A 133,881-nucleotide genomic window follows, 5' to 3' on the forward strand; every position below is an offset into this window, starting at 1 on the left:
GAAAGTTTAACTAGCACTGTGTAGATAGCCATAAGAACAGAAACTGTGATTTTACTCTTATATGGAGCTCCCAGGGGTGGAAATTCCCTCTTCTAATGTTGATAAGCACTTTCTCTCTAATTTATCATTTTAGAGAATTGTCTAGAGAACTGACATTATTATTCACTCCAATAAACCAAGCCACTTTCCACTTTATCTGGTTTTTTTGGTTGAAATTTTCAAGCTAACCTTTTTTGATTAGCAGTCTTCGATAGAATGTCTGCATCATCACCCTTAGACAGTAAAGTTAGAAATTCAAAATATTCCTAATAAATGCAGACCTTTGTGGCATCTTCCAAAGATATAACTGGTAACTTCCACTTCTCTATTTTACATAGAACTATGTTTTTTCCTTATACACTGTTTTTGGTACCCTTAAGTTGTTTTTTTTTTTTCTTTTTGGCCCATTTGGCATTGGAGATGCTATTGTTTTACCTTGCTCTAATTTTACTGCAAAATCATGAATTGATTTGACAGTTTAGGATTGTTAATTGAACTCTCCTAAGACTATACTCATCAAAAATATAATGGTAGACTAACATGAGTACAGTTTTGTTCTATTTAACTGAATCAGCTTAGGATTCTTTTCCTCTTTTTTCACCTTAAGCCAAGGTGCTTTAGTTATAGCTGATATAACAAATAATTAATTTTATCTTCATACATGACTGCAAAACAGTATCTCATCTATTCTGGCAATAGTCTTTGAAAGTACATTATTATGAATTGCTTTCCAGTATACCAATGGAGTGCTAGAAAAGAGGGAGTGTTTTGTTTCCATGTTTGTAGGACTGGGGCATGATAAAAACTGAATCTTTTTTTTTTTTTTAGAGTCAAGTACGTTTTTTGTGTTCTAATAAAAAAGCCTTTTCCAAAATAAATGAATAAATAAAAATATACATACACAGAAGGAAAGGGAGGGAGTAGGGAAGGAAAAAGAGAGTGCAGAGGCAGAGAAGGAAGGAATGAAGAAATAAAGGAAGGAAAATAATATCATTTTATAAAAAACTGTACAGTACCTTGGAGGCACCTAAAAGGGGGAATACCTGAGAAGTAAGTCTGCAAGAATTTCAACACTGTGATGACACAACGTTATGTGCAATATAACCCTATCAAATTCATTAGGCCTAGACCCTATCCAGATATGTGAGAAGCCAAGTTATCAGAGGTTCTCAAGGCTTTTCCTGTCCTTAAAAAAGGAGTTAGATATGTCTAATGGAGTGGAAGGAAATCTCATAGTGTTCATTCAGCTTAGTAAACTGACATTCCCAAGACATAGACATTATTATGGGGCCATAGGAATTTAAAGCTAGGTGGGGTCTTAGAATCATCCAATACATTCTTTGAGTTTATAGGTGAGGAAAGTGAGCCCCAAAGTGATGAAGGAACTAGTTCAAGGTCACAGAAATAGCACCAGAATCAGGACTTGAGAAAAACTCTAGATGAATTAGAGACTCAGATGTTGAAGGACAAATGATAAATAGTACTACATGGTATTTTTTTATCCATAACATTGGCTTCTTAAGTGTTTCAGCAAAGTTCATATACAGTATACAAGATTGTTCTGACATTAAAGCATTATTGTGTACTGAAACTTGTCAGTTTGGGAAAGACAGATCACAGGGAATTAGGTAACATAAGAAAAGTGTAACTATTTAGCGATCTAGCACACCCTAGTGGGAACAATTTTAACTACAACTCTCTAAAAGAACATTCAAAATTAAAATTTTGTTATTGAAACAGCAGTAGAATTCTATTTAATTGGAAGGTTCTTATTCAAACTCTTTGGTTTTTTAACCTTATATGCTAGATCTATCAAACACCAAACTAACACTCCCAGTGATAGCCAGAAGCCAATTAAAATGTATTTGGTAAATATTTAACAAAAAATAAAAATGTAGTAGAACATAATCATATCTGTAGATGTTCTCTAAGCTAATATGTGGCCAAGAGTGATCCTTATGTACTGGCCATTTCTATTTGAATTTGACATCACTGTTTAAGCTACTTCCCTTTATTTCCTGCAACAGGAAGCTGATTTTGATAGTTTTTTTTTTTAATGTTAAAGTGATTTCTTTTCATTCTTTCACAAGAAGCACGGTTAAACTGGTTCTTTAGAATATCACAGAATCTTTCACTTTAAGGCCAATTGCTTTCATCTGTCACAGGGATCAAATATCAAGTGCTATGATGTCTTTCCCTCTGCCTGATCAACTGTGAAGATGATGTGGAGCTGTCACATAAATATGTTAAACACTTAGGTCTTAAAAAGTTTCTTCTTCATATTCCCTTTTGCAGTCTTTATGGTTGACTACCCTACTACTAACTCACTTTTCTTATTCATTTTCATACCTTTCTAAGGCAATCAAGGGATATGTTCTGATATTTCCACATGAATTACTAAAATTGCAACATCTCTCTGATTAATTAGTTACCTCTATCCTCATTTATTCAATATCATTATCTACTGAATGAACTAGAAAAACCACTATTCCCATAAGCATTTGCTCATCTCTTTACATATCTGAAAATTCCTAATCTCTAAGGCTTAAATAAATATAAATGTTATAGGCTATACTGTTTATTAACAATGTAATAAATAATAAAAACAATTACATAAGGTTATTTATGATATTATCAGTAATGAGAAGGATCACAGTCAAAGTCACTTTTAGGCATTTCTCCAATTACCAATGCACCCTCAATTTTGGAAATACCATCTCAACATTCAGGTCTCGGTATACCAATTAGTCTCTTTTAAAAGATCCTCTTCATGATTCCGTATAAGAAAAAATTGGATTAAGTTCTCTTAATCCTTTTAGTTCATCCTCCCTTCAACATTTATGGTTAACCATTTCTCCAGAATGACAGTTAAAAGGCATTCTCCTCAGAGACTCCTCACAAAATGAGTCAAACTATCGTACCAAGATTGTATTGCCGCTCAAAAATGTCTCATCTTTCTGTTGAAGAGCTAGTGTTATACTCAAATGTCTCAACTCATTTTCATGTGATGACAAAGGTAAGAAAACACAAATTATTTATTCCCAAGACATGAAGAGGAAAAACTCTTTTTCAAGTATACATCAAAATAAAAATCAGACAAATTAAAACTTACCCATTATACTTATAAATAAAGTAAACCCTTAATTATAAATAGATCAGTTATCTAGTATTATCTGGAACTTCACACAAACTAGAAACAGGTGTCATTCAAGCACCAGACAGCCCAGACACTGCTCTCCTAGGATGAAGTTTGAATATTACTTCAGGTGCTGCTGAGTCAGCATGCTTTTGATAAATTAATTTCTATGAATAGGATTCCCCTCCAAGGAAATGAAGTCCCAGAAGTGCTCAGAATGAAACTCCTTCAGGGAGAAAGGAGTTATTCTGTCTTCTACGCTTCCCTCCCGCACCCCTATCAGTTGTAGCATCTAAAAGTGACTTAGCTTTATCAATTTATCCCATCTTGCAGTTCTAGAGTTTGTCATGACATTGGAGATAAATTCAAAGCACAATCGAAGGAGCAGCGACATGCTCTTCAAAAAGACATGGAAAGAATTAATTTTAAGGAAAAAGCACCTTTGGCAGTAGAAAAGAAAAATCAATCCACTAGTATACTGGAGCCAGCTTATACCATCCCTCTAGAGAGCTGATTGTTAAATTTTCAAAGTATTTATACCTCAGAAATTGGCAAACATTACAAATCAAGACTTGATTTTTGGTCGCTCTTGTTGATTGTTTAAACTTAAGAAAGTAAAAAAATTAATGATACAGATTGACTTTTAAAAGAGATCATGTAGATGGATATATTTATGTGTGTATTTTTTTTTCTTTTTTTGGAAAGCCAATTGTTAAACAGTTTACCAGCACACTCCTGCATCTGAAGAGGAATAGATTTTTAGGAACCCAGCTGAGCAACTCTTGTCAGTCAACAAGCATTTATTAAGTGCTTACTATCTGTCAGACTCTAAACTAAGACCTAAGAATACAAAGAAAGGAAAAACCCGCCCTGCCCTCAAAGATCTCACATTTTAATAGGAGGAGGCAACGCATAAATAACCAGTTACATACAATAATTATGCAGAGCAAATGGAAAATAATATGACAAGGAAAGTTCAGAGAATCAGGGAAAATCTTTCACAGGAGATAAGAATCGTGCTGTCAAGAAAAATGCCAGAGAAGCTAAGAGGCAGGGATATCAGGGTAGAGCACTCCAGGCATTGAGGAAAAGCACTGTAAAAGCAAGGAGATAAGACTCTCAGTACTCCAGGGAATCATAAGTACTCTACAAAGATAGAAAGGACTTCTAGGCCCTGAGGTACCATGAATTATATTGAATGACTGAATGTAGACCTCAGCAATAGATTGGATATGGAGGGGTTAGACAGAATGAGGAATCAGCACCTAGGTTACAAGCCCGAAGGCCTGGAAGGGTTTTGTTGCCCTCAAAAGTGCTAGGGAAGTTGGGGTTGAAGAGATTTAGGGGGAAAAGACAATGAGTTCAGCCTTGGACATGTTGAGTTTAAGATGTCTACTGGATTTCTAGCTTAAGATATCTGAAAAAGTATTGGCAAGGTCAATAACCTCATACCACTCACCCTGTGCCTGGCCTACCTGATCTATGACATTGAGGTCAAGAATAGATGATGACTTTGATCAGCTCCCTGGAGAACTCTGTAAGCTTCCTACCTCCTTAAAAACAACACAGGCTTGCTGGAAGGAGAATTAATATAACACTCCAGCTTCCTTCATCTCTATAGATGGAGAAAAAATAACTTCTAAAACCCTGGGGACCTAACACCACATAGGGTGTTAACTACATGGTGTGAGAAATGATTCATGTGGACCTCTAGTCCATTCCAATCAACATTAATCAATTCAGTGTGATCCCACAAGGAATAATGATTATTAGCAATTATTAGTGATATACTCATCTAGTAATATGTTTTTAATCAGCATCTTACAATAGTACAAGAATAAACATGTACTAATACCTATTTTAAATAAATCATATAGAGATAATTAGATAAGATAAATTCTTATAGTAGGTCTCAAACTTTAATCCAATATGCACCACTGATTTACCAGTTAATGAAGGTCACTTGAGCAACTAGAAGAATGCTGACAAAGATATCTCCATCCCATCTTGCTCAAATTCCATGTCTCAGTTTAGCATAGGTAAGAAACTTTGGCATGATATAGAAAGTTCCCCAACTTATTTTTGTACCTCCAGACCATCCTGCCTTGTTCCATATGAGCAAGTGACCATCTTATGACCACTTAGTCACCAGAGATGACTCTTGTCTTCCCCTTCTTATGGCCTCTAGTCAGCAGAGATAGCTCATCCTTTGTCCAACCCATGATGCCCCTGCTGATAGACTATTTTTTGACTTATGTCATTTTTTTGCCCTCAAAAACAAGGTCTATCAACCAATGGGATTTTGTATATTACTTTGCCTCTCCTGAATGTCTGGGTATCAAACTCTATAAAAACAAAGTCCTGAGGACCAGAGGACATCTTACATTATGAGGAAGATCTGAGGTCCATTTCATTAAAGAGAGTCATGGATCCTTTAATAAATTGCTACTGGCTTGTAGTTCTGCCTCAGTGGTTTATCTTGCAGATTGGACAATTTTCAACCCCATGGGATATTTTGATAACTCTAAAGGTTTCCATTTGGTCCAGCCCATAGTAGCATACAGAGACATCCCAAAAAGGGCCCAGAGGAACAATTAGTCTATAATTGTTGTGTTTATCCTTCGTTGCCAAAGAAGACCATGCCATCAGAGAAATGATGACATGACTTGCACTTGACTTTGCTTTGAGTGAGGGAGGGCTGTGCAAGGTCACCAGCCTCACTTCTGCTCCAGAGCCATCTGAAGCCAGTGACCAGAGAGATATTCCTCAGGATGACTGGAGATGACCTAGGATGCACTGGGAGACCTTGGCTCTCACCCTAAGAGAATCTATAATACCTCTTTTCTCTATGTTCTGCCCTCTATGGCATCTCCTGAATGATCCAATTAGGGAAAACGTTTTAGAGGGCTGCCCCAGACTTTCATGGGTATGAAGGTAGAGTAGTGTCCTAGTGCTATACAGTTTTACAAGTTGCCGCCTTGCTTTTCTTCCACCCCCAAGTTTCAGGAACCTTCCCCAAATTGTTAGCAGGATACACTGTCATTGCCCTCTGCCCACATGCAGGGCACCCTTTCCTACCCATATCTGTGATGGCCACTTCCATCTCAAACTCTTGCTCAATATATAGTCTATATATTTATAATTATGAGCCCCTTCTCATGGGGCTCTTCGCTGAAGCTAAAATCTATTTGTGACTGAAATTGGTTGAGCTTGAGATACAGAAGACCATAGAGGGTGAGAGTATATAAATCCAAATTATCAAATACATTTCCTTTAGGAACTTTACCCCCTCCCTTTTAGATCTCCATCAGGGAGCTTTCTGCAACAGGAATTTATCTTCAAGGTGACAGTTGGAAATAATTCCCCATCTCAGTCACCTAAAAACATAAAAAGAGTATTCTGCATTTGGAGACATGAAAAAATTTAGTTGACTTTGTAAAAGTATAACCTCAGAGATTTCCTCCAGCTTATAAAAGTCAGCTGGGAGAGGATCTCAACATTAGTTCCATTAATCTACACCTCTAGTATTTGATTCATCAATTTTCTGATGGACCTTCACCCAAATCATCCCAGACCTTCTCAATTTCCATTTTTATATTATTATTATGCTTGAGAAGCAATTAATAATTTCATCAGAAATAATGACAACAATGACAAAACACCAAAATTTTTAGGTTGCAGACAAAAAAGGACTTTAAAAGTTAAATCTTTAGACATTTTCTGGGCGTATTGCTTTGGGGCAGGAATTCACCTAATTTAGATGACATAGCTGGGTAGAGTCCTGCCCAAAGTCTAGGAGCATATTCTTCTAGGATTAGGGCAATCTCATATGTCAGCCATGTCCTTAAGAAAGTCAATGACTGACCTACAGGGACTAGTCCCTGAAGGAGAAAATAAAAAGCCTGAATTTAATTAATAATGGGTTATTGATATAATAGAAAATAATCATGCCTATTACTCACCTTAGTTTCTGGCAGTCTCTCAGCCTGTACTATACTCTAATTGACTGTTGAGTTCCTACTCCTCATTGAATTACCAGTCAGGATCTTCATTCAACCCTGTCCATCTACAAATAAATTCTCCTAAGTGGAAAGGAAACATCACTGTCTATTTGAGACTAAATCTCCCAGAAACTCATGCAGATAGACAATGAAGACTTTCTCTTCCCACAGGAATTTGCCAAATGTCTGCTACAACTGGTTTTCTAATTTTCACCTTATTGACATCAGAATTTAAATCCCTAAGACGCAAGTAGAGGATCTGATGAACAAGATGGAAGATTAGAAATTTTCTCCAGTTTTCACAACCTTTCAAAACTCTCCCAGATAGGAGTTATGTGGAAGAGATAAAGCAATTTAAACATTTTTTACACAATCTAGGACACCTAGAACCCATTTGAGTTTGACACCACTGGACTAGATCTATGAGCTGTTAATGCAATGACTGGTTTGCTTTTCCAGCCTTATTACTCATTATTTCCCCTCCACATAATTGATGGTTTAGCTAAACTGTCTTTCTAGTTGTTTCCATATGTGACATGATCCCCTATAATCATGGAATAGAAGTTATCTCTACCTGAGTTTCCCCTCTCTCACAACATGATTTAGGCCAATTTTTACTCTAAAATGAAACAAAAATTCCTGAGCCTTAGGCTAAGCCACTCTTTAACTGTACCGTCTTTAATGCTGCTTCCTAATTGCCTTCTTCCATATTGACCCTGCTTCCTGATCACCTAGGCACGTAAAAAGACCTATTTACATGGAAGGAGTTTCCTTCAGACTTGCCAGATGTTCCAAGACCATACCATCCAACTTTGTTGACCAGACACATTTCCAAATGGAAGCATCCATTGAAAGCTAAGTGTTACAGTATTCTTATTTAAATATCTTTCCTTTGCAATGGCTATATAAACCACTTAGTGTTAACTATTTAACAGCTATTGTTATCTCATTTCGTTCCAACAGTGAACCTAAAGGAATAAGGTAATGGCTGATTTTGGCCTGTCCATTAAATACCTTGGCCTTCTTTGCTGGCTCTTCTCTAGGGCCTGAAATGTGCTCTCTCCTTGACTGTACCTATGGGAATTCCCCATTTCCTTTAAGATACAGTTCAAATGCCCACTTCTGGATGATGCCTTTCCTGGTTTCCCCACACACACACACCCACCACCCAAGGTTACCTTAAATCTCATGTAGGTAATACCTTCTTGATTAGTGCCCTGAAAGAAAGTCCGGTTGCTCCATGCTGGAAAGCTGGAGGGAGACATGACTCCTGATTAATTGAAAGGATATTGATTCTGACACTGCAAACCTGCCAGAAAGGACTTACATGAGTCAGTTGCAGACAAAATTTGAGAGAGAACCTCCAGTAAAGCATTCAAGAAATAGAGACACTATTGAATCTCATGAACTTTCTAGTAGTGGAATGAAGGTTTCAAAACTACATTCCCTGCATGCATCCATTGAAATAGAGGACTTTCAAGCATTCTTGATGAAAAGAACATAGATGAAAAGAAAATTTGACTTTCAAATACAAGACTCAAGAGAAGCATGAAAAGGTAAATAGGAAAGAGAAATCATAAGGGCCTTATTAAAGTTGACCTGTTTACATTCCTGTGTAGAATGTTGATATTTGTAACACATGAGACCTTTCTCAGTATTAGGATAGCGGAAGGAAAAAAGTATATAGACAGATGAATTACACAGTTGAATACGAAGGGATGATATCTAAAAAAAATAAAATTAATGAGAGAGAGAGGAATGCACTGGAAAGAGAAAGGGAGAAATAGAATGAGGTAAATTATCTCACATAAAAGAGGGAAGAAAAAGCTTTTACAATTCAGGGAAAGAGGAAGGAGATGAGAGGGAATGAGAGGGAATTTGTCTTAAAGAGGAAATAACATACACACTCAACTGGGTATGAAAATCTATCTTATCCTACAGGAAAGTAGGGGGGAAGAGGTAAAAAGAAGGGTATGATAGAAGAGAAGGCAGATTATGGGAGGGGATAATCAGAAGTGAACGCTTTTGAGGAAGGACAGGGTCAAAGGAGAGAATAAAATAATCGGGGGAACAGATAGGATGGAGGGAAATATAGTCTTTCACAACATGACTATTATGGAAGTGTTTTGAATGACTACTCATTTATAACCTATATCAGATTGCTTGCCTTCTCAATGGGTGTATTATTAATGTAATTTTTTTTTTTTTTTGCATAATGGCAAGATCTTTCCCATCCATTAATAGGCCCATGAGATCTAACTGAGTCACATGGAAGCTTGAGTCACATGAGTCTGTGGTGGGAGGAGTTTGGTAAATGGGTGGAGCAGGAATGGGAAGGAGCAGAAGAAGAGTTGAGAGGAAGTTGGTCATAACCGTTAGAGCTGAGAGAGAGAGAGAGAAAGAGAGAGAGAGAGAGAAAGCAGGCAGGGAGGTACGAGTGTTTATTTGTGGGGAGGGCCTAGCACAGGGAACGCTTGGAGATGGTGGTGCTCGCTACATTGATATTATGTATAGATTTCTTTGTTGCTACGTGGATTTGTGTAAGGGCAAGCAAAGTAAGATCTTTTGCTGTTTTTGTTTTAGTACAATGAAGTGCCTCTGATTCAATCTTGTCTTTATCAACCACGAGTCTTTACTAGGAGTACAGAAACAAGAGTTTCTTTAACTAGAAACAGTATACATATTTGTATTGTTAATGTGATTAGAGATCTTCCCCACCCATTAATGGTGGATTAGGGAAGATTCATAGGAAGGCCCATACCTTTTGTTAATGAGGCACTGGTTCTCAAGGGTTGGGATGCCCTCTGGCTCTAAAAAAAGTATAAATACTCTGATGGTGAGATTTTTCTTTAGAGCTTGGTTTTTGGAAGAAACTTTGTGTGCCAGATGAGACTCTGAGGAGTCACTAAGGAGCTCCTCAGCTTTGAAAACTCAGATGTTGGTGCTTCTCTCTGACAACTATGGTCAGACAGCTGAACCTGTCTGTTGATTTGTGATATATGTTGATTTCCTGAACTAAGTGAATGATATATGTGCTTGATTGAAGGAGATTGTTAACCCCTCAAAAGTTGCCTTTCCTTTTAGAAAAGCAGATCAAAGAACCTGTGATAGCAGCCCTACCCCGTATATGTTGGAGTGCTCACTGTTACAATTTGACTTTCTGGTGTTGGGATTTGGCTTTCTGGTGTTTGAATAAATGTTTTGGTTCTGTCTTCCATGTGAAGAGTCTGTTTTTTGCAATTCAGAGCATATTCATAACTATTAGGTGCTGTGCATATGACATTGGTGCTGCAATGGGAGTGGGTGGGGAGGGAGGAAGGGAGAAAATTTGGAACTCAAAGTTTTAAAAACAAATGTTAAAAATTGTTTTTACATGCAGCTAGGAAATAAGATATACATGCAGTGGGGTATAGAAATCTATCTTGCCCTACAGAAAAATAGAAGGGAAGGAGATAAGAAAAGGGGAGAGGGATGGTAGAAGAGACGACAGATTGGAGTAGTGGGTAATCAGAATGCACACTGTCTTGGAGTGGGGAAGGGGAAGAGATAGGGAGAAAATTTGGAACTCAAAATCTTGTTGAAGTAAATGTTGAAAACTAAAAATAAATTAACTTTAAAAGAAATAATGAGCAATCAGATTTCAGGAAAACTTGGAAAGGCTTACATGAACTGGTGCTGAGTGAAGTAATTCTTACTTCAAGACCAGGAACCAGGAGAACAATGTACACAGTAATAGCAACACTGTGGGATAATCAACTTTGACAGATTTAGCTCTTCTCAGTAGTACAATAATCTAAGAGAATTCCAAAAGACTCATGATGAAAAATGCTATCCACATCCAGAGAAAGAAGGGTAGAGTCTGAATGCAGATTGAAACATAGTATTTTCTCTTTGTTGTTGTTTCTTCTTTCTTGTGGTTTTTCCCTTTTATTCTGATTTTTCTTTCACAACATGACGAATGTGGAAACATGTTTAATATGATTATACATGTATAACCTATATCAGATTGCTTGCTGTCTTGGGGAGGGAGGGAGAAAAAATATTGGAACTCAAAATCTTATAAAAGCGAATACTGAAAATTAACTATTACATTTAATTGGAAAAAATAAAATACTATTAAATGGAAGAAACAATAAATAGCCTTGCCGAACACATATGCTATAAATGTGTATCTCTAAGTTCCCTCTCCCATTGGAGTGTAACTCCTTGAGGGAAAGAACTGTATCAATTTTGTATTTGTACCCTCAGCATCTAATACAATACTTGTCATATAGTACATAAAATAAATATTTATTGATTGATCAATTGATCAATTAGACAATACAATTTTAATTGATTTTCCTTCAGCTTTTAGGCTGAACTCTGAATCTCTTCAGTGTTCCAGAGACTGATGTAATTAGTGTTGAGGGCCAGGATGGAGTGCGGTTGACAAGATCAGGATAGACCTTTGGGGAAACTGTTGAGACTGTGCTCAGTATCATCCAGAATGGCTCTCCATGCCCCCCTGGAGGTTGCTGTCTCCGTGAGACAAACAAGAGAGTTACAGAAAACAAGAGATGTGTAAAATAGATGCCCTCTAGGCGCACAGTCTTTAGGATAAAACTGATTAAATCACTAGGGCAGAAGACAGGCAGAATGTCACATAGGCTTACAGTTTCTGTCTATAAATACCCTGACCCTCAGATCAATAAACGGAGTTGGTCTTTCTTCTCCCACCTCCTGTGTCTTTCTTCTTCACCACATCACCGAACCGTGTAGGGATGCAGGCTGTCAGATCCTCACTATCTAAAGGGCATCTCCCTTCCATTTGTACTCTTTGTAATATGTGCTCTAAGACAATGGCAAAAACTTTTGGTCCTATTTTATATAAAGAATCAGAGGATCTTTACATAAAATTATCTCTTTTCTCATACCTATCAAGGTATCTTGTATAGTTAACTTATGCATGGAAGACACTATTTTGGAGAAGAATTTATGAGATTTCATTTTGCTCTGATTAATCAAATGCTCTTCTAGAATAATAAAAATTAGACATGGAGGGATATTATATTTTTTTGTTGTTGTGCAATTGTTTCAGTTGTGCCCAACTCTTTGAAACTTGATGTGGTATTTTCATGGCAAAGACGCTGGAATGGTTTGCCATTTCCTTCTGTAGCTCATTTTAGAGATGAAGAAACTGAGATAAACAGGGTTAAGTGACTTGACCAGGGTCACACAGCTAGTAAGTGTCTGAGACCAGATTTGAACTCAAAAAATGAGTCTTCTTGACCCCAGCCCTGGCATTCTATCCATTGTGCCACCTGTCAGTCAATTTTGTGACTGTGAAGACATAGTTTTTTTGTACAATATTCTTTACAAAAATCTTTCCATTTCCTTCTAGTATTTATAACATATCATCAATAACTGTATATAGAGGTAATTTTCATAAAGATTCTATAGGGATGACAAAATAGGTAAATGTATCAGTAGTATTGATATCCTCTTGATTGGTTTTAAATAGCATATGATACTCATGATCTTTAAGATATATCAGTTTCCTGGACGTGCATGATCTTTAAGATATAACAATTTCCCGGTGCTTCAAAATTGTTTCAGCTTGAGCATAAATTTCATACATATGTGTATGTACACTTGCACATATGTTTGTACATAGATACACATTAATGTGCATAGTGTATATGTATATGTATAGCATATATTTCATATAGTGATTTTATTAGTAAAAGAAATCCAGACTTGTAAACTCTCTCTACCAATGTGGGTCAACACCATCTTTAAAATTCAGTCTTAAAGAACTACTAAGAACTTAGAGATGTTAAGTAACTTTGCCCAGGACTGTGCAGCCAGCATGTATCAGATGTGTAACCTGAAGCAGGTCTCCTTGGCTCTGAGGTCATCTCCCTATCAAGGTGTAAAAGCAAGCACTCTGACATATACAGGAGGGCCTGCTATCACGGGTTCTTAGATCTGCTTTTCTAAAAGGAAAGGCAAGTTTTTTTAAAAATTTAATTAATTTGTTTTTGGTTTTCAACGATCACTTCCATAAGTCTTAAATTTTCTCCCACTCCCTCCCCAAGATGGCATGCAATCTTAAATTATTGTACATTTTCAACTGAATGGCTTGTAGACATATTAAACATGTCAAAATTTGAACTCAGCATCTTCACATATAACACACAACTATCTCTCCCATCCTTATAACTTCCCTCTTACTGTCAAGGGTACCAGCATACTCCTAGTTACTGAGTCTTCCAACTTAGATGTCGTCCTGAACTCCTCACTTTCGTTGATGACATATCCAATCTGTTGTCAAAGCCTGTCAATGTTACCTTCAAACCATCTCTTATGTATATCCCCTTCCGTCTTCTGACACTACCACCATCCTGATACAGGTCTTTATTACCTCCTACCTGGAGTATTGCAATATTCTGTTGGGTGGTCTCCCTGACTCAAGTCTCTCCCTCACTCCAATACATCTTCCAAATACCTATCAAATAGATTTTTCTAAAGTGCAGGTTTTAACATGCCAGCCCTATTCAACAAACTTCAATATCTTCTATTGCCTCCAAATCAAATATAAAATCTTCTATCTCCCATTCCAAGCCCTTCTTAGCTTGACTCCTTTCTATTTTTCTAGTAGTAAGAAGTTACACCTTACTATTCTCCAGGTTCTCTGAAACCCAATCAACCAATAAACATTAAGTGCCTTCCATGTGCCAGGCAATGTGCTAAGTGATGGGGATACACAAAGAGGAAAAAGACAGTCCTTGACCTCATGGAGCTTATGACCTAGGAGGATCATAACAGGATAAATAGGAAATAATTGACAAAAAGGAAAGCCCTAGAATTAAGAAAGATCAGGGAAGGCTTCTGGTAGAAGGTGGGATTTTAGGTGGGTTTTAAAGGAAGCCAGGAGGTCATTAGTTAGAGCAGAAGCAGGCACAAAGGTCAGCCAGAGATAATGCTCAGGGTCAAGAAACGGAATGTTTTTGGAGCTAAGAGGCCATCGAAGAGTACATCTCCCTGAGTAAGATCTAAGAAGACTGGAAACATAAGAGAAATCTAGGTTATGGAGGGCTTTGAATGTCAAGCAGAGCATTTTGGATTAGCTGGTAGAAGCGATAAAGATCTACTTGAGTTTATAGAGTAGGGGGTGCCATGATCAGATCAGCATTTTAGGAAAATCATTTTAGTGGCTAAATGGAGGATGGATTATAATGAAGAGATACAGGAAATTGACAGACTCACCAACAGGCCATTGCAGTAATCCAGGTGAAAGATGATAAAGGCCTGTACCAGAGTGGTGGTGGTGTCAGATGAGAGAAGGGGGTGTATTCAAGAAATGCTTCACAGGTGAAATCAGCAGGATGAGGAGGAGGATAGAAATAGTGAGGAATCCAAGGTGAATCTTAGGACAGGAATGGGAAACTGCAGCCTTGAAGCCACTTGTGGCCCTCCAAGTCCTCAAGTACAGCCCTTTGACTGAATCCACACTTCACAGAACAAATCCCCTTAATGAAAGGATTTGTTCTATAAAATGTGGACTCAGTCAAAAGACCATACCTACAGACCTAGCAGGCCACATGTGCCTCAAAGCCACAGTTCATCCACCTCTGATCCTAAATTGTAAGATGAGGGACTATGAGGATGGTGTTGTCCTCTATAGTAATTGGGAAGATAAAAGAAAAGAGGGGGCTAGGGGAAAAGAATTTTTTCTGTAAAATATGACACAAACTTCTCAACTGAGAAAGTAGGTTGCCATGGTAGGTTCAAGGAAAGGTGAAAAGGTTTGGAAAACCTGCTGTGGAGAGTGGAGAGTGATTTAATTAGGTAGAATAAGATTGCCTAGCAGCAGTAAGGGCACAGTTGAGGTCATATAACAAATTTTTAGTGGAATCAGAAAAGTTATATGATTTTGTCCACTTTCATTCAGTAGCATATGTGTAGGTAAGAAGGCAGCAAGTCTTTGGAGTGATTCAAGGCTGAGATTTGATTGAGAGAAATCAGTAATACGATAAAGAGGTGTGGTATGGGGGTGGGAGGGGGTAGAGATTCAAGAGACAACAGTATAGAGTTGAGTTCATTCACCAAGGAGTAAAGATGGGTAGAAAGGGAGAGAGTGGTTAGTGCAAGGGTGATGGCCTAGTTTACTTGTATGCCTTTATAATTATATAGTAAACACTGAATCACTAATATGTATTGGTCAGCCAAAATAAAGAGGCAGGAATTCCAAGATCAGTAAGTGACATTGATAGGTGAGTAAGTCAGGACCAGGGTATGCAGGGAGAGTGAATTTGAAAACATCAGTATCTTGATATGATTAAAGCTACTACTTAAGTATAATCTGTCCTTAACTATTTCTAACAGGAGACATGTTGTATGTAATCATGTTTAGTGAGGCTAATCAGTGAAAGACAGAGGTGCCTCACTAAACTAGAAGTGAGAAGTCTCACTAAAACTAGTGTCAGTATTTTGATATCATCGTTAGTGTTTACACATGGTTCATCCTATGTAAACTAATACAATAGCAATTTGCATTGCCTCAGTTTCATGGCTGCTGTTAAATGGTTTTTTTTGTTTTGTTTGTCTTGAGAGTTCTTTAATTTTAAGAATTAGATTCTCATTTTCTGTAAATGCATATGATCATTCATTTATTGAGTCTCTGTTGGATGCAGGACACTTCTATGCCCTATGACCTATGTAAATATAAATTAGATGTTATCCCTTCAGTACAGAGTCTATTGAGAAACAATTTTCAGCATCAGTAAACTTTAATACTTCATTATTCATTAATATCTATATTATTATATAATTAACACTACCCTCCTTTTCTCTTTGATTTATTCTCCTTTCCCTTCTACTAGGATTCTGTGTGATCCTAATGTGAAACCCACAGAGTAGTACTCTATTTAAAAAGCAAGGTAAAATGTAGATTAAGCTAATACAGAATGTTCCAAAAAACTTAATGCGATTCTAAAACTTTGGATCATCTTATATAATGTTGACTTTCAGACAGTTTGGATTGTGAGAAAAGTTGACAAACCCAAGCAGTCTTTGAAACAGTCTAAACTTAGTATTTAACACAGTTGAGAATAATAATCCTGTAACTTTGAGCAGTTAAACTGAAATACTGCAAGGATCTATGACTGTAACATATCTGTCTGAAGACCATGCCATCAGAGAAATGATGACATGACTTGCACTTGACTTTGCTTTGAGTGAGGGAGGGCTGTGCAGGTCACCAGCCTCACTTCTCCCCCAGAGCCATGTGTATCCAGTGACCTGATATTCATCAGGATGACTGGAGATGATCCAGGATGCAATGGGAGACCTTGGCCTATTCAGGTATTCAGAGTGAGGTAAGGCTAGTCATAACACATCAAAAGTAATAGGATGTTCCATAAGTCTTACTGACGTTTTAAGCTTTAATAGTTCATAATAATAAGACTGCAGACACTTATTTAGAGAGAAGAGTGGCAAATTTAGTCTTTTTATAGATAATATTAGAAAGGCCACAAATTCTAATAGTGGGAGATACTTTTCTTAATATTTATAAGATCTTACCTTCTCTATAAGAAAACCTTTTCCTAGTCGTACTTGAGATTTATAATATTCTTTGTCCTTTTTCTCCTCTGTTGAAACATTTCTTAACCCTCTGACATTTTGAAATTCAGATAGCTTTAATTTCCATATCTGAATAAGACTAACTTCAATATGCTTAATTTTTACATATTTGAACAGAAATATCCTCACTTTTATCATATTAAAATTAAATTATAGATACTACACATTCAGACAGTATTTAATATGTGTGTGTGTGTGTGTGTGTGTGTGTGTATAAAATGTCATAATTGAGATTAAGGTAAATTGAGAAGCAAAGGTCTGAGAATGATCAATTTATTAGCTAGGCTAGCAGTAACCAATGAATCAGGTCAATGGCCTCTCTCAATGACCAAAGACCTTGCTTGAGGACTGACAGGGTCTCTTATAACAATTAGCAAGTGACAAAGCAAAATTTCAAGTAACATAGGTGTCTTCTTCTGATTGACTATCGATGACACAGTTAAAATTGAGATTACATCATTTGGACCTATCCTTTAACCACATCCAAGAAATGTGATTTGAGTCACAAAACAAAGGTTCCTGGCCAATGGAAGTTGCTATAATAGTTCAAATTGATGAGATATGATATTTTAAATTAATCAAGTTTCTCTAGAAAGTGGGTGATGGCTGAGGTAACAAAGATGGAGGTAATTACCAGCTGAAAGCTTGACCTTCAGGCAAGTTTCTCCAGGATGTAGGTGGTGGGTGATGTTTACAAAGGGAAGGAACCATGAAAGGTAATATTAAATCTAGCTTGATTAAGTCTTAAAATAAAATTAAAATCAATTTTCAGTTTTTCCATAATATATATGCCAATAATGTCTAAGAAAAATGAAAATGCTGTTACTTTGTTGATTCTCCATATTATTTTATAAAACTTAAGATGCTATATAAATATGAGTTAACATTATCATAGTTACTTCATAATCATTCAATATTAGGTATTGGGTCTATCATAATGTATGTTAATATGGATGGCATCATGGATAGAGAGACTAGCCTTGGAGTAAGAAGTCCTAGGTTCAAGTCAGAAATTTGAAACAGGAAGGAGCCAAGATGGAGTAAAAGCAGGGACTTGCTTGAGCTATCCCCCAAACCCAGCCAAATACCCATAAAAAATGACAATAAACAAATTCTGAAGCTGCAGAACCCACAAAATAATGATGTGAAGCCAATCTCCAGCCCAAGACAGCCTGATAGGTCAATGGTAAGTGTCTAAGTCCTACCTTGCTGGGAGCAGAGCTCAGTCCAGCATTGGCCATGCTGGAAAAACTGGGCCTGAGCAGGCTAGGGGTGGGGGTGGAGGGCAGTGAGGGCTGAATCACTGGCAGCTGTGATGATTTCCAGGCTTCTCCACCCCACAACACCAAGGACAACTTGGAAGGTCAGCGGAAAAAACCAGTCTGATCTGTACGAGAGAGTAGTGTAGTAAGTCTGGCCCCAGCCCCAGTACAATGGAGGGGTGGAGGAGTCCATGGCGGAGATAGCAGCAGTAGTAGAAACAGCAGTGGATATTTTGAAGCTCTAGGCCCACAGATCGTGGTGGGATCTAGCTGCTGACAGTACACCCTCCCACCCCCACTGAAAGCAGAAAACTACCTTTACAAAGAGCTCAGAAGTCAACTAATTGGTTGGGGAAATGAAGAAAAACCGGAAAAAATCAAACTGTAGAATCTTACTTCGTTGACAAGGAAACAGACTTGCTATATGAACAGGCAGTCACTTAACCTTTTACAATTGTACTTTCCAGCAATAAGGGCAGGTCAGACACTTGCACTGCTGTTAGTTTAGGTTAGTTTGGGTTGAAATGAAGCACTCAAGTTATAATAAAAAGGGATTTACTTAGCTTTCTCATAGAAAGGATATAAGTAATGAAATACAGTGGGCAGCTAGAAAGTGCTGGGCCTAGAGTCAGGAAGATTCATGTTTCTGGGTTCAAATCTGGCCTCAGATTTACTTAACATGTGACTGGACAAATCACGTAAGCCTGTTTGCCTCACCTCCTCAACTATAAAACGAGCTGGAGAATGGAAAACTACTCCATCATCTCTGCTGAGAAAATTCCAAATTGGGTCACAGAAGATTAAGACACAGCTGAAAAATGACAACACTAATGATGCAATCACACTTAGTTTTAGCTTTGGTAAACAGGACCTTCCCCACCACCTTATCAAAATGTATCTAGTCAACAGGGAGGGTACAATGAATTGAATTATCCTGAGACATGTACCAAGAGGCCTGGATTCCAATTGGGTGGGACTTTTTATATACTCTTAAGTAAGTAAGAAGTTGCAACAAGGGAGAGAGGAGTCAATCAGGTCCAGAAAGAGCTTTATCACCTTTTGGAGAAGTGAATCTTTGTTTTGGGAGTGGGAAGAGGGGGAGGAGAATAGTGAAAAGAAAATAAGTCTAACCCATATTGGAAGAGGATAGGGGGAGGCATGGAGAAACCCAATAAATAGTGGTTGTATAACATACCAGCCACAGTGGCAAGATCCTAAGGATCTTCATGTGTAACAGTTCCTAATTTCTGTTGTTCTACAAACCTCTTTCAACAACAAAATGTGTTGTGAACTCCCAAGATAATTTAATAAGTTACTCATAATATTCTTTTAAATTTATCATTAAGTACTTACGATAACATTTGCCAAAAGGATTCAGATAAAAATTTATATTAAATGATTATAATTATAAAATAGAAATGTTAAATAATTATGTGAATTTTGGGGGGATATTCTGTAAGAATTAAAAGTAGTCCAGCAAGAGCACATATGCTTATTATTAAAGACATTATTAAATTTGTTTATTTTACAAATTTTTAAAATATAAATAATACCACAAAAAGTTGTAATTTGGAAGATATTTAATATAAATTGGTGTTAGACTTTTTCTTTGAAATATGTATTTGTAATATATATTATAATACATATATATATTTGTAATATTTGGATCAATACCAGATAAATCTTGTTCTGCATTGAATTTATTTCTGTATTTTGATTTTTTAAAACAAAATTCTTATTTTACAAAAACAGTAAAAATACTCCCTCTCAAATATATAGAGAAATAGTGAATTATGATCTCTCTTGCTGAAATGGAAATTCATTTTTTTTTATTTTAGCCACCTAACCAATTAATGAAAATTTATTTTTCAACTGGCTAATGATAAGTGCTGTATGAAAAAAATATACTTAAAATTCAATTGCAAAAGAAAGAAAGTGGGGATGTGGTAGAAAGAGTATTTTGGTCAGGATTTGACCTTAAAAGACTTATCTCCAACGGAGTTGCAAACTGACTCAAATAGAGAACCTTCCACCCACTTTTACCTGAACAAAGATGCCTCGCTTGAATGGAATGCCCAGTCACAGAAGTAGGGGTTATTCTTTGCCTCTGTTTTGTGGTAACTGAGTGAATCACACAGACTCTATCTTGTATCTCACTTCTAGATTTAGCTCAGTTCCCTTTCTATTCAATCACAGGTCTAGTCCAGACCTGCACAGCTTGTAAACTGCTTGGGACAGCAGATATGTATGTATATAGCAGACCAGAGACAGACAGATGATGGCTTGGTCACTGTGGGTCACATGACAAACAACAGGTGAGTGTGCTGTGGGAACCTTACATTTTTCCTGAGCTAACTGAAATTCTTTGGCAGGCTGCAAGGGACCCACAGTAGGTTGTGCAGGCCTAATCTAATCCAACTTCTCTCTTGGGAGAAAACTTTATTCAAATATGGGAATTTGTGAGAAAACTTTATTGCACTGTTTAAACCTCACAGAACAAATCCCCTTAATAAAAGGAGTTGTTCTATAAAACTTGGACTCAATCAAAAGACTGCACTCAAGGACCTAGAAGAAGGCCATGTGTGGCTTTGAAACCTCAGGTTCCCCACGCCTAGCCTTGTGGATAACATAATATTTGACCAGAGGTAAAGGGAGTACAAATATAGAAGTTCAGGTGATCAGATGGTAGAACACTGGTAGAATACCAGGTAGAAAGAGTATTTCTGATTATGTATGAGGAATCATCTCTTTGGGACAAGGATCAGTTCTCTCTCATGTGGAACAATTAGCCCAGGGGATACTGAAGGAGGCTAGGGTAAAGAAAGGGCCAGGTCCACCTTGATATTTCCTGGTCATTTTCTACTACCCTGGAGAAACTGGACTGCCAAACAGAATGATACTGAAAGTGTACTAGCTCAGCCCATTTAGCAATTACAGATAGATTTGGACTTTTAGGGATCATGCAAGGAGGAGCTAATGGCAACAAAAAGAAAGGATTTCTCCTGATGGAGTTGAAAACTGAGAGGCCACAGTCAGGAACTCACCATATGGTTTCAAGTCCATAGATTCCAGTTCTACGGGTTCTGGTGTCATTGAAATCAGACCCATAAGAGAAGAGAATGGGGGGGAGGGGGCAGAGGCAAATGAGGAAAGGATTAGGGAATTCTTTCTAGTGGTTTAAAAAAACATTGGACTTAATATTATCACTGCTTCTGGGAGGAGGGTGATTTCATCCCCTAAGGAATAAGGGAGTGGGAGGTCCTTCATTACCAGGGAACTGGGCAGGGTGCCAGAGAACTTATAATAGAAACCTGATGAATCACTAGAGCTATGTCTCCTGAGGGTGTGGTCCAATGAAGTCAAGGTTAATATTATTTCTGCATTATAGTTTGATAGACTTGGGAAACAATCTGAGACGTCATTGTTACAGAGTCAACTAAATCAGAGGCTCCAGACCAGAAACCCTGCCCTTTGTCCCTTCTTAGGTGACTGAGAAAGGAAGTTGTTCTCACCTGACTTCTTAAAGGTGGATTCTTGTAGTAGCTAGTTTCTTGATAGGAATGGGGTGACATTCCCAAAAGACATGGATTTGATAGATTAGATTTATATATGCCCACATAGCCAGCCATGCCTTATGAAAAGCCTGATTAAGGGGAAATAAATCTAGCCCACTAGGTTTATTCCCCACCCCTCCCCATGTAAGGTATGATTGAATTTTTGATTCCACAGAAATTATAATTCATACTAGTGGCTAATGTCAGAGATAAAACTGCTTGTAGTGGGCAGTGGAGGGTGTTGCCCACCTGAAAATCAGCATATCTGGTATTTTTTCTTTGTTCTGAGAAGAACTTTTCCTATAAATCAAAAGAACTGCCAGGCCAGATCTACTTCACCAAGAATGAGGATGAAGTTTATTAACCTCGGGTAATGGGACTTTTATCATTGATATCCTGGGTTTGATTCTTCAAACTCACAATTTGTCAATTCTCTTAGCAATTGAGGAAAAACCTTTCTCATGCTATCTGATGCAGACAAATGAGGAGGAGACTAGAAACATTTTTGGACTTTCCTTTATTTAAGTATTAAAAATAATGAAGATGAGGAGGTAAGAATTGAAATGTGGAAATGAGAAGATGTAATCAAGGGGTGGGGCTTAGTGAACCCTGGAATGCTGACCAATAGAGAGCAAGGCGGAAAATTTGATCTGGATGAATTATTAAGACAATGTAGTTGTCAAGGTGTGCTTCTGCCTGGTTCTTCTTCAGAAGGTCTTAGAGTCTAAGTCCCCCCTCAGATAATGACGTGAAATAAAAATCTTTTTTTCCATTCACTCATGGCCAGGTGGAATTCTTAGTAAAATGGTTATTTCTAACACCCAGAATGGTTTCATATTTTAGCTCTGTGTCTCCTCTACCACACAACGATATAGATAGGAGCAGATCAACTGCCAAGATTAGAGCAGAAGATCTAAACAGGTGTAAACAGAGCAAATACTGAGTCCACCTAAGACTAATAACTTCTTTTCCAGTGCCCTGAAGAGGTTAAAATACTGATCAGAGAAAGGGAATCTCTTTGATTACTTCAGGTCACTAGAGATCAGCTTGGAGGAAGAAGGAAGTGTCAGGGGAAAGAGACTACTTTAGGCAGGAATGTGCTGGTAAATGTTTAAGAACTGGCTCGCAAAAAAAAAATTCACAGGGTATACTTTTTAAGTTTAAACTAGATTATTAATATTTTCTCCATCATTTTCATAGGTTTACACAATTAGCAAAAAATCAAGTCCCAATTTGTAACCTGATTTCTGGAGGTATATATCTCTCAGTAAAAATTTAACAATTGGCTCTCGAGTCAATTTGAGATGGTTCCAGCACATTCCTTCTTTTAACATAGCAATCATGCATTCATTCATTCATTCAATAAACATTTATCAAATGTCTGTTGTATGCCAAGCTCTGTGCTAAGCTCTGGTCATAGAGGGGCTATTATTTTAAGAATATGATTCTACAAGAGCATGGCCAAAAGATTGATTTACTATCGTTTTCCTTGAACAAAAATTTAACTTCAACTTTACCCTGGACTATATTTTATCGTATTGTGAAATTTTTCTCTAAACATTCCTTCAAAATATCTTTTATGGAAGAGAAATGTCCAAGTACATAAGGGTAATCTATCAATTTGGAAATTTCTCTTTTGAGCAGAAAAATGTTTGGATTTAAAATAATAATACAAACTATTTTGGACAGCCTTTGCCTACATTGTATGATATAGTATTAATGCTTTTCTTTTGTCACTGTCTTTAGTACTGACCTACCTTCTTGTTCTTTCAATGGATTTATGTGTGTGTGTGTGTGTATTACAGATATAAATGTGGTGTAAATTGGAATTACAATTAAATTTTAACCTGAAGTGTTAATTAATTAAAAGATCAACTGAGAGGAATAGAAGAAGAAATCCAAGGGTTTAAGGGAAATTGCCATTACTTAAAAATACAAAGCATGCCTCTATAAACTGGTCTACACAGAGATTTCCTGTCAAGATAAGTTTATTTCCTTATAAGTGATTTCAGTCACCTAATTGGCCTTTTCCTAATGCTAAACCACCATAGTGATTAACTGACTTTTTATAAGAAATATGAGGTAGCAAACAATCTTATCTCCAAAAAATGTACGTAAACTTTGCTTCAGCAAGTTTACAAAATAATAAAAATATGGAAAATGACTATTTCAACTAAGAATAATTTTTTTTGCAAGTTGGCTATTTGACTTTTTTTTTTTTGCTTAACTAAGAAAATTTGTTGCAAATATTTGTTTTTCTTTTCCTACAGGTCAAGCGTAGGAGAAAGAGAAAATAGATTTCTGTTATCTTTCTTTTTTAATAGAGAAGTGAGGATATTACAGATGTGAAATGCTGAATGCACTTTTACGATGACATAATTGTACTTTCTCTTTCAGTAGTTTCCAACTCCTCATGATCGCATTTGGGGTTTTTTTAGCAAAGATACTAGAGTGGTTTGCCATTTCCTCCTGGATTAAGTGACTTGCCCAGGGTCACACAACTAGTAATTGTCTGAGGCCAGATTTGAACTTAGGAAGGTGAGTCTTTTTGACTACAGGTGCACTCCACTACCTAGCTGCCAAATGTTCTGTTAGTTTTACTTAAATATTTTACTTTGTTAAAAGAGTCTTTTTACAAAGTAGGAGTACCCTACAAATGTTTCTAATCTGAAAACAAAGCATATCACAAAACTGAAATTTTCAAAAATACTCAGTTTTCTAAAATAGGCATTTTCTTTTCTTTTTAATTTTAAGTCTGTCCTCGCCGAACTGGAGAATTAGTGACTAGAGGGTAAAAATATCAACTGGCATTTATATAGCACTATTAAGTTTTATATTAAGTTTTACAATGTATTTACATAAATTGTCTCAGAGCCTCACAGCATGCTTTCGTAAAAATTTACTTTAATATATATTTTTGTTACATTTTAAAGTTCCAAACTATCTCCCTCCCTTCCTTTCCGTCCACACTAGAGAAGGCCACCATTTCAATCTCTTTCTCTGTCTCTGTCTGTCTGTCTGTCTGTCTCTCTCTCTCTCTCTCTCTCACATACACACACACACACAATTTTCTTTATTCAATATTCGTCTACATGTTCCTTCAAAAATATCTTTCATGGAAAAGAAATGTCCTTGGGGACATAAGAATAATCTTATTTCTCTTTTAAGCAGAAAAATGCTTGGATTTGTGTGTGTGTGTGTGTATACATATATATGTGTGTGTGTATATACATATATATATGTGTGTATATATATATATATGTGTATATATATATATATATATATATATATATATATATATATATATATATATATAAAACCATACTATGCATACTTCTATTTCTCTAAAGAAGGATAACATCTTCCTTCATAGGGCCTTTGTAGCTGATTTGAGTATTGAGTATTTGAGTATTTCTGAGTACTCAGAACAACTTGGTCATTCACAGTTATTCTTCAAACAATATTGCTGTTACCATGTACAATATTCTCTCACTTCTTTTCTTTTCACTCTTCATTTTTTCATGCAAGTCTTTCCATGTTTTTCTAAAACCAATCTGCTCATCATTTCTTACTTCACGGCAGTATTCCATCAAAGTGATAAACCCAATTTGTTTAGCCATTTCCCAACTAATAGGTATCTTCTCAATTTCTAGTTCTTTGCCACCAAAAAAAGAACTGTTATAAATATTTTAGAACATGTAGATTCTTTTCTTTTCCCCCTGATAACCCCAAGAAACAGACCTAATAGTGGTATTGCTAGGTCAAAGGGTATACATAGTTTTATAAAACATTTTGGGTGTAATTCTAGATTGATTTCCAAAATAGATTGGTTCACAGTTCCACTATGTTTATTAGTCTCCCAATTTTTCCATATCCTCTCCAATATTTGTAATTTTCATTTCTATCGTCTAGCCAATCTGATTGGTATGAGATAATATCTGAAAGTTGTTTTAATTTGCATTTCACTAATCAATAATGATTTAGAGCATTTTTCATATGACTATATATATGTATATATAATCTTTGATTTCTTCATGAAAAAAATTGCCTTTTATAGCCTTTAACCATTTATCCATTGGAGAATAACTCATATTCTTATAAATTTGATAAAGTTCTTGGTATATTTGCGATATGAGACCTTCATCTGAGAAACTGTCTATAAAAATTTTTCCCCAATTTTTTTCTTTCCTTCTATAAGCACAAGCAAGGTGGAATTTTTGTTGTTTTCTTTTTGGAGTTCAATTTCCCAGGCTCAGGCTAAATTGTGACCATTTAAAGGATTGATCTCCTTTGAACCCTCATAATTCACAGCTGTTCTGAGTCATGTAGGTTTCCAAGTCTACTGGCTCTGAGCCAATCATGGACTGAGTCTTTGTTATATATTCTGAGAGGCTGGCATTTTGCTTTGGAGGGGGCTTGCTCCTGAAAAGGACCTTTTGATTCTCTGGGCTGGATTCTGAGTAGCTGTTTGTTAAAAAAAACCCACCTACTCAGATGTTGGCACCGTACCAGTCTGGTGATATATGTAGGTTGTTGTATTACTTTGTTCAGACAGTTGGGACCCTGTCTGTTGAATCTCTGTGCTAATTTCTGTGCTTATACAAAAATAATTTGGTGGGACTTTACATGCGGTTGAGTCATCTCTGCCACACTGGGCTTGGTCACCATGACAAGGAAAAACAAGGGTGGAGGATCTTCAGCCAGCTTCCCATGATTAAACAAGTGATCTAACCATCTATAGCTCACAGCTCTGGGGCCAAACATACAGAATTTGTAAACACTACCCCTATCATATCAAATTGAGTAATATTGATTGGAATAGAGTAGGCATCTTCAATGAATCCTTCCTCACTTCATAGTCTAGCAATTCCCAAGGAAAAGAATGCAGCTTTAGCCATCACCTTGGTCCTCCCCTTCAGGAGGGGTTTTGTCTTTTCTCGCACCTTTACTGCACCTTTCCCCCTCGTATGCCATGCCCCTTTAAGTAGAGATTGATGTTATCTCCTCCTCCCTTTGTCCTGCTGTCATAAATATACAAACTTCTACAAGGACTGTAAATTCTTTGGGTTCCACATGCATGATTTTTTCTCTTGTAATAAACCTAAAAGTCTCATGAAACTGTGATTCCCTATTCATATTATATACTGATAAATTGACAATAATTTCAGAGTGAAGAAACTAAGATGAAGAAAGAGGAGGAACGTCTTCTTTCAGAAAGTAGAAACTTTAATTGAGACTTTTAGGTAGACAAGAAAGAGAATTTGAGAATTGAAAGGGATCTCAATGCATAGCTGATTCAATCCATACACCAGAGGATGTCCTCACTAAAATATAGTCAATGAAGTCATGCAGTTTCTGAAGACTTTCATGGAAGTAGAAGATAAGAAAGCATTGTCCTAAAGAAGAAAAAAAAATGAACTTTTAATCTAATGAGTACTTTAAAGTATTCCTGAAAAAAGATCAGAACTGATTAAAAACTTTGAAATGCAGGTGCTATAGCCATAGACCTAGATACTTTTAAGGCACTGGGAAGGACTGAGTAAAAATGAAGCACTTCTATTCTAGCACAGGAAAAGGAACAAATGTCCTTCATATTCCTAATGAAGGGATGTATAGGAATTAAGTGACAGTAGTTTTGATGATTTTAAGAGAGGAAGGAAAAGGGAATATAATGGAAGAAACGAGGAGAAATATATGCAGGGTAGAGAATTTCCTATTTCTCCTACTTAGGTGAAGGAATATTTCATATTCATTGAATAAAGTAAGTTCACTCTGTCCTTCTGGTGACCTCTCAAGGAACATAACATGCGCGAGTTGGCCATGCCTTAATGTTTTGGGAACTAGCCACTCTCGGAACACATAGATAATACTTGGAGGATCAGGCCAGTCCTCCCAGTATATGATTAATTAACTTATATCTTGTGGCCCCCGTATGATATGTCCTTGACGAACAAATACCTGCATTCCCATGGCCATGTGCCTGACCAGCTTGGAACAGTGTGTGGAGCCGTTGGCAAAAAGCCTTCTTTGTCTAGGTCCCTATAAACTCCCCTCACTTAGTGCAAGTCCTCGGAATCTCACCCATGGAGAGGACGCTCTGCCTGGGACCTCTTTGCTCCCAATTTGGACCCTGAACGTTGTAACCCGGGACTCCCCAGCTGATGTAATTCAGGTGTTGGTGCTCCTCGAATTGGTGATGTTTTTCTATTTCCTCTTATATCTATATTAATATTGCTATAATTATATTAGTATTAGGCTATATTAATTATTTCTGCTGTAGCTCTAAACTGTTCATGCATTTGCCTTTTCTGTAAATCAATAAAATATCCAGCTTCTTCTTCTCAAATGTGTCTTATTGTAGGTGCGAATCTGAACCATAAATTTCCTTAATCATACATAATTGGACGAATCCAAACCCCTTTTGAAATCACAATACATTAGGGTTCATGAGAAAAAGAATATATTGAAATAGAGCAAAGGGTGGAGCAGACATTACATGAACCTCATTTTCATCTGAACCAGACCATGGACAGTCAAACATGCATACACACACATAAACATATCATACATATACATTTGCACATATATACAAAGAGTTTGACATGCTGATACATTACACTCAACAAGGAAACACTGGGACAAATTAAGAGGAGAACACGTTTTAAGAAGGGTAAAACAACAGGTAATGGTCACAATTTTTTTTAATTTTACTATTAAAGGGTAAAGTGTAAATGGAGGATTATAAGAAAGAAAATATGAGAACTTGATAGACAAAGAGCACCGAAGTAGAACCAGATGACTAATTACCAAGCACTAATGTTGATTTCAACTCTTCTCTTTCTCTACCTTTTTTCTTCTCTGGAAAGGGGAAAGAGGAAGGGAAGAGGAAAAAAGTAAGTGTATGTGATGGAGAGAAATGCAATTAGTAATCATAACCATGAATGCAAAAAGGATGAACTCCATTAGATTATAAACTCCATGAGAGCAAGGATTTTTTGCTTCTTTGTACAATGTCTGGCACATAGAAGGCATTTAATTTATGTTGATTGATTGAACTTTTCTAAAACAGAATAGCTGAATTGATAAATTGATTACAAAAAACAAAGATTTATGGAGAAATTAAAACTGAGGGCTAGAGAAGAAATTATCATGCTTCAGGTGAGCTCAAATAAGGAAGGGGTGGCAATCATTAATTTTAGTTTCAGTTTGTTAGGTCTAAATAAAATTGCTAAAACCCCTCCCTAATAAAGGTAAAGAAATAGCTCTTTAGTCTAAGACACCACACTCAACCAATACAATTCAGACACTGTTTTCCCTTCCTAATTCTTATATCTGGGCAAAATAAAGCCTCTCTTACAGGTAACTAACTTGGGATTTCAATTATCTTATTCCCTGACTTAACTGCAAATAAATATGAGGCAGAACAAATGGGAGGCTAAGGAGATGAGGTCTATGTTTGTTATTTACCTCACCTGATTTGTGTCTCTATTATGGTTGTCTGTTAGAAGCAAGCCCATCTCCCTCAACTGCTCTTTTGAAGAAATTTATACTTGATTGACTGACATTTATTTGACAGGCTCCCAATCTCATTTCTTTTTTAAATCACAGATTTAACTTTCATTAAATCAATTTTAAAGAAAGAATTGAATAGATCAATGTTGATATTCAATTGTTCCTGTTGTGTCTGACTCTTTGTGACCCTATTTGGGGTTTTCTTGGCAAAGATATTGGAGTGGTTTGGCCTTTCCTTCTCCAGCTCATTTTACAAACCCTGAGGCAAACAAGGTTAAGTGATTTGCCCAGGGTCACTGAGCTGGTAAGTGTCTAAAAGCAGATTTGACCTCAGGAAGCTGAATCTTGCTGACTCTAGATCTAGCACTCTATCTAATGCACCACTTAGCTCCCCTGTGAATATATCAATAAGGAGCACAAAAATAAATCTTCATTTCCTAAACGCAAAACAGCTTTTATCACTCAAATATTCAAACAGATTCATGATCTTATCGATATGTTCCATATGATGGTACAGCTTACAATTCATCCATGCCTGTCCATCCTGTTTTGTCCATCCAATCTTTGTCCATGTTCTTCCATAAGTTCACCACTAGGAATTCACCTAATGGGCTGACTACCTTCTTTGCTTTTTTCCTGTCATCACAAAGAGATCAGACCAGTGGAAATGGATACAAGTTCTTGCCTTTACAATAAGACCAGTCTATCTTTTTTTTCTTAATTATATATTTCTTTGATATAGTTCTTTCTTCCCATTCTTTTTTGGAAGAAAGAAATGCCCTATTTGTGGGTCCCCTCATTTGTGTGTATATATTATATATGTATGAATATAGTATGTATATGCACACAGATTATATGTGTGTACATGCGTGTATGTATGTGTGTGCACACACATATATACATTATATATAGATGCATGTATACATGTGTATATTATATGTGTGTGTGTATATATATTTATGTACGAAATGATAATAGAAACACATGATCTCTAGATGTGTGTTCTCCAGTTCTGCCCACTTCTGAAAGTGTGTGCCCCATGTTTGTGAGGAGATGTTTTATTTTATTTTATTATATATTAATATTATTTATTTATAATTTATAATATTTATTACATACATATAATATACTTACATTACTTATTTTTGTTCATTTAAATATATAAATAAATATATTTAATTATATGTTTGTTATATAGAATATATACATTATATATTTTATTATAGTTGTTTCCTACTGTGCAACTTTATTCAGTTATTTTGCATTATATCATGTCTCTTTTCTGAGTAGCGAAAATAAAGGTATCAGTACAGTGCCTTGAACCCAGGGGCAAATGCTTTTCTAGAGGGAGATATATGTAAGATGAAGGAAGCCCCCAGGTGCTAAATTAATAATGACTTCAGTTGTTTTGTATGCCATGCACAAGTCCAGTGTCCCCTTCCCTTCCCATAATGAACACCTATGCTGGTTGAACATACCAGCACCCAGGACTTTCAGGGAAAACCTCCCAACAAAGGTATGGCCCAAGTCTAGGGCTTTCCTAAGTTAGATCAATAGTGTTCCTTCTAAAAACAGTATTCACTCTACAAAGTAGTTACTTGAAATTAAAGCCTTTTCTCCACCAGAAACACAAATTTGAGAAACTTGTTGCTTAACAAATACTTAAAAAAAATAACATGAAACAATAATCCATCATCTATTCAACTGTGCCTTAAGGTAAAAACACTTTGTTGAACTGCTGAACAGATATTTTACTTTCATCTCCGACCTACATTGTCTACATAACTCACAAGCTCAGATCTCCTGGCAAGCTAGGGCATGGCTGAAGATGAATTAGTCCTGTCAGCAATAGCACCTTCCTGGCAGTCTCTCCCAGTAGCAGTGTACTTTCTTCTTAGGAAAGCAGTGTAATTATAAGAAGCACTTCCTACCCAACAGCCTACACTGACTAAGAAACTCCTGACCTCTTGCATTCGGGAAGTTATTATCAGGAGTATAAACATTTGTTTCATTTTACCTGTCAGATCTATGAAGAAAGGAAGAAATAATTGCCAAGAGATAGAGCATATTACTAGAAGTAAAACAGATAATTTTGACTACATGAAATTTAAAAGGTTTTGCATAAACAAAACCAATGCAATGAAGATTAGAAGAAAAGCAGGAAATTGGGGGCAAATTTTACAGCAAGTTTCCCTGATGAAGGCCTCATTTTCTATTGTATAGAGAATTGAGTCAAATTTATTAGAACAGAAGTCATTCTCCAATTTTAAAATGTCAAAGAATATAAGGATATATTCAGACTCCATAGTTCCTTCTCTGGGTGTGGATAGCATTTTCCATCATGACTTTTTTGGAGTTCTCTTAGATTTTTGCATTGCTAAAAGCTAAGTCTATTCAAGTTAGTCATCACACAACTGTTACTGTGTAACAATGTTATTCTGGTTCTGCTCACTTCACTCAGCATCAGTTCACGTAAGTCTTTCCAAGATTTTCTGAAGTCTACCTACTCATTATTTCTTATGGCAAAATAGTATTCCATCACATTCATATACCACAGCTTGTTCAATCATTCCCCAATTGATGGGCATCCCCTCAGCTTCCAATTCTTGGCCACTACAAAAAGGGCTGCTACAAATATTTTTGTACATGTGGGTCCTTTTCACATTTTCATGATCTTTTTGGGATACAGACCTAGTATTGCTGGGTTAAAGGTATGCACAGTTTTATAGTCCTTTGGGCATAGTTCCAAATCATGGTACCTCAGAGATGTTTTGATTTGCATTTCTCTAAGCAATGGTGATTTAGAGTATTTTTTCATTTGACTATAGAGAGCTTTAATTTCTTCATCTGAAAACTGTCTGTTTGTATCCTTTGACCATTTATCAATTGTGGAATTCTTCTATTCTTATAAATTTGACTCATTTCTCTAGATATTTTAGAAATAAGATTTCTATCAGAGACACTGGCTATAAAAACTGTTTCCAAACTTTCTGCTCCTTAGTTGCATTGGCTTTGTGCAAAAACTTTTCAGTTTCAATTCAATTTAATCCATTTTGCATTTCATAATGTTCTCCACCTCTTGTTTGGTCAAACAGTCTTCCCTTCTCCATGGATGTGACAGGTAAACTGTTCCTTGCTCTCCTAGTTTGCTTATAGTATCAGCCTTTATATCTAAATCATGTACTCATTTTGACTTTATCTTGGTGTAGGGCATAAGATGTTGGTCTATACCTAGTTTCTGTCATATTATTTTCCAGCTTTCCCAGAAATTTTTGTTAAATAGTGAGTTCTTAGCCCAGAAGCTGGAGTCTTTGGGTTTATCAAATGGTACATTACTATCGTCACTGACTACTGTATCATATATACCTAATTTATTCCACTGATCTACCACTCTGTTTCTTAGCCAATACCAAGTAGTTTTGGTATTTATTGTTTTATAATATAGTTCAAGATCTGGTACAGCTAGGCCACCTTCCCTTGTGCTTCTTTTCATTAATTTCCTTGATATTCTGGACCTTTTGTTCTTATAGAAGAATTTTGTTATTATTTTTTTCTAGTTCTATATTAACTTTATTTTCTTGGTGGTTTTTTTGGTCTATTTTCTTATGCAACATGACTAATACGGAAATATGCTTTGTACGACTGCACATATATAATCAATAGCAAATTGCATGCCTCCTCAAAGAGGGGGGAAGGAGAAGGAGAAAATTTGGAACTCAAACATTTTAAAAATCAATGTCAAAAAATGTTTTTATGTGTAATGGAGAAAAATTAAATTAGAAAAAAATCATTCATTTCTCAGGATCACCATTTGTGAATTGAAAGGAAATATGAAGCAGAAAAAGCAGCCAGAGATTTGAGGTCCAGTCTCAGGCTAGCCTAGACAAATACATATTCTGATGGTTATTAGACAGTACTACCACTCCAAAGTTGTTGGTAGGGAGGACAGAGGAGAGAAATCCACTTCCCCACCTGCTTATTGTTAATGGAAAGCTATATTCCCTCCCTCTCCCCACCTCCACCCACCCCAGAGAGAAACATGCACCTTTTTCATAGCTCTTATAGTATACTAGGAGCAATATTTCCTAGGAACTCGCCAAGTAGTCATGGTTAGATTTTCCTAAGGCCCTTTCATTCAGTTCAGGGTAGTTCATTTGAATCTCAGATTGAGACTATCCTCCAAACTTGATTTGCAAATGGGGCCCACTCGAGTTGTTAATATAGCTTCCTGGTAGGCTGAATCCAAAAAGCCAGTAGCTCCAGTTCCAGTATTTCATTTGAGGTTTCTCACCTTAAAATGACAACATGAATGATACTAGTAAACTGTGAAGAGCTAAATAACTGTGATTTACTAAGAGAATATCTTTGCTAAATATCCTTCCTCTTCTATGGCTATATAAATCTCCTTTTGTTGACTGTTGAATAACCTACAAGTGTCTCATGGTATTAAGAAATTGGAATTAATCTATAAGAGCAGTAACCTAGCCTCCTTAACTACTAAAGGGGCAGCTCTTCTTTACTCAGGTGCCAATCTTTTTTGACATAATTCCTGTCATAGGAACACTCATTAGCCAATTAGAACTACTTGGTCATGTAAGTTATTTATTAAGGGTCCAGAGAATGTATCCTTCCAGAAGAGGCCAGAGCACATGTTCAGCTCTATGAGAAGTGTCACAGTGTAGTAGAGAGAGGAGTAGGGGATCATATGATTTTAAATACACATCATTTGATTTCTAAAATTATAAAAATAACACAGTTCACATAGTACTTATCTGTAAATTTCCTCTGTGTCCAAGTATGTTGTCTTTTTATGTTCACATCAAGGAAGAAATCTAGATATTAAAGTAATTTCTCCTAATTTAAAAAAACTAAACAGCTTTGTTTTATGATTAGTCTTGACTCGTATCTTAAAGAAAACATTGCCAAGATGGTGGCATCTGTCAAGACAGATAATATAGACATAATTACAGATATCAGCAGTTCTATAAGTGTTTCACAATAAAAGACAACTTTATACAGTATTATTTAGTACCTTTTCTTTCTTGGTATTAAATTAATTTTTGAAACTGAGTTTTTCTTCCCAATTCATCCTGGCTCTACTACTGGCTAACTCTGTAATATTAGATAATTTGCCTAGACTTTTTTACCTGTAATGTGATCTCTGAGGTCTTTTACCTCTCAAATATTTTATGATTTTATGAATTCATGATTTTTAGCCTGTTCATCTATTTTTAAATCAACTTGCATACAATTCCTTAAATCAACAAGGAAAAGTTTCATAAAATGATAATATATGCTAAATGTATAGAATTCCTTCAGAACCAAAAATGCAAAGACAATACCAAATCATTTTAGAAGGAAAATTGTGAGTTTGGAGTAATGAGTTTTAGACTGTGGAGAAAATTGACAGGTTAGGCTACAACAGGATGTTTGCAACCTTTATGTTTTACTTAAATTCAAACATGATCTAGATTAATATTTTGATTTGGCATAAGCAACTTGTCCATGATAATTGCCACAGATTCAGGATAGTGCTGCTCCTGATCTGTGAGCCCTTACATAGTGATTATAGAAATGACAGAAATTTCCATTGTCAAGGGTTCAAAAGATAATAATTGATTTCAATTATAAATTGATTTCAAGTAAAATTTCACTGATTTTTTACATTTTTTATAGTCAACCTAGTCATGAACATTATCTCTGGTAGTTTTCATGGTTTCATTGCTGTGTTTTTCACTGACACATACTGCAACATCTCCAGTGCAAGACTATTACTGGCAGTTTCATTCTAGTCATTTCCTATCCATGTTTTCCCAAGGTTCTCCACAGGAAATCTACTCAAAGCCCTGGAAGTCTTCCTGTTGTTCTCTTAGTGTCTCTAGGGAAGTAATAATGCATCACTTGAGCTGTTCATAATAGCTAATATTTATATAGCACTTAAAGATTTCCTAAATGCTTTACAAATCTCTCATTTGATTCTCACAGCCTTGCAAGACAGAGACTATTAGGAGCCCCATTTTACAAATTAAGGCTAAGAGAGGTTAAGTGGTTTGGATAGAGAGCCATGACACTCTGAGGCAGGATTTCAACTAAGGTCTTCCTTATTTCAAATCCAGTGCACTCTGAAATCTGCTATACTACCTGGCTGCCTAACTCTTTATTATTATTATTAATTTATTAGTTTTTAGTTTTCAACATTCATTTCCATAAGATTTTGAGTTCTAAATTTTCTCCCTCTACCTCTCCTCCCTACTCCCCAAGATAGCATGCAATCTTATATAGGCTCTACATATACATTCATATTAAACATATTTTCATGTTGGGCAGCTAGGTGGTACAGTGGATAGAGCACCAGTGCAGGAGTCAGGAGGACCTGAGTTCAAATCTCACCTCAGACACTTTACACTCACTAGCTGTGTTACCTTGTGCAAGTCACTTAACCCCAGTTGCCTCATCTTGGGTCATCTCCAGTCATCCTGAGGAGTGTCAGGTCCCTGGATTCAGATGGCTCTGGAGGAGAAGTGAAGCTGGTGACCTGCACAGCCCTCCCTCACTCACAACAGTCCAGTGCAGGTCATGTCATTATTTTTCTGATAGCATGGTCTTCTTTGGCAACGAAGGACAAATCCAAGAACAATTTTCATATTAATCATGTTGTAAAGAAGAATTAGTACCAATGAGAGGAGCCATGAGAAATAAGAAACAAAAACAACAACAACAAAAAGAGAGCAAATAGCATGCTTCAATCTGCAAATTTTTTCTCTGGATGTGGATAGAATTTTCCATCATGAACCCTTTGGAGTTATCTTAGATCCTTGCATTGCTGAAAAGATCCAAGTCTATCAAAATTAGTCATCGTACAAAGTACAATGTGGCTGTTACCATGTACAATGTTCTCCTGGTTTTGCTCACTTCACTCAGCATCAGTTCATATAAGTCTTTCCAGGTTTTTCTGAAGTCCGCCTGCTCATCATTTCTTATACCACAACTTGTTAAGCCATTCCCCAATTGATGAGCATCCCCTCAATTTCCAATTCTTGACCACTAAAAAAAAGAGCTGCTATAAATGTTTTTGTACATGGGGGTCCTTTACCCATTTGGAGATATAGACGTAGAAGTGGTATTGCTGGGTCAAAGGGTATGCCCTTTGGACATAGTTCCAAATTGCTCTCCAGAATGGTTGGTTCAGTTCACAGCTCCACCAACAATGCATTAGTGTTCCAATAACATTTATAATTTTCCTATTTTTTCATGTTTGCCAATCTGATAATTGTGATGTGGTACCTCAGAGTTGTTTTGATTTGCATTTCTCTAATCAATAGTGATTTAGAGTATTTTTTTCATATGACTACAGAGAAGTTTAATTTCTTCATCTGAAAACTGTCAGTTTATATTGCTTGACCATTTATCAATTGGGAAACGACTTCTATTCTTTTAAATTTGACTCAGTTTTCAGAAATGTTCTCAGTGGTTTCTCATTAGAAATGAGGCCTTTGTAGAGACATTGGCTATAAAAATTGTTTCCCAGCTTTCTGCTTCTCTTCTAACCTTGGTTGTATTGCCTTTGTTTGTACAAAAAACTTTAAAATGTAATGAAATCAAAATTTTTTTTTTTTTTTTGCATTTCATAATGTTCTCTATCTCTTGTTTGGTCAAACAGTCTTCCCTTCTCCATAGATCTGACAGGTAAACTGCCAGGCCTAGAGGCCTGAGGGCTACCCGAGTCTTCCCTTACCTCTATCGGAGGTCTTCGGTTGGCCAAACCGGATGTTCGTACGAGAGAAAGGACGTTCCAGAGTCGAACAAGGGTTGAGCTTTATTTCAGGGTCTAGTTACAAGTGCAGGGGAATTCTTCCTTAGGAGGGAGCGAAGAATCTCCCAAGGAGGCAAAGATCTTACAATAAGAGATTGGAAATAGAAGTGTAAGTGGGGAGAGAGGGGGAGGGGAGAGAGGAGAGAGGAAAAGCGGAGCCTTGTGTCCTGCCCGCTCCGCGCCCCTCCGCCCAAGAGAACTTTCAGGCTTTCCTGATCCTACTTAAACTCTCCAGCAGCATAGTTTGCATCTGAATACCGTGCTGTTAGATAACAATAGTGTGCCCAGATCCGGGACAATCTCGAGGGCGGGGAGAGCTCTCTCCCATCATGTCTCTCACGGGAAGAGGCGGAAATACACGAGATAGCTCGGTTCACCTCGATTCCCAGTCGTTTCCTGGGGGGGGCCTCCTGAGAACTCTAAGATTTAGAAGTTCCCACCTTTACCCGCCCGAGACTGTCCACCTGGAATTGAGCTTCCATCCCCAGCAGTAAACTATTCCTTGCTCTCCTAGTTTGCTTATAGTATCAGCCTTTATATCTAAATCATGTACTCATTTTGACTTTATCTTGGTGTAGGGCATAAGATGTTGGTTTATGCCTAGTTTCTGCCATACTATTTTCCATTTTTCCCAGCAGTTTTTGTTAAATAGTAAGTTCTTAGCCCAGAAGCTGGAGTCTTTGCATTTATCAAACAATAGATTACTACAGTCATTGTGTCTGTCCTTCATTGCTGAAGAAGACCATGCCATCAGAGAAATGATGACATGACTTGCACTTGACTTTGTTTTGAGTGAGGAAGGGCTGTACAGGTCACCAGCCTCACTTCTCCAGAGCCATCTGAATCTAGTGACCAGATATTCATCAGGATGATTGGAAATGAGCCAGGATGCACTGGGAGACCTTGGGCCATTTAGGCCAAGGTCTTTGCAGGTACTCACTTGGGGTGAAGTAATGCCCATTCACTGAATAAGACTGTTTAAGAAGTAGCCAGGGCATGGCCCCTTTAATGAGGTGAAGACAAAGAAAGACATCAGGCTGGGAGGGCCTGGCATGCTATGATTCAGGGGATCACAAAGAGTCATATGTCACTGAATGACTAAACAATGAAGTGTAGGACAGAGAGGTGCCTTTTCTAGCTCAGTTCCAAATTGTTTTACAGAATAGTTTAACCAATCCATAACTGTGACAATAGTTTATTAGTGACATTATAGACTTCAAAGGAGCTAACTCCCTTCAGTGGTGTAGAACATAAACCAGACATACCTCCACACTTTATATAATTCTTGTTCATGCCCTCCCAGAAATTCTCCAGAGAAGATCTCTCCAATATGATGACGGCCTTCTCCTGGGTCTTTTAATATTCTGAAGATATTACTACAGCTCTCTATCTATTTATTGCATTATGCCATTTCCTTTATATGACTCATGTAACTTCTTTTTATGACAAAAATTATTTGCTGAATTCTATTTTTTGGCTGTTCCTTGAGGTCAAGTCAACACTGGCAACAAGCTGCAATCAACTTAAACGATCTCCAGTATAATTCTATAGAAAATTTTCATTCTTTGGAGAATATAGTGACTTGTGTCTTGTATACCTAACCTATTCCAGTGATCCACCACTCTCTTTCTTAGCCAGTACCAAGTAGTTTTGATTATTACTGCTTTAGAATACAATTTAAGGTCTGATACAGCTTGCCTAACTCACTCTTATGACATAACTTGTAAGTCATAATTTCTGGATCATATTTCCTCAATAATTCTTCTTATATTTCCTCAATAATGTATTTAATGCCATTTCTCGTGTTTCAGACTTACCAGTACTATTTATGCCTACCACATATTAATTTGTCTTTCCATTGTCCTTTATGTTATTTATAATCTTGGTTTTCCTTAGATCATAGCTGTTCTGTACTCTGAAATCTATATTATACATTTAATACTGAATGGAAGCTGGAAACATAGGTACAAGTTGTCTCATGAATATACAGATTTTGCTGCAGCAACTCTGGTTGTGAGGAAGAAAAAAAAGAAAAAAGAAGGAGGCATTTATTAAACACCCACTATATGCTTTACTTTTTTATTTATTTTATATTTATTGTATGCACTAATTGCTTTACAAATATTCTTTCATTTGATCCTCACAACAACCCCCAACCCCTAGGAGGTAGGTGCTATAATTATCCCCATTTTACAGTTGACAGAACTGTAGCACACAAAGGTGACTTGCCCAGGGACACAGCTAATAAGCGTCTGAGGTCCATTCAAACTCAGTTCTTGATTCCAAGCCCAACACTCTATACATTGCGTCAACTAGCTACCTTTGGAGCTGTAATTATAGTATGCAAAGAAATGATGCAAAGAAACACCTCTTAGGCTAAAGCCCCTAGGATTGAACTGGGTCCGTATAAGCCTAGCTCTAGAGCCTTCATGGACCCTGGGCCACAGCTTACATTAATAATCCTCTATTTCATTTGATTCAATTACGTATGCAAATACTAAATTGAAACAGCCTGAGTCTGAGACAGCCTGAAACAAAGGGCTGCCTGACTACTCATATCATTTGGATAAGAAGGGAGTCACTGATTCTAATAAGAGTTTCATCAAGATAAGTCACTGTTCACAGCAAAGTCTTTTTCAACAACGCAAAAAATGACTGTAGACATAGATATCACCAAAGGGTCAATATCAAAATTTGCTTGATTATATACTTTGCATCCTAAGGTGAAGAAGCTCTATACAGTCAGTTAAAAGAAGACCTGGAACTGACTATGGCTCAGATCATGATCACCACTTCTTACTGCAAAATTTAGACTTAAAGAAAGTGGGGAAAACATCAGACCATATAGGGATGACCTAAATAAAATGCCTTATGTATATGAAGTGAAAGTAGTGAATAATTTAGAGGATTAGATCTGGTAGAGAGCCTGAAGAACTATGGACAAAGGTTAACAATATTGTACAGGAGTCAGCAACAGAGAAATAGAAGAACAAGAAAGGAAAATGTTTCTCTGATGAGGGTTTACCAGTAGCTGAGGAAAGAAGGAAAATGAAAGGGTAAAGGAGAAGGGAAAATCTACCCTCCCGAATGCAGAATTCCAAAGAATAACGAGGAGAAATAAGAAGGTTCTCTTAAATAATCAACACAAAGAAACAATAAAATAAGAAAGAAGCAATCTCATCAATAAAATTAGAGACATCAAAGGGAAAATTTCATGCGAAAATGGTCATGATAAAAAAACAAAAAAAAGTAGAAAAGATTAAGAAGAGGTGGCAAGAATGTACAGAAGAGCAGAGGATTCTGGGAAGATGGCTGAATGGGTCAGAAAATTCCAAATTTCCTCCACAAACAAGACAGAACATCATCTCAAAGTGAACAGAGAATGGCAAAACATCAAGGTAAAGCAGTTGTCCTCCTAAGACTACTTGAGAAGACCTCCAAAAAAGACGTGATATTCACAGGATTAGGTTTGGCCTAACTCAAGTGCAAATAGCTCCAGGCTGACTCCACTGAAACAATAAACACTGGGTCAGAAGGCAGCCTCGGTCTTGGAAATGTTCACCTCATGGACAGTGTTGGGGTTGGACTGCTGAGGAGAGAAAGATTGAAGGATCTACCATCATCTTGAGATGCTGGGTACAGCTATGCTGAGCAAACAAGGTCCCAGGCTGCTGCTGAGGGTAAGGAGGAGCAAGCATATACTTGGTGAGTGTGGTAGTAGAAGGATGAGAACCCTCCTGGCTGTGGGCACTTGCAGGAGAGCAGAGTCCCTGGTTTTGATTCCAGGATAGAGGGGAGAGCTGAAGTTTGCAATCGCAAGAGACCACAGAGAGCAAGAGCATTTGCAAGACAGTGTGGCTGGGGGCCTTAGCCATGGTTAAGGGTAGAGAGGAGTACCCAAGGTTGGGTCTCAGGACAAAGCTCAGAAAACTACAGTAAGAAAGACCTGAGACCTGGGGCATGATTCCCCATACCCTGGGACTAAAACCTGATTACAATAATGAGCTGCTAAAAAATAAAATAAAACTAAAGTGAAAATAAAAATGAGTAAGCAAAGGAGAAAGAATCTGTGGAGACAGAGATCTAGATTCATATTCAGAGGAAGATAGTAGAGCTTAAAAAGCTACTCCTACCTCAAAGAGAAATGTCAAATGATCACAAGCACAAAAAGAGTTCTTAAAAGAACTTTAAAAAGACTTCAAAAAGCAAATTTAAAAAACTGAGGAAAAATTAGGGAAAAATAAGAGCAATCTAAGAAAAATCAAGGAAATTATGAAAAGAGAGGCAATCACTTGAAAAAAGAGATCCAAGAACTTAGGAAAGAAAACAAATCCATGACAACTAGAATTAGGCAAGGGGAAGTGAATGACATCATAAGACACCATGAAATAATAAAATAAAATCGAAAGAATGGAAAAATAGAAGACAATGTGAAGCATCTCATTAGAAAAAAACAACTGGTCCAGAGAATAGATCGAGGAGAGACTATATGAGAACTGTTGGACTACCTGAAAGTTATGACCAAAAAAAGGACCAATGAGATAATATGATAAGAAATTATTAAAGAAAATTGCCCTGAAGTTCTAGAATAAGAGGGCAAAATAGAAATTTTAAAAAATCCACCAATCATCATATGAAAGAGATCCCAGGAGGAAAACATACAGTAATATCACAGTCAAGTTTCAAAGCTCCCAGGTTAGGGAGAAAATTTAAGCAACAAGAGAAAAAACAATTAAATACTGTGGAGCTACAATCAAGAGTACACAAGACCTAGCAGCTTCTACAATAAAAGACCATCAGTCTTGGAACATTATATTTCAAAGAGCAAAAGAGCTGGGGTTCAGATAAAACAAAAACAAAAAAATTTCCCAGCAAGTTGAGTATAATCCTAAACAAACAAAAAATGGATATTTAACAAACTGAAAAAATTTCAGATACCTGTGACAAAAATACCAGAACCCAGTGGAAAATTTGGCACATAAGATCCAGGAGAAATATAAGATAAAACATTAAAGACTAATTATAAGGAACTCAATAATGTCAAACTGTTTACTTCTTATATGTAAAAATGTTATCAGTATTTTTAAGACTGTCATTATTACTTGAATAATTTGGAAGAAAGTTTGGAGCTGCTTTGAGTATAATAGGGTGATTCCAAAAACCAAAATTGGATAGGAAATGGTAAAAAAGAGTAATTATCTCATACAAATGAGGCATGAAAGGAAAGACTGATACAGAGGAAGCAGGTGGGGGTGGAGGACTGTTAATGTTGGAATCTTACCCTCATCTGATCTAGGAGTAAAGAATGAAAAATATATACATCTAAGAGGGTATAAAAGTCTTTTAAATTTATAAAGAAATAAGAGGCGGAGGGGACAGGAAAAGGGAGAGCCTTTTAGAAGGATGTGTAGATTAAGATTTAATAGGGTAGTGGAAAAAGCATAAGAGAGACTGGAGGTAAATTGAATAAGGAATAGAAGGGTAAGGAGAGAGGATAAGGAAAGGATTCTTTAAAAGGGGAGAATTAGGGAAGTTCTGGTTAGAAGCAAACTAGATATCTGAGGAAGGATAGGATAAAAACAGAGAGTGAATAGGACAATAGTGAGAAAAAAATAGGATAGAGGGAAATACACAAGTAGTAATTATAATTTTGAATGTGAATAGTATTATACAAATGGTAATTATTCTATACAAATTACACAAATAGCAATTATAATTTTGGATAAACTCACCCATAAGACAGAAATGGATTAAAAATCAGAATCTAAGAGAATTCTGGGAAGATGGTGGGGTAGATGAGAAAACTTTAGGCTTCCCAAATTTCTTTCACAAACAAAAAAGACAGAACATTGCCTCAGAGTGAATGCAGAACAGCAGAAGTAAACAGGAGTCAAGGTAAAACAGTTGTCCTCTTAAGACAACTTGAGAGGACCTCAGGAAGGACTTCACCTCCAGGCGCAGAGGTTTGGCCTGGGTGAAGTGCAAACACTTCCAGGCCAACTCTGCAGAATTAACAAACAATAAGCCCAGGGGGCAGCTGTGTTGTGAGGCAACCTCTGCCTCAGGAACTTTCACTTCATTGACAGGGTAGGGATTGGACTCCAGAGTAGAGGAAGATTGATAATTCTTTCACTGTTGAAAGATGTCAAGCACTGTTGTTCTAACCAGACATGTTCCTGGGTTATGACTGCAGGGGAGAAGAAGCTAGAGCACACCTGGTAAGTGCAGTAGCAGAGCAGTACTCTGTGGCTGTGGGCACTTGTAGGAGAGCAGAGTTCCTGGTTTCAGTTCCTGGGCAAAGAAGACAGCTGTATTTTGCAACCCCAGGAGGGCCACAGGGCCTTATTGTGCCTGGGGTCCTTAGCATGCTTAGAGGTGGAGAGGAGTGAGCCTGAGGACCAAGCTCAGAAAAATAACAGTAAGAGGACTTGAGGCTTGGGGCATTATTCTCCATATTTTTGCCTAGAACTTGATTATGATAATAGCTGATATAAAAAAACAACAACAAAAAAGAAATGAGTAAGCAAATGAGAAAGAACCCAACCACAAATAAATACTATGGGGATGGAGAAGATCTGATACCTATTTAGATGAAGAGAGTGGGGCTAAAAAAGGCACTCTTTTTTCAATTAGAAAAGTCAAAAGTTCACAAGCCCAAAAAGAGTTCTTGACAGAACTTAAAAATCAAATAAGAGAGAGTGAGGAAAAATTCAGAAAAAAAATAAGAACAATCCAAGAAAATAATGAAAAAAAGTCAACCAACTAGAAATAGAGAATCAAAGACTTAAGGAAGAAAATAATTCCTTGAAAACTAGAATTGGGCTGGGGGAAATCCAATGACATAAGACATCAAGACAACACAAAATAAAATCAAATAAATGAAAAAAATAGAAGAGAATGTGAAATATCTCATCAGAAAAACAACTGATATGGAGGAGAAACAATATGAGAATAGTCAGATGACCTGAAAGGTATGATCCAAAAAAGAATCTTAACACAATATTATAAGAAATTATTAAGGAAAATTGCCCTGAAGTTGTAGAACAAGAAGGCAAAGCAGAAAAAGAAAACATCCACCAATCACTACCAGAAAAAGATCCCAAAAGAAAAATTCCTAGGAATATTGTAGCCAAATTCCAGAGTTCCCAGGTCAAGGAGAAAATATTGCAAGCAGCCAGAAACAAACATTTCAAGTATCGTGGAAATACAATCAGGATAACACAAGATCTAGCACCTTTAACATTAAGGGATCGAAGGGCTTAGAATATGATATTCCAGAGGTCAGAGGAGCTAGAATTAAAACCAAGAATCATCTACCCAGCAAAACTGAGTATAATACTTCAGAGGAAAAATGGTCATTCAATGAAATAGAGGACTTTCAAGCATTCTTGTTGAAAAGACCAGAGCTGAATAGAAAATTTGACTTTCAAACGCAAGAATCAAGAGAAGCACAAAAAAGTAAACAGGAATCATAAGGGACTTACTAAAGTTGAACTGTTTGCATTCCTACATGGAAAGATAACATTTGTAACTCTTGAGAGTTTTCTCATTATTTAGGTAGTTGGAGGGATTATATACATATAGACAAAGGGCACAGGGTGAGTTGAATAGGAAAGGATGATATCTAAAAAAATAAAATTAAGGGATGAGAAAGGAATATATTGGGAGGAGAAAAGGAGAAATAGAATGGGGCAAATTATTTCACATAACAGAGGCAAGAAAAGCTTTTTAAATGGAGAAGAGGGGAGAGGGAAAGAGTGAACCTTACTCTCATCACAATAGTCTTAAGGAGGGAATAACATGCATACTCAGTCTGGTATGAAAATCTATCTTACACTTCAGGAAAGTAAAATGGAAGGGGATAAGCAGAGGGTAGGGGGATAATAGAAGGGAGGGCAAATGGGAGGAAGGGGTAATTAGAAGTAAACACTTTTGAGGAGGGATAGGGTCAAAAGAAAGAATAGATAGGATGGAGACAGACATAATTAGTCTTTCACAACATGACTGTTACGGAAGTGTTTTGCATAACTACACATATATAACCTATATTGAATCGCTTGCTTTCTCAATGTTAAAAATTGTTTTTACATGCAACTGGAAAATAAGATATACAAGCAATGGGGTATAGAAACCTATTTTGTCCTTCAAGAAAATAGAGGGAATGGGAAGAAGGGAGGGGTGTGACAGAAAGGAGGGCAGATTTGGGGAAGTGGTAATCAGAATGCATGCTGTCTTACAGTGAGTGGAGGGGAGAGATGGGGAAAAAATTTGGAACTTGAAATCTTGTGGTAGTTTCTGTTGAAAACTAAAAATAAATAATTTTTTAAAAAGGAACAACTTTGAGCAAACAAGTCATTTTAACTATTATAAATACCCAAATTAACTACAAAGAATCTATGAAGAAAAATGGCATCTGCATCTAGAGAAAGAACTGATAAGTAGAACTATGTATAGCATGGTTTTACGTGTGTGATTATATACAGAAAGACAACTAAAAAATTAATTCCAACAATTAATAACTTCAGCAAAGTTTCAGGATATGACCACAATCATAATCAGATTAATAATATCCAGCCATAAGAGATAGAAAAAAGATTCCATTTAAAATGTTGTAAAGTATATAAAATATTTCTGAGTCTGCCTTCCAAAATACATACAAGAACTATATAAATATAACTACAAACAACTATTTATAGAAATACAGACCTAAATAATTGGGAAAATACTAATTACTCCTGGACAGGACAAACATAATAAAAATGACAATAATACTTAATTTCATTTACTTATTCAATGCCATAAAAACTGAACTGATTACTATTTAAAACAAGAATAAAATATTAACAAAATTTATATGAATGAAAAATAAAGCCAAGAATTTTAAGAGAAGTAATGGAAAGAAATGGGAATGAAGGGGGCCTAGAAGTGCCAGATCTCAAACTACACTGCAAAGTATAATTATTAAAATAATTTGATAATGGTGAAAAAATAGCTTGATGAGTGGAATAGATAGGTATACAACATGTAGAAGCAAATATTCTGGTTTGTTCCATAAATGCAAAGATTCTAGCTCCCAGGATAAGGACTCATTACTTAACAAAAACTGGGCAGCAGTATAGGAGAATTTACATTTATACCAACATTTCATGCCTTATATAAAGACAGGTTCTAAGTGGGTCATAAACGAATTAAAGAAACAGAAAAAAATTATCTATCAGATCTATGAATAGGATAAAAATTTATGATCAAACAAGGGATAGAGAAGATTACAGAAGATGAAATGGATAATTTTGATTATATGCAATTAAAATTTTTTTTGCATGAATAAATACAATAAAGCTAAGATTAAAAGGGAAAATTTAGTAAAAAAAAATCTTTGTAGTAAGTTTCTCAGATAAAACATCTTATTTTCAAGATAAATAAGGAACTGGTTGGAATTTAAAAGAATAAAAGCCACTCCCTAGTTGATAAATGCCACAAGGATATGAAAAGAGAGCTCTTAGGGAAAGAAGCCTGGGCTATATTCATACATATATGTCATATGGAAAAAATACTCTGCATCACTATTAATTAGAGAAATGAACATTAAAACAATTATGATATTCACACAACAACCACTGAAGAGGCAATGATGACAAAAAAGGAAAATAATAAATGTTTCAAGGGTTCAAGGGTCACACTGATGCACATTTGGTCCTGCAAACAGGTAGAACCATTCTAGGAAATAATTTTGAATTATACACAAAAAAGTTACTGACCCAGCAACATCACAGCTATACTTATACCCAAAAGAGATCAGAGAAAGGAAAGGGTCCTTTAAGTAAAAAATATTACAGCAGCTCTTTTTGTAACAGCAAAAAAAAACAAAACCTAAATGGATTTACCTCAACTGAGGAATGGTTGAATGAATTGTGGTATATGAAACTATTTTTCTATAAGAAATGAAGATATAGATGATTTCAAAAAGACATGGCAAAACTTGTATGAACTGATGGAGAGTGAAGTAAGCAAATCCAGAAGAACAATCTATATTATAACATCTACATTATAAAGATGAACGATTTTGAGGACTTTCATAAACTCAAGAAGAATGAAATAAACCGAATAAGGAGAAAAACTTACACAGTAAAAATAATACTTTAATGACAATCTTTAAAGCTGTAAAAACTATGATCAATACAATCAATCATGATTCATGATTACAGAAGACTAATGAGGGTCCTAAAATGAAACATACATATTTTATATACAGTCCATGAGGGAACTTGTTTTGCCTCACTATATACCATTTATTATAGGATGTTTTTCTTTTTTTTTTCCCCAGTAGGGTAGGGAGTGGGAATAAAAGAAAACAGATTTCTGTTCATTTTCTTTTACATGAGAGAGTGCTACATACATGAAATGCTACATGTAAGATGAGATCACTGTGTTAAAAGGAAAATTCTTCACCCTGATTAGTGAGGCAAAACTCAGAGCAAAAAGAAGTAAAGGGAGTTTATTACAAGTACCTCAGGATAGCAATGTGTAGACCAAGCCAATCACTAGAGATCAGCAATAACTTTAAGGTAGGGCCAGCTTTTACAGGTAATTTTAAAACAATTCAGTAGGCCAAGAGGTTGAGCCCTTTATCTCAGTTCCTTCCCAAGATAGCTAGAACATGACATTTTCCAAGTTGGGGGTGACTTGGCTACATTACAAATATCAGGGTGAGGCCTTCTTCAATACTCCACGGACAAGCAGGGCTGGCGAAAGTGGGTCACTGAGTCAACATAACTTTCAGTAACTGTATTATTAGTTTTCTTAATTGCTTTACTTTGTAATGAGACCTCTCAGAAACTGGGAGTAATCTGTAAATATATCTAGTGTAAAAAAGTAAGCATCAATGAAACTTTTATAAAAAGGAAAAGTCACAATTTCTCTGGGTCTTAGTTTCCTTATCTATAAAATAAAGGAGCTGGATTAGACAATGTCTAAGGTTCTTTTTTCACCCCAAATTCATTGAAGCTTTGAGGAAATATGTTAATGAGAAAATTCTAACATTTGAAACTGACCCAAATCATTTTAAGTTGCCTTTTTAAATTTATAAGATGGAATGATCAGTTAAACTAGTCCAAATTTTTTATTTTACAACTAAGGAAACAGGCAAAGAGAGAGGAAAGTCACTTGGCAGAAGGTCACGTGGTAAATGACACAATGACTGTAATCCAAGTCTGCTAGCTCTAAATTCAATGTTCTTCCCCTACTCCACCACAGCCTTAGTGCTACAAAGTGTATTGCTACAAAGTATATGTGTAGAGAGATTCCCCAGGACTGTGAGGTATTGCTGTGAGAGGTGGGGAAAATTCAATCTATAAATTGAGTATTGATCTATACTGTTGCTGTAGACACAGACGTCCCCACCCAATGAGTCCCTGATCTCAGGGAGCTTCCCTTCTACTGGGGAGAAATAGCATGTGCCTATAAATTGTATACAAATTATATATACACTGTAGATCTGAATTAAAGAGAACATCTCCAACATAGCAAAAATTATGATCTTTAGTCAAGGCAAGGAAATTGTAGCTCCGGATGCCAGGCAGCAGCAAGCGTTGGGGTATGTGAGGAGAGGGTTGGACATGGGGGTTCTTACAGTACCAAGGCAGAGCGAGAGGGGTTCGTGAAGGTTGGGGCATTCCTAGGTCTTACAAGGGAAATTGTTTTTACATAACGACCAAAAGTCCTTAGAGAAAGCCGGCTAATCTTCCTTCGCGGAGGGAAGAGTTGAGTATTTATAAAATAGAGGTTGGGGAGGAAGGGGTGGGGGCATTTCTTGGGTCTGGGAATGCGGACTAGGTCGGCTTCAGTCACTCGTTGTTGGTTATGCTCTAGAGCAGCTAGCTCAGGGGTGAGGAACCGGTGGCCTCGAGGACTAGTCTGATGGTGTAGACAATTTGAAAGCAGCTGTATACAGAGAAGCTATACACAGGATTGTATAGGAAATAACGAACCTAGGGAATGTGCTAAAATTAAGAGATTGGGAAAGGCTTCCTAGAGAAGGTGAGATTTAAACTGGGACTTGAAGAAGGAAGACAGGAAAGCCAGGAGGCAGAGAGGAGGAGGGAGAGCATTCCACAAGCATAGGGCATATCCAACAAAAATGCTTGGAGTTTGGATTATATGAGGAACAGCAAAGAATCCAGTGTGACCTAATCAGAGTATGTGTGGAAGCTACTGGGGGAGGGGAGAAAGCTGACAATTCTACCTAAACTAATTCATATATCCAATAACATCCTAATTAAATTACAAAAAAAAAAAATTATTTTACTAAATTAGAAAAAATAATAACAAAATTCATCTGGAAGAATAAAAAGTCAAGACTATCAAAGGAACTAATGAAAAAAATGTAAAGGAAGGAGATTTAGCAGTACCAGATGTTAAACTCTAAGGCAGTAATTATCAAAATTATCTGGTACTAGCTAAGAAATAGAAAGGTTGATCAGTGGAACAGAGTAGATATACAATTTACAGCAACAAATGAACATGGTAACCTTGTATTTGACAAGAGTAAATACTTAAGTTTTAAGATAAGAATTCATTTTTTGGTAAAAATTGTTGGGAAAATTAGAAAGCAGTATGGCAGAAATTGGGCAGAGACCAATATCTTACACCATTTACCAAGATAAGGTCAAAATGGATACATGACCTAGAAATAAGGAGAGAAATTACAAGAAATTTTGAAAAACATGGAATATGTTACTTAGCAGACTTATGAAAAGGAGAATAATTTATGAATAAACGAGCTAGAGAGCAGAGTAAGATGTAAAATGGATGATTTCAATTACATTAAATTAAAAGGGATTGTACAAATAAAACCAATGTAGTCAAGATCAGAAGCAGAAAATTGGGGGAGAATTTTTATAGACAGTTTCTCAGATATCTCATGTCTCAAATATGTAAAGAACTTTATTAAATCTATAAGAATATGAGTCATCCCCAATTGATAAATGGCCAAAGGATATGAACAAGCACTTTTCCAATGAAGAAACTGAAACAATTGAAAGTCATATAAAAAAATACTCTAGATCATTGTTGATAAGAGAAATGCAAATTAAAACCTTGAGATATCATTTCATCTCTCTCAGATTGGCTAAAATGATAGAAGGGGTAAAGTGACAAATGTTGGAGGGGATGTGGAAAAATTGGGACAGTAATTCACTGCTGGTGGAATTGTGAACTGATCAAACCATTTTGTAGAATAATCTGGAATTATGCCCAAAGAATTATTCAACTGTATATACCATTTGATCCAGCAAGTACCACTACTAAGTCTGTTTCCAAAGAGGATCAGGGAAAAAGGAAAAGAACATATATATTCTAAAGGAAAAGAACCTATATGTTCTAAAATAACGTGTAGCATTTGTGTGTGTGTGTGGTGGCAAAGAACTATAAATTATGGGCATGCCCTTCAGTTGTAGAATGGCTGAACAAGTTGTGGTATATGATTTTGATGTACTGTGCTAGAAATGATGAGCTCAGTGATTTTAGAAAAACATGCAATGACTTGCACGAAATAACAAAGAGATCCAAGAGAATAAGAATATCGTATACAGCAACAGCAATATTATTTTAAAGACAACTTTGAGCAACCAAGTCATTTTGACTATTATAAATACTGAAATTAAATACAAGGAACTTATGAAGAAAGATGCTATCTATATCAAAGCATGTATAAAATGATTATACATATATATATGCATGAATGTGTACATATATGTGTGTGTATGTGTATATATACATACATACATATATGTGTATATATACATATATATACATACATACATATATATATGTATATATACATATATATGTATATACATATATATATATATACAAATATATTCATTTAACCTAAATTTTAATGAAAGCAATCAATACAACAAAATTGAGATTTCTGGGAAGAGTGAGTATAGCTTTAGAGGCCACATAGCAATTGCTGAGGTATCCAAGGAGAAGACTGGGAACAGGGTTTATAGGGTACTAAGTCTGATAGAATGAGGAGGCTGCAGATGGGAGGGGTTGAGCATCTCACAGTTTCTTAAGGTAAGTTGTTTTTACATAACAAGCAAAAATCCATAAAGAAAGCTTGGGAGTCTCTGGAAGGGAGAGTTTGGGAGGTCTACAAAATAATCAGAGACTGGAATTGACAAAGTCTAGTCAACTTCAGGCAATTCATTGGCCTGGGAATGGAGACCAGGCCAGCTTCAGGCAGTTCTTAGTCAATTGACTTTGTGTGTGTGTGTGTGTGTGTGTGTGTGTGTGTGTGTGTGTGTGTGTGTGTGTGTGTGTACACATATACATACACACATATTTGTGTCTAATGGGGGGACCAGGGAGAAGAAACAAAGGAAAAAATGCATTTCTTCTATATATCCACTTCTTTTTATTTACACATGTGCTACAGACCCTAATCTCATCATGCCTAGACTATTGCAATAGCCTCCTGGTTTGTCTCCCTGTCTCAAATCTATCACCACTAGGGTCTATCCTCCACTCATTTGCTAAAGTTATTTTCCTAAAGCACAGGTCTGACCACATCATGTCCCTCTTTCTTACTCCCAATGATGGGGTGATGGGACTTGAACTCACAAAAAGGAAAATACTATATCTTTGAAAGCAGCCCAGTTCCTTAATTTCCCCCTTCATTTCACAACATAGACAACTTGCCTGAGGCATCTGGTCCATCCCAGACCACCTAGATACTTAACAGTTCTTTCATGGTGGCTCTAGGCTCACACTAGACCATTTAATACTCCTTTCACAGTTCCCTTGACCCACCCCAGACCACTTTACTCCTTTCACTGTTGCACCTGGGCCACCCTAGGCTATTTATCACTCCTTAATCCCATCTAGATCTTCTCACTGTCTTTTTTTGTATTATAAGTATCACTCTCATCTCCATCAAAGCACAGATTCATTAGGAATCTAGCCCGCTCTACTGGGGTTAAAATAAACCTCCTACTTTGACTGAAAGAAGGCTTGAGTGCTTGAATTCTTTCCAGGCAGACTCACCCTGTATTCTTACAGCCAGCACCCCAAACTGCATCACCTCTATTCAGTAAACTACAATGCCTCCCTATTACCTCCAGGATCAAATATTAAATCCTCTATAGGACTTTGAAACCCTTTCATAAACTAGTGTGTTCCTACCTTTCCAGTCTCATTATACCTTTTCTCCCCTCTATGTACTTGATAAACCTGGTATGCTGGCCTACTTGCTGTTTCTCACACATACCCCCCATTTCCTTTCTGTGCCTTTTCACTGGCTGCCTCTCTTTCCTTGGAAGGTTCGCCATCCTCACAACTACTTGGCTTCCTTCACAACTCAACTTCCATCTCATCTTCAAGAACTGATAAACAGATGTATAAATAATTGCATATATATAGTATATATGTATATATATGCATATATATATTATGTATCTATATATATACACACACATATACCTATTTGTGCCTAATGGCAGCCATCTCTAGGGAAGAAAAAAAGGAAAAAAGAAAAAAATTTACATAACAACGACACACACACACACACAGACACCCTATTTCTGTCTAAAAGTAGCCATCTGGGGAGGAGAAAAAAAGAAAATAAGAAATTAGCATGATTATTATATATTTAAAATGAATAACAAGTTGTACATAATAGATTTATAGTTTTATGTGCAATCAGCTTTTTTATTATACCATGTTAGGAAAATCCTTGTTTTATTCCATAAATTAAAAATAAAATAATTTTAAAAAATACCATTTTCTATAGTGTGTCTTTCTTGGTCTCTTCCTTACCCACTCACCCTTCCCCTCCCAATTCCAAATTACTTCCTTCTGAGATTATTTTCCATATATATTTATATTTACATATACTTCCTTATATGTTCTCATCCGCATTAGAATGTGTGCTCCTTGAGGACAGGAAAGGTGTTTTTGTTTTTCTTTGTATACACGGTACTTAGCCAAGTGCCTTGCTTAATAAAAGTTAATAAATACTTATTGTGTCACTGACTAGCTGAGTTTTCTCATAGGAAAGGATACCACAGCACTTCTACCTGATGTAGTACAGAGTTTCAGGTGGTCTGAAGTTTTTATCTCAGAACTACAGTGGAAGCAGAAGGAAACAGAAAAAGTAGGTTGTAGAGGAAGCTGTTGAAGAGATGCTCATTAATCAAGCACAGCACTCTCTCTCAGTGAATGGAGCAGCTGGCTTTTTAGATGGTGAGAAAGCTGTAACCAGTTTCCACAGTGGAACTTGCTTCAAATGACCCTGAAAACAGAGCTGATGACCAGCTGGCATGTAAAAAAAAAATGTTTTTCAGAGAACAAAGCCTTCTGGGGAGCTGGTCTGGACAATGGCGGGGTGATGTCTTTTGTAGAAGACCTTGGCAGCTTTGCAGGGTCAAGGGGTGTGAGTTGCCCCTCCAATACATTATCATCCCATCTCTATGTCTACATCCTGGGGGGAGGGGAGGGAGAAGAGAAGAAAAAAAGAGAGAAGGAAAAAATGAAATTTACTTAACTTGATACACACACACACACACCTATTTGTGTCTAATGGTAGCTATGGGGGAAGGAAGGGAAGGGGAAAAATGTGTTCTCTCTGTACACATCTGGTAAAAAGAGATGCCTTGGATACATTTTTGCAAGTGTGGATCTAATTCCTATGGATGTCCACTCTTCTTACTGAGTGTGTATGGAAGCTCAACTTTTATGGGAGGAATGTCATATGACTAGTTTAACTAAAATGCCTCTTACAAACTGTGTATTGTTATGGCTGACTGGACAAAGTAAAATGTTGTTGGGGGGCAATAACAGTTTGTAAAATTTCCCCAACCCCAAATATTTATAACTTGGAATAACTAATTGGAGGCTTAGAGTGAGAAAGATGCTCTGGTCTGCATAAGGATCATAAATTTAGAGCTGGAAGGGACCTTAATATATATATATATATAATCTCAACATTCTACAGAGGAGGAAATAATCTCAGAGAAATTGGGACTTGGTTAGGTTACGGAGGCAAATGAATTGCTGAGCCAACTTTTGAACCCAGGTCTTCTGGACTCCAAATCCAGCATCCTTTCCACTGCACCTATGGTCCCTGCCATGAAGAATTTTACTGCACACTATTTTAGCTTCATTATAATTAAAAACAGGTACTTTCTGGTGAGGTAGATTAACTAGGGGCAGAGTCAGCAGTTTGGGAAATTAAATATGAGCACTCTTTTTAAACCACTCTTTTTAAAATTAATATATTTTCAGTTTTCTTCAATCACTTCTATAAGTCTTAGATTTCTTCCCCCTCTCTCCGAGACAGCATACAGTCTTATATATGGGTTCTACACATACATTCTTATTAACCACATTTTTCACATTAGTCATATTGCATAGAAGAATTAAAACAAATGGGAGAAACCATAAAACAAACCATAACACTAGAGAAAATACTCTGCTTCATTCTGCAATCCAATTCCATACTTCTTTCTCTGGATGTGGAAGGCATTTTGCCTCGAGTCCTTTGGGAATGTTTTAGGTCCTTGCATTACTGTGAAGGGCTAAGTCTACCAGGAAAATTCCTGGCACACTGTGGTTCTTACTGTGTACAGAGTTTTCCTGGTTCTGCTCCTTCCACTCAGCATCACTTCAGTCTTTCCAGGCTCTCCGAAGTCTTCCTGTCCATCATTTCTCTAGCACAGTAGCATTCCATTACATTCATACACCACAACTTGTTCAGTCATTCGCCAATGGATGGGCATCCCTTCAATTTCCAGTTCTTGGCCACCACAAAGAGAGCTGCTATTAATATTTCCCATGTCTATGATCTCTTTGGGATACAGCCCTAAAAATGACATTGCTGGTTAAATGTGGTACTTACTACATATACAGTATATTCACTATATATATAGAATTTTGCCTTTATTTTGTTAAGAGGAACCTGCCCACCCTCCCCTCCAACTGCGTCCTTTTAACATACACAGACAAATAATGTATACAACTCGTTTTGTTTAATATGCGTAGTTGTCAACTGCGTTTAGAGTTAAGACAACTCTTTCTCTTCCCATTCCCTCCTTTGGCTGAAATTTAAGGCTGTCTCTTTCTTTTCCCCAGGGGATACAAGGAGAGCCTGGCTTTCCTTCCAGACACTTGCCCATTCTTTCTTCCAGGCCAGGGGTCAGGTAAAATGAAGCGTAAACCTGCGCCCAACCGCGGGCAGAAAAGTGTGTCCCGTCCCCAGGGAGAGCTCCCAGACTCTGCCCGCGGGACGCAGCTCTCTCACCCAGAGGCGGGGGTCTGGGGCTGCTACACCTTCTTCTTTTAATGTGATCGCGGGCCGGCCTACTTCAAAGACAAGGCTAGGGAGTGTGGGCGGTGGCCAGCGCGGAGGAGAGCCGGGCTACGGGTGCCTGGGCTCCCTGGCTCCCAGCGGGCACGCGTAGCCTCCCGGGGTCACCCTGCCCCAGAGGCTGGTTTCGGGGCGTCGGCGTGGGGCCGGCGGCGGAAGCTTAGCGGGCCCAGGTCGGACCTTGACCCCTCGGGCATAGGCGCGGGGTGGAAGCCCAGGCTCGGCCGCCGGAGCGGAAGTGACGCCAGCTTCACCTGCTCGCCCTGGTGCGGGCTGGGAGAGGGAGAGGACGGGGCTCCGAGGTGTGCCGAGCCGGGCTGGGAGCGCGCGGACCGGAGTGAGGGCAGGCAGGCTGTGAGCGCGGAGCCGGGCGTCCGCTCGCCATGAAGCTCCTCTTGTGCGCTGCGCTCCTGTGCTGGACCGCGGGTGAGTGACGAGGAATGCCCGCGGGTCCGCCTGGACTGGCCCCGGGTACCCTGGGCGGAGAGACAAAGAACCGTGCGGGGCAGCGGCTGGAAAGGGCTCTGGGGGGGGGGGGAGGGGGGGCAGGGGCTTAGCCTGGAGGTCGGGGAGAGCCTGCTGGACCTCGAGGGGTGACCTTGGGATCTCCTGGTCGGACAGATCCTCGGGATCTCCCTGCTGGACCTCGAGGGGTGATTGTGGGGATCCTCGGGAATCTCCCTGCTGGACCTCGAGGGGTGATTGTGGGGATCCTCGGGATCTCCCTGCTGGCCCTCGAGGGGTGATTGTGGGGATCCTCGGGATCTCCTGGCTGGACCTCGAGGGATGATTGTGGGGATCCTCGGGATCTCCCTGCTGGCCCTCGAGGGGTGATTGTGGGGATCCTCGGGATCTCCCTGCTGGACCTCGAGGGGTGACTGGGGAGATGTCGGGATCCTGCAGGACCTCGAGGCTCGTTTGATGGTCTGCGGGAATCCAACCCTGTGGGAGAGACGAGCCCCCGAGGGAGCGGTGAAACAAAGACGTTTGCGAAATCCTCTTGGCACTCCTGCCCTGGAGCTGAAGCCGTGTTGTTGGCAGGGATCAGCCGCCCTTCCAGGGCTGGCCCCCAAATGGGGGTCACTGGTGTGTTTGTCTGGACTGGGGAGACTGAGGGGAGGGGAGCGGAGAACGTCCTAGCCTGGGGACCTTGCAGCCCGGCCAGCTCCGCTTGCCCTTCCTCATGGGCTCCTGTCTTTTTTCTATGGTATCGATGCGTTTCCCACTGGTTTTCGGTTTCTCTGGCCCACTTTTGTTTGTCATTTTATCGTTTCCGGCCTGGGTCACCTGTATTTGAAGTCTTCAGAAGGTAAAATTGCAGATCATGAACAGTCTGCCATTTTTAAAAGGTCTCCGTGCCCTGGTGGCACCTGTGATTCACCAGTTCTGTTGGAGAAAGGTGCTGAGTAAAGATTAGCAGGAGTTAATATAGATTATGAATGTCTAAGCAGGAACCATTTCTTATTAAAAAAATAGAGATGTCTTGAGTAATGGGACAGTTTTGAAGAACTCCTATGGAGATTCCTGCAAAAGGATTGGTTTCTGTAGAGGAAAAAAAAAGGTATCCATGCATTAGAGAGGATTGAGTTGTTCTATTTCTTAATTTCTGAGTTCTTTTGGATAAAATGACATGTGGGGTTTTAGAATTCTTAAAGAACTTTATGCAGGATTTTCTCTGTGGAGGGAAGTATAATATCTACATGTTATATACATACACACATATATATAGACACACGTGTGTGTGTGTGTTTTTGGAGTAGAAGTAGACCTAGCTTTTGTTTTTTTTCCTGTGGAAGCAGTGTTTTTTGGTGCCAACTCTTTTGAAAGTAAAATGGTTCCGTTTATTTTGTCAGACTTTCCTATTTCAGAACTTTATGATTTGTGTTTTGCACAGCACCTGGAAGGTTAAATGTTAAGTGGATTTTGCTACAGAATTGGGATGGCATTTTCCGTTTCCTGTTGAAATGTAAAATTCATTGTTGCTGTCATGACTTATTACTCATGACATGAAAATTCTATTTGGAAAGCAATCACTGACTGGAAACTTTAGCACTATCTGTTTTTTATTACCTAAAGCTGACTTAAATTGCTTGGTAAAACTAGGTCTTACCTATATTCTTTTTTCAGTATCTCTTGGGAGAGCCTTTCTTTAGCTGAAAGCAATCACATTTTGAAGTATTGAAATGGAGAAATGAACAAGTCAGCTAGATGATCAGTCCAATGAAATGTTTTAATTGGATTTAGCCAGGTGTTTTATTGTAGATAAATTTTTTCTAGAATTCAGCATTTTGCTAGTCCTATTTTGGGTTATACATTCAAATTCACATTCTCTTCCCTGGAATTTGAGCTCTCTCATACAGTAGTATGATTGCTTTAAGGAAGGGATCTTAAGAGATCACTTCACCTAACCCCTTTTATAGATGAGAAAACCTGTTGTAATTTATCCAAGGTTACAAAGGCAGTAAGTGGAAGAGGAGTAATTCAAACCCAGGAGTTCTAACTTTAAAATCTGAAGTCCTTTTCATTGTACCAACCCTGCCCTTTTTTCAGATTTCCTAGTGCCAATTTTAGAAATCTTCTGGTAAGATTGGAGAGCTTTGAGGGTGCTGGGACCCCAAGAATGCCAAGGCAAATTTGCCTGGAATGAATTCACATACTCAAGCCTTCTCTTAGTCAAGTGGCAAAAAATTTATTGTAACACTTTAGCAAAAGTGGGAAAGAATCCTTATGGAACTTTGAAGAGACTGAGGATTGTGCTGGGGTTTATATGAAAAAGGAACATGAGAAAGGAAGTCCAGGGATACTAATTAGGTCATGTAAGGGTCCATGTGTCTTTGGGAGCTATGGAGGGGAAAGTGTAGGGAGCATACCAGACATTGAGGGAGATGTCAGAGGTATGGAACTTGGGGATCTGGCAGGAAGAAGAGTCCTTGGGCGAGGCACGCCTCTGTTCTGATAAGGGAATGTGTTCTGCAACAAGAGAAAATTTTCTCAGAGGACAAGGCCCTACAGAGAAATTGGGAGACTTTCAGAGACGTGATCTTAGGGTCAGGGTCTGAGCACCCCATCAAGATGATCCATATTCAGTATACATACTATTTGTTTGCCTAGGTAGAACTTTAACCACTAGAAAGTAGTTGATGGATTAAACTGTGAATCAGAGGGCTTGTTGCCACATCTCCTTTGTGCAGCATTTCTAAGCACTTTTTTTCTTCCCTTGGATTCTGTGACACTATGTCTTTGTTCTCTCTTCTACCTTTCTAAGCATAGAAAAGGCTTCTTGGTGGAGTGGAAAGAGAACTGGCTTTGTTGGCTACTAGGTGCCACAGTGGATACGATACTGAACCTGAAGTCAGAAAGACGTTCAAATTTAACATTAGACTCTTATAGCTAGTTGACCCATATGACCCTGCAGAAGTCACTTAGCCTCTGTTTGCCTCATTTTCTTCCACAGTAAAGTAGGAGGATAATAATAGCACCTATGTTGTAGTAATGAGGATAAAATGAGAGCCCGGCACATAGTAGGTGCGCTATAAATGCTTATTCCCTTCACCACCACTTTCTGAAGACCTGGATTCATATCCTGCCTGTCACTTATCTCTGCGATTTCCAATTTTCTCATGAAAAAAACCTTGGAGTTGGACTCGATTAAATTTCTCTGACTGAGGTCTTTTCCTGCTCTAAATTTTATTTCTAAGTTCTTTCTTTGTAGGTGTACTGAGATCATCTTAATTACACATATTCCCTTCTTTTTGAATCCACCTTTAATGATCCTCTCTGGATGATTCCCTTATCTATATTCAACTGTTATCTCTCCCTGAGATTTAGTCCTACATTTCTCCGTGCCTGCTGGATATCTCAACTAAACTGCACAAACATTTATTAAAGATCTGATGTGTTTATACTTAGTCTCTGGGAGAGAGGAAAAGATTACATAAGTCTCTCCTTCATGAATTTCAGTGTCTGTTGATAGGATCTGACATAAACACAAATAATTAATACAAGATAGTAGTTAGAAGGAATGGATGAATGCTTTTGCCAAGCACAGTGCTAAGTACTGGGGATGCAAATAAAAAAGCAATGGCCATTTTTATACACGAGGAGCTTACATTTTAATGGAGGAGATAACTCACTTTGGAGAAGTGATGACCAGGGAAAGGTTAGAAGTTACCTAGATCAGCATCAGCTAAGTTTTTCTGTAAAAGACTAGATAATAAATATTTTAGGCTTTGTGGGCCAAAAGACAAACTCAAGGATATTTTGTAAGTACTTATATAACAAAAGAAAACAGATTTCCACAAAATTTTTATTGATGAAATTAAAAATATAATAATAATTGAGTACAATTTTTTAATAATATGGGTCTAATGAGAAGAATGGAATTCTTTTGGGAAGGATAAAACTTAATTGGAGTTCAGAGTTTCTGTTACCTGTCATCAGCATCAATTAAAAATAATCAAACATTTGTTAAGCACTTACTGAGTAAGACTCTGTGCTAAATGCTGCAAGTACAAAAGGGGCAAAAGAGCCCCTGGCCTCAGAGAGTTTATAATTTAATGGGGCAGACAACATGCAAACACCTATATAAAGCAAGCTGTATTCAGGATAAATAGTAACAGTTTTATATGTAAGCAAGGAATTAAGAGGGGTTGGAAAAGGCTTTCTGTAAAAAATGGGATTTTAGTTGAGACTTAAAGGAAGTCAGAAAAGCCAGTAGAAGGTGGAGATGAAATAAAGGATTCCAGGGTTGGGGGGACAGCCAGAGAAAATGCCAGGAGCCAAGAGTTAGAGTGTCTTGTTCATGGACCAGCAAGGATGCCAGTGTCATTGGGGTGAAGAGGATGTGGTGTGGGAGAATGATGTAAGAAGACTGGAAAGGTAGGAGGAGGCTAGGTTATAAAGACTTTCAATGCCCAATAGCATTTTGTATTTGATTCTGGAGGCAATAGGGAGACACTGAAGTTTGAGTAGGAGGAAGGTGGCTGTATTTTAGGAAAATCACTTTGAAGTCTGATTGGAGGATGGATTGGGGTGGGGAAAGACTTAAGCAGATCCAATTGCAAGCTCCAGGTGATGAGGCCTTCACCTAGAGATGTGGTGGTGTCAGGAGAGAAGGGGGCATATTGAAGAGATCTTGACAACATTGAACGTGGCAGTGAGATGACACACTGAGGGCCTGGGAGGATGGTATTACCCTCTACAGTCCTAAGAAAGTGGGTAGGAGCAGGGGAAAAGATGATGAATTTGTTTTGGGGTATACCGAGTTAAAGATTTCTACTGGCCATTTGATTCTAAATGCCTGAAAGGCTGTTGGAAATTAGAGGTTGAAGGCCAGCAGATAGGTAGACTTGAGAATGTACAGATCAGTGGGAGCTGATGAGATCAAGTGAATTGGTATAGAGGGAGAACAGAGGAGGGTCCATGTACAACCTTTACAATGATTGTAACTGTAACGGAAACCCTTCAAAGTACTGTAGAAATGTGAGGAGTTGTAGTTATTATATTGAATTATGGAGGATCACAGGAAATTTTCATAGAATAATATTTGAATAGTACTTTAAAATCAGGGACATTCCAGGTATAGGAAATGGCATATTAAAAGTACGTTTGCTTGGAGCTTTAGACTAAAAGCAGTGATAAGGTAGCATTAATTGTAGAGTGATAGTAAATCAGCTAGGGCAGAGACATCTCCCTACTTCAAACTAACAAGTTAAAATTTAAGTGGGAAATATTTAACAATAAGTAAAAATAAAATAGAACATAGATTATGCGAATATCTGGTTTTCTAAGTCAATATACAGCTTGTAGGAATCCTTTGTAAAATTTAATGGCCTCCAATTTCTGTTTACTGGTCTAGGACTTTAAATGCTAGGATAAGAAGTTTGAATTATAATTCAGTAGGGTTTAGTTTAATTCAGCCAATATTCAGAACCTGCTATGTTTAAGGCACTGTGCTAAGTGCTGGATATATAAAGGTGGCATAGCCTATTTCCCCTAGTAGTTTGCATTCTGTTAGGGAATATAGCATGTACACAAATAAGTAAATAGAAGAGAATAGATCATTTGTGCAGGGATAGGTGGTGGTAGTGGGGAGAGACAGAGAACACTAATAAGGAAGGAATTAATGGAAATGGAGCTTCTTATCCCAGCCTTGAAGTCATAAGATAAGGATTCCGAGACTTAGTGTTGAAAGATTACACGCCTTGGAAAGCTTCAATCAGTACAAGACTAGATGTGTTTATTAATTTAGTAGAAGTGATAAGGTAGAAAGGACATAGAAATGACAAGATTCAACAAGCCCAGGAAGGTTAATGCTGGTGAGTAGGTCACTAAAGTCATGGATAAAGGTAGGCCAGGGGGTTGTGGGAAGATGTTAGCTTGTTAAGATCCCACATCCTCTTAGTAATGTACCACTCTATTAACTGATAGAAAGAATCACCTGTAGTCAGAGCATCCAATCCAAGAAAATCCGTAGAAGAACCCCTAAAGTCCTGAAGGGAGATTTGAGAATCATCTCTGTCCTGGGACAGAGAAGGTTTTGGACAAAGTGCAGTGGGTTAGAGTTCAGTCAGCACTGCCTAGAGAGCTTGCTACTGTTGCAGCATTTCTGACCTCAGCTCAGCAGTGCCCAAGACCAGGCAAGCCCAGCCCTCAGGGAATGCTGCTTGGACTTTTGAGGTTTTCACTACTGTCTTTCATGACACTCCCTGTCCAACCTGAGCCTTTCCCAACCTCACAGCTGACTGCTTAAGAACTTTCCCAGATGGTCTAGCCCTGGAAAACAAGGCCTGAGATCACCCCAGTCCCAACCCAGTCCTAGTCTAGCAGAGAGTAGTCTCAAGGCATTCCAGGAAAGGTCCAGTACAATAGCAGTGATCCCAGCCCAGCTTTGGAGAAGGGTCCTAGAGAAAGACTAGCCAGAACAGTCCCTGAAGCCTGTGGCAGAAGTCCAACAACTGAGGGATAGGACTCCAAGTCAAGACTCCAATAGGAACAGGTCCCAGAACCCTGTGACAAGAGGAAGCCCTAGACATAGCCCAGCACTGGAACAATTCTTACATTACAGTTAATACCTTCCAGTTCTTAGTGTATGTTCTCATTCTCTCCCTCCTCTCCACAAATTATCTAATTATTATCTTCTATTTACTTAATTTGTATTCATGCCGTATCCAGTACCTAGCACAGTACCTTAACCATAGTAGGTTCTTATGATTTGCTGAATTAAAGTAAACTCAACTGAACTATAATTCAAACTTCCTATCCTCATATTTAAAACCCTAGGAAATCTAGTATCACTCTGCCTTTAATGCTGCCTCATTACTCCTCCTCTGCTCCATCCTCCAACCATACTAACATGCCTTTTTGATCTTGTTCATGCTATTTCAGAACTATGCCTGAAATGTACCCCACCCTTCCTCTACTGATTATGTTTTATGCTCAAAAGTTTCCTTAATACATCAGTTGCCTTGGAACAAATTCATGTTCTCAAAACAAGTCTCATAACAGAATTTATTATAGAGGGAATTCTTACTAAGGTTTGACTAGGTGGTCTCTGGAGTCCTTCCCAACTCGGAGATTCTGTATTCCCTGTTTGTAGAAAGTAAAAGAAGTGGTATGTTGAAAGGTTTTAACCATGTTGCTAGGGGTTCATGAGGGAGCTGTCTGTATGAGACAACCTTTGTTTTCATTGTTATTGGACAGAAAGGATAGCAGTTTGAAAGGTTAGCTTCAAAAGTTCCATTTACCCACTTTTGTAGAGAAATGTTAAAAGGAGAAATAATTTTATGTTAAGTTAATATGCTAATATCCAAGTAATGAATTGGCCGAGTTCCAAATGGGCAAAAATCATAGATTTACAACTGGATGGGATGATTTTGGAATTATTGTTTTAGCACATCTTGTAGCAAAGAAATGGGAATAAGTACATCTCCATGCTCCTCTATGATGGCAATCAAAATGGGATCTTTTGCTGTTTTTGTTTTAGTATTATCAAGTGCCTCTGATTGAATCTTACCTTTATCAATCAAGAGTCTTTACAAGAACTAAAGTACAGAAACAAGTTTTTTTCACTAGAAACAGTATATGTGTTTGTCTTTTAATGTGATTTAAGATCTTTCCCAAGGGAGCTTGATTAGAGGAGTTGTTTTGTAGGAGGGTCCCTAGTACCTTTATGTTTCTTCTACTGAGGCACTGGGCTGTGATGCTCTCTGGCTTCTAACAAAGGTATAGATACTCATAGTTGAGGTTTTATTTTGGGGCTGAGTTTTGGTAAGAAGGTTTGAGTTTCCCATGTGAGGATTCTGGGAAGCTACTAAAGGAGCCCTCCTGGGTTTGAGAACCCAGGTGTTGTGCTTCCCTCTTTGGTAATTATGGTCAGACAGCTGTACCTATCTGTTGAATTATGGTCAGGCAGAGGAAATCATATCTGTTAACTTTTAATTTCTTTGTATTTTCTTTGAGGTTCAGGGTGTTGACTCCCCTGAACTAGGTGAATGATACATGTGCTTGGTTAAAAGATTCATACATGTGCTTGATTAAGGTAATTGTTAATCCTTCAAAAGCTGGCTTTCCTTTTATCAATGTACATCAAAGAACCTGTGATAGCAGGCCCCCCTGTGTATGTTGGGGTGCTTACTGATACACTCTACGCCATGCCTTCCTAAACATTAGAGTTCTTAGCCTTTTTTTAATTTCATAGATGACTTTGACATTTTGGTGGACTCCATTCTTATAATATTTATTTAAAGTCATAATGGAAGGAAATGCATAGTTTCAGTTAGAACTTATTGAAAATGTAATTTTTTTCTCATCCATGCGCACTGACTCTTTCCAATTTGATCAGTTAAGCACTCCTACAGACCTTTGGCTCAATGTCTCTGAAATTGTATTTACTGTGTTATATATCAATCAGTAAATACTTAAGCACGTGCCAGGCAATGTACTAAGTTCTGGGGCTATAAAAAGAGGCAAAAAAAACCCAAACTCCTTGCCCTCAAGAAGCTTATAGTCTAATGGGAGAGACAAGATACAGACAGATAACTTGCCAAGGAAGCTATTTATTGGATAAATAGGAAATAATTAAGAAAAGGAAGGTCCATCTTTATGTACGAAGTTTTCAAAGATTGATTGATGCTGTGAAAAGACTTTGATCAGCAGGAACTAAAATCACCAAGCCACTAAGAAGAAAATCCACCTGGAAGCCTGTGAATGATACCAACCACTATCTTTTTGATGATCTACCAATAGCATAGCAATATTGAACATTAGGGCCTTCAAACTGGAATCCACAGATAATACTTTGAGGTTGGCACTGAAATAGAAATTAGGGTGAAATTTGTAGGTAAACCTACCCCTTACCCAAGGAAAGGACACTGCACCCTCTCCTAGGTCACTAGAGATGTGTGTTTGTTTTAAATATCAGAGCAACTAAGGGGGACACGATGTTTTATTTCAAACCACTACATGTAGCAGTACAGCAGTTATAAAATTGAAGCAGGGAGGTTTTGTTTACTAATTGTTTTATTTAATATCTTAATCAGTCTTTGTTTTAAAATAACATTGGACACAAACTGAACTTAATCTCTCTAAAAGTCAGTGCAGGCTATTAAATAAATAAAATTTTCAAAAGCAATCTTGACTTATCTTCAGCTTTCTATGAGAAGCCTTTTGGTTTTATTTCATGGATTCTGCTTTGTTACAAAGGATAATTTAAATTGTTGCTTTAGTCTTATGGTGAGATAGCAAATCAAGTTCAAAATTTTACTTATATTCTAGTTGAGTGCCATGTGTACTTGTTACAGCTCATTCTTTAGATTAAGGTAGTAAAATTATCTAATGATTATGTATCTGGGATTTTATCATAATTCTCAAGGCCAGTTCTACCATGATTGTTGAAACAGTAGAGACAAAGAAAGATGGAGCAAGAGAGAGAAAAACACAAGTTCAAAAAACATGTTTCAGTTCAAAAAACTCAGTTTAAGGAAAGGACTATTTTGGCAATATGAGGGCCCTGAAGATTATCTTTTGACTCTGTCTTACAGACAGAGGCTAATTAATGAAATTACCTTTTAGGTAAGAGGAATAAAACGTTACTAACATGTTTTAAGACACCAGGTATGGGGGACAGCTGGAGAAAATGTATTACTTGAGGAAGTTAATGTCTTGAGTATGAACACTTCTACTGTCTTTTCAAGACTTTGGGATCCTTTTTAATTTCTGTACTTGATTTTAAATTCATATCATACTCATATTTTACCTTTTCAAGGCTTTAAAGTATCCTGTCTCTTTGTTTTAATAAAAGAATTGTATTTTCAAATATTAGACCAAAGATTGACTTACTCTGACTATATGCTTTCTTATTTCAAAATTATACTTCTTGTTATTCATGGGATTTAAAATCTTCTTAAAATATAGTGAAGATTTATAATCTTACATGAAAATTTCCAAACATTTGAAACATAATATTCTATCTACATTGCTGAGACACAAAATGCAATAATCCCCCTACCCCAAAAACAAAATATTCCTTGGTCACACTAGGGAAAGGTTCATTTATTTAAAGATGCACACACAAAAAAACATTGCTTCAGCCAAATAAGGGGAAGTGGAGAGAAGACTGTAATTTGTTTATAGTATACACTTACACAAAGCAAACTAATAAAATGGTTTTATGCTTTCTATTTAAGGAGTCTTTTATAACACAGTGAAACAGACATCATAGTTCTACTCTGAACAAAAATACTTCCCATATCCTGGAGCAACACAGAGAAGTAAATAAATGTCTATCACTTAGAAAGTAATTAGAGAAACTACTGATAATTTCTGTAACTAATAGTAAATGGTCAGAAAAGAGTATCAAAATGCTGAGTGCTGCTATTTAATCAAAATGGTAAAATGAAAATGAATTTTTATATGTGTGTGTGTATAATTTTTTTTTTTACACACTTTGTATACCTGAATCCAGTTGTCTAGATTGTTGGGCAATTTTCTCCTTGTGGAACAGGCCTTACTGTACTTTGCCAAATGCAGTAAGATTTGGGAAATTTAGAATACCATCTTGCAGAAAAAAATTTACTCATTCTAAAATCAGTGTGTTCAGTCATTTAGTCTCTTTGTGACCTTACGGACCATACTGTCCATGGGGTTTTCTTAGCATGGATGCTCGGAGTGGTTTGTCATTTCCTCCTCCAGTGGATTAAAGCAACAGAGTTAAGGGACTGGTCTAGAGTCACATAACTAGGAAGTGTCTGAAATCACATTTGAACTCAAGTCTTCCTGACCCTGGACCCAGCAGTCTATCCATTATCCATCTAAAATTAAAATTGGTTACTGCTAAGTTTATAAGTCATAGAACAAGAGTGGGCACATGAAGCACTTTGAAATATTTTTCTGCTGTCTATCATCCCCAGGTGATAAAAGGTTTTCTGCCCACATGGGTTTTCAGGTAACGGCTACTTTCTTCATGGTCAAACTGACAAAACAAAAATACTTTAGTAGCTTCACCCTAAATACTCACCTTGATTATAAACACCCAGATTCAAATCTAGATAGCTTTTTTCTTAGTTTTTATAATAAAATCTTAAGATAATAATGACTGGAATCCCCATTCTTAAATGGAGCACTCACTGAAAATACTGAAAATGCAAGGAAAGGCTATCAGTTTACTGCTGTATCACTTTGGGTGAGGGTGGAGGGGCTGACAGATACACATTCCTCTCTCCACCCTTTCTGAACTCCTATCTGGTGAGCTGGATTTAAAGAAAAGTCCTGACACACCAGAAAGCCAGAGATGCACAAAGGACTTAGTGGAGTATGAATAAACAACAAACCTAATGAAAGTCTGTCACCACTCTGTTATAGAGCTCCGACTTTTGCTGGCTCAAAATGAACAGAACAGAGATAGAATAATACGTTTAAAAGTTTTTGATGTAGGTAGTCAGTTGTGACCCCATTTGGAGTTTCCTTTGAGACTCAACTAAAATCTCATCTTCTACAGGAAGCTTTACCACAATCCCTCTTGATATTCTAATGCCTTTTTTCTTAATTATTTTCTCTTAACCCTGCATATAGCTTGTTTGTACATATTTGTTATCTCCCCCATTCGATTGTGAACTTCTCAAGGTCAAGGGACTACATTTTTCTTTGATTTGTATCCCCAGCATTTAACACAATGCCCAGTATATGTTGTTCGTTCATTTTTTGATTATGTCTGACTTTCAGTTACCCCATTTGAGGTTCTCTTGGCAAGGATGCTGGAGTGGTTTGCCATGTCCTTCTCCACCTAATCTTATAGATGAGGAAACTGAGACAAACAGGGTTAGGTGACTTGCCCAGAGTCACATAGCTAGTAAGTGTCTGAGGCCAGATTTGAACCCAGGAAAATAAGTCTTCCTTATTCTATCTAATCCTGGCATTTTGTCCTCTGTGCCACTCAGCTATCCCCTTCATTACAATATGTGCCACAATTTATTGAGCCTTTCTCCAGTCAATGGACAGTTGATTTTTCCAGTTCTTTGCTACAAAAAAAAATCATGCTATAAATAAATTGCTGTATATGGAATCTTCCATCAGTGATCGCTTTAGAGAATATGCTGTCTGTGGAATCCTCTGATTATTGGACTGATTGGACTGGATTTGCGCGATGCCAAATTCCTTTCCTCTAAATGCCTGTACCAGTTCACAGGTCCAGCAACAATGCTTTTGTTTTCCTCTTTCCACAACAACCTTTGCCAAATTTCTGATCTGATTTGCATTTCTCTTATTAGTAATATGAGCTATTTTTTCATATAGTTGTAACAGTTCATCATCCTTTCCAAAACTGCTTACTATTTTATGTAGTCCTTTGTGTCCTCTGACTACTTTATGTTGGGGAATGAATGTGAATCTTATATATTTCTCTGAGCTGTCTATATACCTTATTTATCAAACCCTTATCAGAAATAGTTGATACAAAGATGTTTCCTCTTAACTTCTACTCTGTTCCTAGATGCATTAACTTTGTGCAGAAGTTTTCATGTATTCAGAATTGACTATCCCCTGTTTGGTTAAGAATTCCTCCTCTACTCATGGCTGTGAATTTATGATCTTTAGTATTCAGTTGCAGACATCTTTTTAATTTATTATAGAATATAATGTTTTTTTCTAAGCCTCACTTCTGCCACACCAATTTCCTTTCTCCCCCCAGCAGTTTTTAATAAATAGGAAGTTTATTTCCCAAAGCATTTTGGGGGGTTTATCAAACATTGGGTTATGGAATTCCATAATTTCTGATTTTTCCTAGTCTAATCTGTTTCATTGCTGTTTTTTAACCAATCCCAAGTACGTGTGATGATTGCTACTCTGTAACATAGTTGGAGGCTTTGAAGTGTTCTATTATCCCTTCATACTTTTTTCTTTATTTCTCTTAATATCCCAGATCTTTTGTTTCTCTAAGGAATTTTGTTTTTTATTTGGCTCTGGAGAGTATTCCTTTAGGACTTTTAACAAACACAGTCTGTGTGTGAGTAGCAGCCCCTCCTTTCCCTTCTCTCCTTACACAGGGGTGCTCTGCCCAGGTTAAGGTACGCGCTTCGATGGCCAAAAACTGCCTTTGTCATCTGGGTTTACTGGCTAGATTTCTTTCTCAAAGACCAAGCCTTAAACCCAATTCACTCTGGAGCTCAAAGATTGGACAATAGGTTCCTGCCTTCCTAGCACAGAGTGAATGTAAATACTTAATAGTAACTCGTTTGGCCAGCCACCCTGAGGGTCTTCTCCCAGTTTTGTTTTGTTTTTTCTTGTTTGTTTGGTTTTGGTTTTTAATTAAAGAGGCCATCCCTTGAGTAACTACTTAAAGAGGCCTATTCACTGGATGGGCGTTATCTCACTCAAAGTGAGAACCACTAAAATGGCCAAGATCCCCCGTTGCATCCCGGACAGTCATCCTGATGAATAGCTGGCCACTGGATCCAGATGACTCAGGAGGAGAAAGCAAGGCTGGTGACCTTGCATAGCCCTGCCTCCCTCAAATCCAAGTCAAGTGCAAGTCATGTCATCATCTCCCTGATGTCATGGTCTTCTAAGAACCAAGGACATGATTTTGACAGTATTTTCATTATTATTATACTAGCACAGCATGGCTATGAGCACCAAAGAGTTCATCTGTTTTGTTAGATAGACAGCTGCTTGCTGTTTACCTTTTGTTCTCAAAAAATGCCGTGATATCAGGGAAGTGATGCCATGATATACAAGTTAGGGAGGGCCAAAGTCACGAGCCTCACTTTCTCCTCCAGAGCCATCTGGGTACAGTGGCAAGAAATGGATCAGGACAACTGAAGATGGCCCCAAGATAGGGGACCTTGGTCAAGCTAAAGTCTTTAACAGGACTCACTTGGACTGAGGCAGTGCCCCTTGTGATTAAGACTTAACAAAAAATGAGGTAAAGAATGGTCTCTTAAGAAAATTGATGTGGGAGGGGTGTGTTTGATTCTAAATATCTTAAGCATTTTGTTGTTACTTTGAATGGGATTCCTCTTTCTATTGTCTCTTGGATTTTGTTGTTATAAAGAAATATTCAAGAGGTTCCTGATTAGAACTATTCTGTATGTGTGTTCGTCCTTCGTTGCCAAAGAAGACCATGTCATCAGAGAATTAATGACATGACTTGCACTTGACTTTGTTTTTGAGTGAGGGAGGGCTATGCAGGTCACCAGCCTCACTTCTCCTCCAGAGCCATCTGAATTCAGTGACCAGATATTCATCAGGATGACTGGAGATGATCCAGGATGAGGCAGTTGGGGTTAAGTGACTTGCCCAAGGTCACACAGCTAGTGAGTGTCAAATGTCTGAGATGAGGTTTGAACTCAGGTCCTCCTAACTCCTACCCTGGTGCTGTATCCACTGCACCACCTAGCAGCCCTAAGGTGAATCTTTCTGATTTCAGGCCCAGCAGTCTATCCACTGTGCCACCCAGCTGCCTGATTAGAGCTATGGTTCTTACTGGATTGAAGTTATTAAAGGGGAATAATTCTAGAAGACTGTCAAAGATTCATGTCTTCCAAAAAAAAAAAAAGCTTATCCAAAATCTCTAGATTTGTACTCATTTGCATCATTTGTCAGGGCTGTCTCACAGGTCTAGTGACCATTGACAGCAGACACTGGTTTTTCCATCTTGCCTCAACAGCTTCGGTGAAGTTATTCAATGCTTTTCTCTTGCCTTTTAGTGGAGGCACATCTCCCATTCAAGAGCTTTTAAACCCACTTCAAGGAAAAGGGGGGGGGAAACTTCAAAGAAAAATGAAACTAGCTATTACTGAGGAGCTACATCAGCAGTACCATTTGCAGACTTCTGAGGGACTCAGCAAATATGACAAGCACCATCAGACTCAAAAGCTGCTCTGAATATCCAGCTTGGTGTATACTACAAACATGAGGCTCGCTCATAGATGAGGCTTCTAAGGATATAGAAAAAAGCTTCAGGAGAATCTGAAATTTAAAAAGCTGTTCAAAAGCTAATGCTTGAGGAAAAGTTTTCTTGGACATGGGCTATGTTGCAGGCTGAGAAATGCTTGAAGAAAATTTTTAAAAAAGAAGTGAATTACTGAGTGACCAAGAAAAGAACCCATATAGTGTTGTAGGACTAAAAAATGGAAACAATGAGATGTTTCAGATAGGAACATTAGACCAGCAAGAAATCCAGAACATTAAGAAAAAATAAGAGCAGACTCTGTCGTGACACAGGAAAGACCTAAAAGAAATGATTCCAGTGTTAGAAGAAATGTCTCAGATATAGAACTTAGGAGACACACTGAACAAGAATGAGTCTCTGTCACTACAAATACCAGAACATTTCGTTTCAAACTCAAGCAGTTCTTATTGCATTGATTCAAGCAAATTTATGAGGAAATCTCAATGATCTTGACTGCTGCAGTGACACTATCTATATGAATTGTTTGATGAGAGAAAGAGGACTTTTATTTTTATAGATCTGTCTTCAGGTCAGACATAAGCCGTTTACACCTCCAGAAATATCTACTTTGTGAGCTGGAGAGAATTATCTCTTATACCTCTGGACTTGGGTGACATTTGTGAAGAGGAACAAATACAACCCATCTTTGCCTGTTACTTTTTACCTATTCAGAGGAGCAACTAACCTGATGATCTGCCTCCTCACTAACAGTAGAATGGCATGAGATATTGATGCCCGAGAAATCCAATTCAATCCAATCAACACTTATTATGCACATACAATTTCCCCAGCACTTTACTAAGCCATGGGGATACGACTGATAAAAAGAAAAGCAGTCCTTGTCCTCTAGGAGTTTACAATTTAATGAGGGGAGACAAAAAGAGGCAGGAAAAGAGCCAGGAGAGACACCATGGAGTCCCTGGGGTGGAGGCATATTGATCCAGGCAAATCAGCAGGTACAAAGAGGGCAGATGGAGTAGCAGTGTTTCAGAATAATTCTGGAACTATATCCTACTTTATGATCTTCAGAGGACTCAAGTAGAGAGGATTTGAAATTGAATTTTGGTCTACGAGGGCCAATAATAATTTTGTTTTCTGTAATTAAAAAATTAGAATGGCAATGGAATCTTGCATTGTTTACTCCTTATCCTAGTCAGCTGTGTCTATGACAGTGAGATCCACTATAGAAAATAATCTGTAAAAATTACCCTTTTATATTTCTATCAAGAATTCCATCAATAGAAAATGAGTCAAGAAAGACTTTTGTTGGAATCCTGCCTCTCGGGTATCCACTATTTCCATAAACGCAGGTGCCTCTATAAAGCCTATCACATGATAATTTTTAGTAAATATTTGGATTGGAGTGGGATAAAAAAATATGCTTGATTTTTATGGATTTATGTTATAGCCTATAGGTTTGCCCAACCTGTTTTCTCAATTACTATATTTGCTGATTCCTTAGGATTTTTCTAAGAAAGCTATCATCAGGTATCATCAGATAAGGGCAGTTTTGTCTCCTTTGCCTATCTTTATGCCTTTAATTTCTTATCTTTTTTGCTATTTCAATATATTTCAAATAATAATAGGGAGAATAGGCATTTTTTAATGCTTCTACTTATTTTGCAAAGATTCTAGAGTATTCCCATTGCATTTGAGTCTTTTTTTTTTAATTTTAGATAAATCCTTTTTAGGATAAAAAAATCAGCCGCTATACTTTGAGGATTTTTGGTATAAATAAATTATGTGCTTTATCAGACTTTCAGTATCTGTTGAGAAAATCATTTGAGTTGAGGTTTGGGGTTTTTTTTGCTTTTAATATGTTGATTATTTTCCTAATTTTGAACCATCCTTGTATCCATGTTTCTTAATATTGAATGGTAAAGTTTTGAAATACTACATTCCAGCAAAGAGTAAATTGTCATTCTCCCTTAGGTGATAACTTATGTTGCCAGGGGAAAATGTCCAAGGTACGAAGGGTCCAGGGTAAGGATCCTAGTTACATCCCTGCTCTTGGCTGGGAGGTGGAGTCCTCCATTAAGGTATGAAGTTCCTGATCTATCTATCCCTTTCATTCTACATTCCCTAAGTCAGAAAATTAATATGTAGATGAGAATGCTGAGGTCTGTAGTCTTGATTTGTAGGGAGACAGTGCATGACAGGAATGGACAGAGAGAAAGTGAAAGCAAATATATATTCACTGAATGAAGGAAGCCATCTCCTGAAATCCTGGATAGGTAGGTGCCCAACACAGATGAAGTGAGGTGTGTTTTAATGGGGTTCTTATCTGGGAACAGGTGTTGGGGGCAAGGAGCCAGGAGTTTGGACCTGGGTTGTAGGTCACGGTTTGGTGCTGGACCTAGCTCAAGCTGGGGGAGAAGCCTGGGTTATTGGCAGCTGGTTTATATTTATACTCTACTCATGGGTGTGTCTTGCTTTGACAAGGTGACTTCACTATCTACTTTACAAGTAGGACTATATTTATCTCAAGGAGTTTGATAAAATGCTTCCTCAATTTTTGAAAATAATTTGTGTAGTATGGTTATTTGTTATTAATTAAATGTTTGAAAAAATAGCCCTAATCAGTTTGACTAAATGTTTATCCATTTTGTTTTTCAGATCTGTGTTTTAGTTTCTGTAATTTGGTTTCCAATTTGTCTATTCCTGATTCTCAAGATTTCCCCTTTCATGCTTATTTTGATTTTAGTTTCTGATTTTTAAAAATGTATATCTAGTTCACTAATTCTTTTTGATTTTGCTAATGTATGTTTTTAGTGATGTAATTTTTCTTGTAAAGACTGCTTTAGCTATAACCGCATTTTCAGTGCTGATTGCCGTGGAAATTCTACTTTTCCTAAGTCAGGATGTTGAGTCAAGATTAAGCGAATGATCAACCAGTCAATCAGTAAAGATTTATTTAGCAGGTATCCTATGCCAGTGCTTAGTACTGGGGATACAAATACAAAAACCCCCCCATAAAATCAGACAGCCCCTAGCCTCAATTTAATGAAGGAAGGACATGCACAAAAAGAAGCTAAAAAAGGCTGAGTTAGGGGTATAGAGGAGGAGGAAGAAGATACCTGGTGGGGTTAATGTTGGAGAGTTCCAGAGAAGTCCAAAAGTAGTGTAGCTTGTGGGCAATAGGAGAAAAACTATACTGAATCTTCTCTCTAAATAGAGATCCTGGGGGCCGTGGCCCTCTACTGAAGAGGCTACCAATGAGATATGAGTACCTGCCAGATTTCAGTCTTACAGCATGATTTGATTTCCCAATGATGAGTTCCTGGGGAAGGGGAGGCACGATGGACAGTTCCAGAAAAATCCAAAAACAGTGTAGCTGTTGGGAAATGGGAGTAAGTGGGCCTCACTCTTTCAGCTGGATTGAGACTTGTTCTTATCTTTCCTCTTGTTTCAAAATTTATTAAGTGCCTCCTGTATACTAGAATCTGTTCTAATAAGCACCGGAGATACAAAATGAAGCAAAAGACAGTCTGACCTCCAGTAACTCTAAATCTAGTGAGGGAGACAAACAAATATGTTCAGCTATTCAGCTGTATCAAGCACTTTTCGACATCCACTTCCCCCAGCTGCAAGTGCGTTTCCCCTCAAAATTACCTTGTATTTATTGGACAGGATAAGGCTATCTATCATGTGAAAAGAGCTTAGTCTTACTCTGGATCCATACACCTGAAGGAGAAACAATAGATTAAAGTTACAAAATGACCAATTTAGACTTGTCAGGAAATAACTTTTCAAGATTTGTCTCTTGAAAGGTGGGGTAGGTGTCTACTTTTCAGGTATATTACAGTCAGGCTTCCTTTTCGTGCATGGATAGAATTAGATGGCTGCTTACGTCCCTTTCAATTAAAAAATTGTGTGATTAGCATTGAGCCAAATCTATAAGAATAAATTAAATAGGGAAAATTGTAGCCATATACCTGGGGATTTGAAATAGCACCACAGATACTAGATAGGGAATGGGCAGTTAGCAGTTGTTTTGAAAAAGATCTCTTGTGAGTTTTAGTGGACTTCAAGCTTAGTATGAGTCAACAATTTGATATGGGATGACTGGGGAGGTGGTAGTCACACTATTCTGTCTGCCTTGGTCAGACCAACACTAGAGTATTTTGTTTAGTTTTGAGTGGCACATTAAGGGACAATTTTAAAATCTCCCATATCATCCAAAAGAGGGCTGCCAGAATGATGAAAAACCTCGGGACTGTGCTATATATGAGTCATCCAAAGGAATTGGTTATGTTTAGTCTGGAAAAAGGGAAGATAAAATTTGGGACGAGGTTGAGGGAGAATGTGAGCTAACATGACTTTGACTTTTGAGTGGTTGTCATGTCATGATTGACTATTCATATCACTTTTTAATGGGTACAATTTACAAAGATGCATGTTTAAGTCTGATGTAAAGTAAAACTTGCAAATGTTTAGAACTATCAAAAAAATGAAAATATGGCCAGAAAACCATTTGGTATGTTAGCGTTGAAGAGATTTTCAGGGAGGTACCTACCAGCTGGACAAGATAGCCCTTCAGGCCCATTCCAGCACTGAAATTGTGTAATTCTGTGATCTCACTTCCACAGTTTTATATCACACTCAGATGTGGTCCTCACCTAGCCACAATTCTACCTAAGAACATAATGGAAAGATTTTTCAACCATTTATCAATGCCCCACACAGATTTTCATTGAAGACTTAACCAAAATATAAACTCCTTTTATTCTGGGTCTCCTCAGTGATAATAAGACAGCAATTTGATCATTGTCTTATTTTTTAAGAAGAAAAGTGACTCATGTTGTTTGCGATGTTTTTATGTCATCCCTCTTTCTAGTTATTTCTATGTTTACATGTTTCTTTGTCACTCTGTATGTCTGTCTCTCTTACGTCTCTGTTTCTCCCCATCTCCCTCTTGGAGTATTATAATTTACAGGTTCATTTTTCCTTTATATTTAAGAGAAATTTGCAAGGTATCTCAAAAACAGAAAGATACCAGAGGTGTTGGGAAAAAAAAATTGTGACTGAGGTGAAAATCAACAGCTATGCATTGGGAAATAGGCAGTCACCTTTTTTGCATTGACTTTGAGAGATGTAGAATATGTAAGAGCCCCATTGTGTTTGTTTTTTCTTGATGGTGAAAGAACATTTGATTGATATCTTTTCCAAGAACATGTGCATCAGAATCATTCAGGAGAAGTTCCTGAATTTTTCTATGTGGAAACAAAAAGCATTTTATGGACAAAAAGTATGCAGCCATCAAAGTAAATAAATAGTGGAATTTACTTTGAGATTTTGACTTCATTGTACGTAATTTTAAAAAAAATTTCTTATCTTCAAATTCAAAATTTAATGATCCCTGTAAAAATGAGAACACTTTCATATTCAAAGTAGAACAGAAAAAAATAAGATTATGTAAAACCATGAATCTCTTGCATACAGCTTGCTCTTCAAAAAAGTATGTAATTCAACACGTTTACTTTCAAAGCTGTCTTTTTCTGTTTTCCTGAATTTCCCTTTGTTTTCTTTCATATATACTATAAAATGCTTCATTTGTCTTCTTTTTTGTGGGGGCACAACCATGACCCTCACCTCTCCTCTTCCAAATTAAAAAAAAAACCAATATTTGTAATAAATAAGCATAATCAAGGAAAACAAATCCATATATTTTTCATACTTTCAAATGTATGTCTGATTCTAAACTTAAGTGTTTTAACTCTGCGGTCAGGAGGTAGGTAGCATGTTTCATCATCAGCCCTCTTTGAAGGCAGTCTTCTTAAAATCTTTTAGTTATTTTTCTTCCCAATATTGTGATTGTGTAAATTGTTCTCCTTCTGCTTCTTCACTCCATAGCAATTCATATAAGCACTCCCAAGTTTCTCAAAACTGGCCCTTTATTTTATAAGGTGTAATATTATATCCACATATCATAATTTGCAGCCACTTAACAGAAATAGCTGTTATAAATATTTTTGTACATATAGGATCTTTTCTCCTTTTTCTTCAATATTAATAGTGCTTGTTCATTATATCTGATCTGAAGCTGAAGTGACTGATTAAAATGCTGAACATTTTAAGTTATTGTCTTCATTCATTCTTTTCTTGTTGCTTATTTTGAAAGATGGCAAAGACCTTGAAGCTATTTGCAGACAAAGCAGATAGGTGCATTTCTCCAATTATTCTGTTCGTTATAAGATATGCAAAATTTATAGTAATGACTTAAATTACTTAGGATAAAATAGTTCCAAGACTGAAATGTTAAAAACTTCTATATAGTTGTATTTTGCCTGTAGATCAGAATATTAGCTCCGGTAATATACAGAACAAGTCAGTATCCTAGCAATGTGTTACTTTGTATCCTAGCAACACTTGGTGACCTTGTTCTGCCGGGACATTGTCAAATACAGATATGTGTAATAGAATTACATGTAAACTCTAGTGGAAGATTAGTAAAATATTATCACCCTCGAATATTTCCAAGTTTCTAGGTTCTTTTCCTAAGTAAGAAGACCAATTTCTTTTATTTGTTTTTAATAAATGGAGGAACAAGCTAAATTACACAGTATTTGAGTAACATATTTATTAGAAAAAATCTGCTACTAAAGATGTGAGGAAATATTGGGTGCTTAATATGTGCCCAGCACTGGACAGGTTTGCTAAACAGATTTAATCACACCCTGAATTAGCAGACACCTATCTCTCCTGTCCTCATTTTAACACTCAATTATCTTCTCCGACTTTTCTCTTTCCAGACTGATCTCTATCTGGGCATTCACATTACCACAGTGCTCACAAAGTGAGCATTGCTTTTAGTTTTCACCTAGCATTAATTAATCCCTAACACTGTTACCTCTCGTTGGTTTCATAGTGCCCACAGTGGGGAACAGTCTCAAAATTAAGAAAGAAATGACTGTTACCAATATGGCTTTGCCATGTGTATGGTGAATATTTAAATGTACTTTGGAGATGGCATTTATTTGTGTGATGAGAAATTACTCCTGGGTTTCGTCAGTTTGCTTTTTCCCCAAGTCTGTACCTGCACGCCATCTCCCCACCCCACTCCACCCTTATGCCCTTTCTTGGACTTCAGAAAGCTGTCCCAGGTACTTGTGAGCCACAACCCTCTCCACCCTATTGCTCATCCAAAAGGACCCCTAGTTCAAAGAAAAAACTTGTAATAAAATGCCATATTAATAAAAATAATAACAGACCAGCCCCCCCCTATAAACCTGGGGTTCATTTTCCCATAAATACCCCCTCAGAGGGTAGAGTGAATACAAATAGGAATCACATGTGGAGGGGGTAATTCTGTGCTGACTGCATGCCACTTCTTGATTCCAGATGTTCTTTAGCTACCCTGGTTTCTTCAGTACCACCTTTTACTCTGTCTTGGAAGACTGTGGTTTACTCAGCTCTATCAATTGTTCTTTAAATCCCTCTACTATCCACTGGAGGGAGTTAGAGTAAAACCAGACAATGTAGAAGAATCAAAAAGGAAACAAAGCTTCAGAAAATAGTTTGGAACCATTTCTTACCTGGAATGTAATCATTACTAGTTCCTATTGCTAAGTGGCAAGATAATAGAAGGGGAAAGGTATTCCCCAATGAAGGTACCAGACTTATTAGATATTTTTACATCCAGTTAGGAGCCTAAACTTGGATATATTCTCCTTATAAAATAAGCTCTGAACAATCTTTAGACCTGAGATAGACAAAGTGCCTTAGAGTTCATATTTACATTATAACCTTTTGCCTGTTTTTTCTACTTGCTCTGTGTGTGTGTGTGTGTGTGTGTGTGTGTATGTGTGTGTATGTGTGTATCTTATTAAAGATGATTGCATTCTGGAAAATAAGTATTTGGACAAACCACTTTCTGGCTCCATTTGCTAGGTTTCTCACCTGGCTGATGAGGCTAGGCTTGCCCTCAATTAACAACAGGACAGGTCAGGTAACTGAGGTATGTGCTGACACAAATCATCAGCCTTGAACCTTATAATTACCTGTAGCAAACCTCACTGTAACTAAGCCTGGACTCATTCCCAGTGGCTAGCATACTACCACCCTTTTCTACATTCCCCATCCCTGTGATACTGAACCCCTGACTGTTCAAAAACATCCCCTTCTCCAGCCTCAGCTGTACATGCCCTCATTCTCATCTCCTCAACCCTACTTGTTTGTGTCTCATTCCAGATCTGCCTCCCCTTTCCATTGTGCATTCAGGAGTACCTGCTCTATAATTAACAAACTTTTAAAATGAAACAAATATTACCTTATGAGTTTTCAAAGGGAAAACAATGGAAAATTGGGGAAGATAACTTTTTCATCATTATCTGAATTTGCACATACACAGAGAGTATTCTTCTAATGAGTACCTTATTTTTTTAAATGTATATTTTGACACGTTTTTGCTTTATGAATTATGTCAGCAAAATCTATTGCTTGGTAATATTTTCTTTAATTATAGCATATATACTTAAACATTACGAAGGCTTGAGCTGTAAAGGATGTCAAAATTAATTCAAAATCAGTCCCTTAATAAACATCAAATGTCCACTGTGTGAATAACATCTAAAACTGTTCTTAGGACCAGATTGCTGTAACAGTATGTGATTTAATGTGATAAGACTTTTTTGATAGAATTATGGTCATCCTACTTGGACAGCAGTCCAAAAAGTTTAAACTTGATTGTATAGAATACAGGCATGTAGGCTGTCAAGAGTATCATTTAATACTGTTTCAGCAAAATTCTGACAGTTTAAGATGTTTTTTAGTTTGTTAAAGAATGAATATTTTTCCATAATATGCCAAGTATTTTAACAAAATATACAATTAATAGATGCTTAACCTGTACACAAAATTATATTTTTTAGATGTGACCAGAAGTATTACTATAACCACTACTGAAGAGAAGATTGAAAAAGCCAAAGGAGAAACAGCTCATTTGCCTTGTAAATTTACAATTGCCCCTACAGACCAAGAATCTTTACACATTGAATGGATTAAATTGCGAGCTGATAACCAAAAGGATGACCAAGAGGTAAGTATTAATAAATATGCATTCAACAAAAATCTTTCTGAGCATCGACTGTACATATAGCATGTCATAATTTGGGGGCTTGGGAGAGGGTCTACACCCATGCAATCATTGCAATAAACTCTTAAGCATGGAAAATCCTTCCACTGATAAATTTGGCAACTCATCTATAATCTAGATTAGGCAGTTGTCTGAGGCACTGAGAAATGAAGTGATTCCAAGCCTAACCCTCTATCTATTAGGCCACTCTCACTTTCAGTAATAAAGACTTAAAATGGCCTAGATGTCTAGTAACTCATTAAATTATGGTATGTTCACATAATCACAGATTTAGAGCTGAAAGAGACCAACTGTCTCAGTTACAGAGGAGAAAATTAAAGCCCAGTGAAATGTTCCCAAAGTCGTATACATAGGGGATGTCTTTGCCAGGATATAATCCCACGTCTGCTAACTGCAGTACTGCTGTTTTTTATAATATGTCATAGTTATTCCTCATCATCCTACTACAGCACTTCATTGTGGAGTAATGGTGACTCTTAAAGACAACGTAAAAGGAATGTAAGTTTTAGCAGCTTTGATCGTCTCAGAAAAATTTACAAGGAAAGTACGAGTCAAGGAATCTGCTACCTGAGGAGCAAACTAGCTAATTGTGGAGAGGTTAATCTGGAGTAGATGACAAAAATCATTGACCAGGGCAGGCTATGACACAGAAAAAATAGAAAATTTCTTTTAATCCTTCACCAGTGATGGTGGTAGAGAGTCAGAAAGAGATCATCTGTTTTATAAATATTAGCAAATAGGTATGAGATCTTTATCCAAAGACCTTAGACTTAAGATAGGATTGGAAGATTTGATCCACATGAATTAGTCAACAAACAATTTTTAATCTTACCATTTGCCCAGCATCATGCTGTTGATATTCCAAAAACTAACGGAGTTTTAACTAAGCAGAAAAGTCGTTCCTTTGGCAAAGGTAAATAGAGGAACTTGCTGAATTATTTGTCTGGTGTCAATAAGAAATATCCTTACACGCAAGGTTAACTGAATGGTTCAGAGAATATAAAATCCTAATGTGCTTATTTTTTTATTGATTACTTTTCCATTTGACTAGGTAGAGCCAAATTCAGCCTTTGAGCAGATTCTGCCTTCAGCAGATCTCTTAATCATACAAAATTGCTTTGCAAATATAATTGTAGGAATAATTTCTGTTTAGCAGAATTTGATGATATGAAACAGAGGTACATGCTCACAACAACCCTGGGAAATAAGTACTTTTATTAACCCCATTTTATAGATCAAGAAATTGAGACAGATAGAAATTAAGCCACTTGCCTGGGGTCACACAGCTAATAGCTTAAACCTCTGAACTCAGATCTTTCTGACTCCAGGTCTGGCACTCCATCCATTGTATCATCTAGCTGCCTCTAGAGATATTCTTGATAAGCCTCCAATGACATTCCTGTAAAACAAATAAAATGTGGTGGGAATATGAGTAGTGAAATGATTGACTAAATTTACGCAGTCAGTTCCCAGTTTTGTGTTTTCTCAAGTTGTTTTGCTTTCTTATATTTTAGAGTCCTTGAAAAAGCCCTGTTTGCTTAGTGTAGAGCAAGAGAGTCCAGATGAAAAAATGTGACCTACACAAAGATAACTTTAATAAGCTTTATTGCTACTCACAAGGGACAAAGGTAAATGCCTACTGACAGGGACAGTCTCCTTGTGTAGCCTACATGCCCTTAGTAAACAAGCACATTGGGGGAGGTATTGGCCACATTCCAGCTAAAAGCCCAGAGATCCTTAAAGCTTGACATTATGTCATTTGAGACAAAGCCAGTATGATACTAATGGGAGACTACCCTCTTATCAATGCGATAGGTAAAGTAAAGGCATTTTCTAAATTATTCAATAAGGAGGGAGGGATGAGATACAGGAAAAAAGGAATGAAAAATTAGGGAAGTAGAGAATTTAAGCCTAACAGTACCATTCCAGCAAAAGGCTGAAATATGGTGGTCTGGCATCTTACTAGTGAACTTTCACTAGCTGTTTTGTTAGAATTTGCCTAACAGGAGGTTATGAGCTATCCTATAGAAATTTTAGATAAGAATGAGAAAGTACTTACTAGCTGTGTGACCTTGGGCAAGTCACTTAACCCTGATTGCCTCGCCAAGAATGAAAAAAAAAGGAAATAAAAAAGGTTCTTAATTGTTAACTTATTTTTGTATTCCTCCTGTATGGGCCATGAAACTGGAATGACTTTTTTTATTTAAATTTTTTGGGAGGAGGCCTGAATTATTTCAGTTTTAGGTATCAGTAAAACATCTGAACTCACTTGAATAGCCATTAGAGCCTAAAAGTGCACTAAAGGCTTTTGGAACATTCCCATGTTTCTTTGATGTAATACAAATTGAAACTATTCTCTCCTAATGGTCTTAGTTGTCAAATCTATTACCTTTTCTCAATCCTCATTCTTCTTGACCTCTCTCCAGACTTTGGCACTCTCCTCCTTGATACTCTCTGGGTTTTCAGGACATTACTTGTTTTCCCGCCTACCTTTGTGACCTTTCTCCTCTGCTATTTGCTCTGCCAGATCATGCCCTCTAACAGGTGTCTGTCTCTTAGGGTTTTATCCTGTCTTCTTTTCTTACTCTATACTAGTAACTTCTTTTGGTAATGTCATCAGCTTCCATTGATTTAATTGCCATCTTTATGCTGATGATTCTCTCCAATCTACCTTTCTTGCCCCAATCTGTCTGCTGACTTCCAATGTCCAATCTCCAACTGCCTTTTAGATATCTTGACCTGAATAAGCCAGTTAAACTCATTATGTCTGAACAGAAGTCATTATCTTTTCTCCCAAACCCTTCCCCCATTCTGCTTTCCGTATTACTTACTGTAGATGTTAGCTTATCCTCCTGTCCCTGAGATTGCAAAAAACTAAGAGTCATCCTTGACCAGTCAATCTATCCCTCCTGTGTCCAATCTGTTGTCAAGGCCTGTCGATTTCACTTTTGTAATATCTCTTTAAATGCCCCCTTTTTTCTGCCATCACCACTCTAGTGCAGACCCTCATCATTATGAGCCTGGATTGTTAAGTCCCAAATAAAATCCCACCTGCTACAGGAAGCCTTCCCCAATCCCTATTAATTCCAGTGCCTTCCCTTTGTTAATTATTCCCTATAGATTCTATGTATAGATGGCTTTGTATATATTTGTTTACAGGTTGTCTCCCTCATTAGATTTTAATCTCCTGTAGGGCAGGAATTCTCATTTGCCTCTTTGTGAATCCCCTGTGCTTAGCACAGTGCCTGGTACTTAATAAATGTTTATTGAGTTAAATTGAATACAAACCCTGAAATGGATGGTTGGCGCTTGCTTATTTATTGAAGAAAAAGTAGATTCCCCCATGTCCCTTTTGAATTACAGTGAAAGAGAACTCAATTTGTAAACTCATTTGAGTCTTGGCCCTTCACTTTCCTAGTTGACTGACTTTAGTTAAGTCACTTTACCAGCCTGACCCTCAGTTGCTTGACTTTTAAAATAAAGTTTAGTGCAGTTGAACACTAATGTGTCTTCTAACTCTAAATCTGTCTTCCTATGATCTAAATAATTCCATCATTTTTATATTTATAAACTTTAACATGCTTTTATTTTAATTTATTTTTAAATTTGATGTTCCCATTTTAGCATATTCCAGAAGAAGTAATAGTAGATTTTCCATGCTACCGTAATTCTTTTTTTTCTTTTTTTTAATGGTATATGTACTTTACTGTAAAACTGGTATTTTGGCCAATTTGATATTCAATTGTTATTTTTCCCCTTTTGTTTTAGATAATTTTATATTCTGGAGGCAACATTTATGATATGTACTCTGAAGATCTAAAAGGACGAGTTTATTTTACAAGCAATGATCCCAGATTAGGTGATGCATCAATAAATATAACAAATTTACGATTATCAGATAAGGGTACATACCAGTGCAAAGTGAAAAAACTTCCTGGCGTTGGAAACAAAAAGATGGAGCTTTCTGTGCTTTGTAAGTTTTTTTTAGATCTGTTAAAGTAATGATAGATAATTTTAACCATTTTAAAGCTTTCCTTTTTGTGTGATATTCTGAATGTGCAAGTCCCTATTTCCAGAATGCTTAAAATTAAAATGACTGAAAGCATAAGGTTTCTTTTAGGGAGGTAAGGAGGATGGAAAAGACATCTGATTTATGGAGTGCATGGGGTGTCTTAAAAATGAGTGACTTTTGCCTTAAATAGCACCTGCATGATTTCTATGTGTTTTGGCAAAGGAATAAGATGGCCCTCATTTCACCCATGAGCAAGCTAGGCTTAAACAATATGAGAATTACCAGAAGAGCAGGCTGGTTTTAGAAGAGACAGAGGAACAAGAAACCAAATTGCCAACTTTCCTGCATTGTGGCAAAAGTCAGGGAGTTCCAGTAAAAACATCTACTCATCTACTTCTGCTTCATTGACTGCACTAAAGCCTTTAACTGTATGGAACACAATAAATGTAGCAAGTTCTCAATGAGATGGGAGTACCAGATTATCTTATTTTTCTCTTGAGACAAAGAATTAACAGTTAGAACTGAACATGGAACAATTAATTTATTCAGATGGAGAAAGGAAGCTGTGTATTGTCACCTTATTTAACTTATGTGCAGGGTACCTCGTGTGAACCAGCCTGGGCAAATCAAAAGCCAGGATTAGGGTTACCAGGGAAAATACCAACCATCTCAGATATGCAGACAATTCCATTCTGGTAAAAAGTGAAGAAGAATTAACAAGCCTCTCTGGATGGGGGTGAAAGAGGAGAGTATAAAATCTGTCTTGAAGCTTAACATCAGAAAACCTAAACTGGTTCCATCACTTCCTGGCAAAAAGAGGGAGAAGAAATGGAAGGCATGTGAGATTTTATATTCTTGGGCTCAGAGATCACTGCAGACAGTGACTGCAGCCATGAAATTAAAAGATGTTTCTTGGGAGGAAAACTATGGCCAATCTGGACAGTATACTACAAAACAGAGAAATCACTTTGCTAACAAAGATCTGTGTGGTCAAAGGCATGGTTTTTCAGTAGCAATGTATGGCTGAGAGAGCTGCACCATAAAGCAAGCTGAGCACCACAGAAACTGATGCTTTTGAATTGTGGTGCTAGAGAAGACTTTTGAGAGACTCTTGGACAGCAAAGAGATCAACTTCGTACTTAAAGAAATTCAGACTACTCATTGGAAGGACAGATACTGAAACCAAAGCTTAAATACATAACAAGACAGAACTCATTGGAAAAGACCCTGATGTTGGGAAGGATTGAAGACAAAAGGAAAAGAGGATGGCAGAAGATAAAATGGTTAGATAGTATTATGGAAAAAATGAACATTAACCCAAACAGATGTTGGGAGATGGTGAAGGATAGATAGAGTCGGAGGTCATGAAAAGTCAGGTACAATTGAACAATAACAAAGATGAGTTTCTATGGTGAAGGCTGCAAGGACTGCTCCAAAGGTAATATGGTATAATGAAAAGAGACCAATAGGAGATCTAGGAGAATAAGATTCTAGTCGAGTCTCCTACTAACCAACTAGCTGTGAGACCTTGGGGAAAATTCCCTAGTCTACATGGACCTCCATTTCCTAGAAGATACAGAGCTATTCTAGATAATATCTGAGAGATTATAGAACTTGAGATTCAAAATTAGAAGTGCACTTCTACCATTTTATCATTTTGTGGTGATTTGTGGAACAGGTCTTAATTAACCTGAAAATGTGGGTGCCCTGTCTTTTTTCTTCAAAGCCGTCAGGTACAGGATTTTACATTGATAGGTATTAGAAGAGTGAAATGTGAGTAAGCGTGAATAAGATGTGCTTAGTGAAAGGTTCTAATGTAGAATTTCATGAGCATTTCTCTGTTGTAATAATTTGTTCTGGGGAAAGTTTCTGACAAAATTACATATCTACCATCCTGTAGAAACTCAGCCATCTGGTTGTTTACTTTTGATACTAATTGGCTTTTATCCTTATTCTCTTATGTATTTAGAAAGTGATTTTTCATTTACTTGGAAAGATTAGCTCGCAGAAAAGTAAGAGGGACAAAACAGTTTTTTATAAGAGGCAGGTGGTCAACTTTATGGATTTTTTTTTTTTTTAGCATTATGATGGATATCCCAGGACACCTAAATTCTCCTCTAATCAGTGAAATGGATGTTGAATTTAGGGTAATAAAATATAAAAGGACATACCCACCTATGCTTTTGGAGGGGCAGGGGAAAATAGCTCTCAAGGCAACTTGGTGAGCTAAAATGGTTATTTGTCTTCCATTTGCCTTCAGCACCATCATGGAGCTTTGAGAGAAACTTTGTAGGACACCAGAGTCTTAAATGACAACAGGTCCAAAGTATTTCCTGCTCTGTTCTTTTTTCACTGAATAGCAAAAATGGAATTAAGCTAAGGAAAATCTTTTGGAATAAGTAATAAATGGTTATGTAGATGTAGATACATTCTGAAATTTTTAATATATTTCTTTAAAGTGTGTGTGTGTGTGTGTGTGTGTGTGTGTGTGTGTGTGTGTGTGTGTGTGTGTGTGAAGTGCACACTGAAAAATACTCTTGGGTAAAAGGAGAGTATTAAATAAAATTAATTAATTAATGAAATGACTCAATTTCTTTTTCAGATAAGCCTTCGGGAACAAGATGCTATGTTGATGGATCATCAGAGATTGGCAGTGACTTTAAAATAAGATGTGAATCAAAAGAAGGCTCACTTCCTTTATACTATGAATGGCAAAGATTGCCCAGCACAGAAAAATTTCCTGCTATGTCATTTTCAGGTATTGTTAATGTTATAATTTATGTATTTATGTTTTAGAGTACAGACTGTGTCTATTTTAACATTTGTTTGGCTAAAAATTTTGCTTTTTTTAAGGACGCTTACATTCTCTATTTATGAAATAAGAGACTGGTTCAGACAAAATATTAACAACTGAATAACAGATCACCTGTTAACAGTCATTGTGGGTTGTTTTTTTAGTTTTGAATTGCAAATTGTCTCCCTCCTTCCGTGATATGGTAGGCAATCTAATATAGGCAGTACATGTGCAGTCACATAAAACATTTCCATATTAATAATTTTGCACAAAAAGACAAAAAGAAAGTGAAAAATTGCATGCTTCAGTCTGTATTCAAACAGCATCAGTTCTTTCTCTGGTGGCAGATAGCATTTTTCATCATAAATCCTTTGAGATTATCTTGGAACAGATGTATTTATGATGAAAAGAACATTAAATTTTGCCTCTAGAATTTGAGTCTACTTCTTAGTTAAAAGCCTGTTCGTATCATCTTAGGTAAGTCACTAAATTTTGTCTTTTTCACTGAATTTGAATTCCCTCATTTTTCAAATGGTTACGAGACAAAAATAAGAATATGCCGTCAACATTACAGAGTTATTTTAAAGATATTATATTACAAAAAAATACGCTGTGAATGCATTATGCTCGTATATTATTAAAATAGTGTGAAAGTTGACAATTCAAGATTTAAACTTCAAAAGCATTGATAATCTGAGATTTATTATTTTTACTGATTACGCACATTTTGGTCACAAAAAGAGATAGTCCGGAATTCCTATCTTAATGATACCCAAGAAAAGCCACTACGCTCAGATTCAACCAAATGGACGTGCCCTCCCAACTGTTGTCATTCTTAAAGACGTTGTTTTCATTTCTTTCTTTTTTCAGTTCTGCCTTGGCATGAGGTTTACTGCCCCACTTACTTCCAACCTCAGTGTATTCCACTCCTTATTTTTTACCTTGATATTCATTGATTTTCAAGGCTGAGGTCTGTAGTGCTAGGAATCATGGGAAAGTAAGAGGATGGCTTCCATTGTCCTTGGTTTCCACAGTAGTATGTATAGCCCCTCTCCCTTTTTGCCTATTCCACCAATCTTTAAGAAGCTCATTGAAACGTACATGAAGTTTGTATCTGGTTGTTTAAATATTTGTTGCGGAGTAGATGGGAGGAAAATGTTTATCTCATACTTCATTAATAATAATTAATTAGAAAACCTCAAGGATTGTATGCTTCTTTCACAGGCAAAATAATAGAAAAGAAAACCTGTTCTTTTTTAAAATGTTATTGATGTCTTTTCTTTTTACATCATCTTTCCCACACAGCCATTACTTAAAACAATGAGTAAAAAAGGAAAAGGGGAAAAAAGAGGTTGAAAGGGAAAGAATCAGCAAAGTCTATGACAGTATAAACCTATGCAAGTAGACTCTATAGCCTCTCATATGTGCAAAGAAGGTACATTCCTAACATTACTAAGTTTTCTTTCTTTTTTTTCCTTTGCATTTGCATGACCTCCAGTCATACATAGTCATTGTGTGTATTTTCCTTTTTCTGCTGACTTCACTTTGCATCTTTCATATAAGTCCCCCATGTTTCTCTGAATTCCATATTCATCATTTCTTATTAGCTTAATAATACTGAAATATATTCATGTACCACAGTTTGTTATTGGAGCAGCTAGGTGGAATAATGGATAAATCACCAGACCTGGAGTCAGGAAGGCTCAGATCTGGCCTCAGACACTTACTAGGTAGGTGACCTTGGGAAAGTCACTTAACCCTATTTACCTTGATTTCCTCATCATTAAAATGAGCTGGAGAAGGAAATGGCAAACCACTCCAGTTATCTCTGCCAAGAAAACTCCAAATTGGATCAAGAAGAGTTGGACACAACCAAAAACAAGTGAACAGTAACCACCATTTGTTTAGCCATTCCCCAGTCAATGGACATCTTTGTTTCTAGTTGTTTGTTACCACAAAAGGTTTTACTATGAATATTTTGATATATATGGCATCTTTCTGTCAGTAACAACCATAATAACAGCAGTCACATCTAGTAAGCACTTTAAAGTTTGCAAAGTCCTTTATTATCTCACTTTATCTTCACAACCCTGGGGAGTAGGTCTATAATTATCTCATTTTATAGATGAGGAAACTGAGGCAGACACAGACCAAATGACTTGCCCAGGGTTACACAGCTAGTAAATGTCAGGCTAGGTGTGAGCCTTGATCATCCTGACTCCAGACCCAGCACTTTCTGCTACTTTTCCAATTCTTTGACCTCTTCTGTAATATATACCTAGCAGTCATAATCTCTCAGACAAAGGGTGTATGGTGATTTTTTTTTTTCTTCCTCTTTTTTTTTTTTTGAATTCAAATTGTTTTCAAAATGGTTGGACCAATCCTCAGCTTCACCAATAGTGCATTAGTGTTTTTTGACATTAACAATGGTCATCTTTTTTCCTTTTCGGGGGGTGGAGGGTTTGGTTTTTTGGCTATGGTTATCTTTGGCAATGTAATAGGTATGAGATAAAATATGAGATTTATTTTGGTTTTCAATCATTATTGTTAGTGATATAGTAGTTTTCTATATGGTTGTTAGTTTATTTTTCTGTTGTTGTGTGTTTTTTTTTCTGAGACTAGATCTCCCTATCTCATTTATGATGGACGGACAGTGCCCAGCCATGGGCTCGATCACCATTACTTTTCATCATGGGAGCTCGGAAATGTTCTGTTTCCAACTATTTGTCTCACCCTAGCCTGGTGCACCCTTTCCTCCAGCCCCATTCATGGTGTCTTACCATTGGTTGCTGGACTTAGTGCTGACATCCAATTGGCTTAGCCTACTGTAGCTCAGAATTCCCGAGATTAAGAGATCCACAAGCCTTGATGTACTAGCCTTAGCCTCCCTGATAGTAGGAGTTACAAGCATGAACCACCATTCCTAGCCTTGTTAATAGTTTGTCATTTTTATGAGAATTATCTGTTCATGCTCCTTAGAACATTTAACAGTCAATCATTCAACAAGCATTCATTGGAGTAGGGAGAGACTTTGAGGCAGAGAGACCCACTGGCAGACTATTCTCCTTTGAATCACTGAAATTATTATGAAGTTAGTCCCTCATTTTGGGAGAAAGAGAGAGGGAGGGAGACTGACTGACTGGAAGTTTTAGTTTTTGGATGAGGTGATATCTTGCACTGGTTTCCTGGGTTCCTTTGTTGACCCTTCCTGGAGTTACCTCCCTAGGTCTTTGAGGTCCTCATTGGTGCCTCAAGACAGAGGGCTTGTTATCTTACAGCTCTTAGCCTCAGAGGTCCTGTTTGAGAATTGGCAACCCCTCATTTGTAAGTGATTGCTGAGACTACTGAGACTTGCTCCAGGGCTTTCAAAGCACCTTGGGATTTTCTCAAGGAATTCTCTTTGAACAAACCTTGCAATGTACACCTATCCTTGCTCTCTGTTTGGACTTGAAGGCTACCCTACACCAGTACCTTTTTTTTTTTTTTTTTGCTGATGAGCCCCCCTTTCTTTCCTATTATACATGAGCTTCAGGTTGTCCTCTTAAGCATCTCTGGAATGGAACTGCTCTCGTTTCTTGATGATTATTCAGTCTGGTGCACATTTTAAGGTTTTGCTGAACTAGTTACATGGGAGGTAGGCAATCAGCCTCTATATGATTGTTGATAGCTTGTATTTCTCATTGGAAAAACACCATTTTCATCAAATGGTAAACTTCCTTTTACCATTTATCTCTTGGGGAAATTGTTCCTTATTCTTAAATATTTATATCAATTTCTTCTATATACAGTTATCCCTTCCACATCCAAGGGGTCAGGGGCACAGTGCCCCTGTGATCTGGAAAATCCACATGAAATTTTTTTTGGTTCTTCCTATCAGAGGAAGAATCTGTATTATTGTGGTATTAAATGATAAAATATGTTGATATTATACAATACTATATATGTATTTTATGCATTTCTAAAACTTTTCTGTGTTGTCTGCTGGCCTTTTTGTGTCATCTGCAGCTTCCACAAAACTCCCCTCAAATTTCCTTTTATTTTCTTATGCTGACTCAAATATATATTGAAGCCATGATGGGAAAAGTTGCAATGTGGAAGGGATAATTGCATCTTGAATATCAGATAAGAAGGAAGAGTGGTGCGGTGGAAAGAGCTTCCCTTAACACCTGTGGCTTTTGGCAAGCAATTTAACTTTTTTGGACCTTCGTTTCTTCATCTGTAAGAAGAGGCTTCTACTTGCAACTTCACATCTATGATACTGTTACTTATCAGAAAAATCTATTGCAAATATTTTTCCACTCTCTAATGATTTCCTTTCTACCTCTAAGTGCATTGATTTTCTTGGTGCACAAACCTTTCAACTTTATGTAATCAAGTTATCTTTTTTATCTTTCATGACTATTTTTATGCCTCATAAGAATTCTCTCCCATTAATGGATGTGAATGTTTTCTTTTCCTTTCTCCACTAATCTTTTTTAAAAAAATTATATGGCCTTTTATAGTTAGGTCTTTTAACTTTAATGCAGCTTTGGACAATATACAGCCTTCTTTCCCAAGTAATAAAGATGTATTTCAAAAATAGCTTAGAAAATAAACTATTTTTTTCTACCCATAGACTTCAACCCATCTATTATTTCTGTACGAAATGCCACTACAGAGTACTCTGGCACATACAGCTGTACAGTTAAAAACAGCGTTGGTGTTGATCATTGCCTTTTGCGGGTGAATGTCGTTCCTCGTAAGTTACATTCCTTATATTTACTTGGGAGGGGGAAATGAGTGTATCACTTCTCCCTTTGATTTTACTACCTTTGCAACTGATCTGTGACCTATAACCTCATAATAACAAGGTTTTGTGTTTCTTTATTTTGAATTTTTTTTAAAAATATTTCTTGGTGTGCCCCTTAATCAAATTGATTTGTTAATTGGAGACTTTAGGGTGGTATGAAGAGGGTAGGAAAAAAGATTTTTTTTTTTTGTTTCTATTAGAGATAATAGAGTTTTATCAGATGACTTTTCCCAGCTTAAAGAGAATATTTTATTAATACATTGTTATTGTGGTGATGTTTTGTTTTGTTTTTTAGTGGAGAGGGCATCCAATTAACTTGTACTCTACTATTAGAATTATGCAAATAATTATTTTAAACGGAAAATATGTGCATAGAAAAATTATGCCAGTTAATCTGCTGGATTGGAAGTCAAATTGCTATTTGTAGTCATTTCAGTCCAGTCCTTACAAAAGGTGTTCTTAATGATCGTAGCTTCAAACACTGCTGGTACAATTGCTGGAGCTGTCATAGGAACCTTGTGTGCCCTATTGCTGGTGGGTCTTCTCATCTTTTGCTGCTGTAAAAAACACAAGGAGGAAAAATATGAAAAAGAAGTTCATCATGATATCAGGTAACCTTGGGAAACAAGCTTTCCCCAAACAAACAATTCCATAATAAAGCTTCTGTAAGAGGTGCAATTAACTACCATGTTAAAATCTTCAATAGTGAATTCCAACATTTTAATCAAGAATTCACTTACTTTAGCTAAATATTAACAAGAAATCTATCACTGAGATCCCTTTCTTCAATTTAGCATCAGAGAATTTAGAATTACAAAAAACTTGAAGGATTATCTAACCCAGTGTCCTCATTTTACAGATGACAGTTATGGAGTGGAATGAATTGGCTAAGGTCACACATGGCTGTTGAGTAGCAGCACATATTTGAACCAAGGTCTACTGATTTTCTTCCCTGAACCTTACACACATATATAGCATATTCTTATGTTAGCTCTGACTGATTTTGACTTATCCATAATTCCTACCCTCCTAAGTGGTAGCAAAATATGCTGTTTTCAAAAACATGTCTTATACCATTAATTTTTGGAATTGTATGTAGACAGGGAGGCTAGTGAATTAGTATAGGTGTATATAATTCCTTCTCAGAAAGACTGAAGGTGGTATAGCGATATAATTTTTATATGACCTGAAAACGTGTTCCTGGTCTAAGGATCAGTAAAGTTAGTATGTTATTTCATTTGTATTGTATTCACATAGCAAATTATTTAACTAAGACCTTTTAATTTTGTCAAATTAAAAGGTTTTTTTGAGCATGGTTTACTGGTTTGAATGTATGACTGCTTACCAAGTTCAAACGTCAGGAGGTCTTAAGAGTTGTGCATTTACTCTTCACTTGCTCAACTAATTGAAGGCAGAAATTCTTATCCTCTAATGGATAAGCTTGCAAATAGAAATATAATTTATGAATTTCCTACTTTATCCCCCAGTAGGGTACGTACTATTATAATATGTCTTAAGATATAGACTAAAGTTTGCATAATTTTAAGCTTATAAAGAAATTTTAAAAGTTTATATCTGGGCTTTCATTTCTAGAGAGGATGTTCCTCCTCCAAAGAGCCGTACATCTACAGCCAGAAGCTACATTGGGAGCAATCATTCATCTCTGGGATCAATGTCTCCTTCCAACATAGAAGGCTATTCCAAAACTCAGTATAACCAAGTACCAACTGAAGACTTTGATCGTACTCCCCAGAACCCGAGCTTCCAACCAACTAAGGTAGCAGCATCTAATCTAAGTAGAATGGGAGCTGTTCCTGTGATGATACCAGCACAAAGCAAAGATGGGTCAATAGTATAGAGCATCTCAAACTTTTGTTTCTTTGGACTTTTTTCTTCTCTGGAAATAGGAAAAAAGCTGCCAACCTAAAAATTGCTTTTGAAGAAATAGCATATTCTAGCTTGAACTAATAAAAAGGTGATCTTCAAGAAACTTTTAATTGACAAAGAGTTTGAATCCTACATCAGACACTTAAAAACTGCGAGCAAGTCATTTAACCTTTTTTTAAGCTTATTTCCTCATCTGTTTCACCTGGTTGTTGTGAGGAACAAATGCTACATTAAGTGCTTTGTGAATTTCTAAGTATTACGTAAATACTAGCTATTATCACAAAGAGATCAGATGGAATCTCCTGGGGGAGGAGAGGTTGAACTGAATTTGCAAACGAAAGCGTATTTCCTTAGGTTCCTTTAGAAACAACTGATTTCATTGATATTTAATGTCTAATATATACACACACACACACACACACACACACACACCAGGAAAAGCAAGATTTACTGTTACTGTTTTCTCAGCCATTTTCTCTAGCAAGCTATAGAAGCCCTACCAAAAATTTAAAGAGAATGTCAAAAATAATTAATTTAAAATTATAAAATTAATATTTCTGGAATCAGTTTGATTGAAGGGTGTATCTTGAAGATCTTACTGGAAGAATGCCGGCTCTGACTAGGTGACCTAGCTGAGTGAGCTCTGTCATCTAATTAATTTGGCGAAATGATTTCTTTAAATGTTTTAACACATGGAAATGCTACAAGAGAGTAGCCAATTGTTTTTTGCTTTTTGGCTATATTTAGCAATAAATCTGGCCGTTTCTACTAGTGCACTGTTCTTTTTTAAAGAAGTCGCATATATGGCAGTGGTTTTTCTTGAAAAGCCACCCACATTATTACCTAGTATACCTCATGTGTTCGGTAACCAACAATTTACCCACAGTGATCAGGCCTGCAGATTAAGGACTGCAGTATGTTAAGGAACATGGTTTGTTGCCACATTGAGCCTTTGAACTAGCTAACCCAAGCTGTTTGGATGAAGTTGTACATGTACATGTACCCTTTTCATTTGGTCGCCTACTTCATTCAAACTGTTTATATGAATAAAATAATTACTGATGTGATTTGTTTTGTAATACAATTATGAAAGAAGCCTACCAGACCTACGTAACGGTTTGTTTTTGTTTTTTTCTGGCACAATTTCCCCCTCTCCCCACCTCAAACCACACCACCACCACCACCACCACCCCCCCCCGAAATATGTACACCTATATTTACCTTATTGAATCAAATTCCTGGGAGAGACATTTTTTTAAAACCTCCAGACAGTTTACTTTCAAAAGGATGAATCTTTTCCTTCTGGAATATTGTAAATAATACTTTACAGCTTGTGTATTATTATCTTGCCAGAAGTAGCTTTGTGTGATACTCCTAGAGAAGTTGAGGTTTAGGAAGATTTAATACTTAAAATTAATTGTTTTTAGCAAACTTAAGGAAGAAAGGATTTTTAACACCAGTATGTTAGAATCAACAGAACTGATTTTATTAGTTTAAAAAAAAAACTTGCTTTTTTTCTTGAAATTTTAATGACTATGCTAGGACTTCAGATCGTTAGCAAGTAGGACCTGCGTTTTATTAACTCCAACACTTTTTCCCATTAGATTTTTCATAAGAACCTTGTTCTTGATAAACTATTTGAGTGCTTTGGTTGTAAATACTATATAGAAATAAATGTTGTAAACCTGGAACTATGTACTGTATCCTGTGAACAACTAAATGGCTGTAATGTTTAACTTTAATTGTTTTTGTATGTATATGGTCTTTACCATACCCTCACACCCTATTAGAGCTAAGAGAAATTTTCATCTGTGCCTTTACAGTAAACTCATATTTATCAAACATTTTTATGCCCATGAACTATCACATGAAAGGTGCTTCTAGAGAGGGGGGTGGGGGGTAGGGTGGAGGTACTGTTTTTTTAAAAGTATATCACTGTGATACCTTTCTACTTTGCTTTTAATACTGCCTTTTTTTACACATCCTTTTTGAGCATTGTTTAAATGTATTGAAGGAATTCATTTTTTGGTGTGTTTTTAATAGCCAAAGCTATTTTCTTATGTTCCTGGCTCCTGTGTTCTTATTTCTTTTGACTTGTAGAAGTTTAGGACTAATAATAAAATTAGTGTAGGAAATTTATTGTGAAACAGTAACTGTAAGATTTAATCCTCCTAAGACTTTCTACTAAGGAGCTGTTTAAACGCTAGAAGTCACCTTTAGGTATAATGTGTGGGTGGTTTTTTGATTTTTCAGCTTACATAAAACACTAAATCTAACCCTGGGGAATTAACCAGAAACCAGCATTCAAAATCTGTAAGAAGCATTCCAGTTGTGTGTTCTTTTTACGATTTTTTTTTTTTAACAAGAGCAGACAGTAGGTTCATGCCTATTGAGTATGGTCATCCGGTTGTCTTATCTTTTGCTACAGTTCTATTCCATAATTCAAATCAGTTTTGTAATTTATAATTGAATCTTAGAGGCAGCTAGGTGGTACAGTGGACAGAGCACTGGCCCTGGAGTCGGGAGGATCTGAGTTCAAATGCGGTCTCAGACACTTGACACTTAGTACCTAGCTGTGTAACCCTGGGCAAATCACTTAACCCCAATTGCTTCACCAATAAACTTAGAATTTGCAAGTGGAAAAATCTGTTCATTTAAAAGAAACTTATCATGTTTGAGAGAAATCTTGTCGGCCAGGAGATCGGTCTCAATATGTGTGGTTTCTCCTTTCACAAGTAACTTATGAAACTTTCTAGATTTCTTTTGTGTTTGCATGGGTGAAAATTTAAAGTATCCTTTGTGAGGTGAATGGTTTTCTTTTTCATTTTGAACTGTGCAGACCACATTTTTAAAAACTATAATGCAGTGTGAATAAAACGCTAAAATTGTATGTAGTTGGTTTATAATGTTAGTCAAAGAATAACTTGTAGCTTGTATGAGTTGGCACAATTTTAACTTTTTCCTATGGTTTATGGAAATGTACATATATCTTCATTGTGTTCATACATAATAAAATGTTTTGGCCAAGTTTTAAATCTAAAAGGAAAAATCTGCAATAAAGCCAACATTCCACAGTAGAATTCATTACAGCAATAACAACAACATAGGTTTATATTTTGCAAGCGTGGAAGAATTATCAATAAATTTATGCTTTTGTTTATACTTAAACTGTCATCTCTAATAATTTGTTAGATTAATTAAATCCAGTAAGTATTGGTTGCACCTTGGCCATTTCTCTCAAAACATTTTTGTTTTGTTTTGGCTAAACACATCCATGAGAAGCATTGTGCTAGGGTAAGAATGTGGTTAAAGTGTATTCAAATGATCTTGTGAAATTTAAATTCTTTGTATTTATTTGTATTCATATGGTTCTAAATCATTCTCCCTTACTATGAATAAAACTGGGAAAAGATTTTGGTACACATCACATTGAGCATATCACAGGAAATAACAATATCTGTCAGGTTTTGCATTAAGTTTGTTTTATTAAGTATTTTAAATAAAGCTTTTGAAATTTGTAATAGTTCCTCTAGTTTTATGTCCAACTTATGTACTTTTGAAATAAAATAATTCAAGAAAGCAGTTTTCTGTCTCAAATTTCAAAGTGTTGTATAGTTTCATTTTGCACATTTTTGTGTTTCCTAAAGTGTCTTGTTCTTGTACGAAATGATGATCTGATTATAAATTGTAGAGTTTGAGGGATTTTGGAGTATATTATCTGCATTTTCCAGGTGAAGAAACTGAGCCCTAGGGAGGGGTTAAGTAGCTTGCCAAAGGTCACACATTAAATATTACTTGATTAATATGAGTATTTAGAGAAAGTTAAGAGGGAAATGGCAAACTACTCCAGTATCTTTGCCAAGAAATGGGCTTACAAAGAGTTGGTCACTACTGAAATGACTGAACAATGACAAAAAAAATGTTCTTCCTAAAATATAGGATCTATAGTATCTGTTAGGGTTCAAGTAAACAGAAAAAAAGAAATAGCTGTCATCATCTTCAGAAGGGCAACAGTAAAAGTAGACTTGTTTCAAAAAGATAAGCAGGGAAACATATTTAAAGGGAACTCAGACAATTAGTACTTAAGATATGTACCAAATTACATAACATTTAAAGGAAATCTTAGGATTCATAGGAAGCAATAGAGAGCAGAACTGCAATAGTTGGAGGTGTCAACAAACGCCTCTCTTACTTAGACAAATCTAATCAAAAGAAAGAAAAGGCAAAGATAAGAATAGAATTTTAAGACAGATGTGGTACATCGCTGATTACTGAATGGGAACAGAAAAAAATTCATATTTTCTCACCTGTGCATGGCACCTTCACAAAAAATGATGTTGTATGACAAGCAAATTCTAAAGCAAAAATCTGAAAGCAACCTTTATAGAACACAATGAAACAAATGTGTTCAACAAAGAGTCTTTGAAGAATGTATTGAAAAAGTAATTGGAAATATCTAACAAAGGACTAGAAACACATGGCTAACATGGAGGGAATGATCATTTTTATGGATGTAATGAAGCACTATTGTGCTATAAAAATGATCAATATAGAAGCAGAAGACTTACATGAATTCATGCATAATGAAATAAGCAGAGTTGAGAAACTATACACAATGATGAAAACAATTTAAGAATAACAATGAAAGTGAGTGCTGCAAAATTATAAAGCTTGATCCCAAAGAAAAGGACAGTTCCTGGCCTTTGCAGAAATGGGAGATCCATGGGTGGTCACTGCTTATAATATCATATTTTTGCAATGTATTGTTTAGTTTTGCTGATTTTTTTCTCATCTCTTTATATTTCTTTTAAAGATTATTAAAGACGACTTTCTGAGATGTGATAGAGATAGGGATATTAGAGTAAATTTAGGTAATATAAAAACAAAGTGTAAAAATCTAATTAAAATAATTAAAGATCAGATAATGATCAAAACTTGAGGGTTGGAAAGGCAAGATCAACCATACTCTTAATACTTGAGGACAAGAGACTCAAGAAGAGTGAGCAATTGACCTGGTTCTTTAAGGGGTCAAATTGGGGAAGGATTCTAGTGATAGCCTGGGAAAGAACTGGGGTTGAGGGATTGAATGTCATGATGTGAAACAAGTTTAGGGTTGCAAGGCAGAGGGAGAGGTGGGAGGACACTAGATTATTATTAGACTTCTCCCTGAGTCAGGAGTCTATGACTTGCATTGGTACTTCTCAGTCTACAGCCTCAGGTTAGATGAAATTCAAGACCTTTCTCTTACCATGTGTTTTCCATTGCTTGCTAAGAGTGACCTCTGGGGGAAGGTGGCAAGTTTCTAGGCTAGCCCAGCATCCTTTTGTGGCAGCACAAGACAGCTCCCATCTCCTGCTGTCAACATGATCCCCCAGCTTGTATGTGAAGAACCTCTGGTACAAAGAGGACCAAACTTCCCTTTGACCTCAGGCATTCCCTTTCCTACTTTCCCTTTTTCCTTGAAGAAAAAAAGAAATTTGAAGAGAGAGACTTCTGCTATGCATATTTGACTTCTACCTCCTGCTATACCAATTTCCTATCAAATATCCATCCCTTGCAAGGAAGAGGAATAGTGGAATGGGGATTCTCCTCTGACAACCAGACCATGTTCCTTCCATCTACTGCTATCTTTCTCCAGTCCAAACTACAGTCTGCCCCAGAAAGAGGAGTGGTATCTTTAACTCAGTGATGAACATTTTCACACCTGGTCATAGCTTACACACCTCAGTGATTCTAAACCTGCGATAGGTCACCCTCCAAAACCTACTACACATTCCTCACAACCCAGTTCTTTATTTCTATCCTCCTGGACACTCCCAACCCAAGTTCCAATGAAACAGCACCCTCCCCATCCACTGTGCCCTCTGGAATGCCTGTTCCATAGAGAACAAACTTCCCCTTCATCCTAAATATTTTCCTCTCCCACTTCTATCTTCTAATTCTTATTGAAACATGGCTCCCCCTCTATGTCACAATACCTTCACTTATTCCACTCATCTCGATGGTCAAGGCAGAGAGAATACTCCCTGTTCCACTTTGCCACTTCCAAGATCTCTCCCTAACTCCATCTTTTAACCTCTCCTCTTTTGAGTTTTATGCTGTTTATCTCTACCACCCTGTTGAAATCCTGTTACCTATTTATCCACAGGCCTCCAAGTCACTCTCTTCCCTTCCTCAATGAGTTCATATATGACTCACAATTTTTCTTTGCTCCCCAACTCTCACTAGAGGACCCCAGGATAAATAATGAGCCTCCCTTAAAAACCCTACCCACTCATTCAGCCTGCATACTTCCCATGACCTACTTCTCCATCTTAGCCATACACAATGATGACATACTCTTCATCTCACCATCACTCACAAATGTAACACCTCTGTGTTCAAGACTTTCAAAATGTTATCTACATGATCTGCTGGCTTCCCATTGCTTCCTCTGCATCTTCTTGTAAAACCCTAGTCTTGATCTACACTGTGACTGCCAATCGTTGAACCCATCAATTTCCTCCCAGACCAGGCTGTGCTAACTCCTCTTTTCCCCATCTTGACCCCTTGGTGAACCAATTCAAACTGTTTTCTCTTGAATTCCTAGCCTCTTTACTATATCATCAAATCACACCCAGCCAAGCTTCTCAGCCTTGGATCACTCCAACTATTTGCTGCCTTCATTTCTGCATAAGTGCTTATTAAAAAGGTTAAGAAAACATAGTCATTCTGACTGAGTTTGCTGCAAATTTGTTATGCAACCTGTATTGTGCCTTCACTGCTACTAGGTAATCTTACTATACCTCCTTCATCAATTCATTATCTCACTTTCCAAAATGGTTCATTCAATTTTTTCATCTCTCCTCAAACATCCCCATGGTTCCCCCTTCCCTCCTCTCTTAGTTGAGAGCCTTGCCTCATGTTTTAAAGAAAAATTGAGGCTATTTCCTTCTTCCTCATCTGTCACTCAGCTGCCGAGCCCACTATGTTGTCATCATACCCATCTCACATAATGTTGTGACATTACTCCTCACTGAGGCTAACCATCTGCCTGTTCAAACAATTGCATTCTGTCTCATCTCCAGCAACAGATTGTCCAGTTTGTCAACTCCACTCTCTCACTTACCTTCGACTTTTCCCTGTTGGTTTATCCTGTATTGCCTGCAAACATGCCCCATCCTCACTATCATCCTATATCTCTTCTGCCTTTTGCAGCTAAATTCCTTGAAAAAGCTGCTTATTGTAGGTACTTCCACTTTCTCACCTCTTATTCTCCTCAACTCATTACAATCTGGCTTCCAACTTCATCATCCTACCAAAACTCTCCAAAGTTACCAAATCCAGTGGCCTTTTCTCAATCCCTGTTCTCCCTGACCTCTGCAGTCTTTGACACAATGGATCCTCTCCTTCTTGATACTCTCATCTCTCTAAGCTTTCAGGATGATACTTTCTCCTAGTTCTCCTACATATCTGATTATTCCTTCTGTCTCCTTTGGTGGATCCTCATCCAGAGGATTCTCTTTAACCCATAGGTATCCCTCAGAGTTTTGTCCCCTCTGAAGTCTAGTTCCTCTCCTCTCTTAATTTCCTACTTATCCTGTATGTATGTGCATACTTATGCATATTTGTTTGCTTGTTGTCTCTCCCATTAGATTATTAGTTTCCTGAGAGGAGGAACCATCTTTTGCCTTTTTGCATGTCCATCACTGAGCATAGGGGCTGGCGCATAGCTGGTGATTAATAAATGTTTATTGACAGATTGAGATATGGGTACTTTAGAGAACATAAGACCAGAAATGGTGTATTTGTGAATGATAGGAAAGTCTAAGATACCAGTCATCTTGGGGTGAGCAGAAGAAGAAGTTCAGGGCAAGGGTAAGTTATGAGAAATGACTAAATTGAGGAAATGTGGTTAGAGTCTTTAAGAGAGGATGTATGTTGAAGTGATAGTGGGAAGGGGAGAACCTGGAAGTGATCATGGAGAGAAAGGAGTATTCTAGTTCTCCCACTTCAACTAGTTAGAGGGAATGAGGCTTAAAATCCCATTAATTCCTTAAAAGACCTTTATCCAGTTGCCACAGGAGACTTCTAAATGATCATTTGCTGCTTTTAGTAGGAATATTGGAAACCCTGCAAGAAAAATATGGCAATATAAAGTTAAAAGTCAATAAATAGTCTGGAAAAATGAGCAAACAATAAAAAAAGAATCTGACCATAGAGAGATATGATGACAGGGAGGATCAAAACATAAACTAAGATGACAACAATGTCAAAACAGCTATATGCAAAGCCTCAAAAAAAATGGGAATTGGTTTCATGAACAAAAAAGTCCTGGAAGAGCTCAAAAAGGATTTTAAAAATCAAAAGAAGTAGAGGAAAAATTGGAAAAAGAAATGAGAGTGATGCACAAAAATCCACTGAGAAAATCCTTAAAAAGCAACGTTGACTAAATTGAAAAAGAGGTACAAAAAGTTAAGTGAAGAAATAATTTCTTAAAATAATCAATTATTAATAAATTTATAGGTATTAAATTATACTCTAAATTATAAAAATATATTTTATGGTTATTTTATATATAACTATTGATTATGTTATAAAATATAAAATTTATAAAATTAAAATAATTTCTTTAAAATTTTAATTGGGCAAGTGGAAGCTAATGACTCCAGGAGACATCAAGAAACAATAAAACAAAATTAAAAGAATGAAAAAATAGAATAAAATATGAACTATCTCACTGAGGAAACAAGTGACCTGGAAAATAGATCCAGGAGAGGTAATTTAAGAATTATTGGTCTATCTGAAATCCAGGACCAAAAATAAAAGGTGGGGGGGGGGGGGGACCTAGACATCACATTTCAAGAAATTACCAAGGAAAATTGTCCTGATATCCTAGAACCCTAGGGTAAAATAGAAATTGAAAGAATCCTTCTGAAAGAGATCCCAAAATTAACTGCCAGGTCAAAGAGGAAATATTATAAACAGCCAGAAAGGAATAATTAAATATTATGGAGCCATAGTCAGGATAACACAAAATTTAGCAGCTTCTACATAAAAGGATTAGAGAGTTTAGCATATGATATTGTGGAGGGCAAAGGAACTAGGATTACAACCAAAAATCACCTACCCAGCAAAATTGAGTATTGAATCCTTCAGGGGAAAAGATGGATATTTATTGAAACAGAGGACTTTCAGAGATTCCAAATGAAAAGACTGGAGCTGGATAGAAAATTTGACTTTCAAATACAAGACACAAGTGAACCATAAAAAGGTAAACAGGAAAAAAAAACATTTGCTTTTATTCCTAAAATGATATTTTTAACTCCTAAGAACTTTATCATTATTAGAATGGTTAGAAGGAGTATACACAAAGGACGAGGGTTGACTATGATGTGATATCCAAAAAAGATTAAAGAGTGCAATATCCAAAAAAAAAAAAAAAAATAGAGTGAGAAAGAGAATTGAACTGGGAGAAAAAAAGTAGAATGGGGTAAATGATCACACATAAAATAGATTCAAAAGAGCTTTCACAGTAGAGGGGAAGGTGGAGATAGAGTGTGTTTAGAGTGTGTTCATCCTTTGTTGCCAAAGAAGGCCATGCCATCAGACAAATGATGACATGACTTGCACTTGACTTTGTTTTGAGTGAGGGAGGGCTGTGCAGGTCACCAGCCTCACTTCTCCTCCAGAGCCATCTGGATCCAGTGACCAGATATTCATCAGGATGACTGGAGATGACCCAGGATGAGGCAATTGGGATTAAGTGACTTGCCCAAGGTCACACAGCTAGTAAGTGTCAAGTGTCTAAGGTGAGAGTTGAACTCAGGTCCTCCTGACTCCTGCACTGGTGCTCTATCCACTGTGCCACCTAGTTGCCCCTTGGGGATGGAGACAACACTTGAACCAAACTCTCATTGGAATTGACTTAAAAAGGAAATAACACACACACTCAGTTGGGTATAGAAATCTGTCTTACCCTACGGAGAATGAGGGTAAGAGAATAAGATAAAAGGGAGAGTAGATTAGGGGAGGTAGTGGTCAGAAACAAAATACCAATGAGGGTGGACAGGGTAAAAAAGAGAAATAGAGAGAGAAGGATAAATGGGAAAAGTATGATGGAAGGAAATACATAATAATAATCCATAACTTAAAGTTTCACTGAAAATTTCTCTGTTGAAAGGCTTTGTTTTTCAAATACTTAGAGAACTAAGTTAAATTTATGAGAATACAAGTTGTTCCCCAGTTGATAAATGGTAAAAGATCTGAAAAGGCAGTTTTCAGATGAGGAAATCAAAGTTATCTATAGTCATATGAAAAAAAGATCTAAATCACTATTGGTTAGAGAAATATACATTAAAACAAATTTTAAAAGCACACACTGTCACATTGGCTAACATGTGAGAGAAATTTTTATTAATAACGAACAATTTGGGGAGATTCAGAGTTTTCCCTTCTTCCAAAGTCCTGATTTTTAAAAGTTCAGTCTTTTGAAGGATATTGCTGATAATGAGACTGAACATTAGTGGAATAGCCATTGTGTTGTTCTCAAACTTGGGGGAGACACAGTCTTCGAATAGAATGCCCAAGGCTAGGGGTGGTCTGAATATAGAGATAAGTCTCTCTGTCCAAGGGTGACATAATGTCACTCTCAGTCCCTCCTTGGGGCTCCATGCTACCTTGTCATATCATAAGCTCTTCAAAGGGTATATAAACTGTGATGACCATCCTTTTATTAATAACATGCTGGACTTACAAATAAACTATCTCTCTTGGACCTTCTAAATTGTCACACATGACAGAAAAGGAAAATGGTAAGTGTTGAAGAGAATGTGGGGAAATTGGAATACTTAAAGCATTATTAGTGGAATTGTGAACTGATTCATCTGGTGAGATATTTGGAACTATGCCCAAAGGACTATAAAAACCATGCATACCATTTGACCCAGAAATATCACTACTAAGTCTGTATCCCAAAGAAATTTTTAAAAAAACAGGAAAAGGATCTATATGTACAAAAAAGATTTATAGTAGCTCTTTTTCTGCTGTCAAAGAATTGGAAATTGAGATGTCTGCTGGATATAAGATAGAGGTTTTCAAAAAACTAAATGAGAGTTATCCTGCTAAACAGTTATAATGTCCCTCTAATTTAATTAGCCTAACCCAAATATTCATAACAATGAAAACTCAACTGGAATAAAACTGGAGTGCTCCAGGCTAGCTATTTTACTATAGCAAGGTACTAGGTAGCTAGGTCTTTATATTTTTCCATATGAAAAGCACTGTGTTTGATTTGCTGGGCTTTCAGGAATCCATATAGAGGCAGCAATCTCACAGAAGTTAAGATTTTATTTTTGTTGATGGAAAGAGAATAGTCCTCTCACTTAGTTGTAATAATGAACAAATATCAGTAAACCATGCAGAATCTAGGAAAAAATATGCTTTTCAAGGTATGTCTCAAAACACTATTCATACTCATGTATTCTGTTAGATTATATTGTATCAGTTCATTCAGAGTTTACATGATTCATTCTTTGGGTTGCAATCTGAAATGAAGTAAAAGTCACAGCTGGCTATTTCGATGAAAGTCCTCAAAAAATTGAATGAGAATTTTGTCTTGTTGCTCTGCCACAATATTGCTTTCCTTGAGATTGGAATTATCCTGTTGAAAAAAATACACAGAAAATCCATTGAGTTCAAACCATTTGACTTCAGGAATCTATCCAATTTCCCCATTATCTAAGTCTTAAGAGAGGACATTATGGCTTTATTTCCTAAGATAGAAATTTTCCTTTCCTAAGTGATTTTCTCAATAGAAAGCAATATTTCATTCTGGTAGATTTTTCAGTCTAATTGATCCAAGATCAATTTCATTCAGTAACACCCATACTGGAAGAAAAGTTGGGGAATAATTATAATGTATTTAATTCATGGAAGGGACCAAAAATTACCAGCTATGTATTTTAATTACTACATATATTTTTCCAACCTAGTTTTCAGAATTCCCACCCCTACCAACTCTTAGATATTGGAGTAAATGATGTCAAATACAGGAAAAAAAAATGTATTATGTGAATATACCAGATTGTGGGCCACAAACATTAATAAGACAGTTTGTTTTGTGTCCTTCCTGAGAATTTTACAGTCAATATTCCTTCTAAAGGCAACAATCTCAATTGGATCAAAAGTCTCTAGTTGCTACTGGATAAAGTTCTTTCCAAAAATAAAAAATAAATGTTTTTTGATCTTTCTTTTCAATTTCAACATTCTTTTGCTTTAGTTTAATTTCTCTTAACATTGATTATTTGGAGCATTTCTTCATGTAATTATAAATATATTTACATGTCCTTCCCCTTTCCCTCTGTTCCTTCACTCTCCTCCAAAAATTTTTTATACCACAGAATGTTGCTGTAGCACTGGCATTCAAAGCCTCAGCAAATTTCTACAGTTTGGATCTTCACAGCACAGGAATCAGAGAGAAGAGACTACAGTGTGAGACTTAAGTTTTTGTTGTAAACTAATGGGTTGGATTGCGTAGTGCAGCTTTGTTGTTTATAGCATGGTCTGCAGAGAGGGAACGGGTGCTGAGTGAGTTTGTATTTGGTATTAGACAATGAAAGTTTTTTTTAAAAAATTATTCTTTCCAATTACATGTAAAGACAATTTTTAACATTCACTTAAAAAAAATTTTGAGTTCTGAGTTTTTCTCCTTCTCTTCCTCCCCTACTTCTCCCTAAAATGGTAATTTAATATAGGTTATATATGTGCAGTTATGTAAAACATATTCATGTTAGTCATGTTGTGAAAGAAGAAATAGACCAAAAGGGGAAAAAAACCAGAAAAATAAAGTGAAAATGGTATGCTTTGATTTGCATTCAGATTCCATTAGTTCTTTCTCTGTATGTGGATAGCATTTTCCATGATGAGTTTTTGTACTTGTCTTGGATCACTGTATTGCTGAGAAGAGCTAAGTTATTCATAGTTAATCATTACACGATGTTGCAGTTACTGTGTACAATGTTCTCCTGGTTCTGCTCATTTCATTTTGCATTAGTTCATGTAAATCTTTCCAGGTGTTTTTTTTTTTTAAATCTGCCTGCTCATAATTTCTTACAGCACAATAGTATTCTATTGCATTCATATACCATAATTTTTTCAGCCATTCCTCAGTTAATGGATATTTCCTCAACTTGCAATTCTATGCCATGACAAAAAGAAATGCTATGAATATTTTTGTGCATGTAGATACTTTTTCCCTGTTTTATGATCTCTTTGAAACATAGGCTTAATAGTGGTATTGCAAGATCAAAGTTTGATTACCCTTTGGGCACAGTTCCAAATTGCTCTCCAGAGTTGTTCGATCACAAGTCTAACAACATTGCATTAGTGTTTCAATTTTCTCACATCCTTTACAACATTTATCATTTTCCTTTTCTATCATATTAGCCAGTCTGATAGTTGTGAGGTAGTACCTCAGAGTTGTTTTAATTTGCATTTCTCTAATCTACAGTGATTTAGAGCAATTTTTTTCATCTGAAAACTGCCTGTTCATATCCTTTGATTATTTATCAACTAGACAGTGACTTGTATTCTTATAAATTTGACTCACTTCTCCATGTGTTTGAGAAATAGGCCTTTATCAGAGCAACTTGCTGTAAATTATTTGCCAGTTTTCTGCTTTCTTTCTAATCTTGGTTGCATCATTTTGTTTCTGCAAAACTTTTTTAATTTAGTATATTCAAAGTTAAACATTTTATATCATGTATTGCTCTCTATCTCTTTATTTGGTCAAAAATTCTTCCCTTTTCCATTGATGTGACAGGTAAACCATTCCTTGCTTTTCTAATTTGCTTGTGGTATCAACTTTTATGTCTAAATCATATACCCATTTTGATCTTATCATGGTATATGGTGTAAGTTGTTGGTCCATATCCAGTTTTTGCCATAGTATTTTCTTTTTTTATTTGTTTTATTAATATGTTTATTTTTAGTTTTCAAAATTCATTTCCACAAGATTCTGCATTCCAAATTTTCTCCTCATCTATCCCCTTCCCTTCCCCCAGGTGGCATGCATTCTGATGAGTCCTTCCCCAATTCTGCTCTCCCTTTTATCATAACCCCCTGTAATCCTCTTCTCCTTTAATTTCTTGAAGGGCAAGATAGATTTCTATACCCCATTGCCTGTATATCATTTCCCAGATGCAATAAAAACAATTTTTTTTAACATTTGTTTTTAAAACTTTGAGTTCCAAATTCCCTCCCTTCTTCCTTCCCCAACCTCATTAAGAAGCCAAGCAATTCAATGTAGGTAATACATGTGTAGTTAGGCAAAATGCTTCCATAATAGTCATATTTTGAAAGGCTATATTTCTCTCCATCCTATCTGGAAGGTAAATTTGGATGGCCAGAAGATGCCCAGTTAACCTGGGTTTTAACTGACTAGATTCCTTTATTTTTCCTTTCTTTTCCCTTTCCCTTCCCCTTTCCCTTCTCCTTCCCCTTTCCCTTCCCCTTCCTTTTCCCCCTGGCTTCAGAGTGACTATCAATAATAACTTCTGCTGTTTCCCTCCCAGGCTGATGTCTTCATTATTCTTTGCCTCATTAAAGGGACCAACCCCTGGCTACTTATTAAACAGATCTATTCAATGAATGAGTGTTATCTCACCCGAAGTGAATACCTGAATAGATCTTTGGCCTAAAGGGACCAAGGTCTCCCAGTGCATCTTGGGTCATCTCCAGTCATCCTGATGAGTATCTGGTCACTGAATTCAGATGGCTCTGGAGGAGAAGTGAGGCTGGTGACCTGCACAGCCCTCCCTCACTCAAAACAAAGTCAAGTGCAAGTCATGTCATCATTTCTCTGATGGCAACGAAGGAAGAGCGCAGCAATAACAACAATCTGCCCCCCTTCCCCTGCCACTTATTCTATTTTCTCCTTTGAACCTGTCCCTTTTCTAAAGTGTTTGCTTCTGACTACACCCTTCCTCAATCTACCCTCCCTTCGATCACCCCCACCCCCCCCCACCCCCCCCACCCCCCCCACCCCCCCCCTCCTCTTCCCTGTGTATGTTATTCCCTCCTCAAGCTAAATCTATTGAGAGTAAAGTTCACTCATTCCTTCTCATCTCCTGTAATGCTAATGAGATTAAAGAATATCTTCCCCACTCATTAATGGGCCTGACATTAAGGGAAGTTCGATTAAGGAAGATTTGTAGGAAGGCCCATACGTTTTATTAATGAGGCACTGGTTCTTGAGGGTTGTGATGTGCTCTAGCAGTGAAAAATGTATAGATACTCTGAGATGAGGTTTTACTTTGGAGCGTACTCTTTGGAAGTTTCTGTTTGGCCAGACAAGACTCTGGCCAGCCTCTAGGAAGTCTCCCCCTCCTCCTCCCACCTTCTTTGAAAACCTAGATGTTGGTGCTTCTCTCTCTGGTAACTATAAAAGCAGATCAAAGAACCTGTGATAGCAGGCCCTCCTATATATATTGGGGTCCTTGTTTTTATACCTCCCCCCTCTTTCCTTCCATTGTAAAACCTTTTTCTTGCCTCTTTTATGTGAGATAATTTACCCCATTCTATGTCTCCCTTTCTCCTTTTCCCAATATATTCTTCTCTCACCCTTTCATTTTATTTTTTAGATATCATCCCTTCATATTTAACTTACTATGTGCTCTCTATCTATCCATCTATCTATCTATCTATCTATCTATCTATCTGTCTGTCTGTCTGTCTGTCTGTCTGTCTGTCTGTCTGTCTGTCTGTCTGTCTATTTCCTCTAACAACCCTAATATAGAGAAAGGTCTCATGAGTTACAGATATCATCTTTCCATATAGGAATGTAAATAGTTCAACTTTAATAAGTCTCTTATGATTTCTCTTTCCTGTTTACCTTTTCAAGCTTCTCTTGAGTGTTGTATTTGAAAGTCAAATTTTCTATTCAGATGTAGTCTTTTCAGCAAGAGTGATTGAAAGTCCTCTATTTTGTTGAATGCCCATTTTTTCCCTGAAGGATTATACTCAGTTTTGCTGGGTAGGTGATTCTTGGTTTTAATCCTAGCAACTCTGACTTCTGGAATATCATATTCCAAGCCCTTCAATCCCTTAATGTTGAAGCTGCTAGATCTTATGTTATCCTGATTCGATTTCCACAATACTTGAATTGTTTTTTTGTGGTTGCTTGCAATATTTTCTCCTTGGCCTGGGAATTCTGGAATTTGGCTACAATATTCCTAGGAGTTTTCTTTTTGGGGTCTCTTTCAAGAGGCAATTGGTAAATTCTTTCTGTTCTATTTTACCCTCTGCTTATAGAATCTCAGGGCAGTTTTTCTTGATAATTTCTTGAAAGATGATGTCTAGGTTCTTTTTTGATCATGGCTTTCAGGTAGTCCAATAATTTTAAAATTCTTTCCTGGATCTCTTTTCCAGGCCAGTGGTTTCTCCAATGAGATATTTCACTGTTTTCTATTTTTTCATTCTTCTGGTTCTGTTTTATAATTTATTGATTTCTCATAAAGTCATTAGCTTTTATTTACTCCATTCTAATTTTGAAGGAATTATTTTCTTCAGTGAGTTTCGGATCTCCTTTTCCATTTGGTCAATTCTGCTTTTTAAGGCATTCTTTTCCTCATTGGCTCTTTAGACCTTTTTTGCCATATAGGTTGGTCTATTTTTTAAGGTGCTATTTTCTTCAATATTTTTTGGGTCCCCTTTAGCAAACTGTTGACTTGTTTTTCATGATTTTCTTCCATCACTCTCATTTATCTTCCTAATTTTTCCTCTGCTTCTCTTACTTGATTTTCAAAATCCTTTTTGAGCTCTTCCATAGCCTGTGACAAATTGAGGCTTTTGATGTAGGAACTTTGACTTTGTTGTCTTCTTCCAGTTGTATGTTTTGATCTTCTTTGTCACTAAAGTAAGATTCTATAGTCTGAGTTTTTTTAATGCTGTTTACACATCTTTCCTGCCAAATACTTGACTTTCTAACTCTTTGTCAAGATAAGACTCTGCTTCTGTTGGGAGTGGGTATACTGTCCCAGGCTTCAGTCACTGGATCCCCCTCTGTCTGTGGGCCCAGAGCTCTGGAAGCAGCCACTGCTGCTGCCACAGCCACTGCTGCTGCCACAGCCACCACTACCACCACCACCACCACCACCAACCCCCACTCTGGTCAGACCCTGGCCAGACCATGCACTCCTCTTCCACCCAGGTTCCACAGAGTTTTACCACTTACTTTCTATGCAGTCTTTGGCATTTGTGGGTTGATAAGTCTGAAAACTGCCACAGTTGCCAGTGATTCAGTCCCCTGGGGCTTGCTGTGACCTGTCTGTACCATGTCAGACTAGGTTCTGCTCCTTACCCTGTGTGATATACCCTTCCTGTCAACTTTCCCAGTTGTCTTGGACTGGAGATTTGTTTCATTCTGTCATTTTATGGGTTCTGTAGCTCTAGAATTTGTCAAGAGTAATTTTTTACAGGTATTTGGAGGGCTTTGGGGGAGAGTTCAAGCAAGTTCCTGCTTTTACTCCACCATCTTAACTCCACCCCTGACATATTGTTTTCCAGTGTTCCCATTGTTAAATTTTTGTCAGAGAGTGAGTTCTTACCCCAGTAGCTGGAGTCTTTGGATTTATCAAACACTAGATTACTGTGGTTATTCATGGTGTCTTGTGTGCTGAATCTATTCCACTGATCCACCACTCTCTTTCTTAGCCAATATCAGATAGTTTTCATGATAGTTACTTCATAATATAGTTTAAAACCTTCTTTTGCTTCCCCCCAATTAATTCCCATATTATTCTTGACCTTTTGTTCTACCAGATGAATTTGGTTATTATTTTTATAGCTCTATAAAATAGGTTCTTTTTGGTAGTTGGATTGGTAGGGCACTGAATAAGTAAATTAATTTAGGTAGAATTGCCATTTTCATTACATGGACTTCGCTAACCCATGAGTAATTGATATTTTTCAATTGATTAGATCTTACTTTATTTGTGTGAAATTTTGCAATAGTGTATAAAGGACCAGTACTGATGGAGTCCAGAATGTGAGGTACTGTCCAGGTTTTACTTGAGACTTGTACTAGCATGAGGGCTGATATTTTCAGGATAATTGGCTCATCATACCACTCCTGATATGCAAAGATGAGAAAATCCTGACCCAGCCTGTTCACCCCTAGGTTGTCTTGCCGGAGGAACTAAGATTAGGAAGTAAAAGAAGTAAACTACAAATGTTCTCATGGGAATAACCCTGCTTGCTTATCTGTAAAAGACTATATAAACCCTTACTCTCAGAATAATAAATGAGAGCTGTTCTTTATACTCCCCACCTGGCCTGTGTCTTTTCTTCCTTCACGATTTCTCAGCATTCACAATTGGCAGCCCCCGCAGCAGGACCGCAGCAATAGTGTTCATATATTTCCTGGATTTTTCTTGGCACGTAGATTCCCATGCATTTTATATTGTCTACAATTACAAATGGAATTTCTCTTTCTATCTTTTGCTGCTGGGCTTTGTTGGTCATATGCTGATAATTTATGTGGTCATATGCTGATAATTTATGTGAGCTTATTTTGTATCCTACAATTGCTAAAGTTGTTAATTATTTCAAGTAGTTTTTTAGTTGATTCTTTAGGATTCTCTAAATGTACCATCATATCATCAGCTAAGAGTGATAGTTTTTTTTTTCCTCATTGCCAATTCTAATTCCTTCATCTTCTTTTTCTTCTCCTATTGCTATAGCTAACATTTCTGGTATAATATTGAATAAAAGTGGGGATAATGGGCATACTTGATTCACCCATGAGCTTATTGGGAAGACTTCTAGTTTATCACCATTACAGATAATACTTGCTGATGATTTTAGATACATACTTCTTATCATTTAAGGGAAAGCTCCATTTATTGCTATGCTCTCCAATGTTTTAATACGTATTATATTTAATGGGTTTTAATTAAATTTAATTTAATGGGTGTTGTATTTTGTCAAAAGCTTTTTCTATATCTATTGAGATAATCACATGATTTGTTTTGTTACTAATTTTGTTACTGATATGGTCAATTATGCTGATGGTTTTCCCAATATTGAATCAGCCCTGCATTCCTGGTATAAATCTCATCTGGTCATAGTGTATGACCCTGGTGATGTATTGCTTGCTAGTATTTTATTTAATTTTTTTCTTTTTTTAAGCTGTGTCTTTTTAAAAAATAATTTATTTATTTTTAATTTTCAACATTCACTTCCATAAGATTTTGATTTTTCAATTTTATTCTCCTCCCTCTCCTCCCCCCTCCCTAAGACGGCATACAATCTGATATAGGCTCTACTTCTACATTCATATTAACCATATTTTCACATTAATCATGGTGTAAAGAAGAATTAGAACTAATAAGAGGAACCACGAGAAAGAAGAGACAAAACAAACAAAAGGAAAGGAGAGGAAATAGTATGCTTCCATCTTCATTCAGACTCCACAGGTCTTTCTCTAGATGTAGACAGCATTTTCCATCATGAGACTTTTGGAGTTGTTTTAGATCCTTGCATTACTGAGAAAAGTTAAGTCTATCAAAGTTAATCATCACCTAGTATGGCTGTTACTGTATACAATGTTCTCCTGGTTCTCTCACTTCACTCAGCATCAATTCATATACGTCTTTCCAGGTTTTCTGAAGTCTGTATGCTCATCATTTCTTATAGAACAATAGTATTCCATTTCATTCATATAGCACAACTTGTTCAGTCATTCTCCATCTGATGGATGTCCCCTCAATTCTTTACTGCCACAAAAAGAGGTGCTATAAATATTTTTGTTCATGTAGGTCCTTTCTCCATTTTTGTAATCTTTTGGGATATAGCCCTAGAAGTGGTATTGCTGGATCAAAGGGCTTGCACAGTTTTATATCCCTTTGGGCATAGTTCCAAATTTCCCTTCAGAATGGTTGGGTCAGTTCACAACTCCACCAACTATTGTTGGTGGAACACCTATCAGTGTTCCAATTTTCCTACATCTTCTCCAACATTTATCATTTTCCTATTTTATCATATTTATCAATCTGATAGGTGTGATGTGGTACCTCATTGTTTTGATTTGCATTTCCCTAATCAATAGTGATTTAAAACTTTTTTTTTTTTTTTGGTGAGGCAATCAGGATTAAGTCACTTTCCCAGGATCACACAGCTGGTTAGTGTCAAGTCTGAAAATGGATTTGAACTCAGATCTTCCTGAATTCAGGGCTGGTGCTCTTAAGCATTTTTTCATGTGACTATAGATAGTTTTAACTTCTTCATCGGAAACTGCCTGTTCATATCTCTTAACCATTTACAAATTGGAGAATGACTCGTATTTCTTATAAAATGGACTCAGTTATCTAAATACTTTAGAAATGAGGGCTTTATCAGAGACGTTGGCTGTAAAAATTGTTTCCCAGCTTTCTACTTCTCTTTTAATCTTGGTTGCACTGGTTTTGTTTGTGCACAGATTTGTCCATTAAATGTAATCAAAATCATCCATTTTGTATTTCATAATGTTCTTTATCTTTTGTTTGGTCATAAATTCTTCTCTTCTCTATAGATCTGGCAGGTAAACTATTCCTTGCTCCCCTAGTTTGCTTACAGTATCAGCCTTTATATCTAAACCATGGACCCATTTTGACTTTATTTTGGTATAGGGTATGAGACGTTCATCTATGCCTAGTTTCTGACATACTATTTTCCATTTTCCCAGCAGGTTATGTTAAATAGTGAGTTCTTATTCCAGAAGCTAGAGTCTTTGGATTTCTCAAATAGTAGATTACTATAGTCATTGACTACTGTGTCTTGCATACCTCATTTGTTCCACTGATCTACCACTTATTTAAAATTTTTTTATCAACATTCATTAGAGAAATTGGTCTATAGTTTTCTTTTTCTGTTTGGCTCTTCCTGGTTATGTATCAGAACCATATTTGTGTCATAAGAGGAATTTGGTAGGATTCCTTCTTTGCCTATTTTCCTAAATAGTTTATGTACTATAGGAGTTAATTGTTCTGTAAATGTTTGGTAGAACTAACTTGTAAATCCATCTAGCACTGGGGATTTTTTTTTTCCTTAGGGAGTTCATTGATGGTTTGTTCAATTTCTTTTTCTAAGGTTGGTTTATTTAAGTATTCTATTTCCCTTTCTGTTAATCTGGACAATTTATATACTTTTTGATAAATAATCCACTCATTTAAATTGTCATATTTATTGGCATACACTTGCACAAAATAGCTCTTAATTATTGCTTTAATTGGTGGTGAATTCACCCTTTTAATTTTGGTACTTCTAATTTCTTTTTTAATCAAATTAATCAATGACATCTATTTTATTGATGTTTCATGTAACCAGCTCCTAGTTTTGTTTATTAGTTCACTAGGTTTCTTACTTTCAATTTTATTAGTCTCTCCTTTGATCATCAGGATTTCTATTTTGGTGTTTATTTGGGGATTTTAAGTTTGTTCTTTTTCTAGATTTTTTAGTTGCATGCCCAATTCGTGGATCTGCCCTTTCTCTTAGTTTATTTATGAAAGCAATTAGAGATATAAGTGCTGCTTTGGCTGCATCCCATGTTATTCTCTTTGATAAAATTATTGATTGTTTCTTTGACTTGTTCTTTGATCCGCTCATTCTTTAGGATTAGATTATTTAGTTTCTAATTAATTTTTAATCTCCCTTTCCATGGCCCTTTAGTAAATGTAATTTTTTTTGAATCATGATCTGAAAATGATGTATTTAATATTTCTGCCTTTCTGCATTTGAATGTGAGGTTATTTATTATGCCCTAATGCGTAGCCAGTTTTTGTGTTGGTGCAAAGGTGCTATGTACAGTGAAGAAAAAGGTATATTCCTTTCTATCCCACTCAGTTTTCTCCAAAAGTCAATCATATCTAACTTTCCTAAACTTCCATTCACCTCCTGAACTTCTTTCTTGTTTATTTTGTAGCTAGATTTATCTAGTTCTGAGAGGAGAAAGTTGAAGTCCTCCACTAGCATAATTTTACTATTTCCTTCTTTAACTTCTTTAGAAATTTGGTTGCTCTACTATTTGGTTCATGTATGTTTAGTATTGATATTACTTCATTGTTTATGGTACATTTTAGCAAGATGTCATTTCCTTCTTTGTCTCTTTTAATTAGATCTATTTTTGCTTTTGCTTTGTCTGAGATGATTGTTACCCCTGCCTTTTTTTTTTTTTACTTTAGCTGAAGCATAATAGCTTCTGCTCTAGCCTTTTACCTTTACTCTATGTATGTGTATCTCTCTGCTTCAAATGTGTTTCTTATAAACAACATATTGTATGATTCTGGTTTTTAATCCATTTTGCTATTCATTTCTGTTTCATGGGTGAGTTCAGTCCATTTTACATTCACAGTTAGAATTACTGTGTAATTCTCTCCATCCTATTTTTCCTGTTCATTATTTTTTTTCTTTCTCTGTCCTTTCACCCTGTCCCTTCTAACCAGTGTTTTGCTTCTGGCCACCACCTCCCTCAATATGTTTTCCCTTCTATAATCCCTCTCCTTTTTGTTGTCCCCCTCCCTTCCTACTTTTGTATAGGGTAGGACAGATTTCTGTAACCAATTAAGTGTGTATGATATTCCCTCTTTGAGTCATACCTGATGAAAGTAAGGTTTACTCTTTTCTTTCCCTCTACTGTAATAAGTCTTGTCATGCCTCTTCATGTGATATAATTTATCCCATTCTGCCTCTCCCTTCCCTCTTCTCCCAGTGCAATCCTCTTTTTCACACTTTAATTTTTTACATCATTCCTCAAAATCAATTTACATCCATACCTCTATGTATACTCGTTCTAATTGCCCTACTAGAGATACAGTTCTTAAGAGTTATAAGTCTCTTCTCCCCATTTAGGGATGTATACAGTTTAAACTTATGGAGTAACATTTGCTTTTCTTTCCCATTTACCTGTTTATGTTTCTCTTGAATTTTGCATTCGAAAATCAAATTTTCTGTTTTGCTCTGGTCTTTTCATCAGGAATATTTGAAAGTCCCCTATTTCACTAAATGTCCATTTCCCTGCCCCACCCCTCACCCTCAAATTATTATGCTCAGTTGTTCTAGGTAGTTGACTCTTGGTTGTAATCTAAGCTCCTTTGCTTTCTGGAATATCACATTCCAAGCCTCCCAATCCTGTAACGTAGAAGCTGCTAAATCCTGTGTAATCCTGACAACGATTCCTTGATATTTGAATTGTTTCTTTCTGGCCGCTTATAGTATTTTCTCTTTGACCTGCAAATTCTGGAATTTGTCTATAATATTCCTAGGAATTATCATTTTGGGATCTCTTCCAGGAGATGATCAGCGGATTCTTTTAATTACTATTTTACTCTCTGGTTCTAGGATATCAGGGCAGTTTTCCTTGATAATTTCTTAAAAGATGTTATCCAGGCCCTCCTTTTCTTTATCATGGCTTTTAGGTAGTCCAATAATTCTTAAATTATTTCTCCTGGATCTATTTGTCAGTTGCTTTCCGTGAAGTATTTTATATTTTCTTCTTTTTTTTCATCCTTTTAATTTTGTTTAATTGATTCTTGATGTTTCATAGGGAGTCATTAGCTTTCATTTGCCTGGTTCTGATTTCTAAGGAATTATTTTCTTCAGTGAGCTTTTGAACCTCCTTTTCCATTTGGCCAATTTTGGTTTTTAAAGAGTTGTTTTCTTCTTTTTTTTTTTTGGTAGGAGATTTCTGGACAAATAACCAGTGATGAGGAAGAAAATAACAGGAGAGAAACCTCTTGTGGGGTAGGGGTGATGCCCCAAGGTGTTATTATTTGCATTGGCTCCCTTCACTTCTCCCTTGAGGAACTTTCAGAAAACTTGCCCAAGTGTTTTTAATAAATAAAGCACTTAAGATATTTCCCACCCATTCTGATTGGGGAGCATTTATGTCTTTGTTAAGGAGTTGTTTTTTTATCAATGGATTTTTTTGTACCTTCTTTTTCATTTGGTCAACTTTATTTTAAGGAGTAGTTTTCTTTTTCCATTTTTTTTTTTTTGTGGTTCCTTTTCCAAGCTGTTGACACTTTTTAAAAATGATTTTCTTGTACAACTCTCATTTCTTTCCCCAATTTTCCTTCTACCCTTCTTATTTGATTTTTAAAAACTTATTTAGCTCTTCTAGGAGGGCTTCTGAAGCCTGACACCAATTAATATTTTCTTTGAGGCTTCATATGTGGGCATTTTGATATTGTTGTCCTCTCCTGTGTTTGTGTTTTGATCTTCACTTTCACTGTAGTTATTTTCTATGGTTAGGGCTTTTTTGTTTGTTTTTTTTCTCAGTTTACAACCTATTTTGTGACTTCTAAAGTTGTGCTCTGCTCCTGTGGTACTTGTGTGTCCCAAGCTTCCTTGACCAGGCTCCAGGGAGCTGGTCACTGGCTTTCTGTACCAGGGCCTGCAGGGCTATTAACTCACCTGCTGCACTTGGGTCACCTGGCCTGGCCTAGCTAGCTGTGTTGGGGCCTCCAAGTGTGCCTACTAACCTGCTACATTAGTGTTGGATGCCTCAAAGCTGGCCTGCTGTGCCACCAGCCTGTTAAACAGGGATTTCAAGGGTCTTAGTTGCTAATCTGTGCTGAGGGCATAGATCTCTGACTGGCTTGCCTGCCCACTGAATGCAATGGGCTGTGCTCCCCTTCTATCCAAGTGAGACAGACCTTTTCTGTATTCCTTCTAAGTTATCTTGGGCTAGAAAATTGTTCCACTCTGTTCTTTTGTGAGTTCTGTTCCTCATGAATTCATTTTGAGGAGTGATTTAAAGTTGTTTGAGAGAAACTGAGAAGAGCTCAGGCATTTTTCTGCCTTTTCTCTGACATCTTGACTCTTTTTATTTTTATAGATAGCTATTTATTTCCTCCACACAAAGAAATACTTAAAACACAAATGACTCACAAGTTTCCACTAATGAAGACTTAAAATGATACAATAACCCATAGCTCCTATTATGATTAATACTTAGAACATTAAGACATGAAACATTTTGCAGCATGCTGAATAGCAATTTCTTTTTATTTTTGTGAATGCTATTTCATTTAATGGGACTACTATATCTCTATATCTTCTTTTATTTATATATTAATTTTGATTTTTTTTCCCCCACTTAATAGTATTTTTTCCCAATTATGTACAAAGACAGTTTTCAACATTCACTTTTATAACATTTTGAGTTCCATTTTTTTCTCCCTTCCTTTCCTTCCCACTCCCTTAGCATGCAATCTGATACAGGCTATACATGTACAATCAAATTAAACATATTTCCACATTAGTTATGTTGTGAAAGAAGAGTCAGAACAAAAAGGAAAAACCATATGAAAGAAAAAAGGAGAGTGAGAGAATAAGATGCTTTGATTTGCATTCATACTCTATAGTTCTTTCTCTTCATGTGGATAACATTTTCTATTATAAGCCTTTTGGAATTGTCATAGATCATTGCATTACTGAGAAGAGTTTAGTCTATCAAAGTTGTTCATCACACAATGTTGCTGTTACTGTGTACAATGTTCTCCTGGTTCTGCTCACTTTACTCAACATGAGTAAATCTTTCCAGGTTTTCCTGAAATCTGCTTGCTCATCATTTCTTTTTTTTCTTAGCTACATAATTATCATTTGTTTGTTAGTGATGCATTTGTCTTACATCAGGTGACCTGGGGCAACCCCAAATCTTCTGCTCGATGGAGTTGATGAACAAGCCCTGGAAGTGACTTTTTCAGTAAGAATAGCAGTTGTCCCTTTCTCACACTTGTACCTGCCAAACCGGCTTCCCTTGTTGATGGGAATATCAAATGGATGGAGGAAGTCCAACTTGGACTTGCTGATAACACAGAGATTGATGTTGCTCCCAGATCCCAAGTCATTGAAGATCCCAGCTGAGATGGTGTCACTTACTAGAGTCTTGGCTTCTTCCTCCTCCATGTCTGGTTTAAATTTATCTTCAAATACAGTCATTGCTGCCAAAGACCCAGAACCCACAGTGACATAAGGCAATTTATCAGTTGATCCATGAGGATAGATGCTGTAGAGGTGAGGTCCAGTAATATCTACTCCTCCTAAAACCAAGGCTGCACCAGTGTAACCTTGATACATAAAAAGCATCTGCTTAAGCATTCAATTAGCTGTAACAACTCTGGGTAGGTGTCTGGTAGAAAGGGAATGGAGCTCCAGGTTGGAAGAGACCATGAGTTGTCATGTCAGTGTTCGCTGCAGTCCCACAGCAATAAACATTAGGAGATATGAAATGTATTTTTGATCAGTTCTTGTCAGCAACAACCATTCCTTCTGTTGCTTTTGTATCTGCTCCAAGGACTATGCCATCCTTGTATATCACTCCAGCAATGGTTGTGCCTGTTTTCCAAGCTATTGGAAGCTTATAGCCCTCTTTCGCAAACTCAGCTTCAAGGATGGCATTTCTGTGGCAGCTATTGAAAGAGAAACCGACCTGAGCCTGGCGTACAGAGACAGTCGTCGTCTTTCCCTGAGCCTCATCATTTCTTATAGAACAATAGTATTCCATTCTATTCATGTACCACAAATTATTCAGTCATTTCTGAATTGATGGGCATCCCCTCAATTTCCAATTCTTGGCCACCACAAAAAAAAATTTGCTATCAATATTTTCATACACGTGGGTCCTTTCCCCTTGTTTATGATCCTTTTGGCATACAGACCTATTAAATGGTATTGCTAGATCAAAGGGTATGCAAAATTTTATAGCCCTTTGGGCATAGTTTGAAATTGCATTCCCAAGTGGTTGAATCAGTTCACAACTCCAACAACAATGTACTAATGTTTCAATTTTCTCACATCTTTTCCAACGTTTGTCATCCTTTTTTGTCATATTAGCCAATCTGATATGTGTGAGGTGGTACCTCAGAGCTGTTTTAATTTGTATTTCTCTAATCAATGGTGATTTAATTTCTTTTTTTAACTCTATTTTGGGTTCTATTGTCTTAGACCATGGAGTTAGCTGAAGTTGCCTTCTCTTTAACACATGATTTCTGTTTGTTGAGGACTGAGATGTCATGAAAATCAGAAAAAAAATCTAGTCCTCTATCTTGTTGGTCATGTGACCTATATACATTGCTTTTCTTTCAGTTTTCTAAAATTTTTATTTTTTTATTCTGAACTTAATAAAACAAGCGTGTTCATAACATAGAATAGAAAAAGCATGATTGTACATGAAACTGCACATCTATTATATATACCTTGATATTCATTTTAAATATATAATAAAATTATAACATAACTCTTTTTCCCCTTTTTCTTTCCTCCCCTGCCCTCAAGATGGCTACTATTAGCCACAAACATGTATATACATACATATGTTTTGTATATGCATGTATACATACATACATATATACGTGTAAACCCATTCTATATATTCTTCTATTCAGCAGTTCTTTCTCTGGTTTCAGATAGTATCTTTCTTCATATGTCCTTTGTAGTTAATTTGGGCATTTATATTAATCAAAATTACCTAGCCACTCAGAGTTGTACTCAAAACAATATTGCTGTAACTGTATACAGCATTCTTAGTTCTGCTGATTTTAGTCTTCATTTTGTCGCATGTCTACCCATGTTTTTCTAAGATCATCAAGCTCATCCCTTCTTATAGCATCATAATCATATACCACAATTTGTTCAGTCATTTCCCACTTGATGGGCATTCTCTCAGTTTCCAGTTTTTAACCACCACAAAGAGAGCTCCCATAAATATTTAGACTATAGGTTCTTTTCCTTTTTTCCTTAATAATCCTTGGAAATTAATATAATAATGATATTGCTGAGTCAAAGGGTATAGGTAGTTTAGTAACTCTTTGGATATAATTCCAGATTGCTCTCCAAAATGGTTGGATCAGTCCACAATTACACCAACAATGAGTTAGTGTCCCAATTTTTCCACATCCATGTCAACATTTGTCACTTTCCCTTTCAATCATTTAAGTCAAGCTGATAGATGTAAAATGATATCTCAAGATCATTTAAATTTGCATTTCTCTAAACAATGAATTAGAGAATTTTTTTCATATGACTATAAATCATTTTATAAATTTCTTCATTGGAAAATTGCCTTTATATCCTTTAGCCATTTATCAATCAGGTGATGACTCATATTCTTACAGATTTGACAAAGTTCTTTCTATATTTGAGATATGAAACCTTTATCTGAATCTGTGTATAAATTTTTTCCTCCAATTTTCTGCTTTCCTTTTGATCTTTTTTCAAAACCTTTTAAATTTAATGTAGTAAAAATTATTCATTTTACACTTTGTACTGCTCTCTATCTCTTACTTAGTCATAAATTATTGTCCTGTCCATAAGTCTGATAGCTAATATGTTCCAAGTTCTTCACATTTTCTTGTAATCTCTCTCTTTATATCTAGGTCATGTATACATTTTATCTTAGCAAATGGTGTAAGATATAGGTCTACACCTAATTTCTGCCATATTGCTTTCCCATTTCCCCAATGATTTTTGCCAAATAGTGAATTGTTATCTCCAAAGTTTATTCACAGTTGTCAAATACAAAGTTACTATAACCATTTGCTACTGCTTATTGTATATTTACTCTGTTCCACTGATTTACCTGTCAATTTCTTAGCCAGTACCAGATACTTTTGATAATTACTGCCTTATAATATAGTTTAAGATCTGGTATTGCTAAACCTCTTTTACTTTCTCTTCTCTTCCCCTCACCCACATTAGTTTCTTTGATATTCTTGACTTTTTATTCTTCCAAATGACTTTTATTGTTTTTTTCCAAGTAAATTTTTTTGGTAATTTAATCAGGATGGCATTGAATATATAAATCAGTTTAGGTAAAAGTCATTTTTATCATATTGGTCTTATCTACCCATGCACAATTAATATCTCTTCAATTATCTAAATCTGATTTTTTTGTATAAAAAAGGTTTTTAAAAATAATTTTGTTCATATAGTTCCTGTGCTTGATTTGGTAGGTGTGCTGCCAAGTATTTTATACTGTCTAGATATTTTAAATGGAATATTCCTTACTATCTACTTCTACAGGGATTTGTTGATGATGTATAGGAATGTTTATGTGGATTTACTTAGTATTCTACTACTTTGCTGAAATTATTTTTTCAACTAACTTTTTAATTGAGTCTTTGGAATTTTCCAAGCATATCATCATATCATCTGCAAAAAGAGATAGTTTATTACCTCATTTCCTACTCTGATTCCTTCCATTTTTTTCTTCTCTTACCACTATTGCTATTGCTAGGATTTCTAGTACAGTATTGATTAATATTGGTTCCTTCAGTTTTGTTGCCTTTCCTCTAATTGATAGCAATAGATGTGAGTTGGAAGTCTCCATTGACTACTTGATCAAGGTCTTTCAAAGAAATTAATGTGATCTGTGTTTCTAGAGAGCATGGGCCTTACTTTAACCAAATTAGGGGAAGAATTCTCTACCACTGGGGCATATAAAATTTAAATCTTTTCCTGATCCTGGCCAGTAGACTATAAATCTAAGGGATAGGAAATAGGGGGAAAGTTCTCTATCAATGAGGACCTGACACCTCATTGCAATGGACCTGCTGTCCAATTCTGGTCCTGGTCTGAAGCTTATGGATCTAAGAGGTAGAATGGAAGAGGAATTACCTGTTGCTGAAGTATCTAGCTCAGGCTCTGGTCCTTCCTCTTTTCAGTAAGGGCAGAAAAGCCTACACACAGAGGTGTGCCTGTCAGGGGCACTAATCATAGGCTTGGTCAATATTCATAGATCTAAGAGGATAAAGAAACTGTCCCATTGAAATATAAAATTCCTCACCTAAGCCCTTTTGTTCATGTTTTGAAGCATGGATCCATGTTCATTAGGATTTCAGGGCAACTACTTGACTTAGGAGTCCCAAGTTTAAGCAATGGTTATTAATTAAGTGAAGTTATGGAAAGGAAGTCCCTAAGGCTGAAACACACACTTGATAGATTTGGTCCTTGCTCTCCCCAGGGAAGACTGGAGTATTAAGGTGGATAGAGGTGGGGAATTATAGTAGAGTTGCCAGTTGTACTCCATCTGCAGAGGTGTAGTTAGTTGCCAGGAATTTTAGTCACTGCTTTGGTCAGTGTCTCATGAATTTATAGTACTTGTAGTGTATCCATGCAGCTAGTCTGATTGGATATTAAGGGTCATTACAGAGAGCGACGCATTGACACTCATCACAACTCACTTTATCAGATAAATTTGATTAAAAAAATTTTTTTTTTAACATTTCCCTTCTTATCCTAGCTGCACTAATTTTGTCTTTGCAGAATCTTTTCAATTTCATATAATCAATTGCATTTTGTAATTGCCTCTATTCTGTCTGGTTAAGATTGTATCTCCTAGAACATGTACACAGTACACAGTAATAGCAACACTGTGTGATGACCAGTCTTATTAGACTTAGCTCTTCTCAGCAACGCAATGATCTAAGACAATTCCAAAAACTCATGTTGGAAAATGCTATCTATATGTAGAGAAAGAACTAGGGAGTCTGAATGCAGATTGAAACATACTCTTTTCTCTTTTTTGCTGTTGTTTCTTCTGTTTTCTTTCTCATGGTTTTTCCCTTTTGTTCTGATTCTTCTTCCCAACATGACAAATGTGGAAATATGTTTAATATGATCATACACGTATAGCCTATATCAGATTGTTTGCCATTTTGGGGAGCAGGAAGTGAAGAGAAGGTAAATTTAGAACTCAAAATCTTATGAAAGTGAAAACTAAAAATAAGTTAATTTTTAAAAAAGATTGTATCTCCTATCCACAGCTACAGGAAGTATGTGATCTGCTTATCTTTTTAATAGTGTGGTCTTTAGCAGTAAAGTCATTTAAAATGCTGAGTATGGTGTTGATCTAAGCCTAATTTTTGCCAGGCTGCTTTCCATTTTATCCAAATAGAAAGCTCAGGCTGCTTTCCATTTTATCCAAATAGAAAGTAATTTGTAAGTAATTTGATTAATGGTTTATTGAGGTTATTGAGTTGTATTGTTTCTGATTCTGCTTTGTCTAGTCTCCTCCACTGATCTACTTTTTTTATTTTTTAACCAAAAAAAGATGGTTTGGATAAATGCTGCTTTATAATATTAAGGACTAGACATCTCATTCTTTCTTTAGCCCTACTTCTTTTATATCTTTTTGCTTATTATAGTTTTGTTTTTCTAAACAAATATTACTATTATAAAGAATCACTTTCAGTAACTTGATTGGTATGAAAAAGTGTAAACTAACTTTGACAGCATTTTTTATTATATTGGCCTGGCCTAGCCATGAACACTGAATATTCCTCCAGCTATTTAAGTTGTTCTTTATTGAAGGAGCATTTCATGATTAGATTTGTGTCTTTTTTGCGCTTTTGTAGATTGATCAAAAGAATCTACAGATTTTTTTTTTTGAAGAGTCTCTTATAGTCAATAGATTTGGGGGTTTTATTTTATGAAATCTTTCACTCTTTTCCTCTTGCTTATTTAATCCATTGACTTTTAAAGTAATGAATCAAGTTTATATATTCCTCCATTTTTTGAAGTTCCCCTTTCCTCCCAAAATAGTGTTCCTGCCCCTTCTCCTTTTCTTCTATAAAAAGAGTAATATGTCTCATCAGTCATTTTAGCTTAATCTATTTTAAGGCCACCACTACCATCCCCTTTTCTTTTGCCCCTTTCCCTACTTTTGGAATTTTGTTTATTAGTTTCCTTTTCTTTCTTGCTTTTATGCAGTTAAATCTTCCCTGCTTTTTTCTCCTCAGTTAAGTAAACAGAACCCCTTTCCTGTCCTTCCCTTCAACTTATTTTTTCTATTATAATTTCATTTTCTGCACCTTTTTCTAAAAAGAATTTATTTCTCTCATTCTTTGAATGATCTGACCTTTCTGTCTGTTCTTTTATTGTTTCATTCATGGCTTTTATATGAAGTCCATATTTAGGGGCAAGTAGGTGGCCCAGTGGATGGAGTGCTGAAGCCTAAAGTCAGGAAGACTCATCCTCCTAAGTTCAAATCTGGCCTTAGACTCTTACCAGCTGTGTGACTCTGGTAAGTCATTTAACCCTGTTTGCCTCAGTCTCCTCACCTGTAAAATGAGCTGGAGAAGGAAATGGCAAACCACTCCAGTACTCTGCCAAGAAAACCCCAAATGAGGTCACAGTCAGACACAAAGTGGAAAAACAAGTGCATCTTTTATTCTCTTTGTCATACAATTAAAGCTTTGACTGTACTTATTTTGAGTTCCCTTTCCTAAAGTTTTTGTTATCATCCTATAGATCTTGCCTTCTGATCCCCCTTTTCTCTGTTGTGTCTCACTTAGAAATAACAATTCCTGTAGGCAATAGAAAGGATCCTATCCTATGGCAGGATTCTTCCTGTGTCCCTGATTGTGTTAGGGTTCTTACCTCAGTCATTGTACTCCATTTGCCTTAAAATCTTCTCCCTAGGTTCATACTCTACTACTCTTCTGGTGTCAGTTGTTCTCAGCTCTTATTTCTTTTCTCCTGAGACTGAATGAGTGGTCTCTTTAGGCCCAGCAGATAATAATCATTGTAAGATTCTCCTTTACCTTTACAGAATATCTCTTCCCCAAAGGATTCCTTAGTGGTCCCTCCTCCCACCACTGAAATAAGACATCACTTTCATTTTCATTCCCTCCCTTGCCTCCTCACTCATTCTCCTGTACACTCTTTTCTTCCGGAGAAATGACAGGAATTATTTTCCCTTCATCATTATCCCTTAACTTTCTTAGAATATATTAGATAATAGAATAGATTAGATTCTCTAATTAGAATTAGATAATAGAATATATTAGAATATATTAGATATTCTCCTCTTCCTTTCCCCTGGTTTTTGGGTGCTTTTCTATTCTGTAATTTTGTCTTTGTTGTCAGTCATTTTTCAGTCATGTCCAACTCTTTGTGACCCCATTTTGGGTTTTCTTGGCAAAGATACTGGAGTGGTTTGTCATTCTTTTCTCCAGCTCATTCTACAGATGAGCATTAAATGACTTGCTCAGGGTAACACAGCTAGTAAGTGTCTAAGGCTAGGTTTGAACTCATGAAGATAAATCTTCCTGATTCCAAGTCCAGTGATCTATCCACCGTACCACCCCGTTGCTCTGTTTAGTCCCACAAAAACAAAACAACCCCCTCCCTCCCACAAATTTGCATGTAGGTGTGGTGTCATGAGTTTTCAGGCCTGTTTCTCCATCATCACTTTTATTTGACTCCTACTTTCATTCTTGTCAACTTGTTTATATGTGTACAACTTGTGTACATTTCAAAAGAAATCTCTATTTGTTACTTCACATTTATATTGTCTGGATCATCTGTAAAAAAAAAAAATCCTAGTTTGCTTTTTAGGAATGTTTTACACACCTTTTTTTCTTTTTTTTAATTGAACCTCCATCTTCCTTTATTTGTAGCTAGGTTCAGACTTTCAGGGTAGGTTACCTTGGGCTATATTTTGAACTTTGTTCTTCAGAATGGGAAGCATTTCTCCTCGTCACTTAGAGAATGCTGTTTTTCAGTGGAATTGTTAAACTTAACCCCTTTGTATCTTGAAGTTTGTGGAATAGCTTTTCTTTTCTGAAGATGACCTGTGGATTCTTTCAATTCTACTTTATTTTCTGTGTTCAAAACTTCTGGGCAGTTTCCTTGTATTCTTGCTTATGTTATAATGTTTAGATTCTTGTGGGTTTTTTTAACTTGTCATGATCTTCTGGGAGAACTATTATTTCTTAAATTGCCTCTGTACTCTGTCTTTGACACCAGTATGTGTATAAGTATGTGCATATCATGCTTTCTTTTAATGTTAGTGATTTGAGTTTCTTTTCTTCCAGATCGTCTTCACTTCTGTATACTTACGTTCCCAATCTCTTTTGTTTCTTTGATGAGACTTGCTATCATGGATTCAAATTTTTCTATTCTCCATTATTGTTGTTATACAGGTCATAGATTCTCTTCTAATCACCCAGCAACAATATGTTATGGTTCCATATTCTCATCAAATTCCAAAGGGTCCATGAATTTTTGTTTTGGAATTCTTTTTTATCTTTGTCCAAAAGGGACACAATGATGTTCCCAACGATTATGTTCTCTATTTCTCCCTATAATCCAATATTTCCTATAAATACATTGATGCTGTGCCATGAAGTACATATATATTAAATGCATATACATCAGGCAAAAACTAACCAATCAGAGCTGAAGAGCCCGGTAAATGGAGTTCAATTTCTAAGTGAATATATGAGGGTCCAGGTAGAAGAGGAAAAAGAGGATGAAGCTTGAAGTGACTACCCTGGCAAAATAAGGCAAAAGCTGATGCTTGAGAGGTGAAGGAGTAGGATTAGATTCCAGATTACCTAACAGAAGGTTATCATCCTCCCAGAGGCAGCATGGTTGAAGCAGACAAGAAGTAGGATAGAGACCTAGGTGTTGACAAGATAAGGCAAAAGCTAACTCATAAGAGTAAAGAGACATATTGGCTGAGTTCAAGACCAGCTGACTGGTAATAGTACAAATTGAAGTAGTATGGCTGTTGCAACTTGAACCCAATGGCAGAGTCCAGGTGACCAAGAGGGGAGAGTACAAATATATTTGGCACCATATTATTGTAAAGCATATATGGCATGAAGGTCTAGGCTATAGTATATGGAGCTAAAAACTGACCTATTAGAGCTAAAAGTCTAAGGGATGATTTCCAGGTAACCAGTGAGGTGTCCAAGTACAAGCAGCATGGTTAGAGTAGCTTCAGGTAGCTCAATCCATTTTCCTTCTGCAACTCTGGTCTGAACTCCATGAAACAAGACTCCCCTCCCAGGAAGAACTGATCACCAGAAATCTCCCCATTAGGCAACTGGTTGTGTTTGTCCTTCATTGCTGAAGAAGACCATGCCATCAGAGAAATGATGACATGACTTGTACTTGACTTTGTTCTGAGTGAGGGCAGGCTGTGCAGGTCACCAGCCTCACTTCTCCTCCAGAGCCATCTGAATCCAGTGACCAAATATTCATCAGGATGACTGGAGATGACCCAGGATGCACTGGGAGACCTTGGCCCCTTTAGGCCAAGGTCTTTGCAGGCACTCACTTAGGGTGAGGCAAGGCCCATTCATTGAACAGGCCTGTTTAAGAGGCACTGTACTAGGTACTTTTTTTTTTTTTTTACAAATATTTTATCCTCACAACAATCCTGGGATGTAGGTGCTATCATTATCCCTATTTTACCATTGAGGAAACTGAAGTACACAGAGATTAAGTGAATTTCCATAGACACATAGCTAGGATGTGGATGTGATTTGAACTTAGGTATTCCAAACTGCAGGCCCATTGCTCTATCCGCTAAACCATGTAGGGGTGATTTTTCAGGTTACTAGTTGCAAAGTTTTATCCAAAGTAGAGGTGGTACTGATGGTTTGTGCTGCAAAGTGTTGCGAATGGCTGGTTACCAGTCAGAATAGGCAAAAACTAGGGAGGTGACGATCTGAGTAGAGGTGTGATGGTTTAATTCTGCTGGAAACAATTTGATGGACCAAACCCCATCAAATTAGAGAATAATTGAATCCGTCAGAGCTGAGGGACACAGGGACACAGTCTAGGTTACCAAAAGGGAGGGGTTGGTACCAGTAAAGATAATATGGCTAGAGTGATCCAGAAAAGGTAAAGAGGCATGGAAAGATAAAAGAGATCTTGAAAGATACAATAGAAACTGATCTATCAGAAATGAGGGTGCCAAGTCAAATTCCAAGCTTCCAGTGGGTCCATGTAGAGATGAAATGGCTGGAGAGAGTCCAGAAGTGTACTATAAGTATGAACACCAGCAAGATAAAGCAAAAGCTGACCTATCAGAGCTAAGGGAACCAGGAGAAGAATCCAATTTACCAGTGGGGAGGTGATGAGCTGAATAGAAGGTGGCTGATTAGATAAGACCAGAAGTGGCTTAAAGGACTTGACTAGCAAAATAAAATAAAACCTGACTAACAAGTGAGGAACTGAGGGGCAGAGTTCAAGTTAACAGTGGGGAAAAAATGACTAGAAGCAGCATGGTTGGATATATAGTGGTAAAAGAAGTGGAGATGTGGGTCCCAACAAGATAAGAAGATGATGGTCTAATCTGAGATGGAATGGCTAAAGGAAGAGAGGAAGTAGAGGGTATGTCTGTGCACCAGCAAGATAAAGTAAAAGCTGACCTATCAGAGCCAAGAGAACTAGTGGAAATCTGATGGTTTAAATAGAAGCAGCATGACTGGAGGGGGCCAGGCAATGGCATAGGATATTGGTAAGGCAAAAACTGATATATCACATCAAAAGATTTAGAGTTTATAGAGTGAAGGATGCTTGGCTGGAGTGGGTAATAAATAATGTGGAGGCATAGGCCACATCAAGATGAGGCAAAAATTGACATATAAGACCTGAGAGAGTCAGGTGTGTAATACAGATTACCAGAGTAGAGGTCTCAACAGCTGTCCCAATCAGATCTGAGAGAACTGATGTCAGAATCCAAGTTTCAGAGGGGGAGGTGATGGTCAGGTTAAAGATGCCATGGTTTGAAAGGTCAAGGAAGTAGAATGGAGATCTAGGCTCTGCTAAGATACAGTGAAAGCCAACCTGCCACTGAGAGCCACAGGGGCAAAGTTCAGATTTTCAGTGAGGAGGTAATATCTAAGCAAAACTAGCAAAGCCAGAATTGCCCTGGAGGCTTGAAAAAGTTAAAATTGACTATTGGATATCACAGGGACCCAGGGAAGAATTCAAGTTAACAGTGGGAAAATAATGCTCTGAGTACAGGCAATGTGTGGGGTGAACCTGGCAGCTGAGAGGAGGAATGGCCCCATTAAGTTGTCAATAGCTGAGCTATCACAGGTAAGGTACCTTGTGCAGAGTCTCATTTACCAGGTAGGGAGGTGACAGTCTGAGTAGAAGTGGTACACTGTGAAACCAGCAGATAAGTGGTGTGGAGGTTTTGATTCAAGCAAAATAAGGGACCTAGTTGGAGAGGCCAGATTACCAATGGAGAGGTGATAGTCTGAGAAGAGATAGTATGGCTAGAACAAGAGACAGGACAGCTCGATTTCAGGCTAAGATAAAGAAATAGTTCAACTAAAAACCAAGATATCTAATTTTATTAGTTTTTCTAGGATTCTAAGCCATTAGGTATTAGACCACTTCACTTACATTAGATCATTTCTTATAGGAAGATTCTGCAAGAAAAACTCAGATTATTTTTTAGGAACCGAAATATATAAATTCTCTGAGAACAACACACAGTCTCCAGTTTATGCTCATTTGGTTTATATTGCTCTAAAAAGATAGGATTTTTCTGTTTCAAACTAAGGCAAAGAAATATATCAAGAAGAAAGGTAGAGTCTTAATTCCAATAGTTACCCTATAAGGCTAATCTATTAGGAAATTAAAAGCTTCAGTTCATATTAGCTTGTTATCTATCAGAGGAATCCTGACAAATTAGCAGGAAAAATACAAGAACCCAGACATGCAGCTAGTATGAGGGAAATTTCCTATGTATAATACATAATCTAGAGCACTCTAAATCACTCTTATTTGACTTGAGTTGCTCTCGATTTTATAAAAAGATTCTTTTAACCAAAGGTCATGACATTTTTAAATTAGGAAAAGATATTTTTGATTTCAATACAGTTCTTGCAGAATACTGATCCAAACTGTTAGATTCCTGCCTATCAGTAGAAAACTTTAAACCTTTCAGGAAAAACATAACCCAATCCTTAAGAATCAACATATAGAACTAGGAATTTGGGACAATGCTCAAATCAAATATGTGGTGCACAAATGAACTTGCCAAATCTCATTTGATGTCAAAATGTTTGATATGAAGGGGAGAAGAGAAAGTTCATAAAGAGTATTTTTAAAAATCCCTGTGACATTTTTCAGCATTCGTTAATATAAACAAATCAGTGTGAAGTTGACTCAGTTGTGCATCATAGTTTCTGATTTTTATTCTCAAAGATTCCGTCCATATTCAAAACTGATTTCAATTATTTATACTATATTTCCAAACAAAAATAAATTTTAAAATCAAGTCTCCTGTCTGAAATGCAAATTCATTTGTATTTGAGGAATTTGCATTCCTAAGGGTTTTTGTGAATTTGGGGGATAGGGAAGAATTGGGTCAAGCCCTATCTGAAATATCTTGTTTTATCATATAGTCTAGAAGATTTTAAGGAAATTTACAAGGTGGTTTTCCAGATTGGAATATCCCAAGTGGATAAGAAAAGCTCTCTGCATTTGATATTAAATAAATTTGGTACATGTGTTCTTATGCAGAATCTTATTTATTCTCATGAGCATTTACAATACAAAGATGAAATTTTTCTAATAAATGCAAAACATATTGTTGGTGAAGCTGCAAATTGGTCTAATTATTCTGGAAAGAATTCTGGAACTATACTCCAGTTCCAAATTTACTAACCTGCATACTCTTTGATCCAGTGATAGCGCTACTAAGTCTATACTCCAAAAAGATTTTTCCAAAAAGGGCAAAAGAACTCATATGTATAAAAATACTTATAGCAACTCTTGTGGTGGCAAAGAACTGGAAACTAAGGAGATGGCCATCAATTGGGGAATGGCAGAAGAAATTATGGTATATGCATGAATGGAATATTGTGCAAAAAGAAATGAGGAAGGGGATAGGTTAAGAGAAACCTGGCAAAACCTATATGAACTGATGCAGAATGAAGTGAGCAGACCAGGAAAATAATTCCTATAATAACAACTCCGATCATGCAGTGACTGATGATGATTCCAGAAGACCTGTGATGAAGCCTGCTACCTACTTTCTGACAGAAAAGTGATGGGCTTAGGGTACACACTGCGACATACTCTGGATGCATCCAAAGGGGAATTAGTGTTGCTTTATTATGCATATTTGTTACAAGGGCTTTGTTTTTCTTTTTCCAGTGGGAGGGGAGAGGAAAAGTGAGTGGGAAAGAAAATCGATCTTAATTGAAAAAATAAATTTTTAAAATTTAGCTTTTAAAAAAGTAGTAGTTAATTGCACTGGCTAGGCAGAAATGAGCCAGTGTAGAATGTTAACAAAATGACTGTAGTATATCCTTAATTTCTCAGCCATTTATACATTCAGCAAGTAGGTTAAAGCTATTTTCATGATATATTAACAAAGTGCTTTGCTTTCATTTACTAATTTTCAAGAAGAGCATGCAGAATATTAAAATTCTAATATTTTTCATGTTGAGTAACAGTTATAGAAAGGGAACATTATTTTTTAAAGGGAAATTCCTAAAGTGAAATCCACCCTCCTTAGTTCCAGCGTACATATATTCAAAGCAATTACATCTTTCTCATGATACACTCAATTGCAAACCTACAATGAAACATGATACACTCAGTTGAAAACCTACAATCAAACAGCTCATAGATGTTAAACTTCCTTGTCTTCTGCCCATCTTTAACATCCACAACATCTCTGGCATCCTAATCCTTTCTTTCTACCCACATAGGTATCAACTGTAATGGTAAGGGAATTTGAAGATCTTTCCTGCCCCTGAAGAGGCCCTTGTTTTATCTGCTTTGAGCTTTGGCCAAGCCCACAATCTGAGTCACATGGAACTGATGGTGGGAGGAGGTTGTTGAATGGGTGGAGAAGGAAGGGTACAGTAGGAAGACAGAGTGAGGTAGAGCTGAAAGAGAGAGAGCAGGCAGAGCAGAGCAGCTAGCATGAATGAGAGAGGGAGTATTTGCCCAAGGGAGCTTGTTTATGGGGAGGCTTGACTGAAGGAAAGCTTGGGGATGGCTGTGCTCCCTTTATTGGTAATGTGTACAAACTTCATTGTTACCATGGTGGAGCCGGCTTTCTAGGTATCTGAATAAATATCTTGGTTTCATTTCTGAGGAAGAGAGTTTATATTTTGTGAATTTACCTTAATTCAGGCCCATATCCCATCTAACCCAGATTATTGCTATATCTCATAATTGGGTTCCTTACCTGAAATCTCCCCTATTCCATCTACCTTCAACATTGCTAATAAAGTGATTTTCCTTAAGTACACTCTAAGTGCAGTCATTTCTATTTCCTCTAGAATAAGATGCACTCAAAATGCCTGATTAGCCTGTCCCAATCTATTGAACATTCTGCTCTCCTCCACTCCCAATCTTGCCAAATCAACCTTCTCTCTGTTTTTCACACATTTCATCTCCCAATGGCTGTACCTACTCCTTGCCTCCAAAGCACCTTCTTCCCCTGGGTCTCATTGAATCCCTCACTTTTTTAAAGACACAGTTCAATGGTCACCTTTCAGGTGAGGCCTTGTTTGATCCCCCAACTTCTAGTGCCCTCCCTTCTACAACTATTTCTCATTCAACTCCTTTGCATTGGCACACTGCAGAGCACCGGATCTGGATTTAGGATAACTTGTAGTTCAAATTCAAATCTAATCTGACACTTAACAGTTAGGTGGCACAGTAAATAAGAGTGCCAGTCTTCCTGGATTCAGGAATATTCCTCTTCCTGAATTGAAATCCGACTGGACACTTATTAACTGTGTGACTCTGGGCAAATCACTGA

The 133,881-nt window shown here is 36.9% G+C and overlaps 1 protein-coding gene, 1 long non-coding RNA gene and 1 pseudogene across 2 annotated transcripts; 1 reads left to right on the forward strand and 2 right to left on the reverse strand.

The window, feature by feature from the left end:
- Nucleotides 1-54,201: 54,201 nt before the first annotated feature.
- LOC140506976 (uncharacterized) lies at nt 54,202-55,330 on the reverse strand. Its single transcript, XR_011968175.1, has 2 exons — nt 55,243-55,330; nt 54,202-54,804 (listed from the first exon to the last, which is right to left on the reverse strand). It is a non-coding gene; the product is annotated as an uncharacterized lncRNA (long non-coding RNA).
- Nucleotides 55,331-55,596: 266 nt separating this feature from the next.
- CXADR (CXADR Ig-like cell adhesion molecule) lies at nt 55,597-96,926 on the forward strand. Its single transcript, XM_072614736.1, has 7 exons — nt 55,597-55,734; nt 79,624-79,790; nt 83,616-83,820; nt 86,462-86,617; nt 91,269-91,391; nt 91,915-92,053; nt 93,036-96,926. Exons 1-7 carry the CDS (start codon nt 55,692-55,694, stop codon nt 93,298-93,300), a joined length of 1,098 nt encoding a protein of 365 aa, XP_072470837.1. The 5' UTR covers nt 55,597-55,691; the 3' UTR covers nt 93,301-96,926.
- Nucleotides 96,927-118,955: 22,029 nt separating this feature from the next.
- On the reverse strand, nt 118,956-119,859 carry LOC140507990 (proteasome subunit beta type-7-like; annotated as a pseudogene).
- Between the last annotated feature and the right edge of the window lie 14,022 nt (nt 119,860-133,881).

The sequence above is a fragment of the Notamacropus eugenii genome, chromosome 5, assembly GCF_028372415.1.
Source record: "Notamacropus eugenii isolate mMacEug1 chromosome 5, mMacEug1.pri_v2, whole genome shotgun sequence".
NCBI lineage: Eukaryota > Metazoa > Chordata > Mammalia > Diprotodontia > Macropodidae > Notamacropus > Notamacropus eugenii.

What these genes read in the sequence shown, in the direction of transcription:
- CXADR (XM_072614736.1), top strand. Translation starts at nt 55,692, where the DNA reads ATGAAGCTCCTCTTGTGCGCTGCGCTCCTGTGCTGGACCGCGG. An exon ending in GCTCCTGTGCTGGACCGCGG is followed by an intron (nt 55,735 to 79,623) that starts GTGAGTGACGAG and finishes TATATTTTTTAG; the next exon opens with ATGTGACCAGAAGTATTACT. An exon ending in GCGGGTGAATGTCGTTCCTC is followed by an intron (nt 91,392 to 91,914) that starts GTAAGTTACATT and finishes TAATGATCGTAG; the next exon opens with CTTCAAACACTGCTGGTACA.